Below are 144,179 nucleotides of genomic sequence, written 5' to 3'. Positions count from 1 at the left end.
CATTGTTCTGGCAAAAAGAAAACATCATATTTGATACATAGCACAGTATTTTAAAAAGAGCATTAAGATCATGAAAGCAAGGTTAAACTTTTCCAGTCGAGGGGCCATCAAATTTAATTTCAGCACGTAGAACGCACTCAAGCTTGATTTATTGATTAACACAGTTTATATATATATATATATATATTATATATCTAACAGTTCCTACTGTTTTATTCAGAAACACCGACGCAGTCCACGCTAGTGCTCTACTAGTTATCGCCACTCGTTTGTCTATATAAATTATTAGATTCTCTCAGACCTTTAGGTATAGCATTCCAGTCCCTGATAGCATCGCCTACAGTTCCGGGTCAGTTCCGGTGATTTTGCACATTTGCATATTATATCACGGAACGCCTGTCACATGTCATGCTATTAACCTCCAGGAATTGCGAAGAATAATTCATACTTTCCACTCTCGATCGCAATAACGGGGAAACGTCAAGGATAAAGTGCAGCACCGGAAAAGAAGAGTAATACAACGATAGTTCAATATGCTTTAATCTTACGTCTTAGCTCTTGGTCGATCCAGCGGTTTTCTTTTTGAGTGAATAATGTGTCAAAATGGCGTCCTTTTGTATGGAAAGTACGGCGATGCCTTTAAGAAACGCCATAGTGTGTCTTCGTAAATGCCTTTCTGAAAATTGTAGCACCGGAAATTTGATGTACATTCACTGCCTTAAATGAGTCCTGCATTTGTTTCTTTCGGCATTAAATGTGATATGCGATTTTTGAAGTATTTGTTCAGTCACTGTGGAGGTTGGTTTTGCGATGAGAAGTCCAGATTCGCTCGAGAATTGCGTCAAATTTACAATCGTTATCATTCTTCGTCCACCATATTGAGTAGCCAGGTTCCTCGTTGGCTTGGAAACAACGCTCTTAGTCACCAGTTACTATTGAAGACATACTTTTTTAAACCAAGCAAACCCCGTTTTGATGTTTGGAGTCAAGGAAGCGTACCGCGCGCGGCCTGGGACCAAAATTGTTCGCTGGAAATCTTGAAAGTTGTTGTTGGCGCGGATAGTCATGGCATATTTAATGGCGGACGAAAAATGATGAAAACGTTTATAGATGCGCAAGCTCAAGGGCTAAGGCGATTCTGGACTTGAAAAACTATAACGCAACTACTATAAGGCGGTTTTGACCTAGTTTTGATTGCAATTTTACGCGATGGGCTGTACAATGAAACTACGAATCCTCCGTGACGTTTTTATAAAATGGGCTGCATAGATTTAGAACACTATATCTGGTGTCCCTTTTATGAATGTCAGAGTTTGTTTTTCATTTTGTTCTTTTGTAGATTAGTGAACATCTGTTGATGCATGCATCAATGAGTCTTGGTAAAAAGGAAGCCATTCTAGTTTATTAAACAAGTCCACGGATCTTGAATAAGGATCTAGGATAGCATCCAGAATCACTCTTGCTGATCTCTTTTTGAGTTTAAAGATAGCTTCCAAGTTCACTTTGTTAGTAGATGTCCAAATACTGGAACCATATAGAAGAGTTGGATTATTACAACATTATAATTTTTGATTTTTTAAATAAACACTGATCTGGCCAAGTAGTCCAATTTTTTTTCGATACCCTCTTACATAGAGCAAAAGTTTGAATATCAAAGTCCAGGTTATGGTCTATTTCAATACCGAGGACTTTATGGCTCCTGACTTGATCAATAATAGCCTCATCTAAACCAATATATAATGTCTGTTGTTTGCTGTCCAACCGCTTCCTAAGTCGCTTACATACCAACAACATGGATTGTGTCTTATCTGATGACCAACGAATTTGTATTAGATCACTTTGCGATATCATCTTGATCTTCCTTGATATATATTCTTTCATTATTGACTATCCACATCTAGTGAACTATATATGAGCGTAGCATCATCAACGTACACGTCAATGTTAGAGTTCTAAACATGGAGAGATATGCCCATAAAGAGAAGAAATTGAAGGGCCAATAATTGATCTCTGTGGTACTCCTTGTTTAACTTGTATAAGAGAGGACTTGGTACCAATGACCTTGACGGGCTGACTTCTGTTTGATAAATACGATTCAAACCACTTGACAGTTTGATCAGTTCCATCATAAAATCCAATCTTATTGTATGTATCTTATCATATATAACAAAATTTTGTGGCTAAATCAAACGCTTTTTTAAAGTCAAGAAAACCAAGGTAACACACTATTTCACTGTCCATGTTAAAATGCAGTCTATCCGTGAACTTAATCAGAGCAGTCTCCGAGGATTGATTTGGACGAAAACCAGACTGTGCTTTGAAGTTAAGATTCATTTTATTGTAAATAAGCAAGGAGGAACTTTTCAACGTGCCTTTCAATGACTTTCGAAATAACAGTGAGGATTCAGACTGGTCTGTAAATGTTACAGTTATTGCGCGGGTCACCGTTATGTACTGATTACTTGATAATATTGATGATCTTCCCAATAAAAGCATACTTACAAATAATTTAATTTTGAATTGTTTTGAAATGCTCCTATTTCAATGTTACTGATGGAATTTGATATCAAATGTATGTAAGACAAAAGGAATTGAGATTAACGTCTGTATCAAGGGGGAAGGGAATTCCAAAATCACTCATATGTGAACAGTGTAGTAGTATGGATGCTATATTTTCATATCTGGTCTTCTGTTTTCAGATACATAAACATTTGAAATATCAATATGCAAATGAGATGACGTAAATTCCAGAATGTGTTACATTTTGCAATGTGATTTACGACAAGTGTTCTGAAGTGAAATAACCCAAAAGTTTACAAAGCCATATATTTTAGCTATAAGGTTGATTTAAAAAATGAAAAACAGCAGTACTTATCACAACAACATTTTTGTATAATGAATTAGCCTTGAATTTCCTTTATCTCATTTACATATTGATATTTCAATTTCACGTACAAAAATTCTGCAACCATACTACTGCACTGTTCACATATAAGTTATTTTGCAAAAAACAACATTTCCTTGATATATACTTTAATCTATTTACAGATCCCTTAGACATCTTCAAAAACCAAATGATACCTTGATATACTCCCTGGTATACGTAATATCCCATAGTCCAAGTTCGCCACACTCAAGAAAAGAATTACCCCCTTCCCCCTCCCCTCGACGTGCAGATAAGCTTGTGGGATACGAGATAAGTAAATCCTCACTGTATACTGTATTTACACATAATAGTTAAGTACGTATTTCCAAAGTGATTCAAATTACAATTGTCTTAAACTCCAAGAGTTTACTGAGGTGAACGCAAAAGCTTTGATCTCCTTTAGACGGTTTTCATTCAATTTTCTAAGAGAAAATGGATCTTGTCAAATATACAAAAATAATGACTGTGAGACGGAAGGATGGATGGATGGATGGATGGATGGATGGATGGATGGATGGATGGATGGATGGATGGATGGATGGATGGATGGATGGATGGATGGATGGATGGTGGGTGGGTTGGTGGGTGGGTGGGTGGGTGGATGGATGGATGGATGGATGGATGGATGGATATTTATAATTAAACCCGTAGCCCTGAATGGCCTACAACTCAATAAACAATGGTACCGGACGCCGAATGAGCTATTCGCTCGTAGACCATGAGGGTCAGCTGCCTAATTGATTTTCAATGCATGCAAACAAATTGGAAATTAGACTAAAATAATTTATTTTTCGCGCGGTTTTAGTTTTCATAACAAAAGAGGGCTGGATTCGTGATAGACCATTATCAGGTTTATGATAACAGGAAAACGGATATATGGATGGGCGAATGCGATCGATGGATTGTGGATGAATAAAAGAGATAAGGATTAATACAATCAATAATGCAATAGTTACAGAATAGTTGTTTGTTGATAATGAACTCCTGGCGGAAGATTTGTAATTTTGTTCCCCTCAAGTGACCTGAAAGATTCAAACACTTTTAATTACATAAAATTAACACGTACAACACAACACAACACTAGCCACTAGCAGGATATATACACTGTTTAACCTTGATATGCCCTCTCTTATGACAGTTTACAACTTACTAATATTGACATGCTTTATCAGAAAAGCTCAGTCTCTCCCTCGTGCCTAAAAAGGCCAATTACAAACAGCCAAGTCAAGCAAATATGTATTATAATATAGATAAGTAGATCTGCTCAATCTGACTGGTTGAAAGGCATGGACCATTTTCTCATTGGTATCACACTCACGTCAGCATATTTTGCTTCGGCGAAAAAAGAAAAAAAAAAATTGTATCTTTTTGTTGACAATTTATCTAAGAAAAATAACTGAAATTGACCCAACTAGCGAAAATACTCATCGATCTCCGACTTTTAGTATAGAGTTGCCATTTGATCAGACTAGTATTAAAACGTCAAGATTTGCATCAATTTCAAACAATGAGCTGGACAAAATTGTGTCAGAGCGTACATTCCAAAAAGGCAAAGGAAACTCCAAATCGTTCAATGTCTACATTCAAAGGTTTGTAGCAATGATTAAATAAATGCAAAAATATTGTTACCGTGTATTTATTCAACAAAAGGATTAGTATTTACCTATAAATATCCAATTCTTTATAGTAATGGATCAATTAATTTCATACTATTCTCTAAAGAAACTAGCAGTCGGATTAAGCCAGTAAAACAGACACCATTGAAGACCTACTGTAAGATTTTACCCGCTCCCCCTGATAAGATAGTTTCAGTTTTAAAAACTTTCCTTTTGAGAAATCTCAAAATTTTGGGTACGGTTTACATCGCACGAAATCAATGCAGTTTAAAAAGGAACATGGACTTGCAAAAGCCATTAAAGGTAATATGTTTTTAAATCAAATTATAAAGCAGTTTTATGCACATTTGTCGGCATTCTGCAAATTGCCAAATGATAAGATGTACATGCCCAATTAGAACAACGTTCGTGGACGAAAATGTTGGTTAAAAGGTTCGGTTCGACGTGCTGCTCAGCTGAGCTGCCGGAGTAATACACTAGTCAACTGAAGCCCCCTTCCCCGACCACGGGACAGGGCGGGGAATTAGAGGGACCTTAAGCTGTAGGACGGCAACGTAGAAGAAATTGAAGCGCTTCAACCTTCTATTGTATTATTATTTCGTGTTTACCTAGTATTTTACTCAATAAACATCCACGTTTTAGAGTGAAATGTCGTCTTTTGGGAGCGCTTTACTCATAACGAAAATCAGCAAAGATAAGCTTTTGGCGTAGCCGTTCTCTTTAGTACGTAAAAATAGGACATTTCACGTCTTACTTTCAGCATAAGACGGCAATGATGCACAGTATTTCGTACATTCCAATGAGTATCTATTGAATAGCGCAATTAGTGCTATTGTATGTTTGCCGTCGTCGTCGTCGTTGCCGTCCTGCAGCTTAAGGTCCCTATTAATGTGGTGAGACCGGGGGTTTAACGCGCATGCATTTAACAGCGTGAATGAACGGAGATACGGTGGATTAACACGTAGCTCAACCACAGTTCCTTGCGCGCCAAAATATTTCCAAATGGCGAAAGTTATAATGTTTTGTGAATGGTATTTCGGATGGTTTGTTTTCTTTGAATTTCACAGCGCATTACAATAGTCAGTGTAATAACACCACTAAAATGGAGGAGATGACTAGCTATAAACTAGGGTGAGCTGCATGCGAATGTGAAAGTGATCGGAATGAAGAGACTTTAATTCCTATGGCTGCATGGCGTTAGCTCGCAAGTCAGTAGCTAATGTTCTAGAATGTTCTCGATCTGCCTGTAAAGTACGTCTTATTTATCAAACATAGTAAAAGCTTTCATTAATAAAGTCAAATGTGTCTAGGTATACAAGTGTATGTGTATTTATAGGCCTTAAAGTTCCAGCATTATTCATATACATATGCTTACTTAGCTAAATTTTCTGAGCCAAATTTAAAGATGAGTTGCAAAAAATATAAGCTTAAATCAAATACACGTAAAGAGGAATCAGTGCTTTATATAGTTTGTATAATTTTTGAGTAGTGATGACGTGGTCTGCGATAAAAACTTTCTAAGAACCTCAGTAATCTCAGTCAAAAAGTATTGGTTGGAAAATCAAATATTCTTATTTACCAAACCCACCTATTTTAGCAAGATTGACTTCAAAATACATTAAGACTTATAGAATTTTAAAACATTATCCATTTTAAAATTATCTAAAATCAAATGACCCAACAGAGATAAATAAAACTTAGTATAGCAGCTTATATCAGTGAGGTATTCTGGCTGCTCATATGTAGCATATGTCTTAATATTATTTACATATTATATCTGTTTATTTTCATATTATGAGTATATATCAGTTTGTTATTGGGTGCATTTCCACTAGGACATTTTAAACTAGTTTAACGAAAAAATACCGGAAACGCCAGTGGAAACGACTCCGAACTAACTTAAGCTAGTTTAATTAGTCAACTGTTTACACGCAAAAAAAAGGCGAGTTTAGTTGCTTCAACTCCGGAAATGACACCTTTGATAAGCGACCTAAAAAGATGGCTTAAGTTGGAATACCGCCGGCCGTGACCAATCAGAGCTCACCATTTGACAATTTGCTGTCAAAATGTTTATCTAGACTAACTTGAAAAGCACCAGAGAGAAGAACGTGGACTCTGTCTCTTGGTCAATTCTGACTATTTCTGTGCTATTGTGGGTACGTTTCTCTTGTTTTTTTAATATGGACAACGGCAATAGAAGCAATGATTTTACTCCTCCTTCGACTCCAAGGTACGTAAAAAAATGTCCTAAATTGTTACATCTGACTGTTGATTTTAATACATATTTGACTCTGATTTATAGAACTCGCTTCGTCATACCACCTCCGCGTGAAACACAACCAGTATCTACACGTGGACCGGTTTTATTCCCCATGTACCAACAATGGACCCAAGCATTACCAAACCAGCTCGGCGCAAATGCCGCATTGAATTTCCCTGGTAGCCAACTATTGCCAAACCATACCAGCGCAACTGCAACATTGAATTTTCCTGGCCGACAACCATCATTGCCAAACCAGTCTGGAACAGCATTCACCTTGGAGTTTCCAAGCGAATATTCGGCTAGACCACCAGCTTCCACCGATATCTCAACAACGAGCAGTCAGCGCCTACGTAGCCCCAACTGGTCTGACGCCGAGACAAGATTTCTTCTTGAATTGTGGCGTGATAGTTTTCCTGTAAGCAAAAGGCGAAACAGCGTTGTTTGGGATGACATTTCGAGGAAATTAAACAAAATATTAAAAGATCAAGGTCTCAGCAGCTTCAGGACTGGACCCCAGTGCAAATCCCGAATAAAATCACTCGAAGACGAATGCAAAAAAGTAAAGGACCATAATAAACGAAGTGGCAACAACAGGGAGACGTTCGAATATTATGACGATATGGATGTTGTCCTGGGGTGCAAACCCAACATTACACCAAAGTTGGTGATCGAAACCGGCCTCGGTGAGTCCTCTGCCTCCTCTTCAGAAACCAATACGTCCTTTGATGATGGTGATTCTGAAATCATAACAGACATGGATGCAGCAGAAAAGGAAGAGAGTGCCAATGAAGATCAAGGTCAAGAAAAGACCACTGCCAAGAAAAAAAACACATCAAAGGGGAAAACTCCAGCTAAAAAATGGGAAAGGAAGAGAAAGGCAAGTTCTCCTGACTCTTCTTCAGAGTTGATTAGTTATTTACAGGAGAGTCAACAAAAAGATGACGACTTTTTTGAGCGCCTTTCAGAGGCTGAAGGCGAACGAGAACTTAGAAGCCAAAAACTTATGATGGACACCATCACCCAAATAGGCAAAATTTTCAAAGGTGACAGCAAGAAGTGATTGTGTTATTTCATTATTCTGTGCTTGGAACTTTAATAATTTTGTTACTGTTCATTAACAAAGATTTATGCTACTAGCAGTATAATTTGAAATGTTTTTGATTTATACTATGGAAGTTTATGCAAACAAAAATAATTTTCATAAATTTACATTCATGAGTTCTCTTGTTGTATATAAATTACTTACCCGTTTTGAAAACAGTCAGTATCAAAATAAAGCATTTTTTATATGATTTCTTAGACCTGCTCCATCTTTATTTATGACATGGCCTGGGAGTGGGTTAGCTTGATTGCCATTTCCATCATTCACAATGTTAACTTCCGTGTCATCATCTACATCTAAACATATGTTATGTAAAATGCAACAGGCGGTGATGGTGTAAGCAGCCTTCTCCTCAGATTCGTTAAGATTGTCTAGAAGGCATCTCCATCTCCCTTTTAAAAGACCAAAAGCTTGCTCAATCACAACCCTGGCACTACTAAGTGATCTATTAAAAGCTGTTTGTCTCGCCGTGATCCCTCTTGCCTCTGTGTATGGCTTCATGCACCACGTAGTCAGTTTGTAGGCTGGATCGGCAACTAATAGAGGCTTTACTTCTCTACCTGCAATTCTGTTCGAGGGGGTGTTTAAAATGGAATTATGTTCAACTGCAGTGTAGAGGGAGCTCATTCTTAAGACTCTTGTATCATGGATGCTTCCCGCATACCCAGTGCTGACATGTAAGACTTTCTTATTGCTAACGGCAACTCCTTACAGAATAATACTGTGAAATTGCTTTCTGTTGTAATACGCGTTTGGGTTTTCCCTTGGAGTGGCTATTGGGATATGCGATCCATCAAGAGCACCGACAACTTGTGGAAATGAGTTTGCCTAATGGTCGTGGGTCGTGGGTCGTGGGTACGAAGTCGTGGGTCGTGGGTATGAAGTCGTGGGTCGTGGGTACGAAGTCGTGGGTCGTGGGTACGAAGTCGTGGGTTCCAATTTTTTCCCCAAATTTATCATTTCTTCACTATACTTCCAAATCGAGATTGTGTGGATTTGTTCCTATAAATTCGGTGCAATTGTGGGTTGTGCAAGGTAGTCTGTGTCTATTTGGCCTTTAAATATGGGCAGAAACTAAAGCACGACTTTTAGGGTGCTTTTCAATGCCTTGGTATCACAAAGGACTATTTGACTTTAAATAGAGAATGCGCAGGATTGAAATCAACGTATATTTCAAGTATTTAGTTCACTAATATGTTGTTCAACGTCACGCAATTCGGACACAAGGTCTTTAATCAAAAAGGTGTTGACAACTCTCAATTTGTTCAAGTAAACACTTGACGCTGTTTTGGACTGCTGCTTATCAAGAGCTTTTGCCACTTTAACCAAAACAAAAGACCGACCGAAGACGTCCAAACAGATCTGTTTAGAAGTATACCCGTCTATGAATGGCCTATCGTCTATTAGAATATAGTCATACTCGACCAACTTTAGAGCTCTATATAACATAAAGAAACGAATTAGTATTCCCTGTTTGTCATTGGTAGTTAAAAGCAAATATTTTGAGTTTTGGTGTGACTAATAGAAAACGAGAGGAGCATCTTATCAGATATTTCCATAAACTATACACCAACAATCAGAAGCAAAAATAGACTATGTGAAAAGCGATCGAATTAGAAGTGTGTTGAGAATGATTCGAAATTCATAAAAAAATTTGTAGTGTCCACACACCGTGAGCCATGCAGAGTAAAATATTTCAATCTATTGCATAGCTAGGCTCTTTCCAGTCGCACCCAATACGAAAAGATACTAGATCTCTCGTATACATTAGGACATAAAATTAAAATTTGGTTCCAATAAAACTGAATATAAGGTTTGAGACTGGTGATGAAGATGAAGATGAAGATGGAGACACGTGTTGGAATCTCCTAAACCGGCGATTACTCATCATTCCATGTAGTTGGTGGACATGATTTTTTAAAGAGCTGACTCTATTGGAATTTCTACTTTCCTTATAATTTAGGTATGGAACCGCAAAATCAAGAATAAAACATCGCTTTGATTATACTTACATCAAATCGGTTCTTCTCTAAGTTACTGAATATAACTTCTTTGACCTTCTTGGTATTTAAGCCCAACTGATACGCTGCCGCTGCATAAAAGCAGTCCTCATCAACCTTGGAGTCGTAGGTAACGGTAAACCCCGCACTTTCAAGTCATTTACTCAGGATTTCCATATTAACACAAAGAGAACTACTAAGAAATAGTGAAACAAGCTTTCTCGCAACGAAACACATAGAACGAGGAGAAACGTAATGCCGAACTAAACGCGAACTTGCTGTCCATCGACTTCGCACGTTTGCAGCGGCTTGTCGCTCCAGTTTCTAGGTAACATCCGGATAAAGTCCATTGAAGACTCCTCGTTTAAGCGAACAAGGTAGACGACTAGTGGTTTTTGCTTGTTTGGGTTTTTTTTATTTTCTTCTTTTTTTTTTTTTTTTCTACGCTAAATTTATGTTTAAACAGCAAGGCCAATATACTTAAATGAAATGTAAGAAAGTGCTAAAAGGTTTTCCAGGCCACCAATTTTGGTGTATATTTATAACACTGTCACGCAAATCAGACACAGACTACCTTGCACAACCCACAATTACACCGAATTTATAGGAACAAAGTCACACGATCTTGTTTTGGAAGTATAGTGATAAATTTAAATTTATAAATGATAAATTTTGAAAAAAATTGGAACCCACGACTTCATACCCACGACCCACGACTTCATACCCACGACCCACGACTTCGTACCCACGACCCACGACCCACGACCATTAGGCAAACTCTGTGGAAATGTGCTGATGTTTTGGAACACCTGGATACATTTTCTTGTCTGTTAATTCTGAAGTGTTCCCGCCAAATATGATTTTGATTCTGGCCGTTTAGAAGTTGTTCAAACCAGAATTGAGGACGAGGGTAGACCCATGCTCTTGGTCGTCTGCGATTACGAACTCCTCTATTTTGGAGTTGATTTGTCAGAAGAATTGATAATTGACGTCTTCTTCTTCTTTGCAAAGCAGCTAACCTCAGATTGCGAAGAAATCGATTTCGCTTTCTCAAGAATAAAGCAAATGTTAAAAGCAGTGTTGTAAACACAAGCGCTTCTTCTCCCGGCACTTTTTGAATCTCGCGCTATGTATGGTAATGTGATCTATCTAGTTTAAAATCACCTCAAATTACATAATGGAAACAAGCTGCACATTTATTCTAGTTTAAGCTGGTATGTAAACAAACACCTAGAGGAATTTTAAACTACTAAAAATGTCCTAGTGGAAACGCACCCATTATATATATGATTATAGAGTACAAACGCTAAAAGTGTGCAACACTTGATGATGATTATGATGATGATCATTTAGCTTTATTACCATAATTTTTCAAAGTTTTTTATAATATAATATTGAAACAGGTATTGGTAATAGCTACTCAGTAGTAAATAGTGCTAATTAAACAATAGAAAACAATATGATTAGCATAATTTAGTATTTAGTGGTATTTATGTTACACACTTATAGTGTTTGTACTCTAAGTGACATGTCTTAATTATTTAGATAATATTATATGTCGAGTTTATGCAAGTTTTTTATTATTCATATGACTATAAGTGCTCTGCTATAATAGCTAGGACATTTGCATTGTGGTGTCATGAACCTCTGCTACCAGAATTCCTTTGTTTTGTTCATTTCATCAATTTTCTTATTTTTCTCACGAGGGAATTTGCAAAGCATTCTGGTAATGGTGGTTAAATAATGCATGAATGTATGAATGATAGAAGTAATGAAAACAAAAATGCAAAAAATAAGTCTGAAAAGATCAAACTTAAGGCGACTTTAGGCGACTTTAGGCGATTTAAGGCGATTTAAGGCGATTTAAGGCGACTTAAGGCGATTTAAGGCGATTTAAGGCGATTTAAGGCGATTTAAGGCGATTTAAGGCGATTTAAGGCGATTTAAGGCGACTTAAGGCGATTTAAGGCGATTTAAGGCGATTTAAGGCGATTTAAGGCGATTTAAGGCGATTTAAGGCGATTTAAGGCGATTTAAGGCGATTTAAGGCGATTTAAGGCGATTTAAGGCGATTTAAGGCGATTTAAGGCGATTTAAGGCGATTTAAGGCGATTTAAGGCGATTTAAGGCGATTTAAGGCGATTTAAGGCGATTTAAGGCGATTTAAGGCGATTTAAGGCGACTTAATGACCCGGAGTAGGCCTACTCCTTCTACGGAGGTTTGAGAATCAATATTCAAAAATGTGTATAACCTGGTATGATAATGTTGTTTATATTTTGGTCTTTTAACTTTGTTTCTGAAATAGCAATAAATTCTGGTAAAGATTTCAAAGTCATAAGTAGATCTTCCAATAAAGATAATTTTTTTGACAAACTACGCATGTGAAATGAATCATTGAGATTCCAAATTGTTCTTTTGCCTTATAGAAAAAAATTCGGATTGCTTAATGGAATAAAATTCCGATTTTATACGAAAATCGGTCATATACTCCTGTGATGCATTTTTGTTGTCAATAATATGTTCAAATAGATATTTTAATACTAGTATATTACTGTATGATAAATTGGCCCAATTACCAGTAGTTCTAAGAAACTCCCGGCGATCTAATTCACAGAATGGCAACACTGAGAGAGGATTAGTCTCTGAGCGTTTAGACTCTTTAACCTCTTTAGATAATTTAATAATTTGCTTTATGAATGTTATCAAGAACAGTACAGTAGAAATCAACTCAAGACCTTCAAATACATCATGGTGTGGTTGTAGGTCTGATCCTTAGAATTTGCAACAACTTTGCAACAACTTTACAACAACTTTACTCCAATGATTTGTTTATAGCCACCTTCGCCGTACAATTTCATTTCTTATAGTACACTCAACAAAATTCTCGACTCTGATTGGTCGAGAGGAGTGCAATTATAGCGTTAATTGTACTCCGTAGGAAAACCGAATTAAGTCGCTATGGCAACACGGCCAAAACAATGTCAAAACAATTATTTGCTATCATTTTGTACTTTAAAAACATATAATGAAATTTTAAAGCCGTAAGAACTAATTTTTTATGCATTTCAGTTGCGCGATAGACTGAAAATCGGCCGCCAAATAGACAAAGCTGAACGGCGTCGCTTCGCATTTTTTACTGAAATTTTGTTGAATGAACTATAAACAAAAAATCGCACGATCTTCTCGTACAATTTGGAATTAATAGACACTCTTAATGTTTTGAAAGTTCTTGTAATTGCACGAGCCTAAAGGGAGGGATTTGCTGGCAAGGAATGGTTTTTGAGAGAATGTTGTAAGAGGCGCTAGAATCAATTAACATTCTAACTTGTTTGTCCTCAGTTAGCATAGTGGCGAACATTTTCTTCTCAAAATTATCATTCACTTCCTTGCCATACATATTGTTTTCATGGCAAATCACCTAGCGTTAAGTAAATCCCCCTCAGATGAGCTCTCGTCGCACGTTTCAATCAATTTATTCGAGCTTGAGACATTATGCTTGCAGCAGCCTGTAAAATGTTTTTGCTTTTGACATTCTGTACGGGTTTTCCCTAGAGCTCTTGTATTTTTTGTAATTTTTGTTTTTGCGGTCACGGCGGCGCCTTCTGAAATTACCGACGTCTCTGCTCATGATCTATTTACTTTATTTTTTCATCATTATTCCGCGGGTTAACTCCCAGTTTATTTGTCTTTTTGAAGTCTCGGCGCTTCTGTCAAGACTTGTCTTTATTTCTAGAGTGATGTTTGGTTATTTTAAGTTAATTTTGTGCAAATACTAGCACTGTCGCTTCTGATTCTACATACTTTCATCTTTCAAAGTACCAATTTCATATGTTGAAGCATGCTAGGGATCTAAGCACTGTTACATATTTATCAAGACTCCCGTGTTCTATCTCTTCAAGAGTATCGACTTTGTACCACTCATATATAACGCCTTTAATCCCTACAAACACAATTGTTCTTTCCATGAATTTGTCACTACTATCGTCGTCGTATTTGTCTTCGAGTTGGAATTGAATTAAAGTCTGTTATGAATCTCCAAAGCTGATGCAAGTCGAAACGTCCAATGTAGAAAGGCTACCAATCTTGCTTTACGTTCGCACTTTCCGCTTCGGGTAGCATGTTGGTTCTGCGATTTTCTTTCCTGATTGATACCCAATAAAAGTTGCAAAGAGACAACCCAAGTCGATGATCCGCTTGTAGATGCTTTAGCTGTGATAGGTCCTTTATTATCCTCTGACATCTTGACACCATGTAATGCTCAGTTCGTACGTTTTCCACAGCGTTTTTTTTTTTTTTTTTTTTTTTTTTTTTTAGCTCAAACCCTTTTATTTAACTCGAAACTCTCTCTCTTTCTCTCTATGCCCTATCTTTTATTCACGCATTGCATATATTCTTGCGTTATCATGATGTCGCAGGGTGGGAAACGTCTGTACACACAGACCTCGTTATACTTCAAGATCTAACCATCTGCAGAAGCATCAGTTACAAAGCCAACACTTTTTTTCGTTATTTTAAAACTATGAGTGCCAGTGCGGAACTCAAACCCACGACGTCCCGCACAACAGATTGATCAAAACCGGGCGGGCGGCTAGATGTAATAGAGAAACCAGTCGCCGTATGCGCTTTTACAAATCATGGTGGGACTTTAAATAATTATTTCATCAAACATTCTAAAGGAAGAGGGGTGATTCTTATTAATGTGCTCAGTCTTACAATTGATATTGCCATATGTTCTAAAATTCTTTTTTATACAGGAATTGGCCACTTTATTTAGGGCATAATGCTTTCCCATTTCAGACCAAATGTTCTCTTGAGAATAAAATTATTTGAGTTGTATACACATTCAAGTGTCTTCGTGTGCAACCGTCAACAAGTAAATAATACTCTAAAAAGTACACAAAAGAACATAGCCTAAGCTAAAGAGGCCTATTCCACGGCTATACCGATTTTTATTATATCAAAGGAACAAACAGACGTTATTACAACAACCTAGAAAAATAACGTAAGTGTATTTATCATATGACCCGTACGGCCCTGCTCGCGCGCTCTAATAAAACCATTGGAAAAAGTCACGTGATGGGGGCCGGACGGGTTGACGTAAGCGGGCCGGAAAAACCCGTCCGGCCCTGCTCAAAATCCGTCCGGTTCTCTTCGGATGTAACCATTAAATTTCATTTAAAAAGAAGCTAAAATGACTGACAATTTAAGCGACCATGACGAAAGCGAATTCTACTATCCAGACGATATATCTGACACTGAACTGGCTCAGCAAGCGACATATTTTGAGTCAAATCTGCTCAATGACGGTGAAATACAGAAATACATCCGAGCACAACGGAAAACAAGTACAATCAACAAAACTAAGTATGACATGAACGTACTGAAGCGCTTTTTACAAGAATGTGGTGAAGAAAGAGAAATTGAGAATATCACTCCGCCTCAATTTGACAGTCTTCTTTCCAACTTTTACATAGAGGCAAAAAAGAAAGACAATACTTTGTACGAACCTGATACAATGTCGTCCTTCTCAAGAAGTATCCAGCGATACCTCGACGATAAAAATGCAAAAGTAAACATCTTAAGAGATGAAGAGTTTAAGCTTTCCACACAAGCCTTGATGTCCAGACGACGAGAATTAAGAAAAGAGGGCAAAGGAAACAAGCCAAATGCTACTGCTCCTCTGACAAGCACAGATATTGATGCTATTTTTAATGAAAACGAGTTTGGAGTCCATGATCCAGAGATCCTTTCCCGTACTATGTGGTTCTTGATTACTTTGCATTTTGGTCATAGAGCACGACACGAAGCGAGAAAGCTGAAGTTTGGAGACGTACTTTTGAAGAAAGATGAAATAAATGGCGAAGAGTATGTAGAGTGGTTCCAAGAAAGAGAAACTTAAACCAGAAACGGCGATGAAAATGAACACCGGAGAGCTTCCCGACCAAGAGCTTATGAGAACGGCGACAAGAAATGTCCTGTGGCCTGCTATAAGCAGTTTGTTTACAGGCGTCCCGAAAAAGCCAAAAGTCCAGAGAGTCCGTTTTTTCTTGCTATAAATCATAGAAGGCAGCCAAATGATCAAGTTTGGTTCCTAAACAGACCCATGGGAAAGAACAAGATTGTGAATTCCTGTCTCAAGCAACAAAAGATTTGAAGTTCACGAAGTCAAAAGCCGGTAAAATTACCAACCATTCCGTACGTAAAACTGGTATCACAACACTCCTGGATGCTGGTGAGCCTTAAAAGCCTCGACAGTTATGCGGTTGCCTCTGAGAGCCAACAACGAAACATGTCGAAGATACTGAGTGGTGTTGACAACGTCAAGCACGAAGCCAGCAGCAAGCAATCATGTCTCCCAGCGCAACCGACTACAAGTTCAACTGCCGCTGCAGGTTCTTTTTTTGGGGGAGCAAACATTGGAGTATTGAACATTCAGAATCTTGTTCTTTCAGGCCATGAAGAAAGCTCTAGTTCGTGTCTGGTCAATCCCAAGAAATGTCGTTTTATGATCGAGTCAGATGAAGAAGACTAAAAGTCTAAAAACGTTGAAATTTGTCCATGAAAACACTTAGAGTTGACATAGACATTCTTGAGTTCCCAAGCTGCTATTTTTTCCCGACTTTTGACCAAATAGCTATTTGCGAAGTGTATTAAAACAACTTAAAACTTTCAATGTATTAAAAACAATTTTACTTCTTGAAATGTGCCTCGTGTTTACAGTGACTGTTAAATGGCTTCTTTTCAATCAAATAAAAAGAAATTCTCCTATTGGTTCTCGTTTACGCGCGCTGTATTTATCAAGTTTAGCAAGATCTTTCAGCCTTTTTTTACGATAAAAATTGGGTCATATGATAAAATGCTTATTGACTGAGTTGGGTCGGGCCGGACGGGAAAATATTTGTTTCGAGGTCATGTCGTACGGACCGAGCGCAGCAAGCACCAGGAATGTCCTTAGAACACCTCCACATAGTAGCAAGGGCCCGAAACAGTGCCCTCGTAGCAAGGGGTCGTAAATCGCGAGACCCTTTTTATGCATGGAGAAACACCGACGTGGATAGAGAGGAACGATTCGTTCCCCTTCCACTATCTACGCCGCGGTAGCTGCGCCAAAGTTGCTACGTAGCCTGGTATGCGAACTCCCTGCAAAGTCTTTTGCGCCCTGTAGAGACCTTCCAAGATCTCCAAAAGTATTTGCGTTGTCCTTTGTTTTCCTAGCATGTAGCCGGCTATCCCTAGAGCTATGTAGAGATACATCTATATACCTATGGACCCACGGAATACCCCTATGGATCCATAGTGTTTGTCCATGGAAAAACCCGTATCCACAGATATATATGGCAACACCCAAGATACTATCCGAGGAGGAAATCGCAGGATTGTTGCAAGATCGACGAAATGGCGTAGGGCTGCAGAAGGTAGCCAAAAAGTACGGCATATTCATACCAAAGATACGCTGGATAGAGCGAGAGAATGGTTTGGAGGTAGCGATCCCCGAAAAGCCACCAACTACGGATTTGCAGAAACATTTCCTAGAAGTGCAGGATTCCTTTGCTATAGACCTCGACGATCTCCAAAAAGCTAGAGAAGAACTCCGAGACGCAAAGGAGGAATTGCTAGCCAAAATGGAGCAAAAAGAGGAAGAAGATTCGTTCGAGGAAATAGACGCAGAGGATTTGTCCGAAGAAGTAGAGGAAGTATCCACGAAAATAGACTGGCAAATAGCTAGCAATGTGCTATTTGCAGTCGTAGGCATCGCAGCCGTCGTTTGGGCGAGCATGCAACCACCCAAAGTTGTCTACTACAGACATCCAGCGGAGGATACGAAACCGCAGAGAAATTCTAGGATTCCGCAGATGGAGTAGAGACGTGCACCAGTCGGTCCTTCTTCTTTGCTTTGGTTGTCTTTTGTCTACCAATCTTGCAGTACAAGGGCGGCTGCTGGGTCCAGTCTATCTTTTGCTCCTCCAAGAAGTGTCCCCAGACCGGAGTATTAGCATGTTCTACCGTACAGCCCTCCAAAACGCACTCCGAGCATTTTTCGGAGAGAAACAGGTTTGTCTTTTCTTTTTTTCTGTACGTGGTTTTGGCGTATCTCCAGCATTGATACTCGCCCTCCTGCATGTGTAGAGCCTGCACGCATTCTTTGTTTGGTGGCGCTCGTACTTCTAGTAGTTTTTCTGGATTTTTGGTAAGGTCTATTTTCCTAGCCAACTCGTAGTACGTATCCAAACCGGATCCTTCCGGTACGAAGACAGTTGCTACGTTGTTTTTCCACTCCAGCAGTATTTCTTCTCCGGGAATAGCTATGCGCATGTTGCCGTCTGCTTCGAACTTCCCAGCCGCAAATGCGCCCAACATTGCTTCTACGGCCCACGCAATGCAGGTCTCTTTGCCCCTGCGCAATGCTACGCGGTGTCCTTTCGCAGGCCAAACGGCATCCAAGTCTCTGGGGATCTCATATCCTAGTATTTTGTACTCCCCTGCGGGTATTTCTTGCATTCGATGTACTTTGGTTCTGCGAGGTACGGAATCCTCCATGCAGAACTCGAGGGCGTCCAGGCCAAAGAACAACTTGCGCAGATTGTCTGTTCTTCTGGAAATCCTATCCAATGTTTTCCTGTATTTCTCCAATTCTTTTTCTATTCTTTTTCTGTCCTCTTCCTTCTGCAGCAGGACGGACTGCCTTTGTTCCGACAGTTCTGGTTGGTATCTTCTTGTGGCTTCTACACACTCGTCTCCTTCCAAATCGTCCCGTATGTCTTCCAATCTTTGTTGTCGTTTTCGTTTGGATAGAAAGGATATTCTGCGGTCCGTAGGCACTTCTAGTATTCCAAAGAGACTCTTTTCTATGCCTATCTTTTGTGCCTTCTTGGTACGCCAAACCCACTCCACGTGTTCCGTAGTTGGCAGAAAATCTGCGATTGTAGGAGATCTTTGTGCACTCTGGTGGGTTTGTTGGACTCCGCCAACACCGTGGGGGAATCTTTGGTGTAGCATCGAAGTCCACAGGGTCCAATCCTCGCACATCTATGCGGAATATAGGGCATTTGCGCAGACCAAACTCTGCTATGGTCCAAAGCACGCACTGTTCCCATCTTTCGTTGCCTCGTACGCGTATGCCAGCTATTCTTCCTGTTTCTGCGTGGCAGTACCAAGCTAGGAAGATTTATTTTGTCTCCTCGCAGCAAATGCACAAACATCTATCCAAGTGTTCCGCGAGCGCCAGCCACATGTTTTTGGGTCGTTGTACTACAAATATGTCTGCTAGAGGTTCTGTAGTCTCCGCAATGGCATTGGTGTGTTCTTTGGAGAAATCCCTGCCGTAGATGGATATTTCCACTCTGCTGCATTCTCTTTTCTGCACGTCTGGATGCAGGAATGTCCTACGCAGGTGGTCGTTTGGACAATCCACGTACTACGCCAACCTTGCACCTACTGGATTCTGCACTTCTCCGGCTTCAAAGTTCGATACTATCTTGTTGTATATTTTTGTGCGTTTGCCGTCTTCCATCCAAGTACAAACATGCCCGCCTACTTGGTGCGTATTGTCCAAAATAGTCCCTTTGCGTCCGCCCAGTTCTCCTTGCATTTCGTAGCCCAGCTTTAGAAGTCTGCGCACCAAAGCTTTTCTATCCAAAGTACCGGAGAAATCCTGTGTGTAGTCTACGGAATAGATACCATATCCGTGCGCATCCAGTAGAGTAGCAAACTTGGGTATCTTTTCATCTACGGTTTCTATGGACAATTCCGAGGTGTCTACTTTGGCTACGATAGCCGCTGCGGGTTCTCCATGCAAACTGGACCACTTGGCTGCCATGTGGGAGACACGATCTACTATTTTTCCTTGCCTGCAGGTGTGTACTATTTGGACATGTAGGAACGTACCAAAGGCTTCCTGCGCCGCAGTGGATATTTTGGAGACCAGCGTTTTTGCGTTCCTGCATATGCGCCCATACATGTCGTTCTCTGCGACAAACCCGTATACAAACGGTGGTAGCCTGGACAGCGGCTGCAGGCTGGTAGTACCTTCGTTCCCGCGCAAATAGTTGCACTTGGATATGTCGGGTAGTAGATTCCCATCGTATGCGTTGTCCAACAGCAAATGCGCCAACACCCTATTCTTCGCACGTATACCCATCTCCTGCAATGTTGCCGAAATACTCTTTTGCTCTTCCATGTATATATAGGGTGTCGAAGGTTTATGGCTACTACTACGCTCGTTCCTCTCTATCCACGTCGGTGTTTCGCAGCCCTTGCAAGGTAGCGGTGTTTCGCCTCCACCTTGCTACTACGGACATTCCTGGTGCTTGCTACCAAAACAGTGGACACAAAAAAATACTTTTCCTACGCAAAATGTGTCTACGAGGAATACCCGTGTGGGAGTAGAAAAGGTAGCCGAAAATGGTTGCCGAAACAATGGGCAAAATTATGCTCTTATAAGGTCTATTATCTTTTCGGCTCTTTCTTCGTTCATGATTTCTTCTACTTTTCCTTCTGTGAAAGCCTTGAAGGCGAAGTCGGTGTCCAAACGATCCAATACCTGGGTTCGCAGCTTGCGTACAGTTTTGGTTTGAATGCTTTTGATGGCGTCCATCTATATCTAGGAAATATTTTAACCTTCGTTTGCGACACTACACGTAGTTTGGTGTATCTTAAGCTGATATTCCGTCTTGTAAAGAAGATCACTGAAGCTGAACTTTTTCTTTTGTCTTTTAATGTATTCCTTTCTCACTAAAATACTAATGTTCTATTTTCGTATGTCAACGTTCTTGCAAGTACGTAGGTCTATATATATTTGTAATATTAAGATAAATAGGTATACAAGGAAAAAATTATGATTAAAAAGTTGACAAAATCCTCATTTTTACTCGTGATCATGCATGATTCCTTAGTATAAGATATAGAATATAGAGTGTTCTTGTTTTTCTTTAGTTTGTTTCTAAAACATGATACACTAGAAGTTCGCTTAATGTGATCCGGGAGAGGGTTCCATGCACTTACAGCTCTGCGCTTAAACGTTAGTCTTCCAACTTCAGTTTTAGGTTTTGATATTTTAAGATTAAGCGATTTTCTCAGATTATATTTATGTTCAGTCTTCTCAATTAGATTGTTAAGGTGCTCGTTGTTAAGTCCATAATACATTTTATAAGTTATAGCCAAAATATGATATGCTCACTCCAAGATAGTTTGTAATCAATAGTTAGACCAAGGCACTGTGATGGTGACTTGTACTTTATTATTACCTGTCCATACTTTAAGAGTGGCAAGGGACCAATGAACTTATGCTTCGATAGCATAAAATATGAAATAAAATATAAAATTTTGGGATTTCCGTATCTTTCTCACAAATGGAAACAGATGAAAACTGGTAAAATCGAATCACAAAATCTAGTAAGCTTAAATTTTCAAAAATATTTTAATAAATAATACTATAAGGATAACAAAACTATTCTTTAACTGCATGATGACACTTTTGGCTTTAAGGTTCAGGGCCTTCATTTGACAAGTTTAGTTAGTTAATAATTTCCAGCTAATTTCCTCTCTGATGCTACCAAAACATTTATTTTCTATTTTCGTTGCGGTAAAAATACGTCTCATATAAAAACATCAAAATTCCTATGGAAAACCAAACATCGTTATGTAAAATACGTAAGTATATAGAGCTTATTTTTTTCTCTACATTTTTTAAACCACTTTTCAAGTCTGTTTTATAGTCTTGGTTTGTCCAAAAAATAAATTTCGGGAATCTTGAAAATTTCGGTTCGCGGAGCGAAACGATTGTGTGGACTAGCATCTTAATTACTAAAATGCTATTCCTCAAACCTTTATCGGTTTAATCGATGGTATAACTGAAGTAGTATGTTTTAACTTGACGTGCAAACTTTCCGAAAACAGAGTTTTCCACGCCGTCTTGCACGCTGTTTAACGCTTGTAACGCATATAACCCTTATCTCTAATAATGTCTTTAAAAAATTCATATATCTTAAAAACGCCTGGATACCCCTATTTTTCCTTAGCTTAATTTATAAAGTAAATGCCAAATTAGACTTGTGAAATGAAATTTCTGAAAAAAATAATTGGTTTTGAAAAGAATATGGGTCACGCAATCTCTAGGAACCTAATGGTCGAAAAATAGGTAGCACGAAGCTAAAATGTATATATTTTATAGTCAGCTATTAGAGTCATGGTAGTATGGGTATATAACCCAGTCTAAACTGCCACCAGGGTCTGGTTTCAAAACATGTTGATACATTTCCATTTTAAATTGTCCTAAATAACTGACCCTTTGTTTCTTTACTAAGATATACCTTTATGGGGAATGGATCGGTAAGAGTATGCTTAAATTCCAGAGATCTAAATATGACAATAAAACGGGAACACTACCCTTTACCTACAGTTGAAGAAATTGCAGCAAGGTGTGCTGTAGCTAAGTATTTTAAAACTTTGGATGCAGAAAAAGCCTTATTTCAAATCAAACTGGATAAAGAGAGCCAAAAGCTACTAACATTCAATACACCCTGGTCGATTCCGCTACCTGATGATGCCGATGGGAATCAACTTTGCACCGGAAGTGTACTAGCAGCGAATGGAGCTAGTCTTCAGGAGTGGAAGTCATGATGGATGTTATACTGGTACATGGACGAAACGAGACAGAACATGATGCAATATTACAAGCAGCATTACAGCGTGCTCGATAAAACAACCTAAAGCTCAACCAGAAAAAGTCAAAAATCAACCAAATATAGGTAAAGTACCTTGGTTATATCTTCACAGAAGAAGGTTTCAAAACTGATCCAGAAAAAGTAAGTACTATACTAGAAATGCTTAGACCAACAGACGAGACAGGTGTCCAAAGATCAGATTACTTGGAGTATTATGTGAGCAAGTTCATTCCCAATATGTCAGAATTGACAGCACCTCTAAAGCAACTACTGCTAAAGGCAACAGCTTGGCACTGGGATGAGAAGCAAGAGAAAAGCTTCCAAGCAATCAAGAGAACTTTTTTAGCAGCCCCAATACTGGCATATTATAATCCGGATGAAAAGCTCACATTACAGGTGGATGCAAGTTCAACAGGATTGCGAGCAGTTTTAATCCAAAATGATCGCCCTGTAGAATATGCCTCAAAAGCACTTACTCTCAACTAGAGAAAGAATTTTTAGCCTCTGTTTTTGATTGCGCCAAATTTGATGAGTATATTGTTGGTGGTGACGTCAAGGTATAGACAGATCACAAACCGTTAGAGTCAATCAGAAAGAAGTCCTTACATGCTGCACCACTCCGACTGTAAAGAACGCTTGTACAGTTGAAACTAACCAAACAACACTCTCACCTACAAGCGTAGAGAAGAAATTCATTTTGCTGACACACATTCAAGAGCATATTTGAAAGAAACATTAGTAAACATATCATAAACATATCATCTCAGATACCCAGATAGATTTGCTGAATCAACAGCAAAGGACATAACTCTCTCGCTACTTCAAAGTGTAGTTGTGGCAGCATGGCCAGAAACTAAAGAACAGACACCAACCAAAATCCATGATTATTGGAACATTAGAGACGTGATTATAATCTCACAAGGATTACTTCTTAAATGAGAGAAGATTATAATATCTCAAGAGCTGACAAACGACATGTTAGACAAATTGCAAAGTGGTCACTTAGGAATCAACAAAACACTACAAAGAGCAAGAGATGTCCTAGATATTGGCCCAAAATAAACCGATATATCGAAGAAAGGACCCAGCAGTGTGCAGTATGCATAGAAAATTACCCTGGGCTTGATGTTCCATACTGATTTCAGACAACGGACAATGTCATGCTTACTTAGTAATTAAGGATTTTGCAAAAGAATTGAACATCCAACATGTCACATCAAGTCAAGGATATCCCAAGTCAAATGGACCAGCAGAGAGAACAGTCAGAACAGTTAAAGCCACGACCACTGTAATATCTTCATATTATTAATTAAAAGGATATGAAAATAAAGGTGAAAAAAACGATAAAACATATATTTAAAGAAAATTTCGAGGGCATTTTCTCCAAATTAGGAACCAGTCTCCACTCGGACAGTTTGTCGAACCAGTACCAAAATATATGCAGCAGCAGTAAGGGGGACTCGCGGAGGGGGTACCGGGAGCCCGGGGTAATGCCCGCGCCAAGTAGCATAGGGCTCCAGCGGGAAATACCCGTGTCCCATTATACGTTAAGCGATGATTCCCTTACTGCTGCTGTGTTAACATATTTGTTTTATATACGATGCATGATTGTAAAGAGTTTGTTTATGACTTCTGTGTAAAGTGCTTGAAACCCAAGTTTGTGCCCCAACCACCAAATAAGTATGTTTGTTGTGGTAAAAAAATGCAAATAGAAGACGACACGTCAGCACAGTGTTACGAGTGTGGTAAGAATATTCGTAATGCCGTACCAAATGCTACCAGAGAGCAGTATTACGTTAATGGAGGTCGTAAGAAAACACCTTATAAGAGAATAAAATACTTTAGGGACCGGATGGACCACATACGAGGACTTCGTCCAGTATATCTAGGAGATGAAACGATGGAAATAATTGCGCTTGACTTAAGAGAGCCAACCCCGCAAAGTCTACGGAAAAAGCTGAAAAGACTAAAGCTAGGGAAATATTACAAGGCTATTCCCTACCTTTTATCTCAAATTACCAATGAACCCATCCCGGAGGTGTCTAGGGATGCGATGAGTAGAGCTGAGTGGTTGTTTTGCCGTTTGGATAAGAATATTCCCCACTATCCAGATGCGATCTACGAGATCTTCAAGGAGATAGACCCCGAGCATCCGCTGTTAGTATGGATACCCAGACGTTGACGTGAATTCAAAGTGAATGTCTACTGAGCGAGTTTTCTTTGTAGGTCTTCCTTGGCCTGTTCGTAGATCTTCTTTCGGGTTTCGTCGGACAGATCTCTTATGATTGTTTTTTTGGTGCCTGACTTCAACTCCTCGTACTTCTTCTCCTCCGCAAGAATCAAGGAAAACTCCACGTCGTCTATCTTATGGTCGACAAGAGCTTTGGAGACGAGGTCGGCAATCGTGTTAGACTTTGCCCTTGCTAGGGCTATGGTCGTGTCATGTTTGGATATCTTATTCGATAATTGTTTCATGATGCCCGTGGAGACAGCGGAGACAATACCACAAGCCGTCCCAACGCCGGCCAAAGGGACACCCACAACGACGCCGGGTCCCGTCAAAGAAGTAGCAACACCACTGCCCGTCAAAGCAACAGACAAAGATCCCGTCGTCACCGCCACCTTATGCAGAGTGCTGCGGGCGCGGGCATACTTCTTCCTTACGTTCTCGTAGTGTTTAACTTGTGCGTCCAAGTAAGCCAGGATCAGATTAGCCTTGTTCAAACGAAAGTTCTCAGCGTTCTCGATGGGTGCCGTGGTGTGATAGTTTGGAACATCTGGGTACAACTTAGGTGCTGATGGTATAACATCCATTATATATACTAATGTACGACGCTTTTGGGAATGATATTGAGGAGCAGCCACATCATGACAACAGGGATTATGCCAACTGGAGAGCATTTAGGAAGATGTTTCCACATGCAGACCCTAGTAAGTTCGAAAGAAGGCCAGATGGGATTTACTTCAACGGCGAAAGAATGTACAGTAATGCGGACTTGGAGCCAAAGGCAACCGCCAAGCAACCAAAACCCGAGCATAAAGAAAGGCAACCTAATTTCCCGGAAAATCTATTACCGACAACAGAGGATTACCCATTTTACGACAACAAAGGTGGAGCGGATGACTTTGCTAAGATGGTTACCTCTTTGGAGATTCCCGTGGGTCCTACGACTTTCAAGACAAAAGTCAGAGACATCTTTAGAGAAACTGCCATGAAACATAACTCAGGGAAAGAATCCAGAGAATGGTTATCAGGTCCCAACATGCGGTATTGGCCGCAGCAGTTAAACTTTGCTGTCTGGGCTGCTACTAAAGGATGTGGTATAGCCGCGGACATGTTCCATATTCCTTTCCTAAGATTTCATGTTGCTTTTACTATTCGTAGGATATTGTTTGAGTTAGGAGCGCCGCTTCCTGGTGACACTGTCTTTAACCCAAAGGATAACAAATATGACAGTGTCGCATGGGAGCGATTAAAGAATGAGTTTAAGCTTACCAACCCTGATTTTCGCAACGAAGAGGGTGCCGCCCATGGTTTAGGAGAGACTTACACCTATGCTTCGTATGTTGGTGCCAGCATAGAAACGCCGGGCATGGGATATCCTAGCTCTTACGAATTCTCGGACTTAGGAGGCAGCGGAACAAAGGGTAATCTAATTTACTTCATTTAGAGTAAAGAGAAGTATCCTTGGGCGCCTTTCTTTGCCGCAAAGGGCATTGGACTAAAGAATCTCGCAAGGATTAACCGCAGCATTGAAGCCTTTGTTTACTGCATTCTAGGAGCACAGGTTAGCACTCGCAGCCCCATCGTAGATGCCAGTGGTGCGTCACAGGAAACGCAACAAGTATTCCTCGTTCTTTTCGAAAGCGCTGTTATCGAGAATGAGATCTCTAAGTCAGTTCAAAGGTATCAACTTGCGGTGCAGCAATCTAAAGTGCGGCTAGATTATGCCTTGAGTCCTGGTTGTTGGTTAATGCCAAGTAATTTGGTTATCAACGCCAATTCCGTCGTGGGTTATAACAACAAGCTGCAGCGAGCAACCGAAGACATGAAGTTTGGGGTGAATGACGTGAACTCTGATACTACCAAGGGCATTCCTCACTTCGTAGAGGAGCCAAAAAAGTCAAACGAAACGAAGCTACCCGTAGTTAAGAAACCATCAAAGAAGGTTTTGCCTACGATACCCGAGGAATATGACCATAGCTTATTAAAAGCCGGCCTAGCCATCGCAAGCATTGGTCTGAGCTATTATATATGGCGATGAACAACCCCTACGTAGCTGGAGTAGATTGCGTTTACACGACTTACACAGGCGAGAAAAAATACAACCAGGCATCTTGGGTGGACGTCACCGGGATGTCCGTGGACTTGAACTACTCAGGAAAGAAGTTAATCCTTTGTAGTATTTGCATTGGCACGAGCATCCATGCGAATGTGGGCTTTAGGTTTCTAGATGAGAATGGCATTCTGCAGCCTATGAGAAATAAGACAAACAACAGGGAGCCTGCGCATTTTTCCGTAGAGCCCAACCCCAGCAGCCTTGAAAATCATTCCGTTTGGACTTTCCACATGGTTGCCGATTGCCACGGAAAGGTAAAGCTGCAAATGCGCGTAGACGATACGGGAAAGGTCACGGTAAATAGCATAGAGGATCAAAGAGATTACGTTTATAATCACAAGAGCATCAGCACTCTTACGGTGCTTAGTCTCTAGAAGCAAACTATGTTTGCTGAAATATATGAATCCACATGCGAAGGAAGATTGGTTCCTTTATTACTTGGAGGAGAAGGACTACGTGAATGGTAAATGGTTTGATACCGGGCTGTGGGTAAAGGTTGGAGGCCTGGGATTAATCATGTGTACTATTAGTATTTCAATGGGGTGGTCATGTAATGTTGGGTTTAGGATCGTTGATGAGAGTAACCGACCATTACAGCCTTACAGAAAAAAAGACAACAATAGGAACCCAGTTCATTTCTCATTTGAAGCCAACGGAAGTACCCCAGAAGATTTAACGCACGTAACTTTTCACATGATAGCTAATTGTCAATATGCGAAGTTACAGATTCGCCCCAGTGATAAGATTACGTCGGGCGCCGATGCCGGTAAGCTGGGCCGCGTTCAAATAAATGCCGCCCCGTCAAAACATCTCCCGACTGATGCTATTTGGAATCATAAGCCCATTAGCAGCATGACTGCTATACCCCTAATACCAAATTATCAAGGCGGCGCGAATACTATCTTTACTTATCCCAAGTCGAGGACGCCTCGGATGCCCGACGACGACAAGCCCCCAGTAATACACAAGAACAAGATTAAGCCTTCATCTTCTTCAGGAGTACCACTCCAATAGCTACTACCAAGATCCAAATGTTATTCCCCACGAACTTCAGCAGTTCTCCGCCGGCCGTAAGTGCCAGGCCAAGAACACTACCAAGCAGCCCAGGCAAGCCGGCTGCAATTTTTTTCCCTAAGTCCGTCAGCCCACTGCCTAATTTCTTTACGCCCGCGCCTGTTGCCTTAAGCTTGGATAGGATAACTCCTACTACGGTGCTAATAGCGACCGCAAATGCAAGGGGAATACCATACTTCAAAAGGGCTCTTTTTACCTTTTCCTTGGTGGTAAGGCCCAACTCCTTTTCCAGGTTGTCCTTTTGCGCCTGTAATTCCGCAAGGCGTACCTGAAGGGTTTCTAATTCCTTTTGGGCTGCCTCCCTTTCCTCGTCGGGACGAGTTTGGTCATTAATTACCTCCTGTTGCCGCTCTATTTGCCCCTCCAGGTCTTCGATGGCCTGATCTCTTTGCCTGATTTGCTCTTCTTTAGTGTTAATTTCGGCAACCAACTGCCGCCGTTCCTCCAAAGAGCCGGCTATGGTGATATGCAAGTTTTTAGCTTCCTCCTTGCTCATATCCAGGTCTTGCAGGGCAAGATTGAAGGCCTTTTGGGCTTGGTCTCTATCGCGTAGGGCATTGTCTCTTTGTTCTCTCATTTTTATCATTCGCTGATTCTTGTCGTCAAGTTCTCTCTTTTGAGCATCAAGGAGCAGTTGGTTCTGTCTCATGTAATCTGCTTCCCTTTCTTCCAACGTTTCTTGCAGCTCCTCGACGCTTTTTTCTAACGCAACCCTCTCATTCAGGGTTGCCAACCTTTCTAACGCACTTCGGGTAGCTAGTTGAAAACCTTTTAATCTCGCCACGTCACCCCTAACTTCGCCATTTTCGTCGAAAAGGAGCTGTGGTTTCGTCCAGCGGTCTTTGTCAGGAAATCTCAGGTCTTGGACGCTTATGAGGACTTTGTTTCCGCGTTCTGTGAGCCTTACGTCGTCAGCCTCAAAGCGGGAATAGCGCTGCCTTAGCTCTTGCGTTGCTCACTCTACGGTTTCCCGCGCGGTTGCTTCGTTTATGTTTCGAAGTTCCAAGTACTCAGGGACGGGGCCGCGGTTTATTTGATTGCCACATGCGATTCAAGGCTGCCTTGAAGCTTCTCCACCTACTGCTTGCCAAGGCCATGTCGTAAATTAGGGGCTTGGTTTCCGTGCTTCTAGTCTATGCCTCAAATTCTTCATCGTTAATGTCGACTTGACCTTCTTCGGTGGTGGGGTCAAAATCCGTTCCTTCTACTTCCATTATATATGATAAGCTCAAAGTTAAACCCCAACGTATTACCTAAGCAGGTTGGCGGACTAAAGGCAGAACGAACCTTTCACCAGGTCACCTTTACCCCCAGCAGCGAAAAGCCAGGAGAAACCTTGTATGTAGGCGTACCCCGTTTAACGGATAACCTAGTATTGGTTCCTGGTACCTTGGCTTTAAGGTTTGACCTAGCAATACAACCAGGTACGAAAATAGAAACTTACGTCGTTAATAACGCAGGCCGCAACTTAGTCTCTAAGATGAGGATCAAGTTTGCTGGGGAATCCCTTTTGGACTTAAATAGGTACGACTTATACACCTCTATAAGGACCTATGGTTAACGGATTTTGACCGCGCACAAAGAATAGAGCAGGGAATTGGCAGCGTTATCTTACGTAAGGTTCGCAGCGATACTAAGACACAAACTACAGATTCTGGTGACGCAACGGCAATAGCAGACGCGACGAGGGTAAAGGCCGCCTATGGCATTAAGTATGTTATCCCGCTGGACTTCGAGGTGATTACAAACCATGGCGCGTATTATCCCAGACAGCTATCCGAGTTACAGTTTGAAGTAACCCTAGCGGATACCACAAACATCTTGCAGATGGACGCATCTGAAACAGCACTTACCGGAAGTATTCACCCCTATTCCGTTACCAACTTAGAACTGCAGTATGAGACCGTGTACAGCGAAGAGCTGGCCCGTAGCGCTGGCATGGAATACAGCTCCGGCAAGGCATTCCTTTACGACCACATAGTGATGTACAAGACGTTCAGCTTCCTGGATAAGACGGACGAGGTTATCAACCAAAGCATTAACCTGCCCCGAAGAAGTCTCACGGGGTTGATGCTGGTGTTTGCCAAGCCCTATGAGGCCGGCAAGCGCGACTCCGAGGCGTTCTTTAACCCTCAACATTACCAACGTAGGGATAAATGTCAACGGCGTTCCAAACAAGGTTTACTCCCAGGGAATAAAGCCCGCAGACATTTACAGGGAGGCAATGCGTAAGTTTGGCGACCAAATTAGCCCTGAGGAATTCTTTAATGATAAGTATGCGCTGTGGATTGACATGCGCACGACGAACGATGAAGACCTACATGGTCAGGGTCTGCGGTTGGTAAACACCCAGGACGGCATCACCTTGGAGATCAAGCGCACAAAGAATGCCTCCGCGGGCGACAGCAATAATATAAACTGCTACGTTTTCGTGGTGTCTGACGCGCAGCTAAGCATAGAAATGAGCCAATTAAAAAGCGTTGCATATTAATGACTTCGTTGCCTCAGCCATTCAAAAAGATAAAATATGTGTCTAATATACCATGTTACGCGTCTTCGAAAACGACGACACCAAACTGCAATGCATAGTGCAAGGCGAAACTTTGTACTTTAAAGCGAAGGAAGTGGCGGCTGCGTTGGATTATGAGAACACCAAGAAGGCTATTAGAGACCATGTTTCTGAGAAGTACCAGAAAAGATGGGTCGACATGCAAGGGGTCCCAAGTCGTTCCCCTTCTACTATTCACCCGCATTCCGTGTTTATCTCCGAACCTGGTTTGTATCAATTGATATTCAGCTCCAGGCTGCCAAAAGCCGTGGAGTTTCAGGATTGGGTCTTTGAGGAAGTCCTTCCCGCATTAAGGAAGGCCGGCAAGTACGAGATAGAGCGGCGCTTTGACGGCCCAAACAAAATGGTATTTAAGATTGAGAATGAGTTTGACTTACATAAGAAGGTGGTAAATTACATTCGCAGGTTCTACCCCCAAATGCTCGTGACCCCTGGTCTAGGCGAACTGCAGGACAGCGACGGCAAGCGCATAAAGTGCTGGCAAAAGGGCTACCAACTCGGCCAGCCTGATCTGCTCATCCTTAATGCCCATAAGCATTACCGTGGATTCTGCATCGAGCTGAAGACTCCGAAAGGCAACGGGGTATTGTCTGAGGATCAACGCCGCCTCTTAGACGGCTACGAGGAAAATGGATTTAAGGTGCTCATTAGCAACGACTACGACAGCATCTGCAGGAGCATCACGGAGTATGCGCGAGGAATTCGTCTACCTTGTAGGTGGTGCTGCAAGCGCTTTAGGAACGCAGACACTTTAAAGACGCACTTAAAGATATTTCATAGAATATATGGCGTTTAATGCTTCAAGGCAGATACACTGGCGAGACTTAAAGGAGGGCGCAACGTACGAAATACAAAACTACGTAGCCTTTGAAGACATGCTACGGCTGTTATTGGCGCACGAGGGTGTCACGTACAGCCTGTGGGCGCCAGATCGCGTTCGTTACGTCATCGAAGGACAGGAGCTTACGCATCTGAGGTCGTATGGGATGAAGGATGGCCGCTGGGCGTTTGACGTCGCAAAGTGCGTCCTTCCTTCGGTCCTATGCGGGTAAGTGCGTCTAAAGCGTCGTTTAAGTGGGGTTCGTCGACAATGAGGGTCGGCGACTCTTTTTTAACGCAGTCAGCAGGGAGTTCACATGTAATGCAGTCCATGTATACTTAAAGTTGGAACCACCCTAGAATGTTAAGATATGGTTAAATCATTGTTAAGGAAGCTTGGAAACTATATCAAAAGATGCCTCAGAATGTTAAGATATGGTTAAATTATTGTTAAGGCAGGTCGGAAACCCCCTCAGAATGTTAAGATATGGTTAAATTATTGTTAAGGAAGGTTGGAAACCACCCTAGAATGTTAAGATATGGTTATCTTAACATTCTGAGGGGGTTTCTAGGAGGGTTTCCAACCTTCCTTAACAATAATTTAACCATATCTTAACATTCTGAGGGGGTTTCTAGGAGGGTTTTCAACCTTCCTTAACAATAATTTAACCATATCTTAACATTCTGAGGGGGTTTCTAGGAGGGTTTTCAACCTTCCTTAACAATAATTTAACCATATCTTAACATTCTGAGGCGGATTCTAAGATGGTTTCCGACCTTCCTTAACAATAATTTAACCATATCGTAACATTCTACATGGGATATCTCATGAAATCCTTAATGGAATCTTTCGCCCAACCTGCCATCGTTATTAGCGCGCCAAACCGCTCTGCGCGCTTCAGACCGCACATTTCCTCATATAGCTCCTTTACGCGTTCATTCAGCCGGTCTATTTCCTCCCTTTGCATTTCGACCGTCCTCTGTAGGTCTGACTTTTGTTTGACGACGTTAACCATTGCTTTGACTGCTTCCACGGGCTCCATATATCCCAGCAAGTAAATTTGCCTTCGAGAAAAGGCAACTAGTGAAAATCCCTGTGATTTTCTAAAATATAATGGAACCAAATCACATGCCTTGTAACGCTCTGATAGTAGGACCCACCGGCTGCGGAAAGACCCAATTCGTCGTGGAGCAGCTGCTAGGACCCTTTAGATACCGATTTGACTGTATCGTGCTACTTTGCCCCACCTACGTGAATAACCGCACCTGGACGGGCGTAGGCGCGAAAGATGACGACTTCTTTGTGGATATCTTAGACCCTAACGAGCTAACCAGCCACCTTAAGTTCTGGCACAAACAATTCCCTAAGGATACTCAGACACTCCTTATACTGGATGACATCGCCTGCGGGGACGACGTAAAAAGACGCACCTCCGAATTAGTGAAGCTCGCCTTTAGCGGTAGACATGACAACATTAGCGTTTGGTTGCTCTCCCAGCAACTTACCAGCGTCTCTAAGCCCTTTAGGGAAAACATAGGTTCACTTGTCGTATTTTATACTCCGAGCAAGTCTGATCTGGAAACCATCTTAAGCGACTACGGCGGTGAAATATCCAAGGAACAGTTACACGAATACATGCGGCATTTAAAGACGCACCAACATTCCAAGATGATCTTCTCTTTGAGGTTTCCGTATTTAGTAAAGATCTGCGATCTTTAACTCCTAATGTATATGGAGATTGAGCAGTTGATAGAAGTCCCCACACAGGCTAGATGAAAGTAACCTCAAGGAACAACTTAACATCCTGGTGTCTTCTAGGAAGTGCAAATAAATGATAGGCAGGGAACTTACCCATGAGCAGGTTAATAAGTTGTCAGAAGAGGAAGTCAAGAAGTTCCATAAGAGGTACGAGGCCGCCCTTGCAAGTAAGACCACGGACGCCGTAGCAGACTCCGCTATCCGACTTGCGACTAAATTGCTTGGACTTGCACTGCCCATAGACGACGTGGAGCAACTACGGAAGGACATAAGCGAAGACTATGTCATCGCCCAAGAACTTAAGATAACCTGCGGGCGGTTGTCTTTGAAGTGCGGTAAGTTAATGGCAGTCGCCTCTGCGGCACTTCACGTAGCTCAGCACGTCGACTTGAAAGAACTTACGACGTCTTGGAAGGACTTCAAGAAGGACAGAGACGTTGAAAAGGTCTTCCAGACGGCACTTGCTGAGGTACCTGATCAAGTACTTACTTAAGTCATCCTTAGGAATTACCCAGCTCGCCTCAAGTACCTAGTCAAGTCATTTCTAAGTTACTTATCAAGTCGCCCTTAAGTACTTGCTCAGGTCCTATTAAGTTACTTGTCAAGTGCTTCAAGTCCTTAGTATAAATGAGCGAAGCTGAATCAATGGCGGAGGAGCAGCCCCAAGAGGAGCAAAAGATCACCAAGGCTAAATCTCCAGGCAGAGTTGCTGCCGGCAAGAAGCTCGCGGAGATGAACAGGAAGAACAAAGCCAAAAAAGAGGAAAAGGCGGAGGAAAAAGAAGAGGAATCCCTTATTAATCCTGGGTACGTCATTGGCGCGTTAGGAGTTGCTATAGCAGCAGGCAGCCTCTACTTACAATGGCGGGCTACGAAGCCAAAGGTAGAACCCGTACATGTGACGCAGGAGCCCCCTAAGAGAAGCAAAATACCCGTAATGGAGTAATAACCTTCTCGCTCTGTAATATAATGTCAACCGCGTTATTGAAAACTGTTGAGGAAGCAGCTATTATTACTTCCATAGTTGCGGGCATTGGTTGGGTAGGTAAGAAAGTGCTCAAAGAAGACTTTACTAAAGACCCAAGCAAGAGCTTCGCTAACTTTTCTAATATGACCGCTGCCGTGGGCGGGGCTATCATGGTAAAGGATTACCTACGGAAGGAAAAGTACATCCCTCAGTGAGCGTAGCTCACTTCTAGAAGGCAATTTATTGCCTGATATATAAATGGCTGCGATAGGAGGTGCATTAATTGCTGCTTTAACATTCACTGGCGCCAGTTACGCAGGTAAGTACATAGAAAAGGCGGTAACTGGCGGAAGTAGTCTCGAAGCTGAAAGAAAGAGACACGACTTAGCGCTGGAGAAATATCAAAGGGGCGTGGCGGCTTGGAATGTAAAAAGACAAGCTTACAGGGATTGGTTGGAAAAGAACTACCAAGACAAAATGCAGGCAGACAAGAACTTCGAAAATACAGACTACGCCTTTAAGCTTTATGCGCAGGCGCACCCAGCGGCATCGACGGGGTTAAAAAGGACTCAGTTTAAGAATTACTACCAGCCTTCTAAGAAACAAAAAGACAATGAGTTGGTCTTCGTAGGAGTTGCAGGGCTGGCATGAGGCGTGGCTTTGGCGTATTTCGTCTAAGCTGCCTCTAATGACGCGAAGTATGAGAGTCTAATATATGTGATCGTCTTTTTGGAAAGCGATAAAAATAACTTTACCACTTACTTGAATCCTCCCATCAAAGCCCATAAGGTTAGGCTCATAAGTTGCTCTTTGTACAATTCTTGGTATAATTTAGTCAATGCCTTGGTCACCGTACTTAAGGCGCCTGGCAAATATCTAGGTGAAATGCTACCCGATGGACATTACACGCCAATCACCCTTGCTAAGGAGCTCGCCAAGCGCGGTTATACTCTCACCGCGGGATTACCACACGAAATGACCCTCAAACATAATATGCCAAACTATTCAGTAACTTTTGGAAAGTTTGACCCATTGGGATCTTTATTATGTGCCTCGGGCAAGAGAATTACCGACACAGCCATACCTGTAAATTGGAAAGTCGCATCCTCTTATGAAGTCTATTGCGATTTAGTCCATAGTTACAGCAATGGAAAAAAGTCTTCTCTCATGTCCAAGTTTCTGCCCAAAGGTAATCCATTTGACCTGGTAGAATACACTCCCATTTCTTTGATCTATGACTTGTCTAATTTGGTAGAAAGCATAAACATCACCATTAAGGTGGACGGAAAGACGGTGAATTTTAACGGACGTACGATCAATCTTGTCTTATCCTTCGCTTGAATCAAGCGAAGCGCGATTCTATTCATATAATGGGCCGCGTAGAGGACAAACTTAAAAGGATTTACTATGGACCCGAAGGCTATTGGAGAGGAGCGTCGGAGCGTTGGTTTTAGCCCCACGTATTCCACGATGGGTTTTCCTTTCATCTCGTCCTACATTTTCCCGATTACTTTCTTGTTTTTAGGGGAGTAAAGGAAGTGGTCTTTCGGATAATCGCTGATGTCGTATTCATCGATGTCGGGAACGCAGTCTTCGTAAATGTCTTCCGTCTGCAACTCTAGTATCAAGGAATCGGTGTCGGTGTATAAGAGGCGGCACTTATCACCGTATTTCGGTTTTAGCTTGTCGTAGTAAAACTCATACATGAGCAGCTTTGATAGGTCTAACACTGTAAACCCCGTATATACGGGTTTATTCAGGAATAGGTTCGCCTTCTTCATGTGGATCACGTAGAAGTTTAACATTTATACGTATCTAACGAATCCAGGCTGTGACACGTATGCTTCTGCTTCCTCTCTGGTGCTGGCTATCTTTATGCTTACGCGCTTGCGGATGTTCTCCATTGTCTTAACAAATACGCTATTGTTCATTAGTTTGAACAGGTTCTTTTCGAAGTCATTCTTTGCCTGCGTACGCTTTTGTGTGTTAAAGTCAATGTAGGAGCGCATCCATGGTTCCTGCGTGAACTTCAAAACGCGGTGGATCTTCCTTAAGCGCATTCCGTGTTGCACGTAAAACTGCAGGTTGCGGTAATGCACCACGTACTTCTTCTTGTCCATTAGGTTCATCGTTAGCTTCCTGTACGGTTTGTAGCCAGGGCAGATTTCCCTCTGCAGCGGACTCAGCTGCTTAAATGGTATTTCTATTGCTTCTGGTGCTAATGGGAACTCATCGTGTGCGTCGTGCAGGTGCTCTGGGTATTCCAAATAAACCTTCAGCACGTAACCTTTGTCGTCTTCTTTGCCTACGTTTAGGTAAAACTCTATGGGCTTTATGTTGTCCCATTCGAAGTCGCGTACAGGTAAGTACTGTGACATTGCCCAACCGTAGAGGTTGTTTGCGTCTAAGTAAAAGATGTATGTGGTTGGCTTCTCCGGATCGTACTCCACAGTGGGATTGTTCGCTTTTGCGTATCGTCTGCTGGGTCCGCAAACACCGCCGCGAATACCGTCTTCCATAAAGCGGTACATGTCGTATTCCGTTAGGAGATCCAGTTGCACGTTCGTCTTCTTTAGCAGCGCACTCCAACTAAGCCCAGGAGCCGTGTAGAAGTTCGCTGGATCCAACCCGTAGTATTCCATTGCCATCTTTCGAAAGCTTTGGAAAACATCTGCGAGCAGCACTACGTCTGAACGTAGGTAGATGTCGTGGTATTCTCCCATATTCTCACAGGAGTACTTTTCCCACACATCTAACGCATGCTGGTACTCCTCGTCCTTTATGCCAGACTCGTTTAGGGTGCTGTAGAATCTCTCTTTGGGTGGTAGGGGTTCTTTGAATCGATCCCAGGAGTCCATGTACTCGTGTGGGTAGACTCCTTTCCTTTCCGCGCCGTATTGGCTGGAAATGGGAAAATCGGTGTTGTATTTAACCAAGTTTGCTACGGAGTCCGCCATAAACTGCTGCGAATCTAAGAACTTTAGCTTGCCTACGGTTACGGACATGTACCTTTCTTTGTTGTTGGGTATGCACTTTACTTCGGAGCCGTCTGTTCCTTGTAAGAGTAAGTGACTGTCGTAACCCCTTAAATTGTGAAAGAATACGGGTATTTCCATTTCTGGATCTACTTTGAAGTTTATATTACATTTCCAATGAGCCGCCCCTCTGTATTTACCCGTGATGTGGCAGTGATCTCTAACCTTATCCACATAGAAATCCTCAACGAATGCTTTATGACAATGAATGCAGTGGGTGGAAGGCTTGTTGGGCTTTTCCCCCTTCCTTGCATACCTACCACATTTAAAATGAGCTTCTCCTAGATACTTTCCATCTTCGTCCCACGCTTTCTTGGCTCGTCTTCCAAACTGGAGAAGCGTATGTTGGCAAATGTGGCATTTCATTGCCTTGGTAAAAGCCTCCTGGTTCTCTCTGGTAAATACCATCTTCTTTGGGCGTCTTAATTGTTCTCTTATCTCTTCCTCCTCTTCTCGCAATGCTTCTAGAAACTTATTAGCTGCGTTCTTACCTCGGTAAATCACATGAGGGTCGGCCTTACCATCTGATCTGACTACTATGTAACCAAAGGAGCAGATCTCGTGTAATCCCACCTTATTCGTGGCACCACTTTTCTGCTCTTCCTTAGTTATCAACGCTTCAAAGTCTGCATGTATCACGTAAGGCACCTGCATCTGCTTTTGATAGTCTGAGTACGATAGGTTCTTATCTGTGGGCATCTGGATCCGTTACGCCACTTCTTCGACTCCGCGACATATTTCGTCGTGTTTCTTTAGGGACTTTAAGGAGGTAAACGATAATAAGCAGCAATCGCAGAAGTATTTCTTACCTTTATGCTTGGTGTGTCTGTAAAATAGTCTGCTAATTTGTTTAACCCATGAGTAGTGCCCGCCGTAGTAGAAGAGGTGTATTCGTTCTCCTTTCGCCTTCGACAGTACTAGTGGTACTATTGTTTGGTCTCTGGCTCCGTAAACGTTAATGGCTAGGTCATTTTCCTCTTCGAATATCGGTATGTTTGTCAGCTGCATTGGGAACTCCACCCCATCCCACTCTAAATCGTCTGTTGGGTATTTGCTTGGTCTACAGGGATTATCATCTACTGGATACAGCGCGGATCGTATTGCCCACATAAAGCAGCGTTTGTCGTCATTCTTTACGTTAACGATTGCCTTCTTCCTTTCTACCCACGCCGGCAGGGGCACGTAACTTCCTCCTCGTATTGGCACGTTCCTTGCCATGCTAACCTCCATACCTTCTACCTCCTCCCCTGTCCAACCTGATCCTTCTTTCGTGTAGTGAGAGAGCGACTCCATTATTGCTTCTAAGGCTTCGTTAAGTGACCTATCCAGGTTCGTGGACTCTAATATCACTAACGACTTCGATCGCAACATTGCTGCCTTTATTACCTCGTCTTTTGACAGACTTACTTCTACCATTATACTCGCTTTCAGGGCTCCTAATTCTTCTATACCTTTTCGAAGAGTCCGTTTAACCTTCCTTTCTGACTGACGCCAAAACTGTCTAACGTCAATCTCACCGTTACCGGGTATTGACACCGTTTCGAAATTGGTTTGGGATTCCATATATAATAGGAAATATCTTATACCTAATTCCAGACCCTTTTCAGATCATCGTAGTCATACTCACAGTCCTGACAATGCCAATACAATTTAACCTTAGTCTCAAACTTCTTACCACATCCACAATCATAACTCCTCAGACATTTCTTTCTCATCTTTAAATGCTTCTTCAAGTCCGCTTCTTTCTCAAAAATCCTTTTACATTCTTCGCACTCCATATATAGACCTAACATATTTAACCAAATAGACGCGGGATGCGGGTAATAACGGTACGAATAGAGGAATTCACTTTAGACGGGTAATCCTCCAGTGGTCACTGTTTTGGAACCCCCATCCCCTATACTACTTATGCTGAGGTCGTGAGCAAATATGCCCGTCAAATATGTCTTTTTCAATGTAGATGGCTTCGTCGATTAATAGTTGTCATAATCTAAGCATGAATTGCATTATATATTTATACTGTAGTAGTTCAGTCGAGGAAATAAGGGTGCGTGACACTTCGTATCATCAGTCTAGAGTTATCTGTTACTCTGCAGTTCAACATGGTTTCACTTCATAACTGAATATAATATTTTCTACTCTATCCGTTTTCTATCCTGTCTCACAGTGTCTAGCCATGCCTATTTTTGAAGATAAAACGATGTCTATCGAAGGAAATTCAGGTAGAAAAATTACAGAGCATTCTACGGTAGCAAAGAATTAAAATATTGTGACTAGTAGTATTATTATGTTAATCGTAGACATCGCACGGTCATCTTGTCTCAACCATTCATTACAGCCCATTTAGCATTTGGCTAAATACTTCTTAAGAGTTTAATAATCACTGAAATGTTACCACACTCACCAAAACTGTTTGATATATAAAACCGGGAATAAATTATTCCCGATCCGGAGAGAAGACAACTCATTTCGAGCAATGGTAATTATAAGTAAAATGTGACCCGTTATCAACTGCGGTTTCCTATAACGACTCTAGGAATTTCCAGAAAGGAATTCTTATCTATGCTGCTGTACTTTTGGTCATTTACTAAGGTTTTGACAAGTTTTATCCACAGCCAATGAGATAATATTTGATCGGGTCGGAACCCCTTCAGTCACCTCACTTGCTTTACTAGGTCGTGTTCGCTTCAAAATACCAGTAACTTGGGCTACGAATCTCGATGAGAACTGGAAATGGAATATTTAGATAATGAACTTCTTCATAGAAGCCCAAGAAAGCAGTTAAAAGTCCAAAGACTTCTAAAAAAACCCAAGAAACGCAAGGACGTTTTCACTATCCCATACATTTCTTCGTAAATCAAGAACGTGTTGCTACTATGACGTCACTAGCCCAGTCTCCCCTGCCGGTCGGTCATATTTTGGAATCTTCCAATTTCGCACTTTTGACCGCTGGAAAAAAATAGAAAGAAGCGCCAGAATCAAAAAATTCTTTCGACACGTTTCTTAGAATACCTTATATTTCGATATAAAAAAGTAAAAAAAAATAAGGGTCATAGGCACTTTAAGCAATGGTTGGACAACCAATATCAGTTGTTGCTCTGAATGATTTTCTTCACGATGTGCAGCAGGACCCGAACGAAGTGCAGGAATGATAAATTTCCATGCATATAAACGCTACGAAACCTGAAATTGACCCACAAAAAATCGCATGTTGGAAAATTGAATCACCAAAATAAATGGTAGGATTATATTGTGTGGTTGTCATTCTTTAATATTCCTATGTTACTTTTCTTGCATTGACTCTCGATTTTCTTCACGAAGCCCTTAAACACTTGCCTTAAAAATATAAATGACTGTGAAAGGATAATTGACATTCGGAAACTGGAATCTAGTATTTTATTCTCTAATTTCCCGGATGTGTCACTCAATTCTGTGCGATGAGTCAACGAGACCCTTGATGCTCTTAAAAGAGGGAGAGATTGTCGGAAGACAGGAAGACAAACAGTGGAAAACCGCAAAAGTAGTTTAAAAAAATTACCTGAGCCACGCTCGCATCTTGTCCAAACAGAGAATGGGACATTTAGGAGAAATCGCAAACATCTCTTAAAGACAGAAGAACCAAAACTTCCTGTTGCAAAAGATTACTTCGAAAAGCAAAAACCAGCCATCACAGGAATAACAACGAAAAGTATGCAAGCAAAATAGGAACCGAAGAAACCTGCATAACCTGAGGTACCCCCGACTGGAGCTACAACAAGAAGTTTGAGAACTTCGTAAAGTACTGAACATTGATATTTGTATCGAACTGTGGACTCTGGACGTTGTTGTTTAAATTTTTGTTATTTTCACAAAACAGTGAATGATTTCTAGAGATGTTTAAAAAATAGGTAGAGTTAGCCTTTCATTTCAAAAAAGGGGTATGTAATGATGCTAATGATATTCACATGCATATGATGACGTAAAGGACCTTGCATAACAATAAAGTGTGCTTCGTTATGAACCCCGCCATGTTGTGTGTTTAAGCCAGAATGTATGTGAGTTATGATGAAGATATGACAATTTTTTATACTTCATAATTTGCTTAGAACCTTGCTTCAGTCGTTGCATGTTCTTTGTAAAGTTTTCTAGGATGATTATCAATATCATGACATTGACTCGGACATTTGACCCGGGCTCTGATTTCTCTTGAATTGCTGGCTTTCACTCAGCTGATTTAAGATTTTGAATCTCATTCTCTGCTCCACATGTTAGTGAACACTAACCACCATGTGTTGTCAGCCAGAAAGAATTATATTTTCAAACCTGCGATTCCGCTGATGAACATTCCGGCTGAGACAGGAAATAATGTCAAGTGATTCATTCGCGACAAATTGGAAAAGTTACGCAATAGTAACCAGCAGGCATTACGAACTCGGTCAATGGAAATTTTGATTGGGTCAGACTTCAACACCATGACCACGCCTTGTTTTTGCATGAATGATGCTGTCATGTTCTAGACTGACAAAATCACATGACTGATCGACCTGATCACGAGGTGTTTTAGTTACAAAAGTCTTGCAGTCGGCCATTTTATGATGTACTTTGTGGGCAGTTTTGGATTCTTCACTGCTAAGTAAACGATTGCCAATTTGGAAATTGCTTCACTGTGAAGCCTATGGCGGAAATCTTGCACCATTTATTCGTAAGATAGTGAAAGCGAAAAGCGAAGAGATCAGCCAGTAATTATATGTTTGCTGACTATTGCAAAAGAAACTATTATTCGAAAAATTAATCAGAACTGAACGAAGACCAGTTTCTAAAAAAATCCGAACTAATTTGCATACAAAAACTCCCTAATTCGACCGTGTAAATAATTTTATTTTAGAGGGAATAAATTCATTTCTTAGGACCTAAAGACCCATTGCCACTTACCGTGATGCACCGCGGTCACAGATGAATTTCGTGGTCCATGAAATTCAAAGATTCATATATTGAATAATAACTTCATATTAAATCCTTTTCCGACAAAGCACTAAGGCACAAAAATGATTCTTTTACATTCTTTTAAGAGTTTATTCAAAAGATTAGAATTGTTTTTTCAGTGGTGACACGATTCAAAATGTAAACAAATTGTGATGCATGACGGTAAGTGGCAATGGGTCTTTAAGCAGTCAGACTTGTTGCGAGCTGATCTTGTTACGAGTTCTTTAACGTCATCTCGGTAAACTACTGGGTAATTTGCTTCGAGAAACAGTCGGTGCTTTATACACCCGAATAAAGACAAGCTGAATGATATTTATCGTGGAATATGTAGAAAAGCTTAGTATATTATTTTGGCGAATAAATGAATATTTTCTGAGGAAATACATGTTTTTCTTTCTCGAATACAGTCACACAATAAAAAGGGATAGTGACTTAATAATACGCCTCTAACCCTTTCACCAAAACTGCAAACCTGTAATTGAAAATATCCTACAGAAATTTATCTGATAATCCATTGAAGCAAATCGCACACAGCACGTTCTTCCACGAATCTTTAAAAATTGTGTAAGTATGTGTAGCTGGTATTTCTTGGAAAAAAAAACTTTTAAATATAACGGGTAGAAAACTATACTTAGACTTGTATTGTAATTATTTATTTCGAAAAGTTCAAAAAATGCTAAAATGGATTTTTGGTTCTTTGCCCTTCAGGTTTCTAATCAACACCATGCTCAAACATCCTTTGCTTATTTCAACTGCGTCGCATCCCATTATCTCATTTGTCTTGTAAGAATATGTAAATCCTGTTTTAGTGAGGTTGGTGTATCAAAGCATTATAAGTTGCGCGTTTTATCAATGTTGAGATTAACGACTACTGCAAAAATGCGGCCGCTTCCTGGCCATTGCAATTGTTAGCGATAAATTTACTAGTACCCAAAATAAATACAAATATTGCGTGGAAGAGCTCCCTGTATTCCGTGTGTGGCTATGTAGTACAATTACCAAGTACATATATTATCCACATCCCTTAAATTTCCAAGTCACTTTTAATGAAAAATAATTTTGATACCTTCTCTTTATATAGACTATCGTCGGATTTGGAAAATTCTGCCATTATTTCTGATAACTCCTATTATAATAAAATTCTAGCCGCTTCTGGTTATATATGTAAGGATTTGGGATTTTTTGAGACCAAATGCTCCTTTTGTAAACTTGGAACATACATTTCCAGTTCTGGTGATCGATGTGAAAGCTGCCCTGCAGGTAATTACTTTTAATATAGTTTCCTTATTTAGTGGCGTAGCGAGATTGCATTCTTTACCGACTTTCACTACTGTAGTGTGACATCACATGTGGATTAAGTTTGTATGATGCGTTGTTCTATCCTAAGTTATGAGGGTTGTCTGCCTTGTGTTAATAGAACATTGAATGTAGTGGTAAATTGTAAGAAAACTGTCCCTTATTAGCGCGAAAGCGCTAGAACGACAATTAAATATTAAGCTTTGTCGACTTTTCTTTATTTTAGGTGGATTTTACCAAAATGAGATGTTGTACACTGGTATCAAGGCATACAGCTTGGGATGTAAGGAATGCCCTCATGGAAAATACGTTGCACCGGATAGAGCCCCAGGACGAGCAGTGACAGATTGTCAGTCATGCCCATTAGGTATTCAGTGGTTTCTTATTGATGAAGAGGTTGCATAAATGCATGAGTTTCATTGGAATTCTTCACGACGCATTATGGCCATGCCGATTTCATATCATTGCAGATAGGATTATAGGCGAGAGCACGGCATAAAGCATTTTATTTCGCGCAATAACTGGAAGTTTAAGAGGCTGTCTCTGTAAGAACCTCATAACCATTTTGGGTGAAAAAAACCAGATTTCTTTCAAACTTTGTGTGTGAGTGTGCCCTTCCAAAGTTATTTCCAAAGTACATTTTGTTTTGTGTCTCGGTGCTTTTTTGCAAAGTTTCAGGGGGGGTCTCCTTGGGGGCCACATTAGTGATTTTGACTACTTCTCATTCATGAAAGTTGGGCGATGTTTAAAAATTCGTAATTCCATAACAAATCATCACTACACCTAAATCCTTATATATTATAGTAGACATATTTCTTATGCAAAGATGACTAGCTTTAAAGCTAAATATGAACTTATTCATATCTAGATATTTTAATTTTACCGACCATCGATAATTGACTTTGGCCAGTTGGCTAACATATGGCTTAGGAAAAAAAATCAAAACTCAAAAGTTAGACTTCGTAGGACTATAATATTTGAGTAATGCAGAGATAAAAGGTAGTTCTTACAGAAATTAAAATAATATTTTTCGGCCAGCAGGTTTTGAGAAGTGAACAGGTCGACAAACTTTCAGTATTTTTGAGATTTATTGTATTACGTCAAAAAGGTGCAAATAGTTTTGAATGCGATTTATTATTAAATGTTTATCAATTCAGTGTTTAAACTGGTCTAATATATTTTAAAAACATTTTAACCGAACAAAGTGTAAAAAAACGGTTTTAGGAAACGGTATTGGAATCGAAACACTGATATCACAACATGCCTCAACTGTAAGGTAAAATGCTGTATACTGTCATAAAATACAACGATAAGTTCACTCGAAATAAATAATTGTAAATTATTTGCACAATGCACAAACATCAATCGATGAACAGATCACAAGATTATTTGTTCATATTAAATTTTGCCTACAACCAAAAAGAAATCCAAATAATCCAGATAAACATGCCTTTGACAACGAGTCATCATCTGCAGTTCGATACAACTGTCATATTGACACATTTAGGCCCAGAAGTATCCACTTTTAGTCTTTAATTTCGTCCTCAGAGAAGTCTTTGAATATAGTAACATACTAAAACATTATTCTTGTAACTTTATCGAGGATAATAGTTTTAAATAACTGCCTCGTTATTTTCCTGAGTTCATCTTGTAGTTACTCTTTTCTAGTAATCTATTAGTGAATGCCGCTGACCAGCAAAATAGATTCAGCTGTCACACGTGGACCACAGGAAGCCCATTCCTTGTTTATTTATTTTTATCTCGAAGCCAGAACTGCCCAATACCATGTCTATGTTTTGGACAGGTCCACTAACCAGTGACCTTATTGTCATTAACTTAAAATTTTCCTGACCTGGCCAAGATAAGTTAATACTCTTTCAAGTCTTCTCGTGAAAGATGGTACTTTAGAAGATGACCTTGAATATCATCTGTACATTCCCGTAGTTTTACAAAATTTACCTTCCCTCTAAACTCTCCACAATTTTCATCAGCATAAAAACAAACGCTCGCCATATTAAAACTTTTACTGTTCCGTGCTGGTTTGACAGCTGGATCTGTTTTGCTGTTTTATAGAGCACAGGTCACACGTGGACCAAAGGAAGCCCATTCTTTGTTTATTTACTTTTATCTCGAATCCAGAACTGCCCAATACTATATTTATGTTTTGGACAGATCTACTAACCAGAGATATAATTATTATTAACTTAAAATTTTCCTGATTTGGTCAAGATAAGTTGACACTACTACTCTTCCCAGTAGACCGAGGCTTCGTAGCGTCTGTTATGTTATCCAGAAGTAAATTTCAAATCGACCACGTGATGCCAATATTGTACCACGTGGACAAGTTTTTTTACACCACGTGATCAAAATTTAGTCAAGTTTCAATCACGTGGTGTAAAAACCTTGTCCTCGTGGTACAACATTGGCATCACGTGGTCGATTTGAAATGTACTTGCGGATAACATAACCGACGCTACGAAGGCGATTAAAAAATCACAACTACCTCGGCCTACTGGGAAGAGTATTATGTCAAGTCTTCTCGTGAAAGATGGTACTTTATGAAATAACTGTTATGAATGTCGCGTTCTTATTTTCTTAGAGCGCGTGCTTAATGAGAGCATATTGCACGCGCGCGCACTTTCCGTTGCGTCATTCCTGTCTGTTATTGTAATTTGTTTTTTATAAAAAAAATTAAAAACTTGCTTGTTGTGGTGTGTGCAGTCAATAAAGCACTTGGCGATTGGCAGAACACTCGAGAAGTGTCCAGAAGCACTCCACTACGCGTCAAGCTTCTCCTAACACTTCTCTCGTGTTCTGCCAACCCCCGCGTGCTTTACGACAGCGTAGCGGAGTCTTCTATTTCTTCATTAGAATATGACCTTGAATATCATCTGTCCATTCCAGTAGTTTTACAAGATTTACCTTCCCTCTAGACTCTCCAAAATTTTTATCCGCATGAAAACAAACACTCAACATATTCAAACTTTTACTCTTCCGCATTGGTTTGACAGCTGAATCTATTTTGCTGGTCAGCGGCTCTCACTGCTAGATTACTAGAAAAGAGTAACTACAAGATGAACTCAGGAAAATAACGAGGCAGTTTTTTTAAACTATTATCCTTGATAAAGTTACAAGAATATTTTTTTATTATGTTACTATATTCAAAGACTTCTCTGAGAACGAAATTGAAGACTAAAAGTGGATACTTCTGGGCCTAAATGTATCAACATGACAGTTGTATCGACCTGAAGATGATGACTCGTTTTCAAAGGCATGTTTATCTGGATTATTTGGATTTCTTTTTGGTTGTAGGCAAAATATGAACAAATATACTTGTGATTTGTTCATCGATTGATGTTTGTGCATCGTGCAAATAATTTACAATTATTTATTTCGAGTGACCTTATCGTTGTATTTTATGACAGTATACAGCGTTTTACCTTACAGTTGAGGCATGTTGTGATATCAGTGTTTCGATTCCAATACCGTTTTCTAAAACCGTTTTTTTACAATTTGTGTGGTTAAAATGTTTTAAAAATATATTAGACCAGTTTAAGCAGTGAATTTATATACATTTAAAGATAAATCGCATTCAATACTATTTGCACCTTTTTGACGTAACACATTAAATCTCAAAAATACTGAAAGTTTGTCGACCTGTTCACTTCTCAAAACCTGCTGGCCGAAAAATATTATTTTAATTTCTGTAAGAACTACCTTTTATCTCTGCATTACTCAAATATTATAGTCCTACGAAGTCTAACTTTTGAGTTTTGATTTTTTTTCCTAAGCCATATTTTAGCCAACTGGCCAAAGCCAATTATCGATGGTCGGTAAAATTAAAATATCTAGATATGAATAAGTTCATATTTAACTTTAAAGCTAGTCATCTTTGCATAAGAAATATGTCTACTATAATATATAAGGATTTAGTGTAGTGATGATTTGTTATGGAATTACGAATTTTTAAACATCGCCCAACTTTCATGAATGAGAAGTAGTCAAAATCACTAATTTGGCCCCCAAGGAGACCCCCCCTGAAACTTTGCAAAAAAGCGCCGAGACACAAAACAAAATGTGTTTTGGAAATAACCTTGGAAGGGCACACACAAAATTTAAAAGAAATCTGTTTTTTCACACAAAATGGTTATGATGTTCTTACAGAGACAGCCTCTTAAACTGTTTTGAGCAATTTCTATTCTAATTATGCCATTATATTGCATTTGATAGGAACGGAACTGAAAAAAATTGCTGGTTTTCGTGCCTGTAGCTGTTTTGACGACTATTACCGACTCAATCGCTTTGAAGGCTGTCTTATCTGCACGTAAGGTTACATATGTATAAATGAAACAATAGATTTAGAACCAGGATTCTACTGGAAGTGGAGATCAAAGGACATATTGGAGCAATATCAAAAGTTTTCTACAGAACTGCAAATTACGGATAAAGACTACGATTCCAATTTCATAATGTTCAAAGGCAGCATTCCTATAGCCTATGCTTGTCCTGTTGCCGAGTCCTGCATGGGTGGTTTATATTCCCAGTGCATAGCCGGTTATGAAGGTCCTCTCTGTGCCATCTGTGCAGCAGGTTACTTTCCTTTTCTATCAACATGCGAAAAGTGTCCAACCATTCCCTGGATTGCAGGACAAATAATCCTAATTGTTGTTGTCTTCACTCTTCTATTGTTTGTCATATTAGGACACAAGAAAGGCAAAAATTCACAGGGGAGGACATTAACTGACATTATTCTTGCACGTCTGAAAATTGTCATCGGATTCTATCAAGTGTCTTCATCTACCTTTGACTCCTTGTCCTACATCAGCTTGCCATGTCCACTTCTTTCGATCATGAAGTATGCCAAGATGATTCAGCTTAATCTCTTACAGATTCTTCCCCCAAGTTGTGTATCCAACTCGATGCATACAAATGCATATGCTCAGTTTCTCATCAGCATCGCCTTCTGTGCTGTAGTGGTTTTGTGTTGTCTCATCTTTCTAGTTTTGAAGATAATTCAAATAACTCGCAATAATACCTTAAGCGTGTCTGCCAAGAATGACAAGATGTTCAATGCCAAAGTACAAAGCTACAAATGTTTATTTCTTGTTCTATTCATCACCTTCGCGTCGACATGTTCCCAAATATTCAAGATCTTGCCCGAATCCTGTCACGAACTGTGTTCCCATTCCAATAGCCAGTGCAGGTCGTACCTCCGTGCAGACTATTCCATCAAGTGTGACGATAAAACTCACAGAATCTATGGAAACCTCAGCAGAGTGGCCTCGCTGTACGTCTTCACCTTTCCGTTGCTTTTGCTTGCTATCCTCAAGCGCGAGGGAGAAGCCAGGAAAAAAGGAAACCACGAAAGCACCTTCCCGGTTTTGGAAGGAACTAAATTCTTGTAAGAAAACTACTCGCCATCTTGTTGGTATTGGGAGATCCTTGAATTAATGAGAAAGATTTTGGTTTCTTTGTTTTTGATCCTGTTCCAAGTTGAAAGTCGCATGGGCTTAGGAGTGACAACCATCTTATCCGGAGTCTACGCCGTGGTCTTCGCTTTGTATAAACCAATTGAAAATAAGTTTGAGCATTGGCTAAAAATGGTTTCTTTGCTAGCGAGTTCTGTGAACTTCACCGTTGGTATGCTGCTGAAGATTCCATTGGAGGAGAAGTCATCCAGCATCAACAGCGAAACTGATGCTCTCATAGTTACAGTTGTGCCCATGGCTGCCAACATTGTAGTCATTGGACTTATCTTAGGTAAGAAATAAGACTAACGGAAGATATTCAATGTGATAATTTCTGTTTCACATGCCATGCAATGTTTTTCATTTGTTGGCTGAGTAGTAGCGATTTCGGAGTTCAAGGAGGTACTGAACTAAATCGTAAATGTAATGTAATTAATTAACATATTGCAATATGGAGCAGCAATGACATTACTCATTTTTTATTGTTGTCTTTTCTGAACAAACACGACTTTCTTTTACTTTTTTGTAGTTACATACATGGCTAAAATCATCTCAGCAATCAACGAACTAAGAAAGACCCCACGATGCAATCTTTTGTGCTTTCTGAGTGTCTTGCAGCTTGCAAGCGGTGCTCCAGACATTGGAGAGAATGTGGATCAAAATCTTGATCGAGCAGAAAAAAGTCGGCATGAGATGTTAACTTGTGTTGTAGAGCGTATCCAAGAGGTGAGCATCGATGAGGAAAATAGTACATGGGTTGATGAAAAACTTGGAAACAACGAGAGAGCGAATTTCAAAAACCCGAGAAGATAAAGATCAAGAAAAATATATCGATTCATGGATTTCCAAGAGTTAAAAGATTTTGTTACTACGTCCAAAACTATATTTAGGCTTTATGCAACCATATATTAATTCGGGCGATTAAATTCGACAGTTTTAATATTTGTGAAATATAACATATAAACTATACTTAGGATTAGGTTAGTTGTGATAGTGTGAGTTAGTCTTACGTACAAAAATATGTGCAGATTAAATAGAGATGTTCAGTACAAGTTTATATATATGTGCATAACAAACAGCGCCGCAAAAATTATTGTGTTACATGATCTTCCCTTTCTTCGTACGTCATTTATGGCTTTTTTTTCTTCTTTTCTTTTGCATGTATCTTATTAATGTTAAAGTGCTTAAAAGCCTTACACAATGCATTTTTGAATTCAAAAGCTATCCTAGAATAAATAAGAATGGCCTCTACTTTCTTTTTGCTATCTTATTTCGTTGCTGAGATTCAATATGATTCAATATAGAAATTACAAAATGATGACGTCACTGAAGTGACCAAGTGAAAACTCCAGTAATGATGAAAAGGTAAATTATACACCGTGAAAAGATGAAAAAACTTACTGACGTTTCGGACGCTAGTCCTTCGTCGGAGTAAAAGAAAACTCCAATCATCATATTGAAAACATCTCCATGAAAATCATTCCAAATTGGCGCTGACCACTGTGGCAGCAGTATTCGGTAACGCAACTGTACAAAACACAGCTCAGCATTAGTTCAGTAATTCATAAAAAGCTAACAACATCGTTAAAAAGGGAAAAATTGAATGAATCCATATTATTTAATGATAATTCGTAGATTTTAAAGCAGAGCTATTCGCTCTAATCGTATAAATGTGTATATATTATGAGTTGAAGCGGAGCTCTTCTTTTCTCGACGGTTGGCGAAAGAAAACGACTATGTTTTACCCTTGATGCACTGCAAACGAGAGTCCATCTTACTGTGTAGAACGACCGTAACTGACTTAGCAACATCAACTGTCTTTTTAGTGTTCTCATTTGGCGAAAGGTCTGTTAATGCAAACATGATTTCCCCTCTTGTTTAATATACTCTTCACATGCTATCAGTTCAACCCGTTTTCGTTAATCTTCCGTCAATTTTGTCTATATTATCTATATATTTTTATTTAACTTGCCAATCACATTTTACTGAAAGGCCTGCAATAAATACAGCAGCAATGGAATTTTGTAGCTACGTTATGTAGCATGTGTTGTATTCACCGCTAAATACTTATAAGCGCTTTTTTAAAATTTAAACACATTGATGAATTAAGTTGGTGGCAATTTTTATGTTTAATTGTTTTTGCAATCTTTAAATATTTTCGCGGCAACATTTGGTCTGTGTGATTTGATAATTGCAATAATGTATGGCAATGACAATATTGTATTACATATTATATTCCCATGTTAGAGCTGTTTATAAAAAGCTATTAAAACTTATCCTTATTGGAGTCGTTTGAGAAACAGTATAGATAATAGATCATTTTCGAGCTCCAAATCACCACTGTGTTTCTTCATTACAGACTCATTTACACATGGTTAGCGATCGATTTTGTGCACAACATTCACGTTTTCCAGACTACAAGATCCGTCGAGTTTCAAAGTGGTTGTATTATTGAAGGTGTGCATTCTTTACTTACCGTTGGTATTTGTGAATATTTGCACATCGATACCAGGTTAACCCTGTGTATATGAGTTTGCAATAAAGGAACGCATAAATTGAAGTATGTTTATAAAAAAGATTGTGATTGGACTGGGTCAAATTAATGCTAATTTTGCTCTCTCTTTCTGATGGGATTACATTTTGTAATATTATATTTTGTTCAAGTGGCCCACGGCTGGTACACTTTGTCTGCACTCTGTAAAGTACAACTCACCTGAAGACGGTCTCTTATATTATGTCTATTCTTTTCTCGAGGCATCGTAAATCAAGAGAATAGTGTCTACTGATTCCTTCTTTTATCTTGATATATTTTGCACAATTTCCAGAAAAGTCCACCCAGTCGATATCTGGGAAAGTACTTTAATAACGTCCAGCTAGCTTTCCACATTTAACGACACTGGAACTTTCTCTTTTCATGAAAGCCCTCGCCCTGTGGTTTGAACCTTTATTTACAAACTGATGTTTTTTGTGTGACGTCACCCTATTTAAGTAAAAGTGTGTTGTTTCCTATCAGCAAAAAAAAAATAGCTAGCGTATTCAGTAAAATCGTAAACTTCAGTGAACTGAACTGTCAATAATACAGTGAATATTTGATTTCTAATATGGTGGGCAAACTTTAACCTGCCAAGTTACGTACATGTCTAAAAATTATATCTTTAAAAGAGCGACTTTCTGTAAAAATCCACCAAACGGCGGTACGAGTCAAAAAATCGATTATAATAATTATAAATGAGCCGCTGGGGAGCTTTTGGTTCAGTTATTTAGCAATTTTTTTGGCTCGTGGTATATTGCGTGACGTTACAAGCTTTTTCAGGAATCTCTAAGAATAGTGAAATCGATGAAGATTAAGTATTTCTTTCATTTCTAGAACTTTAAGCTATTATTTGGAAAAATTTTGAATTGTTTGTTTACCTCCGAGATCATGAACCTTGAATCTTGCGTTACATTGTAGTCAACAGCAATGACCAGGGACCTCCCTGCGATTCCAGATAATAAATGGTTACAAAAGATTTTTTAAGTTCTGGGCGCACCGTAATACATTTGTGCTTGTAGTCTTTCTTAGTCAGTTTTAGCTAGCAAATTAAATATATATCAAAGATTTCGATGCAGGTTTGCTATTATTTGTTTTGGAACAAAATTTTATAAATGGGATTGTTGAGTAGCAGTTTGTACATTTTAGTAAGGTGTTATAACTACGCACAACGATCCCATGAGAATGTTGTTTTTATCACTATATTGCTAGTGAATCACTCAAAATAAATCAGTAGTAAAATGGAAGCGCACTTTTCATATTACACGCTTGCTGAAGGGCATTGTACCTAAGTTCGGAGAGACAGGAAGCACTCAACAGAGATAGTTCCTTTGTTAACGTGCACAAAAGATATTTCTTCTCACAAATCACTTTGGAGCTTTCAAGATGTTGACAATGAAGTTGATTTAATTCTTACCCGTGCATCAATATTTGAACGCTCGGAAAACATCGAGTCAATGAGCATTTGTCCCTTCCATCGCCTCACTATTGGAATTGGATGGAAAAGAAGTAAAACCAGGTTTAGCGATCCTCAAATGCTATCTTGTCATGCCGGTAAAGCAAAATTACCAAAGGGGTATCGAGGAATGTTAAAAGTACTCTCTCGCCAAGTGAAGAAAAAAACGGGTATTTTGATTCCAGTTGGTTCAGGTAATATCAAGTAAATCGATAACTTTTTATTCCTGAGAATAAAGACATTTAAGTATTAAGATGAAATTATTTATGGTCAAGGGTTTTGCCGATCGTGCAGAGAAAAACTTCAAACCATTACTGAAGTACAAGAAGATAAAGAAAAACAATCGACCAACAAGGAGAAAGCAGAGGAAATCGAAAGTCTGATTGACGGAATGTACAACTTGAGTTTCGTAAGCAGCAACTAGTTTTCTTTATCCCACACCATCCAAAATATGTAGACCGCAATGCTTGATGGGTGCAAACCGTAGAATATACCACCAACTATATAACGAGGATTTTTCTGGATTCTGATTGGCCCGCCTATTTTCAATGGTTTGGGATAAATAAATGTAAGGCCGCTGATTCAAAGAACTTATTAAATTATGGGATAGGTTTGATGTTATTTTCTTCAATTAGTATTTGTATCCCATATTTATTTCTTCAGGTCTGCTGACTCACAGTAAGTCTAAGTTAACTACCGCGCTGAAATTAGCAGCCAACTCAGCAGACAACTTAATATTTCAAAATATTGCGTCGAATGCTAGAAATTACAAATGGTATATCCAAAGAAAAGCTCGGATAGAAATTAAGATACAACTATCAAAATAATATTAATATCTTTAATATATTACTTATTAAGAGAGAATTCTTTTCGTATTCAAGCGGTGAGCGCCATTAACTATTTTTTTGCCACATTTTTATCTATAGTTTCCTTTTTATTATTATTTTTTTCCCCTAATTTTCTTTTCATTTTATTCCATTTCGATTTTACCCTTTTACATTCATAATATAGATTCCTGTTTAATTTGGCTGTGAAGTTTGGCGGCGTCGTGTTCATGGGGCGGCGTTTCGACGTTGCTGAAGTATATTATTTACGTTCAGCTGCGTCGCTGCGTCGTCCGCGTGAGCGTGGTGTCGCTGAGCTTCACAGTTAAGTTTATATATAGTTCATTTTAATCTTGATGTAATGTTTTATTATACTATAGTCAATTTTTCTAATAAGTTCGTGTTGATAGTTGTTATTACATATATTATATATTTTTTAATTTGTAAATATTAGTAGTTTTATATTGAGGTCCACAAGTTTATTAGTGTAGTACACTATTTAGTGCCACCCTCATTAAATGAAGTTATTATTATTATTATTATTCTTGAAGAAAGGCTGTTGTACAAGGCTAAAACTGTGGTGTATTTGTGTTTTATTATGCAATCGTCATATACAATTACAGGTGTCAATCAATGCAAATCTAACAAAAAATAACTCATTAATAATGTCTCTGAATGTTCATATCTCTTATGACTGTCCTAATGTTTCTCATACATATAACGTTTTGGTGGGCTTCTGTGCCTTGTTGGGTATCGATGTCCTTTTCCTTGTCCTTTTTGTGCCATGTTGCTCTTAGCGGGGGTAACTGTCTTGCTTGTCTGGGTTGTGCTGACTGATGGCTGTTCTACTGCTGCTGGGCAGACATCTTCTGCTGGTCTTGGTTGAGGGTCGCTTTGATTTTCATCATGCTTCCTTTCTTGGATTTGGTCTGTGTGCCTTCTCCAATAACTTTCAGCTTCTGTTTTACTTCCAAGTAGCGTAAGAAGCGCGGGAACTTTCTTCGCTGTTTTGATCTCGTTGACTGTAAAACATTGTTCCAAACGTTCGATGTAGGCACTCCATGTTTCTGTAGCTTCGTCGAATGGTTCTATTCTTCCAATAAAGGCCATTTTTGTTTGTGAAAACCAAGGAAATCTCACATTATTTCAAGAAGAAATCCTCCGAATTTTTACAATGCGGCCATCCTCGTCGCCAGTAATTGTGGTGTATTTGTGTTTTATTATGCAATCGTCATATACAATTACAGGTGTCAATCAATGCAAATCTAACAAAAAACCTTGTTATTTAGAAAGTTTAACTTGATTGGAAGTGGAGATGGCCGATGAAAGTGGAATCAAAGTGTCTAACCCAAAGCAAAAATTTGAATCGAAAATGAGGTTTAGGCCTTCATTTGCTTATTTCACATACATTTTCTATTAAAAAGCCTGACAAAGATACATTCTAACACAAATGCAACAAAACGTACTTTTACTAGTACTTTTAAAAGTGAATAAGCTTAAGGACCTCAAAGAAAAAAGTAAACATTGCATGAACGCCTGAAAAGTCAATGAATGAAACACATCTTGAAAAATTCATAACCCACCTATAAATATTTAGCAATTAACTATAGGCCATTTAATAAATTTAAATTAAAGATATAGAGACCGCACAATATAGAACGTTCGAGGAAACAAGTGATATTTCTTTTACTCTAAATGTGTCTTCAAATGTACTCCCCGCTCTTGCAAAAGATGATGCTTTTCTAAGGTAAACTTGGAAGAAGGAAACGTCAGAAGGAGAGATAATCAAACTTGAAGAAACCACTCAGTAAGTTTGTGTTATACTGTTGATCAAACCAGCGATGGATCATACTTTTTCGAAGTGGAAAGTAGCTTGGCATGACATCATTTGTACAAAAACTTAAATCATGACGTCAACAACCTACTTACCTCATGCGTACAGAATATTAGCATTAGTCCGTGAATCCCCGAATCCAAATAAAAGATATAGAGCAAAAAATCCAAAACATTGTGTTAGAGATTATAAACACACAGACTTCTAAAGAATCAGCGGACAAATGTCAGCAAAGGCATCTGATATACCTAGAATCATCACACAAAGAGTGGATTGAAACAAATTACACATTTCGAGGAATAACCTACTTTGAGGAAAACACTTTGGATGGCTTGCTGCAAGAATAAGCCAAACGTCTGCAAAATTCAAATATAGGATACAACTTTTTAACTCCACAATACATATCAAAAGTACCTCCTGCAGAAATCATCATTAAACTTATCACCGATAGTCGGAAAACTAGTACTGCACTTACGACGAAGTTTCAGCTATAGCTTACGACCAAATCCCTGAAGCTAAACGAAAACCGCCGGCAAACCTCTACCATCGATATTAACATAGTTAAATCTAATGAAACCATTTACCAAGCAACAACACAAAAGCATTCAAGAAGAAAAGGAAAACCAAAAAAAAAGTTATCCAGAAAGCAAAATAAACACGTACACAAAAAACGTAAGCGTTCCTCAATCTTCACAGCTTTCTTTACAGAAATGAGATAAGTGGATGCCGGCGTATCCACCAAAAAGGGAAATTGTCACATTAACGATGGCTATCAGTCCATCTACAAAGCTCGATAGTCACAGTAACAATATCTGCTAGTCAATCCATTAAGCTCGTTTGTCACGGTAACAATGTCTGCTAGTCATTTTACACAGCTCGTTTGTCACGGTAACAATGTCTGCTAGTCATTTTACAAAGCTCGATTGTCACAGTAACGATGGCTGCTAGTCTATCTACACGGGTCGATTGCCATAGTAACGATGGCTGCTAGTCCATCTACAAATCTGGATTGTTACAGGAACGATGGCTGCTAGTGTATCTGCACAGCTCGATTGTCACAGTAACGATGGCTGCTAGTCCATCTACACAGCTCAATTGTCACAGTAACGATGGCTGCTAGTCCATCTACATCTGCAGGGCCCCTATGGATATCAGCCTAGTTGCTGAAAGGGCTACCCTGTTGAAATAAAGTCTTTATTATTATATACACAGCTCGATTGTCATAGTAACGATAGCTGCTAGTCCATCTACAAATCTGGATTGTCACAGTAACAATGGCTGCTAGTGTATCTACACAGCTCGATTGTCATAGTAACGATGGCTGCTAGTCACCATCTACAAATCTGGATTGTCACAGAAACGATGGCTGCTAGTGCATCTACACATCTCGATTGTCACAATAACGATGGCTGCTAGTCCATCTACACAGCTCGGTTGTCACAGTAAAATTAGTACTAGTACATCTACAAGGCACGATTGTAATAGCAAAGAAGTCTCTACTATGTACGACTCGATCGTAAAAGAGAAAGTGGCTTAAATCTCTTATACAAAGCTTTTTGTAACATTTAATCTGTCTAGAATTCACTCTACAAAGCTCCATTGTATAGGGGATAAAGGCTATTACAATCTTTTCCATACGTCTGATTACTAGAAGTTCTATTTCTATTTGCAGCTGTATTACCCTTAAATGTAATAACACCCATAAATGTAATACCCACACAAAATACCCACACAAAATACCCACACAAACACACAAAATTACGAAACTCAAAGAACTAGTAAACATTGAATAAAAAGTCACTTAATCAAAAAATCTTGAAAAAGAATATACAGGGCATCCACTGTGGAATAATATTTAATTATAATTAATGGAATATTATTTATAGTTAATAATTATGAATTCACAAATAAACTGTATACGATAGAAGATCGAGCCTGGTTATATTGAAATATGTGTGTTACTTTCTTCTTTCACACTCAGAATTAATTCAAAACCGAAACACGCACAAGCAGAGTTAATTCATTTTAAAAAATCACACACATTTCAACTACATCTCTAACAAATTTAATAATTAACTTTCACTAGTACTTTTAGTAGTACTTTTAAAAGTGAATAAGTATAAGGATCTCAAAGAAAAAGTAAATATTGAACGCTGGAAAAGTCATTGAATGGAACACATCTTGAAAAATTCATAAGCCACCTATAAATATTTACCAATTAACTACAGGCCATTTGATTATTTTAAATTTAAGATATAGAGACCGCACAATATAGACATAAAGTTACATTAAAGCAAAACCTAAATAGAATCAAAATTCTAAAGCAACAGATGTTTTTAAAGCTTATTTTTAAAGACTTTATGTGAGGTACTGCATGGTTTTTATATTAAGTGGTATAAATCATTCCAGCTTGTGACTGCTGCATACTTAACACCAAACTTCCCATCATTCAGGTTTACTGGAGGGACATATAGATTCTTATTTGATTTAGACTGCGTATTGTAATTGTGAATCAAATCTGTACCTTGAAAAAGGTTACCAAAAATATCTGGTAGATTGGAGTTTGAATGTTTGAAGCTAGTTCACAGAGCTGAAATTTAGTTATTTCAAAAATATTTAGTATGTCAAGTTTTTTTAAAAAGTGGTCTGCTGGGTGTTCTGAAGTTTGAAAACGTAATTACAGAGAGCTCGGTTTTATAGAATGTGAATTGGTTTAATCCTTGATTTGTAGTTAATACCCCAAACCAAGGTGCAATATATAAGAAAGATACGGATATATGAAACTATAATAAAGATTTATTAGAGCTTCAAGAGAAAGATAGTGTCTGCATTCATAGAGAATTCCAATTTCTTTTGACACAAAGGAAATTTGAGGACTCCATGTAAGGTTCTCATACAAAAGTACACCTAATAATTTAGTATGTGACGTTTTATCAATATTTTGACCTTTTTTAAGGGACAACTGACCTTGAACACCATCAGCCACGATATTTCTAAGCCGTTGCTGCGTTCCAAATAAGACATATTTCGTTTTTGACAAATTGACTGTGACCTTATTGGCCCTAAACCAATCTTTTAATGACAATAGCTAAGACCGAAAAGGATTTTGGATGCTCCGAAATGTTTATTATATTTGCATATAGACATGTAAAATGCACAGTAGAGCAAAGCCAGTTGATCTAGATTTAGATTAACAACTTGCCAAAGCCATGATGCATAAAAAGTGCACAGGAAAGAAAAAACTGCAATACGCATGAAATTAGCTTAAATGTTTGTCTTCCAATGCTCCCCTTCGGTCTTAGCTTTGACGATATAACCTTTTTTTTAACCCGATAAAAATTTTTCAATTAGGTGTATACACTTGTTCACTTGTTACGTCTTTTCTTTTCTTCTTACATTCAGGATGGACAGTTAGAAAACAGGCGGATGGCCACAGCATTTTTAGCCTACAGCTATTTCAATAAAGGTTAAGAAATCTATGTATTAGATATTCTACCTCTGTAGAAGAAATATTGCTACAATATAGACAGTTATGAGCATTGCAAATGAAAAAATGTCAAAAACTGTTATAAAAATTAATTCCACTTAGTGTTAAAAGTTTTTAGATTAATCTTCATAACGTTCTTCTTATTTAGGTACGTCGCAAAAGCATGATAACGTATGCCAAAATCCGGGACGGAATTGGAATTGGAGTTTGGAGTTTAAGAGGCTGTCTCTGTAAGAACCTCATAACCATTTTGGATGAAAAAATAGATTTCTTTCAAACTTTGTGTGTGAGTGTGCCCTTCCAAGGTCATTTCCAAAAAACATTTTGTTTTGTGTCTCGGCGCTTTTTTGCAAAGTTTCAGGGGGGGTTCCCTTGGGGGCCACATTAGTGATTTTGACTACTTCTCATTCATGAAAGTTGGGCGATGTTTAAAAATTCGTAATTCCATAACAAATCATCACAACACTAAATCCTTCCATATTATAGTAGATATATATCTTATGCAAAGATGACTAGCTTTAAAGCTAAACATGAACTTATTCATATCTAGATATTTTAATTTTACCGACCATCGATAATCGACTTTGGCCAGTTGGCTAAAATATGGCTTAGGAAAAAAAATCAAAACTCAAAAGTTAGACTTCGTATCTCGAAGCCAGAACTGCCCAATACTATATTTATGTTTTGGATAGATCTACCAAACAGAGACATCATTGTCATTAGCTTAAAATTTTCCTGACCTGGCCAAGATAAGTTGATACTCTGTCAAGTTTTCTCGTGATACATGGTACTTTAGATGGTACTTTAGAATATGACCTTGAATATCATCTGTACATTCCAGTAGTTTTACAAGATTTACCTTCCCTCTAGACTCTCCAAAATTTTTATCCGCATGAAACAAACACTCAACATTTTCAACATAAAAATAAATAAACAAAGAATGGGCTTCCTGTGGTCCACGCGTGACAACTGAATTTATTTCGCCGGTCAGCGGCTTTCACTACTAGATTACTAGGAAAGAGCAGCTACTAGATGAACTCAGGAAAATAACGAGGCAGTTATTTAAAACTATTATCCTCGATAAAGTTACAAGAATAATGTTTTAGTATGTTACTATATTCAAAGACTTCATTGAGGCAGAAATGAGGACGAAATTGAAGACCAAAAGTGGATACTTCTGGGCCTAAATGTATCAATATGACAGTTGTATCGAACTTTTTTTTATTTATATATATATATATATATATATATATTATTTCGAGTGTACTTATCGTTGTATTTTATGACAGTATACAGCATTTTACTTAACAGTTAAGGCATGTTGTGATATCAGTCTTCAGTCTTTCCATTCCAATACTGTTTTCTAAAACCGTTTTTTACAATGTGTGTGGTTAAAATGTTTTTAAAATATATTAGACCAGTTTAAGCAGTGAATTTATATACATTTAAAAATAAATCGCATTCAATACTATTTGCACCTTTTTGACGTAACACATTAAATCTCAAAAATACTGAAAGTTTGTCGACCTGTTCACTTCTCAAAACCTGCTGGCCGCAAAATATTATTTTAATTTCTGTAAGAACTACCTTTTATCTCTGCAGTACTCAAATATTATAGTCCTACGAAGTCTAACTTTTGAGTTTTGATTTTTTTCCTAAGCCATATTTTAGCCAACTGGCCAAAGTCGATTATCGATGGTCGGTAAAATTAAAATATCTAGATATAAATAAGTTCATATTTAACTTTAAGGCCACTCATCTTTGCATACGATATATATCTACTATAATATGGAAGGATTTAGTGTTGTGATGATTTGTTATGGAATTACGCATTTTTAAACATCGCCCAACTTTCATGAATGAGAAGTAGTCAAAATCACTAATTTGGCCCCCAAGGGGACCCCCCCTGAAACTTTGCAAAAAAGCGCCGAGACACAAAACAAAATGTTTTTTGGAAATAACCTTAGGAGGGCACACTCACACACAAAGTTTGAAAGAAATCTATTTTTTCATCCAAAATGGTTATGAGGTTCTTACAGAGACAGCCTCTTAAGATTGACTTATTCGATGACTGATCACTATGGCATACATGCACTCTCTGCATTTTTTCAGCTTATTTCCATTTCTCCTTTAAACTCTTAGAGACTCAGATACTAGTAAACCGTGCCAACCAGGTACTGGTTTGAAGATTGGCTTTCATTAATGAATGTTCAAATCGAATATTGAATCAAGAACCCGAAAATAAAGCCATTTAATTTAAATAATGACCTCTACCTGTTCACCCGTAAGGTAGTTTGACTGTCAATATGGCAAATGCCTTTTGCATAATGATGTGTAGTCCTGCTGCATATTTAATTAGTTCGTTAGCAAAAATCTTCTCTGGAAGATTTCAAAGCGATAAAGGATATATTAAATGAAAACCGAGCTGATGTAAAAATAATTATAAGGCATGTGATTTTTCGCTTGCACATGCATGAGTTTTGAGAGAACCGTCCTTCTCATAGTCTCACGTTACCTGCTTAAGAACGTTTCTTAATAGTTTTAAGAAACGTTTAGAAGCATAACAAGATAAGAGGTACAAGATACGATTGTGAACCTTAAACTCAATAAGTCTACTCTTGAGGTTCCTCAAAAGTTTATTAGAATTGCATACAATCAAATTTCTGAACCATTATCTATTGTATTTAATTTATCTCTTCTTCAGAGGATTGCTCCAAATTCTCTGAAAATAGCAAAAATTACACCCATCGATAAAGGCGGGAACTCAACTGCATCTGAAAATTACCGTCTAATATCTATACTATAAACTTTTACACAATTTAAATGTTTGAAAAACGTGTACACAAACAACTAACTTGTTACATTGATAAGCATAAAATTCTGTTTGATTACCAATTTGGATTCAGAAAGGTCACTCCACCGCGCAAGCAGAATATATAGACAATCTAAAGAAGGCCATTGACAATAGTTTTTATACTATGGAGTCTTTGTAGACTTTTTAAAGGCATTTTAATTAAAATTGAAAACGTAAACCACCAAATATAAATGAAAAAAAGAAAAAAGAAAAATACGGTATCCGGGGTCTACCATTGTCATGGTTTAAAAACTATTTACATAATAGAAAACAATTTGGTGTCCTTGATGATATAGAATCAGAACAACAAACATGTGTGCTAGGCCCTCTTTTGTTTTTGATCTATGTAAACGACCTTCCAAAAAGTACAGATTAACTGCGGTTCAAAATCTTCGCTTATGATACAAATCTGTTTGCTTCTGCAAGAGACCTTAACTCATTAGCAAATATTGTGAACCAGGAGCCAGGAAAAATTAAGGAGTGGAGCGATGCAAGCTAATTATCGATAAACACAGCAAAAACAAGTTCTATGATAGTTAAATCTGTAAGGAAAAAAGATCATCAAAGCGATATAAAAATCCAAAAAAAAATTGGATTGGGAATAGACGGTAATGGACCAAACATTTTGTATTTTTATAAAAAATTTTCGTATTCAATTTTTTCATTTTCATATGTATGTAACCAAAATACCACAAAACATTTCAAAATGTTCAGTACAAACAGTTAAGAACGTAAAAAAAATAGGGTGTAGGTGCACTTTAATCAACTAAATCAGTTGAACAAAACCCATTTCCCGCACTTACTGCCGAAAAATGCAAGGACACATATACATACGACACAATTTCAACTGTTTTTGAGCAAACTATACGGACTTTTTATTCACGATTTTCAGAAGTATACATACAAATACGCCATAAACCATAGTAATTCTTAATTTGTCTGATATAAAGTGGTTGCTGTAGACTAGTGTTATTTCTAAGTTTATTTTATTTTTGTAAACATCGCTCATGAGTGTATTATCCGTATGCGACGTTACTACGTTTCTCTCCTTTTTTAACATAAATATCGCTTTTTCTGACTTACTCTTTCATTTAAAGTGGAGTTAAGCAGTAAAAACTTTATCAATCATTATTCGATTGTTTGAAATACCAGTAAACCGCACTAAAAATGTTTTCAAGTTAAACGCTATAAACTCTGTATTCTTTACTAGCGCTTGTCCTCTGAATTCAGTTGTCGAGGCGGTTGTCAACAAGGGCGAAATAGGTCTATACCTTTTAATTTAATCATGACAGATCCAGCTTCATTTTCCTTGATTAGCTCAGAACTCGTTATCGTTGTAGGTGATTTAAAGGGAGCTAATACTTATATAAAAAAGGGCTATTTTTTTTGATAAAACAACGTTCTATGTGGAGCACGGTTAATATTGTGAAACTTGTTAATGGCTGGTAAATGAATCCCCCTTTTATGTTTTGCAATCTGGCCGCTACGATATTTAAATTGGCAATTTAGAAAACTTAAATGAGGCTCTCTTCATTAACACCAAACCTTCTCGAAAAACAATTCTATAAATCTAATTTATATCCTAATTTTAAACATAAATGTGAACTGGTGCAAGCCACTATCCACCAATCGTGCGTTCCATTAAAAATCTATTAGATCATTCAACAACGCAAAATTAGCAAATACAAACAAATATCCTTGTAATGTCTGTCTAACCCTAGCCTCACGCGCGCTTACATCCAATTAGAAGGCGAGATTCAAGATGGATAATTAGTTTTTAATCTTTCTACATTGTACAAAACCTGGAACTTCAGCCCCCTTGCTTTTGGTTAGCACGACAATGCGCTCATCAAAGGAGACATAAGCAAAGCAGTTTCAAATCTATCCGGCCCTATCAAGTCTGAAGTCTGAAGTCTGATATTATAAATCAGTAAATGAAAGTGAAGCCATTTGGAGTTAGCCTACAGCTAAAGACTGATTTATACCGCCAACTAATCTATATATAGTCAACCTAGAGGCGTTGAAATCTCCTGATAATTGGAACCTATTGTTTTGTCCCCCAGATTGGCGCTGCATTTCAAAGTCATGCAAGGGGTCTATTTTATTCTAGAATTATCATTAGCCTCTGTTCGTGCAACTATACACTTCTGATGGCTCAGTTTTTGCTCAAAAAACACGTGCGCAAGCTGTTTTCCTAAATGCTGATTATCTCTGACGAGTGTTGATTGCTTTTTTTTCACATTAGAAATCATTAAAGTCCACTTTGAAAAAAACGTATTAAAAAAGAAGTTATATTTTTTCAAAAGTAGCCAGTCCCATTAAAATAATTGAGATTAAACTATAAATGTGGTGTATAAGGAAAGGGTTCCGTCTTTTGGATGGACTACGACAACCAAGAATGACGGTACTAGTCCTCTTGCTGACAGGCCTAATATTCGGCCTGGATGTACAACAGACTTCATGTAAGGAAATAATTCAGAGGAAAAAATGTTTTTGACTGATTGCAAGTAATACTGGATTTTGTAACTAAGGAATATATAAAGCGCGCGTGTCTTTGTGCTGTGGTATGAACACGCCGGGAGCTGTAGAGAAATGAAGAAGCAGGCTTAGGTGCAAAAGGCATAGCCGAGTGTTACTTTTTCTTTTCTATTGCTATATACCCTGAGCCCCTTGTTGTTCCCGTTTCTGTTTATTGTTCGCGACTCGACAAAAGCCGTTCTGCAACCAAGTGTAAATGCTCTACATCTCCCAGAGTATTTATATCGCAATACCTAGACATAAGGAGCCATTAAATAAAGCTTTTATAAAATAGTTTTTGGACAACTTTGAGCGAAGATGTCTCAGTCATATAAAATAAAGAAAGTACTCCACCAATCAGCACGCGTTATATAATATTTTAAAATTATATTTACAAATGGTTAGGCTTTCAAGTGGCTATGTTAAAATCAGTTGCGGTCCCATCTCCCCACACTTCATCATCACTAGTTAAATAATAGGAGGAACGTAAATCAAACACTGATGTCATGTTCGCGTGTACTTTTTCAAACTCATATACAATAATCGAATGATAGTCTTTTTTCTTAGGTTGCCCAGAAAACTGCACATGCAAGATTGATGACCTAGCAATTAGTAGCAAAAAAAGTTTCATAGCAGAATGTAAAGGGTTGCCATATGTGCCTCAAGTACCATCAAATGTAACTTTGTTGTAAGTCAATACAGTTAATTTTATCGTACATAATCATATTGCCCACTTAAGTTTTACGTTTTTAAAAATGACTATGGACTATGGAAGAACGGCAAATATACTGCTTTGAAATCCCGGAAGGGGGAGGGGGGGATGGGGGGAGATTTTGGTCCAATAAGACAAGGACAGGATGCTCCTCGTACCTTTTAGGGGACCGGATCTACAATTTGGTACCTAATAAAGGTTCACAAATTTAAAAAGACAACCAGATAGCAAGTAAGTATACCTCTTAGGGTGTTTCTGAGGTAATTGGATACCTGAGGTTGTATGATGACAGTCAGAATGGCAACTGTAATTCTACTATATCTTAGAACATAGATAATTACTTTTCTTAGGTTAAAACATACTCTACTTAAGGAATTCGTTGTCATTCTTGAAAAGTAATAATTGTAAATGCTACGAAATAGAACCGTTAACATTCAAATAATTCATCACCACAACACAAGAGATTGGGCTGCCTGTGGTTTTTGGGATGCTGTGTACTCAAAAAAAATATATCTTACTCTTTCTCTTCGATTTTAAGAGCTTGCCATTCAGTAGGTACTCATCCAAATATGCTCAGATTCAGTAATAGTACTAATATTAGAATGATCTTTTTTGTGACGGAGGTCATTTCTTAATTAGGTTAATGCTTTCACTTCTTCCTTAACTCCGGAAAAGCTAACTGTGGTCAGTATATTGTTCTTGAGGTCCCGAAACGAATGAAACTTATTTTACCAATTACCTACGGACCATCAAAGCATCGTGCATATAATTGCGTAGTTAAATATAATAAAATGAGTTTGAATTTAACGAAAGAAAGTTAACGAAAGAAAAAGGATTTTTGAGGAACAAGAAAACTCAAATAAAATTAGACAGCTAACCTCGACACGTGTTTCCAAATAAATTAGATGTGTGACCTAACAAGAATCGTTGCGCTACCTCAAAAACAATAAAGTAATAAGAGCTTTATGTACAAGAAAGAAATAACATCAGGCGGCAGCTCGACTTCAAAAGGCGGACTAGTCTTCCTTGGTTGTCCATGCGAATGAGACAGGACACATATTCCATCGACTGGAACAGTGTAAAAATCCTATCAAAAGAGTCTAAATGGAATCAACGGAAGTGGTGGGAGTCATGCAGTATAGCAAAGGATAAGAACACCTTATTCAATCGAGATAGTGTTAGAATTTTGCAAGAAAATTATATTTGCTTGTTAGATGATTGATTATTATTATTATTTTATTATTATTATTATTATCTCTCTCTCTCTCTCTCTCTCTCTCTATATATATATATATAATAGAGCCTTTTGCAAAAATTATGGCCGCTTCCAATATATATACATGTATATCAAAAGCATGTCAACTGATTATGGGATATCCTTCCTGATGTTTTCTTAGTTGTCTATCACTATGGCTTTGTGAAAAAAATATCAAGAAAGATATCCCGCCCTGTCTGATATACGTTCCATATACTTGTACTTGTATTTGAAACGGCCATGATTTTTGCAAATGGCTGTATATATATACATATATACACACGCACACACCGGATCGCTAAAACTGTGACATTCATTGATACGTATACATATATATGCATTCCACTTTTTCCTATTGTCTTTCCTAGAAAATCCAGGTAAGACTAGGAAAAAAGGGATACATATATATGTATATTCATTATATGGCAAGGTTATTTCACGCGCTATGATTGGTCAATTTGCGGTCCATGACTTACGGTACAGACCGAAAAATGAAATGGTTCACTGAGTGTACGTACTTATGATCTTTTAAAACATTCAAATCTTCATTGAAAAATATATTTCTAGGTGAAAATCGTCGGTAAACCTTCAATAGATCGGTTTCAGTCGCGTGATCATTTTTTGGGCAGCCGCCATATTGGTGTACATCACGTGTCATTACATTGTAAGAGAAAGTAGGTGAGAAGTCGCCGTGAGGATGGTTTTATGCTCGATTGTTGGCTGTGGGAACAGAAATGGTCGAGATAAAGGCATAAATTGTGCTAGACTCCCTCAAGTGGTCACTGACCAATGCGAAGACGCTCAAAAACTATCAGAATTGAGGAGAAAACTATGGATATCGGCGATAAGTAAAGCTGACCTCACAGTAACTTTCTTAAAACGAGATGGCCGAGTCTGTGGAAAAAAATTTCACCTCTAAACGTTCAGCAAAATCATGAGATCAATATAACCATGACTGGGTTCCCTCAATTCATCTGGGGCACAGCAAAAACTTGTCAGGGGAGAATCTAGAAACAACGCTAGAAGATACTTCCAAACGAGAAGAAAGAGTACGTAGTCTTGAGCGAGAGGCGAATTTGAGCGACTTACATTTTATTTATTTATTTATTTTTCTACATTTTTACATTTTTTAATTTTTAAATAAAGACCAGTGAGCAGCGCTACTGATGCGAGTTTTGAATGTAAACTACTTATTATAAATCGTTCATTCGTTGAGAGTGGCGAATTGCAGCCAACACTAGAAACTTGTTGCATATTTCATGCCCTTGCATGCTTGTGACAAATCCACTAACCAGCTATTTAAGAGCCTCTAGACTTCTAAAGATCTTGAACTGTTCCTCTGTATAGAAGCTTGTTTCAAGGAATAAATAACACAAAACACCCGCCGATTCGACTGGCGGGAGACAATCTGGTTCGAAGACTTTACCCTTCAGAAGAACGGGGTCAATTCCGCCCCTTTCAAATTTCTCCAAATATCGTGCTTTTACAGCAGAATCAAGATTTTTGCGTACTCAGACAATGGAAGAGAACTTAAACGATCCTTAGACCTCTTTTGGATCTTTCAAAGATGTGGAATTTGAGCTTGATTCCATGAAGAAACTTACAACAATTACCCTTTTGGCTTCCGTTTGCATAGATGTACATGTGATTATGAAACCTGATATGTACACCAATATGGCGGCTGCAATGCGTGTGACGTCTAGTGAAATCAATCTATAAACAATTAATATATATTTAGGCACTGCCTAAAAGCGGAGCTCCCGATACGTAATTAGGGAGCCAGGGAGCCCAATATGATTGAATCTGAAAGGTAAAAATATGATAGGGAAAAAAAATCTTCAATTATTTTTATTCGAGATGAAGATAGCGTATCCCATAATAAAAACCATGCATTGAAATCGAATCAAAATGCACTACATTGTTTTTTATGCGCGATTATACCATCCCACTTAGGAATTTTGAACACAACTCACCACCAGCCACCCCACGGGCTATTTTTGTTCTTTGAAGCAAGGGCACTAGGGACACCGAATGTGGTTGGATTTCTATATGTTTTTTCCCCTTTCGATTATTTGAATTAAATTAACGTTATATACTTGTTTACTTATCTTGTGTCCATGTTCCTTCGTTGTCTTCGTTCGCTGTTGTAGTGCAGACGTTTTCATTCCAAAGGTCAAACGGTTTGAATAGCCTACGAGCGTTACTTCTTTAAAGGCCGTTCCGTACTTGACTCTGTTTGTACTATACCAACAACAACGCGACCGCGCGATGCTCCTTACGTCAGTAATATTCAACCGTCCAGTTAATATGGTTAATCAAATTCACCTTAAGTTCTATATAGAGTCCCGGGGTAGGCTACTAGCCTGCTTGCCATTGTTCTCTCGTCTGCTCGCTTAATCCAATTATTTTGAAAGGTGGGGTGGCAGTGTGTTTACACAGCGATGACAAATACAGCACCAACGCTAGTGTACGAACCACTGCCGAGCCTAGACATTGGGTAACAAGAACTCCCTCGGCATTAGTAGTATTTTCGGCATCAGTAACATTTTCGCTTCAATTGCAAAGATAGTTACTAACTCTCCTTAGAATATTAGAGTCCAATTAGAGGGAAGCATATCTTGAACCCAGGGTACTGTTTACGAAATGAAATGTAACTTTTCTATACCTCAACGATCAGACAGTTAAAGTTCAAAAACATTAATATCGACCAGTAGGTCATTTTAGGTCACGCTCACGTTGACTGGACGTGTACAAGTAAGTAAACAAATAAAGATTAGATTGCTATTACGAAATATCGTAAGAAATTCCTTTATTGTAGTTGATGATACAAAAGGGGGAAGTTTCTTTGAGTAAAAAGTGTGTGGTAATAGCGTGCTGTCGTTGATCCATAGTACTTAAATATCCTGTAGTGTGTTAAGTTATAGAGGCCGTAATCTGGTAGTCACGTCTTAGGGTTCGAATTACTAGCGTTCGGGTCCGAGTGAGGGCCGAGGGAGATCGTGTTACCCCTGTCTAGGCTCGGCAGTGGTTCGTACACTAGCGTTGGTGCTGTATTTGTCATCGCTGTGTAAACACACTGCCACCCCACCTTTCAAAATAATTGGATTAAGCGAGCAGACGAGAGAACAATGGCAAGCAGGCTAGTAGCCTACCCCGGGACTCTATATAGAACTTAAGGTGAATTTGATTAACCATATTAACTGGACGGTTGAATATTACTGACGTAAGGAGCATCGCGCGGTCGCGTTGTTGTTGGTATAGTACAAACAGAGTCAAGTACGGAACGGCCGTTAAAGAAGTAACGCTCATAGGCTATTCAAACCGTTTGACCTTTGGAATGAAAACTTCTGCACTACAACAGCGAACGAAGACAACGAAGGAACACGGACACAAGATAAGTAAACAAGTATATAACGTTAATTTAATTCAAATGATGGAAAGGGGAAAAAACATATAGAAATCCAACCACATTCGGTGTCCTAGTGCCCTTGTTTGAAGATACTTCGACAGAGTTTTCCATGGCCGATTAAGCTTTGAATTCCTGTTTAATTTTACTTTTAAAAAAACGAAAGATAACTACAGACAATCCTACAAAATATCAGGTTTAGTGAAATTTACCCTGGATGTCTTTCATTGAAATCGAAGTTTTGGAGATTCCCGATTCTTTTAAGACAAATCAGGACTATAAAACAGACTTGATAACTGGTTAAGGTGAGAAAAAACTAAAGCTTACTTGCGTGTTTCACATAACGATGTTTGGAAAACCATAAGAATTTTGATGTTTTTATATTAAATGTATTTTTACCGCAATGAAAATTTTTAAAAAATTCTTTGGTAGCATCAGAGAGAAAATTGCCTCAAAATCATCAACTAACTAAACTTGAGAAATAAAGGCCCTGAACATTTAAAACCAAATGTGTCATCAGTTAAAAGGAAAAATATTTCTTAATTACTTCATTGAAATAATTTTATTCCTTTCATATGACAATTAACTACTTTTCGAGAAGCTTGAAAACTAAGCTTACTAAATTTTGAGATTCGATTTTACCAGTTTTCATGTCTGTTTTCATGTGTGAGAAAGATACGAAAATCACGAACGACAAAAGTTTTCGAAATGCAAAGTTTACATTCAGTATTAAACTTGACACGAACAACTGAGACAAAATAGAAAATAATGTAAAATACAAAATGACTAATTTCTTTGTCAGTAAATTGGCATCTGTAAATGTTTTTGAAAATTTTTTAGCTTGGTGAAAGACAAGGTCTTTATACAATATCATCTCTCAACAACACAAATTTAAGCTCATTTGTATAATCATTGTGGCTAGCTCGAACAACTTAATAAACAGTTCAATGTTGGTGTAATTTTACATTTCATTCAATGATTAAATAAATTATCTGTAGAAAGATATAAAATTATTGAATGAAAGTCTTCAGCTTTGTTTTGCCGATTGGACCCGCGATAGGAGGCAAACAAAGCTGAATTTTTCTTGAACGAAAAAAATATGACAGTTGGTTAAAAACAACCGAATTGTTAATGATTTACAAAGCTAAACAAAGGACGAATATTTGTTGTAATATGCCCTTCATGTTATGTTTCCTCCAGCATTAAAATAAATTAAGCTTATCTATAGAAATATCAAATGTTTTGAGGGAAAGTCTTTGATTTGTCGATTCGTCGAGAAAAAATGCTTGTCAAAAAATAGTAATATACGATTAGTTTGCTAAACAACACACACCTGAATTCTGTTGTTGTGTTGTTATCTTTCGGCATTTCTATACGTAATAACATGTGTAAAAACGTTTTTTACAAAGGTTTAATAGCCGGATTTACCTTTATGTGTACCCGGATGTTGAAACGCGTCGACATTCCCGCCAAAAAAAAGAAAATCTAACCAGCCAATAGGTATTCTTGTGTACACGGACGGACGGACGTACGGACGGAAGTGACGTCAGCCAAGCCATGAAAAACCAACTCGATGGTTTACCATTTTTTCTTAAGTATAGGGCTACGCTCGGGAGCTCGGCATTTAATGTAAAACTCCTAAATGCTAAAACTAAAACTCTTTCAAACTACGAACTAAAGGTTGGTGAATAGCGGCTAATTCAGTAAATGAAATAAAGATAGGTTTACAAGTAGAAATGACGTAAATTTGTTATTTCAGTAAGCTTACAACGTCTAGTTTGAACTTATCTGAATCGATCGGGTGAAGAAGCAAGTGGTTTTTTTCGTTAACATTTTAATCAGTTTTCTAGGCTCATCCGCTCTTGAAGTATTTCCATATTTTAATAATATTTCATCCACATTTGAATTAGACGGGAGAGTTGGCAGTACCTTTTTTAAATTGAGTCGAAAGTGTGCCGTCTTCATGACTTCATGACTACGTATGGCGGCCCGCTTGAAACAGTCAAAAAGTTGAAAATTGACATAACTATCCATGTTGAGCGAGCCGTAATTTTCCAAACCTTCTCATCCATTTGTGGAGAGAGTTTTTGAGTTTTTTTCAGATAAAAGGCAGGAAAACAAACGGAAGGCTGTAGTATGTTTGTGAAGATCTTGAAGTTTGAAGTACGACAGTTTTCTTTTCAATCTCATCAGTTGAGTTCTTGAGGTCTTTGCTTTGCATTTCCATGTTTTGCAAAAGAAAGCCTCACTTTTGTTAACTAGTATTTTAGAAAACCTTAAACTATAGCTTAATTCTTTCAAAAGAGTAAACTGCAACTTCTCTTTTTGAGCGACTCAAACACTACAATACTTTTGGCACGTACAGGAAGCCCTTCCAATACAGTTCCCGTTTGACATGCGCTGTCAACTTTATTTTGTTTGCTTCGCCTCTTTTAATCTCTATGCCTTACCATATAATAAATATCTTATTAACCTCGTTTGCTTGGTCCGTACCGTAAGTTATGGATCCTCGTTTTTTCCACTTTCTTATGGCCCGCGCGCTACGCGCTTGGGTCATAAGGCAGTGGAAAAAAACTCGGTCCATAACTTATGTCAAAGTTTTAGCGATCCGGAGTATATATATATTATATATATTCAAAGCTAAGTACCAAAGCGTTGGCTGGCCTACCATCGAGTGTTGTTTATGAACAGCGCTTAAGTGAAGATGCGGGAAATATGTGTTCACTTTTTAATACCTCTACAATATTAGAAGAAAATACCATATTGTAAACGGTTTTATTGATGTAAAGTGAAACATGGGAAGTTTCGCAATTGGCTGAGTTTAAAATCAGTTCTGAAATCGCTCTTCTTGGAAGTTTCAGTTGAGCTGAACTCAATTCTGAACTCGTTCTTCGCTTATTTATATGTGCCCTTCTAAAACAATCAATCACTCCGAGGACACCAAAACCAAAACAGTCGATAATATGACTTGTGACTCTAGACAGGATATTTTGCTTTATTCTTAGTCTACCGTGTTATTGTTATTGAGCCTCAACGCAGTCAAATCTCAGTTGATGAACAGGCTGAATATAGTCTCTAGATAAACAGAAGTTATTCTTACTTAAGAGAGGCATATTCTTCCACTTCTCCTCTGATAACTTAGTGATTCTTTGTGGTTACTTTTTATTTTATTTTTCTCTTTCTCTTTTGGCTCAAGCTATTAAAAGCTTTGCAGTTTTATGCAAAACAAGTTTACTCACGAGAGTGAAAGTTTGAATACTTTTGAATACATAGATTGCAAACACATTTTATGAGCAAAACCAAGATTATGACATGTGCTTGATGTAACTTGGTGTTTTGTTCAAATCTCTTAAACCTCCATCAAAAGGTTTTAGAAACGCTCTCATCAAATATTATATAATTCTCTTTGATAACTATATTGCAAACTCACAATAGCCTATGTTCGCCTGCACGCAGACCGAAAAGTTTTCCATTATAGAAGTATATAGTATGTAGCAATATGGTATGTAGCGCCAAGTAGACCCTTTTTCCAAAGTACAGCCTCCTCAGCTTTGGTAATTTCTTCTCGTTTATCTTTTGAGGACTTTTGGGTAACTCCACACTTTGAAGCATCTTTCATTTCGACATCAAGTGCCTTGCGAAATATCATCAATCTGGAATCAAACAATTTCTTTTACTGATATGTTTTGGGCTAAAGAATATGTAATTCAAACTGTTTCGAAAGCAAAATAATTAAAATTATTGTACCTTCGATCGCCTTTATCCAGAACATTAAAGTAGTTGTTCCTTTGTGTCTCTTTTAAATGTCGATTCAGTCCGCACACCAGGAGGTACAGAGTTTTTGGAGGATACCGACCACCGTTTTGGTTTCTCGCCTCGCCAATGGAATTTCGTCAGCCAGACGTTTAGCGTCTCTTCATACATTTCTACGATCCCGCATGACAAATGTCGAACACTTGTTAAATCAACTTCGCCATAACCAAGAACTTCATTTTTAGGATCTTTATTCTTTCTAACCGATTGGCATTCTTCAAAAACGCCCACCCACTTCGTGTTATAAACAGTGTTTTTTGGAATTGAATCTTCAAGGATTCTACATTCTTTTGCCAAACTTTTTTGAGAATCAAAGCAGAGCTAGCCATGACTTGAGAACCTTCAGACTGAACTTGTAGATGAAATGACTGTATTGCTGACCAATATCATTATCAGATCTTTTGGGAAGCAATAACAATTGACACTTTATTAACAATCGCTATCATTATTATTCTAAGTAAAAATACTTATCGGGCCGTTCTAGTCATCAATTCATTTAAAAAGTACTGATCTAATATTCTCTTGAGTGCAGTCTATTGTTAAAATACATGAATTATATTAATTCATTTCACAAGTGAGATACAATATTCGCGTCCGTACTGTATGGGATTTACAATCACTCGCCTTCGGCTCGTGATTGTAATTACCCATACAGTACGGCCGCTCATACTGTATATATTACATATATATATATATACATTCGATTGCAGAAACGTTTTAGTATATGTTTATACGTTTATACAAATATCAAATGAGATGCATAATACAAAATAACCATTTTCGACGCTTAAAACCAACTGATTTATAATCTGTACGATCTAATAGACAAGAAAAAAATATTTTGACCGTCATTGAATGAAACAAGCAATAAATAAAGGGATTTTGCTGTTTTGCATATCATTAAATATACTGAATAAATATGATATTTGTATAAATGTATACAAAAATCTTACACATATCTGATGAGCGTGCGTGACTGTCATGCATGGTGTCCCACATATTGCTTAATAAAATCGACAGTACATTGCTCATTTTGTTCACTTTGAAAAATGAAATATTGCTTGTTATTCTCAGCGGTCTCATGGTGCGAATGTATAAGAATCGATTAGCATATTAGTCACATGATTCGAATCAAATCTGCTAAGATCTTGTGGCATCCATGGACGCTTGAAATATTTAAGCTGCCTCGCTGTACTTACCCCGACCTGCGGTTGCTCTCGATCCTAATTTACTTTTAATTTCCCACTCTTTCCTCCCTTGTGCTATTTTGGCTCTTTGGAGAGCCTCGCCAGGTTTTATCCCATTCTCAAAGCATGGGTTCAGTGGGAGCGATGAGAATAAAATACTAACATCATCCTTGAATACAAAACAGATTAATGACGGTTAGTTTCGACTAAGATGGCGGCAATGAAAACCACTGAACAAAATATACGTCATGATCAGTGAGCTTAAGCGAAATCTCAACACGTATGTATTCGCTGAGTCTGTCATTGTAATAACAGTAATTATTTATTTTTTAACTTCACAGCATTCTCGTCAATTTTTCTAAAGAAGATTTTCCTAGAGGATCCTTTATAAATAAGACTACTTCTACATGGCTGTAAGTCCCCCCTCCCCCCCCCCCCCCCCCCCCCCCCCCCCCAAAAATAAAATAAAATAAAGAAAAACTTTGCAAATAAAGTCACCACTGTTTAGGTCATAACAAGCAATTTTGGCTTGGTTAGTTAAGGTGCATCGTTAGGGTTTTCTCAGCGCGCTACCAAGAATATTCAAACCGCAAATGCGCGGACGCAATGAATGTATTGGAAGCAATTTTTTCAGAGGTTTTTAAGGGAAAGATGAAATGTTTGGATGGGCTAGTTTTTACTGAAATCGCAAAATAATTTTAAATGGCGCATAAAGTTCTTGGAGAACCAGTACTTTGCTCAAGCTTCAGAAAATTTGAAGAAAATCTGTGAGGTCATTGTCGAAAAATTTGAAGTTTTGTTGAAAAATATAAACTTTGGAGAAGAAAAAAAAAAAATTTCATTTTACGTCGTGGGAAAATAGTTCTTTTGGCTATTTCGAGGTAGTTCCCAATTTTCTTTAAAGCTACTGGTAAATCATTTTGGAGTAAAGTTTTTGGTAATGCCTTCGTAACGCATATCGACACCATAGCACGGTATTACATGTAGCACGGTTGCACCAAGGGCACTTGCACACCGAATGTGGTTGGATTTCTATAGGTTTTTCTTCTTCTTTCGATTATTTGAATGAAATTAACGTTATACTTGTTAACTTATCTTGTGTCCGTATTCCTTCGTTCGCTGTTGTAATGCAGAAGTTTTCATTCCAAAGGTCAAACGCTTTGAATAGGCTATGAGCGTTACTTCTTTAACGGCCGTTCCGTACTTTTCTCTGTTTGTACTATATCAGCAAGAACGCGACCGCGCGATGCTTCTTACGTCAGTAATATTCAACCGTCCAGAGTTAATATGGTTAATCAAATCCACCTTAAGTTCTATATAGAGCCCCGGGGTAGGCTACTAGCCTGCTTGCCATTGTTCTCTCGTCTGCTCGCTTAATCCAATTATTTTGAATGGTGGGGTGGCAGTGTGTTTACACAGCGATAACAGATGTAGCACCAACGCTAGTGTACGATCCACTGCCGAGCCTAGACAGGGGTAACACGATCGCCCTCGTTCCTCACTCGGACCCGAACGCTAATAATTCGACCCCTAAGACGTGACTACAGGAAACTAGAGATTTATGTATCATCAATCAACGACAACACGCTACTAACACACACACTAAAATCCCCACTCTCATGCGACAATTTTTACTCAAAGAAATTTCTCCCTTTTGTATCGTCAACTACAATAAAGGAATTTTTTTTACGATATTTCGTAATAACAATCTAATCTTTATTTGTTTACTTACTTGTACACGTCCAGTCAACGTGAGCGTGACCTAACATGACCTACTGGTAGATATTGATATTTTTGAACTGCAACTGTCTGATCGTTGAGCGAGAAAAGTTACATTTCATTTCGTAAACAGTAACAGTAATGGCAAGCAGGCTAGTAGCCTACCCCGGGGCTCTATATGGGACTTAAGGTGGATTTAATTAAACATATCAACTCTGGACGGTTGAATATTACTGACGTAAGGAGCATCGCGCGGTCGCGTTCTTGTTGGAATAGTACAAACAGAGTCAAGTACGGAACGGCCGTTAAAGAAGTAACGCTCATAGCCTATTCAAACTGTTTGACCTTTGCAATGAAAACTTCTGCATTACAACAGCGAACGAAGGAACACGGACACAAGATAAGTAAACAAGTATATAACGTTAATTTCATTCAAATAATCGAAAGGAAAAAAAAAACCTATAGAAATCCAACCACATTCGGTGTCCTAGTGTCCCTTGGTTGCAAGATAGTACAGTAGCACAATAGCTCATGTAGCAAAGTAGCACAGTAGCACACTATGTAGCACAGAGGCACAGTGGTTTCAAGTTATCTTGTATTTGATCTTGGTCTGTACTAAATACCAATTGATTTAGAGTTTTTTTGAGTCGTGTTAAATCAATGAGGCAATGCCTTTATTATTTTTATTATTATTATTATTATTATTAACTATCAGCAATCAAATATCAACAATCAATGCAACTATCAAAGAATTCGCTTCAAAACTCAACAAGATAACAAAAAAAGTACTTAAGGTTGCTGCCTACTTTTGAAAGTTCGAAATTGAGCCCACGATGAGCGCGCGCTCAAACTCCGCTGAAAAATCTACAAGATTTAATTGAAGAACCATACGTGTTTTGAGCTTCAACAGGGCAAAACCCTCAAATTTTGCATGGGACTCTCTATTTTATAATAGCTCATTTGAAAAAAACTCCTAAAAATCTAGGTTATATCAACATTTTAGAAATAGTTTAAATCAGTAACACATGAAAAGATAGATTTTTGTATGGATTTTTGCTCGACTTTATGAGATTTTTTAAGAGCATCGAAACTACAAAATATGACAAATCAATGAATTTTTTTGTATTTTTGTTGAAAATATCCATGCATTATTGTAGAATGATTGACTCGGCCTTCATTTGTGCAATCATAGAGTCTGCAAATAACTATTATCTTATTAATCTTAATTTTTTTCTAATCACTTCCGGTGGCGCAATTTTTACTCCAAAAACTCGTGCGTAGGCTTCCATTAGCATGAATCAGCATTAAATTTCAATTCGGAAAATCGAAGTTTTAAAAAAGAGTTTAAATCAATTTCCAAAAGTAGGCAGTCCCTTAACAAAGTAGATACAGAAAGGAAAATATAAGGGCTATTAATAACTAACTAACTAACTAATTAATATATGCTCTAAATAACTAAAAATTAAGTGCTTTTCGTCTTGATAGATAAACGCTGTGTACACCGTAATTTCAAAAAACGCGTTTTAGTGCCTTAAGGTCACGTGACCAACAAATGCATAAGGGGGTTAGAAAGGGGAAAACAAACCGAAATTTGGGCATCGGATTAAAAAAAAATCTTTAGCTGTACACAAATAAAATGCATTTTCTAAATCGTAGAGAAATAAGATGGAGTTCATTGAAAGTGCTTAACAACCAAAGCTTTGAAGGGATTGACAAGCAACTAGGAAGACTGTATGTATAAACGGATTCAAACTGCAATGGACCCTTCTCAAAAGTATTGTGGATGCGAGACTAACATGGAAATACATTTATAAGAAATCAAACATTGTTTCGATGGAATTTGTGGCATTTCATTTGGATTTTTTTGTTAGTATCGCATTAAAGAATTTTAAGAATGGTTCATTTTGTTTGGGAGGTTCTTACTAAAAACAGGGCAAAACAAAATGTTTGCTAAGTGTAATTTAACAGTTCAACGTTAAGTAGTAGATCGATTTGCAAATCTTTTTATTCTATAAGACGGACTGAACAGAACGTACTAAGAAATACAAAACAAACAAAAAAAGTTCAAACGTTTACGTTTACACGACTACAGTTTCACGAAAAAAAAAAAAACAACACTTATAATTACTATGCATTTTAATATTTCTTCAATAAAGTAAGCAAAAGAGATTACTCCCTTCATGCGGTCTCGTGTCGCATTTTTCTCTCGCGCAATTATAATGGAAGAGATAATTAGCTAAAAACTAGTGTGAGCTGCCTATGTTTTCTAATGAAACAATAATGATAAAAAGGTAAATTATACACCGTGCTAATCCTTCGTCGCTCTTTTACTCCGACGAAGGACTAGCGTACGTAAAGTCAGTAATTTTTTTTCATCTTTTCACATTGTATAATTTACCTTTTTATTATTACAATTATAATGGAGTATTTTATGATTATGGAAGTCAATCAATCAATAAATCAATCAATCAATCAATCAATGAATAAAAAAATGAACGAATGAATAAATAAACAAACAAACGCACGCACGAACGAACGAACTAACGAACGAACGAACGAACGAACGAACGAACGAACGAACGAATGAACGAATGAACGAATGAACGAATGAACGAATGAACGAATGAACGAATGAACGATGAACGAATGAACGAATGAATCGAAGACGAATGAACGAATGAACGAGATGAACGAATGAACGAATGAACGAATACCGAATGAACGAATGAACGAATGAACGAATGAACGAATGAACATGAACAATGAACGAATGAACGAATGAACGAATGAACGAATGAACGAATGAACGAATGAACGAATGAACGAATGAACGAATGAACGAATGAACGAATGAACGAATGAACGAATGACGAATGAACGAATGAACGAATGAACGAATGAACGAATGAACGAATGAACGAATGAACGAATGAACGAATGAACGATGAACGAATGAACGAATGAACGAATGAACGAATGAACGAATGAACGAATGAACGAATGAACGAATGAACGAATGAACGAATGAACGAATGAACGAATGAACGAATGAACGAATGAACGAATGAACGAAGGAACGAATGAACGAATGAACGAATGAACGAATGAACGAATGAACGAATGAACGAATGAACGAATGAACGAATGAACGAATGAACGAATGAACGAATGAACGAATGAACGAATGAACGAATGAACGAATGAACGAATGAACGAATGAACGAATGAACGAATGAACGAATGAACGAATGAACGAATGAACGAATGAACGAATGAACGAATGAACGAATGAACGAATGAACGAATGAACGAATGAACGAATGAACGAATGAACGAATGAACGAATGAACGAATGAACGAATGAACGAATGAACGAATGAACGAATGAACGAATGAACGAATGAACGAATGAACGAATGAACGAATGAACGAATGAACGAATGAACGAATGAACGAATGAACGAATGAACGAATGAACGAATGAACGAATGAACGAATGAACGAATGAACGAATGAACGAATGAACGAATGAACGAATGAACGAATGAACGAATGAACGAATGAACGAATGAACGAATGAACGAATGAACGAATGAACGAATGAACGAATGAACGAATGAACATCTGTTATACCCTGTTGGTTTGGTTTCAATTATAATTCTCAAGCTCATTAATAATTCCTGAGTTAAAAAACCATTAATTTTATGCTTGCGATAAGATCACGTATATACGTACACGTATATATCCACCGATCCAACACTGATTTAATTAGATTCAAACCAATGGATATCCAAACCCATGGTCTTTGGGTCTCATTAGCATAAAAGTAATTTCCCATTCTTTCCACTACACTTCACTCTCTTTTTCAATTTATTCTCTACTGCCTCCGTTTTTACTTATCTTAATTGTTTATTTACCTACCTATTATTTGCATAACATTATCATTTTATCTTGAATGTCCGGTGACTCGAACCGGGTACCTCTGCCGTGATATCCTATAGCCTTACCAACTACACTAACAGTGAAATCGTTGATAGTCTTGATGGGTTGAGCACTAATTGATATAAAAGACACGAAAAAACAAAATTAAAACCGAATTAATATTTATCCAGCAGCATCCAGTTTAGCATAGCTAGTCAAATGGAGCCCCAAAAGCCCAAGATTCAATTGGAAATTTATTTTGTATAAATAAAACGAACCAAATATTTATTCCAAACGTTTATTACCACTAAATCTTTTACAAAGGGATTAATAGACCTTTTTCGATTTCCAATACTACCGCTGATACGCTTTACTGCAGATCCATTTGTACAGGGTTAGCCTCGATTGCGTGTTAAAATGTTTATATATGCCAACGGGAAAGCAAAAATTGTTCAGCTTGAACAATAGAAATACTCTGAATTTCCACGAACTATTCTGATGTATTACGTGCAAGTGAGGCTAACCCTGTAAAATGTGCGTCTGCTGTGCGTTCAGCGGTCATTCACAGGGAATTCGAAACTGTAGTATTCTAAGAAGTTTATAATCTTAATTTCTTTTAGAATTTATTTTACCTAAGTAAAGTTATTTTGCATCGTCATTAATTTGGACATTGAATGTGCAATTCAGAAACTTCATTTCCATTTGGAAACAGTAAGCGCTGTTCCGTACTTTCAGTTTACTCTTACCTACGGAGAAGGGATTTGTTCCCATAGATTCATCATTATTTATTCTTGTACTATTTTACTATTTTACTTTTTTAGCTGTTTTATTCGGTTCGTTATATGGTGGCTAATTTTATGTCGATATTGAATTTATTTACGCAAAAAGAAAGAAGACCATAGGATCCAGCACAACTTCGCGCTCGCAGTGCACGGAAAATCCGTTTCATTCGTTTTATTATATGGTTACCAATTTTATTTCGATGTTTATATTTATACTATACACTCAACAAAATCGAGCAATTTAATTAGACTTTAAGAAAACAACTGAATTTGGACAGTCAAACGCCACCGAAACAATATACATTGATATGTAGAACAATTAATCTGATGAAATACATTTTTCCTCATTTTTCAATTTGCACTATTGTTATGCCCCTTAAAAATATTTGTTTTTAACCCGCTGTCATAAATGATCGATCGTAAATTATATTTTCCAATAGAATTAATTTATCAACCACATCGCTAAGAATTAGCTTGAAAACATTTATGTTTTCCCTAGCTTGAAGTAATAGGCCCTTTGCAGTTAACGGTCACGTGTCTGGACTGGACTGCAAAATTTTTGTTTTTATATTAAATTGGTGATTCATTTTAGCTACTTATAAAGAACTGAATGAAAACATGTGTATCCAGTGATCCAGTGTGTTAAGAAATGCAGTTTTATTACGATCTCTCGAAACAGGCTGTAGAAAGTTTGCTTGCAGTACAGTAAATTTCACCCATAGGAATCAAAATGTTCATTTATTAGCTATCAGTGAATTAATCAGCACGTGATTGCTTAGCTGCAAAAGGCCTATTTAAAGCGCTGGAGTTTTGAGAGTATTTGGCGCCTAGACTTGGAATTTTACACGAAACCGCCGAAAGTCCAATCAAAACATTAGCAGCATTGGTCATGCGTGAAGCGAATTTGCTGTAACATTTATTATTATATATTTTTTCCAGTTCTATAACCGACAGTCAGCTGGAATCTATTGGGGATGAAACGTTTGTACGAATGAGGAATCTAAGAAGACTGTAAATAAACCTTGCTTTAGTTCCTAATCTATCTTTGTTTTTCATTGTATTTTTTATTACTACTCTCCCCTGCTCCTTTTATATCTTTATTTAGTATCCTTCTCTTTTTCTTTTATTTTCTATCAGTCTCTGATCTATATTATTATTATTTTATCTTATGTTTTATGATCTACAGTCTGTCGTTTTTCCCCCGGAAAACGTTTTATAATACAATATTTTACAATATTTATTTACAAAATTAAATTTAGTTACATAATTATAATACACTTCGAATTCCTCGCAAATAGCAGAGCTAATCAGGGCGGTTTTGTGTTCAACAAAAGAAAAGGAAACAAAAGACAAATATCTAGCTTATTTTACAAAACTATCTCTCTATGCTTAACAGAATTAATATGAGACTTATTTATAGTTTATAGTTTATAATATTTATAGTTGATTTACACGCAATTTATATAAAATAATAAAAAAAGTAATGTTTGCAACGTTTGTGCTGGGGGCTGCAGAGGGGTTAAGGCCATAGAAGTGTTTGAGAGAACAATTACTCAAATATATAACGAGTGGATACTGGAACAAGAAAATGCAGTATTAGGAAAAGAATAGAGTTAAGGCACTAGATCACTAACATGTGTAATAAAGTAGATAAACACTATTATATTCTCTTCTCGAGTCTACTTGACTATTACATATTTAGTATTAGGCGTTTCACATTTTTATGTTTTCACTCTGACATGTAAGTGTTGGTGGAGAGTAACACTGGAAAATAACTTGCTCTACTTAATTAAAGACAAAGCTAAAAAACAACTTTATTTAACATTATTGTTATAAAGGACATGCAAATATAGTAACATCATTATAAACATATTATTAAAGTGCATTCTGCATAGAGTACAAACATTAAAAGCGTGCAATACTATAGGAAAACTCATTGGCTGACGAGGGAATTCCAAGTTGAATTCACGAGAAGAGGCGATATCGCCTTTCCGAGTGAATTCGACTTGGAATTCCCGAGTCAAGCCAATGAATTTTTTTTTGAATCCCATGACAATATTCAATCTAAGCGAATATAAAGAAGAAAAAAGAAAAAAATCGTGCGAGTTCAAGAAAACCTTGGCCCACGAAGGAAACCATTCTGATGCTATCCTCCCAACCAATAGGAATTCCGCTCAAGGGTGATCGTTTGATCTTTTGGTTTGAACATCGTGGCAAGCAGAATAATATTTGCTGCTGTGGAAAAAACTAACTGTTTATTCTCAAAAATCGCCGTCGCTGCAATACTTCTTTTAATCTATTACAACAATAATGACCTTTTCTCGTCTTGATCGAAATTTAAGGCAGTTCAGCAGTTTAAATGTGCGAAAATGTCATGCAAAACAAAGAAGCTAACTGGTGAGTACACAAAACTTTTAAGCCTAGACTTTTCTCTGAATTACACATTCAATTACTAAATAGACTAACGACTAAATGAAATCAAAATAAGTAATTTCCTTTTTCATATTCTTCTTCTTTTTTTACTTTTGCGTAGTTCAGTTAGTGTTGGATGAAGAAAGAGCTAGCGATGGACACCGTCCTGTAGACTGATGGAAATATTCACCGGTGACTTGTTACATGTGACTCCGGTAAACAGTATACTTACGGCTCCGCTCAACCCAAGACCATTTTATGGGGCTTCGGCAGCTTTACTTGTTTGGTTCACCTGATGACATCTACATCGGCAGATATTTCATTCAAGGTATTTCTTGCTGGTGATCTTGAACTTTCAACTTTTAACGTACTGACCCTACTAATACTTTGACTGCAAGGAGAAAATCCAGCCAGCTTGTGGGACATTCTGCGTTGTTTTTCCAATGGGTTATGGCTGTAACTCGATATCGATTCTGGTTTTAGCATGGTCAGTCAATTCTGAAATTTTCAGCGGGTCGAAATCTTCTCACAAGGCTTGGATTGCTGTCTTACGGCCACACGAATTCGTACATTTGCCTTCTATGGAAGCTATGTCGGCAATCTTCTTCATCATCTTAGACAAAGTGTTTATTCCAACCGGTGACATTTTATAGCACACTTCAGATGTTGGCTTGTCAATTGGACTTAAGAACAGATTTTTTTGGGACTTGTTCACCTTTTGGTCGATGTTCCAAGTACTCAACAGAAGCACGGTATGGATCGCGTTCGCCGCCATTGGTCCTCCAGATTTTATTGTCGTACTTTCTTGTTCTTTTCCTGCTATTCTCGTCTCCTTGGCGGTTCTTGATTTGGCGCTCTTTGTACTCTATGAAGTACTCTGGATGGTAAAATCATAAATTGTACAGTCGTACTGCTCCTGGAAAGCCCTTATTCTCATAGATAGGTGACATTATTCCACCAAACAAAATGGAGGAGAGATCTTGAAGTGTGCAAGCCTAAAGCACCTGAAGACCACATTTTCTCGACTTCCTTGTCTTCTAACGACCTGGCAGCATTTCGTTTTGTCCCTAAGCCTTTCTTCTTGAGATCTTTTTTCTTCATTGACAGCATTGTTGCGACCTCTTCAAACTCTACATCTGCTTCTTTATCGATGTCGAAGTTGTCGGGGGAAGGAGGACATGGCCGCTCAAGGAAAAACTTTCGCAGGCCGTTGCGATACGTCTGAAGAGAACCTGGCTGATATTCTTTGCCCTTGTTATCTTTGGTTGTCTGGCGTATTTCTAGAAAGAAGTGCTTCGAAAGGTAAGGTGCTTTTTTCTTTGATATCTGGTTTAAGTCGACTTCTTTCTTATATTTTTCTCTGCACCATGACTGAAAATGGCGTACATATGTAGTTGTGATTTTTCCGCGACCAAATTCTTTTTAAACTCCAGGATTTCTTCATCTGTGTACTCGACAATAGTAGAATTCTTTTCATTTCACTTGGGGCAGACAGACTTTTCGGTACTTTTCTCGGTGTCCGTGACACTTTTTTCGCTTAATGTCTTTTCTTTCCAGGATGAAGTTGATGCTGCCTCCATGTTGGCAGCCTGTCTCTTTTTTCTTGTTGTTGCAAACGTTAATGGTTTTCTCAACTTTTGAATCTCAGCGTCTAGCTGAATACTAAAATTTGGGAACTCAAGTTTTGCAATTCTCAAACTAAACAAAGCAAAGATAGTGTGACAGACTAAAATCTTTGTATTTTGAGGTGAATGCGAGAACAACAACAACACCTCGCAGAATCCCTGTATATCGTGCTATTCAGTTTTTCAAACCATGGTATTTCACGCTAAATATACCCACTCTCGGTAGCCAATCAGCGCGCGAGATTGAATAGTGTCATGGGATTCTTTGCACTATTTAGAACTAAATAGCACTAATTACATAATAGAAAACGATAGAATTAGCACAATTTCACATTATTTAGTACTGTTTATGTTGCACAATATTAGTGTCTGTACTGTATCAATTAAAGTTAATTGAATATGTATTGTCGAATTGCAGTCATTCGAACAAGGTTACTAATAAGAATAGTGTATTTATTAGTGTTATAATAACAATATGTATTCCTTATTTTGAAGGTTTTCTGTGTCTATTTTTAGTTTTTCATAAAACTAAATGGTTGATGAGTAAAGGTTGGTTCATACTTTAACTTGAATATAAACATAAGCATAATAAACTGAAGTAAAGTCCAATAAAGTCCAATAAGGCGAGGGGGACTAAGACTCTCGACTTCGATTACGAACAAAAAAAACCTATATGCGCTGCATTTTAAGACTCGTGTCCCCGGCCTAATGGCCCGGGCACGGATAATTAGATAAAGCTTTATTGCTTGAACTGTTTACTGATATGTTTCTTTTTATTAATATATATACGTTACTTACACCTTAACGCTTTGGAAATTTGCCCACCAAGTGTTCATTATAAAGAAAGTTTGACGTTTTCGAGTTTTTGAAAGCGAAGTAAGCTTATAAAAAAATATATATATATACAAAATAGAGGGTATTATGGTTATTTGGAAAAAAAAAATTGCCTAAACTTTATCATTCTTATTTATAGAAGAACAACTGATTATACGATTTCTTTGTCATTCAAACAATTTGTAAGCATTAATAAATTAAATTTTTTTTGAAGCGTAAGATTGAAAGAAGACAAGCACTTTTTGTAAGATATTTTGCACTCACCTGTAGCAGAAAGTGCAAGATATATAGCTTGTGATTTTCCTGATCCTTGTAAAACATCGTCAGGAAAAAATTTTGGTCATGAAAAATGTAAAAAAGAAGAATAATTTTTTCAGAGAACCATTGCATTCAGAAAACAGAAGTTCATATTTAAAAAAAAAGTGTTTTAATGACTGCGTTTTTGATTGTTTTGTTCGTAGTGCACGTGTTTATCACGTACTGTTATGTTAGTATGGGGAATTAACATGTTCGTAGTATAATGGTAGTGCAAGTTAGTTTCGATTATCCAGGTATCGTATACAGTGCAACAGGCGGTTTATTTAGGTTTTTTCTTTCCCTGTGTGTCAACTGACAATTTACTGAAGAGTGATCCAAAAGACATCACGTTCTCGTTTGTTAATAGACTAGACGCCCGCAGTGGCGCTTACTCGGGGTTCTTCCGTGTTTAAATAATAAAGTTGTCGACCTTCAATTCCACGTGGTAGACTTTCCAAGTCATTTTTAGTCGTATATTCTCATTCCTGTTCACTGATTATGAAATAAAATAATGCTTTAACTCCGCCCTTTCATAATCACTTGACAACATAGTGACTTGTCGGGGAAGAATCAGGGGAAAAAACGAAAGTATTTTAAGGGCGGATTACCACAGGTAACCTGCTAAAAAAAGAAGAAAAAAAGGATTTTATGAGCGGTTTACCATAGGTAACCCCCTAATAACATAATATGCTTCTGTACACTATTTTGATCAATAGCGTTCTCTAGTATATTGAAACTAAACTCATCAAGAACATTAACTGATGACGTCTTCTACTGACGTGAAATTCGATACACAACAAATACTTTCGCATGTATAATGATATCATTGATTTTATAGGCAATTATTATATAGGCAAACATTTAGTGTAAGAGTGACATTATAGAACTACTTTTCCAGTTGCTTCTTACATTATATTTTGCTTCATCCAATATGGCGACTTGCATGTGTTATCGTTTGTGTAACCTTGGTTAGTACTTCCAAAAACGATCGACATCTTTTTGTGTAGGTCTACCGCAAACGGCATCTGCTTTACTATGTGACATGAGCGTATTAGACATACTTCGTTTTAAGGCTTTCTTTACAATCCCGGTTGGCTTTACACGCAATGTTGCCAGCATACTACAATGTCTTCCAAGGCCGACTACGCATTGCCTTCTTCTGAATAATAACCATGCGATTAGAGCCTTCGATGAATTAGTACATCTAATCAGAATAGCATGCGCACTAGCAATAATATGTTTTCACCACTCAGGCAACTGCTCGGCAAGACAATCGGCAAATATTCGTAGACCTGAGCTTTCGATGCATCATAGTGGCATAAGACGCATGCGTCATAGTGGTCAACTGCAGATTGGGCGACTAAGAAGGAAAACGGCTTACATTTTATAACTCGGGCCGTTCCACAGGAATCCCGATAAATAAGGTGTTTGATGCAAACCTACCTAACTTGGTGTATATATTTATTATCATGAAGCGGTTGGAAAGGAAAATATTTTCATTCGGACTAGCTGGCTAGAAGAATGAAAGTGGTATTTTTGCCGTCAATCAAAAGATAAGCCAAACACGCGTGGTAATGCTGAGACGACAATAACACGTTTTATTATACGACAACTAGCAAAATATGGCACAGCAATATGCTAGTTGCGTCCCGGTTTAACCGCTTTAACCGGTTTAACCGCGACAGAACTAGCATAATAGACACGCAACTTTTCACAACTTTTTGCATGATTTTTCAAGGTGAAGTTGACCCACTTTTTAACGTAAATCTTCACTTTGACACGAGATCTCACCTAGATTTCCTAGACATCAATTTTTGAAATAGATGACGATGACCTCTTAAAAGTTTTCGAAAACCAGGATACGACCGTCGATGTACAGAAGGACAACGAGACCACTTATTTCGCCGAAGATGAAGTAATATATATATTTAGGCACTGCCTAAAAGCGGAGCTCCCAATTAGGAAGTCACAGGGAGAGCAATTTGAATGAAACTCAAAGGTAAAAATATGATCGGGGAAAAAATTTTCAATTGTTGTTTATTCGAGATGAAGATAATTTTTCCCATAATAAAAACATGCAGTGAAATCGAATCGAAATGCACTACATTGTTTTGTTTTGTTTTGTTTTTACGCGAGTAAAAGGCCAAATTCAAAACTCGCACCGAAGAAATTCAAGAAAATCGGTCCATTAGACAGCGACGATGAACTATTAGAACTAGTGAACTAAGCATTTTAGTTTTTGCAGTAATTTGTCTTTATGATTCTAACTTTTCAAATCTTTTGATTGTTAGTAGACTTATTTTGAATCAATGCAAAGTGTGTTCCTTACGAACCTCATATCTGGTTTAACGAGTTCCAAGTTAGTTGTCACGTAATTTGCCTAATGACCAATAAAATTAAAAGCACTCAATATTGGTTTCCTTGTGTTTGCGTTGTTTTTCTGAGATGATAATGATAAAATCGCTAAAAAAGGGACAAATACATATATTCCTTTCATATCGTGTAATAAATAACTTATTTGATCATTTTTTCCCCCGTAATATGGGATGATATTTTACTCGTTACTCGCATTTTCCCTGGTTCCTACGGGACTCGGAAAAATACATTCGCAACAACTCGTAAATATTAGCCCGACGGGAAAAACCCAAATAAGATATAATTATTCATCCAATTATTCAAGTTAGAGTATTGTATAGAACGGTCTGAACCCAGGTGAATGAATGTTAATCAAAGTAATATGATCATCCAGTTGGATGTAGTCCTGAGAAGGACTGTTTGATGTGACTGACGTTTCGACAGCCTGAGCGGAAGTCATCTTCAGAGTCAAGTGAAGAATAAAAGTCAGATTGGTCATATTTATACCGCCACGATAACAATAGCCTAATTACATGAAGAAGCGTAATTGGCGACATCGGTCTAATGAGTGCGAGTCACTCTTTCGGTGTTGTGGGCGGTTTTATTGTTTCTAATAAGCCTATTATACGGAGCCGGTAAATTAATTGAGCGATTTTAGTGGATGATGCTCAAACTTGGTAAACCAACTCTCCAGTACAAGTCGTTGCTACTTATTGTTACAAAAAAGAAAGGCATTCACTGGATTCCCAGTCTATCGTATGACCAGTCTTGGTATGATGCCTGGCAATATTATTGTGTTCATCCTGTTTCACAACAGCACTTTGATATTCTTTACGTCTGATATTAAACGATCTACCCGTCTCACCAATATATGTTGCCTCACAGTCATTACATAAAATCTTATAAATAGCACCGACTCGATCGTTCGGGTTGTCACGATTGACTCAAAAAAATATCTACCCTTATTGCACTCTAAAATATCTAATAAGATTTAAATATTGACGGCTCTCTCTCTAACAAATTTATAGGATAATCACGATACTTTTCTTGGGGTTCCATAAGGGAAAGAAAAACGAACAAACGAAGTAAATATATGAGTATTCTCAAAACATTCTTATAAAGAAAGCCAAATAATGATTTAAGGCTAAGATCAAGCATCGAACTCCACATGAGCCGTACACGCTAAAAAATAACTTAATGGATTATAATCAGGTGTGATCTTTAATGTCATTACTGTGATTCCCATAAACATGCCAACCCTGTGTCTCCGAGTTGCAGGCTGAAATTTGTTGTGTTTTTTTTTTTTTTTTTTTTTTTTTTTGCTAGTTCGAATGTTCATGAAAATTGCAGTAACTGCTAAGCAACGTTAAATGCATTTTTTTTTTCTCTCTCATTTTATAGCGTACTTTCAGGGAACAAGCTGACAGTAATTCATTCCAATCGCTTCCTTTTTCTGATACGTCTCAAAAATCTGTAAGAAATATATATATATATTTATATTTTTTATATTACTTCTTATTTTATTATGCGAAAACTCGAACCATGAACACTTCAAGTTATTTTTTTTTTTACATTTCTGGAGCATCCCATCAGAAGCCAGATTTTACCGAGGCTCTAAAAATGTTTTCACGCTATCCCAGAAGCTCTTGTGTTAGTGTTGCCGTAAAAGTTATTTAAAGCTTATACTATAACGTGTATCAATTATGTTATAACAGATACTTCATCAATGAAGACAATTTTTGTTTTATTTTTTGAAATGTTTGAAACGGTTTGCACTTTTAGCTACAGTTTTTCATACTATCACGTTTTGATATGTGATTAGCAGCAGTTCATTAGTTCACATTAGATTACATGAAGTGAGCTAAAAATAAAACATCTAAAGACTTTCTGCCGTTTGCTGTGATTGGATGGCGCATTAAAAAAATGCTTGATTCCCTTGTTTCTATAGAGATTTGATTGAATAGTTATGAATGCAGTTTAAAAAAAGTGTTCATGTTTTAAGTGTCATTACTGAAACAGACCAAATACACCTACGTTATTTTCATAGTTTATTATAACGTTTGTTTGTTCCTTTGAGATAAAAATCGGTATAGCCGTGGAATAGACCTCTTTAGCTTAGGCTATGTTCTTTTGTGTACTTATTAGAATATTTTTTACTTGTTGACGGTTGCACACGAAGACACATAAATTTGGTCTGAAATGGGAAGGCATCATGCTCTTGATAAAGAGGTCAATTCCTGTGTAAAAAGAAGTTTAGAACATATGGCAAAATTATTTGAAAGACAGAGCGCGATAGAATAAGCAAAATTGAACCATAACCCGCTACCCATATCGAATGTTTGCCGAAATAATTATTTTAGTCCTAAAGATGGTTTGCAAAAGCGCATAAGGCAACTGGTTTCTCTGTTAGATCTCGCCGCCCGCCCGGTTTGATCGGCAGTTTTGAATTGTTGTGCGTGGGGTCGTGCGTTTGAGTTTCCACTTCACTAACTCAGGGTTTTAAAATAACGAATTGACAATTTAAAAGGTTCAAGCTTTGTAACTGATACTCCTGCAAATGGTTAGATCTTGAAGTATAAAGAACTCTGTGTGTACAGCCGTTTCCCAGGCCCTGCGACATCATAATGACGCAATAACAATGCAGTGCGTGAGTAAAGAATAGGGCAGAGAGAAAAAAAAGGAGAGGTTCGAGTTAGATAAAAGGGATTGTGAAAAAAAAAAAAAAAAAAAAAAAAACGTTGTGGAAAACGTACGAACTAAGCTTTACAATTGATGTCCAGATGTCAGAGGATGATAAAGGACCTACCACAGCTAAAGCATCTACAAGCGCATCATCGACTTGGAATGCGAGTGATAAAGAAGATGTTTATGTTCAATGTACCGCTAAAACTATAGTTAAACATCGAATGAAATCTTGCCACGGATTGAAAAAATTCGAAGCAAGATTGGTCATCCTACTTTAACAATGATGTTAAAGTGCATTACACGTTAATTATACAACTATTGGCACAAATGAATGTACATTTTCTGCTAATGAACAGCAAAAGGTGTAATGCTCACTCGGTGTATAAAATAATGGGATGTAATGAAAGTTTTGGTGCGAAATTAAACTTGTTTGGCGCAAAAGAACTCCCCTCATTTTGTAACTTTTCCAAAGCACAGTTCTTTGTTTACAACCGATAGTCATTACATCTAGTTTACATCTTCGTTTGTTTCCTTTAAGGCTTGTCGGAGGATCTAAAGAAACCCTCCTTTTCTGGGGATTCAAGCAGGTTATTAGATTAAAATAGGTTTTGCTTGAAGGTTGTTGTGAAGTTTGAAAAAAATCCGTGAATAAAATGCGAGAAACGATCGACTATGATTATGATTGGTTAAATATGTTTTGAATGGAGATATAATATTAATTTAGGCACTGCGAAAAAGCTAAGCTTCCAATAGCACAGGTAGCCCAATTTAGATAAAACTGAAAGATAAAATATAATCGGGCAAAACACCTTTGGTTGTTTCTCTCCATCGATATAAAGATAATGTCCCCCATAAGGAAAACCATGAAGCGAAAAAATGAAATGGACATGCACCACATCGTTTTCTTCGCAGGAGTCTTTGTTTTCGACCTTAGCACAATTTTGCCACATGTTCACAACCTACCACCGTCCGCCCCAGGGTCTAGTTTTGTTCTTAAAAAATTACTCGACAAAGTTTTGGATGGCCGACATTTTTTTACGCTTTGACATCAAGCAGGATTCATTTGTTGTGTAAACTGACAGACGCACGGACAAAATCATGGACTGAATCACAATACAGCAGCATAAAAAGAACATACTAAAATGATACGAAGTCTTTCGGCTCGTATGACCATCATACTTGAATTACTATATACCAGATATTAAGAGAGGCATCGTCATGTGCATTAAGTCAGACGTGCGGTTGCGTCTACAATTGGCACCTCCCAACCCTGGCTATAGCTTCCTTTATGCGAAAAAAAGTCATGTGTTTCATTACAGGGATGAATAATTTAATTATTCATATTTTCACAGGAAACTTTCAAAAAATCGTATTACAAAAATAGAACGTAAAGCATGGTTTCATCTTTTTTCCGTGTCACATATGTAAGTATTATTATTGCTTTGTTTGTAGGCTCAGTTTTTAGTCACGATATTTTGAAAAAAATAGCCACAATCTGTAACACGTACAACTAAAATATACAATACGTGCTTAAAACCACCTCCTCTCCTCCCCCTTTTACACCCCTAAAGGAGTGAGTTACTTACGATCTTAATCACTTAAAGATACGACGATTATCCCCACCCTTCGCTATTTAATAGATAATTACTGAGGCACGCAGCATTCATAGGTATAATGCAGGCAGCTGAGGGCGTAGCCCGAGGCTGCCTGCATTATATACCTACGAATGCTGCGTGCCGAAGTGATTATCTAGTATAATTATTGTTCTTATCAAAATCCAATTGTTTTCTTTCTAGCTTGTTTATCATAGAAACAAAGCCAATAATGAATGAACTAAATATGTCTGATTTTCCTCTATGCATTCGTTGGGATAATGCAGACTGAAAACAATGGATTTTGATAAGATCAGTAATTATATGCGAGTACCAACCCCAATAATAGTGGATTATTTGTGTGATATAAATAAATCGTGTACAGAAATATATATCCCTTCAAATAACATTCCAACATTAATGAACATTGTAAAATTGTAAAAAAAGTCTGTTAAAAGTACACTACATATTTGCTTAATTTTGCTTAAAAAAAGAAGAGTCTGGGGTGAGTTTTGAATTTTGATGACATTCTCATTTGAGAGAATTGAACAACTCAGGATAAGTAAGTCTAGAAAATTTGAAGGCCGGTAACTTAGACTTACTGTATATTGACATGCTTTATAAAATGACAATATGACAACAAGTTTGCTAATAAGATAAAAATGCAAAACTCGCCTCTGTCTCTTGCTCTTTTATGAAGTGGCTAATTCACTCTATCCATTGTAGAAATTCAGCTCAGAAGTTATCGGTTATTTGATTTTTTATGTCCCCAGTGACCTCTCTTACAACAATTTAGAAAAAGCAGAAACATACATGTTCCACTATTTGATCAGACTCCGATTAGCGTAAGTATCATTTTGACATCGCTTTAGTAGCCTAAATTATTATTATTGCTTTTTTTGTACACATGGATTCAAAAATGAACCATGATTTTTAACCTCAAGCTACCGGCGAATTGATGACCAAAATTGGTCGCTAAATAAAAAGACAATTTATTTTTGAAACCTCTTTTGGCCCTTGTTCGCAGTTTTCAATTAGAAGACACTGTAGAGAGATCGTAGAGTCCCCTGCCTGGGAAGGAAACTCCCATGTAAAAAAAGCAAGTGTTAAGTATATTGACAGGTCGTGTATGACGTCACGACTGTCGCGCCGAGAGCACGAGGTGTGTTGAGCAATAAACAGAATCGTTTAGAAGTTCACTCGAGTTGTTGTTGTTTTATTCGTTTCGGGGAACAGTTATTATTGTCTTCAATACACGACAGCAAGGATGATCGTACAAATACATATGAATTGAGGATTACTGGTATGCAGAGTAAAACGTATTCAAAAAACTTGCATCCTTTCAAATAGCATTCCAATATTAACGACTATTGTAAAATTGTAAAATTATAAGAATGTTAAAGGTATACTACATATTTGATTGACTTTGCTGTTTGGAATTAGCCATTTTAGACACGAGAATGAAACTGAGCTTTTGTGATAAAGCATGTCATATTAGTAAGTCGTAAACTGTCATAAGAAAAAGCATATCAAGATTAAAAAGTGTATATATCCTGCTAGTGGCTAGTGTTGTGTTGTGTTGTGTTGTGTTGTGTTGTGTTGTGTTGTGTTGTGTTGTGTTGTGTTGTGTTGTGTTGTGTTGTGTTGTGTTGTGTTGTGTTGTGTTGTGTTGTGTTGTGTTGTGTTGTGTTGTGTTGTGTTGTGTTGTGTTGTGTTGTGTTGTGTTGTGTTGTGTTGTTAATTTTATATAATTAAAAGTGTTTGCATCTTTCAGGTCACTTCAGGGAAACAACATCACAACACTTCCGCCAGGATTTCATTATCAAGGAACAACTGTTCTGTAACTATGGCATTATGGATTATATTTCTTTATTTTTCAAATTAATCCTCATCTTTTTCTATTCATCCACAATCCATCGAACGCATTCGCCCATCCATATATCCATTTTCCTGTTATCATAAACCTGATAATAATCTATCACGAATCCTGCCCTCTCTTGTTTTGAAAACTAAAACCGCACGAAAAATAAATTTATTTAACCTAATTTCAAATTTGTTTGTTTGCATTTTTGGTATACTTACTATGTTTGACTAAAGAAATTATACAGCTCACGTTCATGATCTACGAGCCAATAGCTCATTCGAAGTCCGGTCAAATAGTTGATTGAGTCGTAGGCTATGCAGGGTTGCGATTTTAATTATAAATATCCATCCATCTATCCATCCATCTCTAGTGGCGTGCGCCGGTCAGCGGCCACGTCAGTAAAGCATTGGGGCCTTGTTGTTGGAATAAAGGATTTGAAGTGGACGTACGAAATTGTTTGGTCTTCTTAGATGAGTATTACTACACCATCCATCCATCCATCCATCCATCCATCCATCCATCCATCCATCCATCCATCCATCCATCCATCCATCCATCCATCCATCCATCCATCCATCCATCATCCATCCACCCATCCGTTCAAACATCCATCCATCCATCCATCCAGCATGGTGGTACGTAATACTGGTACACTTGAAAGAATTTCTCATATACTGGCCATAGAGAATAGAATTTCAATATATAGATCTGTCATTGAACCCTATATCAATTACTGCTGTCTTGTTTGGGATAGCATTAATGATACCATTGCGAGGAAATTACAATCTATACAAAATTGAGTGGCTTGTATCATCACTGGCTTTCCATACGCTATAAGATCGCGAGACCTTTTAGTTCAATTAAAATGGAAGCCATTGATTGAAATGAGGCAAGAACAGGAGGCCATTATGGTTTACAAAATTGTTCATGGCCAAGCTCCTAACTACTTATCAGAAATTTTTGAGAAGCAAATAGGTTCGAGTGCATAAAACCTTAGGTCTTAAAGATATGACCTGCAATCACCAAAAAACAAAATCTGGAACGCTCTCCCAGATGCCTTAAAAAGCGAACCCTCTATCAATGTTTTTAAAAGGAAAATAAAAAAATCATCGATTTATCATTGACATCACTGAAAATTGGTATTTTTAAATCGATGTATATTTATATTTAACTTATTTAGTCTTAATGTCATTAATGCACAGCTTATAGGTAGAACTGATTTTTATATAATTTATGTCCATCCATCCATCCATCCATCCATCCATCCATCCATCTTTCCACGTACCCTTTCCCCCCTCTCCCTTCTCACGCCACCCTTCTACCATTAGTCCGATTGTTTGCTACTTTTGACATCTCACAATTATTATTTTTGTTAATTTGACAAGATCCGTTTTCTCTTAGGAATCTGAATGAAAACCGTCTAAAGGAGATCAAAGCTTTTGCGTTCACCTCAGCCAACTCGTGCAATTTAAGACAATTGTAATTTAAATCACTTTGGAAATACGTACTCAACTATTATGTACAAATACAATGTGCAGTGAGGTTTTATTTATTTCGTATCCTATAAGCTTATCTCTCGGGAAGGAGGGGTTTGACGGGGATGTTCTTTTTTTGAGTGTGGCGAATTTGGACTATGGGACAGTGGTGATATTGCCAGGGAATAGATTAAGGCATCATTTTTGAAGATGTCTAAGGGATCTGTAAATAGTTTAATCTCAATTCATTCTGTTTTACAGAATGTTGATATCAAATTCCATCAGTAATATTGAAATAGGAGCATTTCAAAACAATTCAAAATTAAATCATCTGTAAGTATGCTTTTATACAGTGACCCATAAGTGCCACGGCAAAACACTCTTTGGTCACGGCAAAACTTTCTTTTTTCACGGCAAAACTTTCTTTTTTAACGGGGAAAAATTTTTTTTTTCCGGAAAATGTTTTTCTGCTTTCTCGGCAATATTTTTTATTTTTATTTTTTTGACACAATAAAGCGGTAAAACTTACTTTGCGCAAAAAAAACTTCCATTTCAAAATGCCTTTTATGGATGCGCTGTTGGAGCTTAACTCTGTAAACTATCATGCGAGCTTAATTTTGGTTGATTTTTGATCTATTTCACATGGAAAAGGAAGAAACTGCGGGCTTAATGTGTTAACACAGACTAGATGGTGCCTGGCTGCCCAGCTTCAACTCCTTCAGGATCCAAATCACGAACTATTTCCTCTACCACTTTTCTAGACACTCTTATTCCTTTTCTCTATAGAGCATGCCAAACACTACGGTAACCAATACAACATCCAGGACCATCCAGGACTGACAGTATAGCATTGCTCAATTCCTGGTGGTTGAATTCGAACATGTTCCTCTGAAATTTATACTTAGTTTTCAGCTTTCCTTTAAGTGTTCTCAGACTCATGTTCATCTGGTGTTGGGTTTCTAACCGATATAAAGCATTTCCTTGTAGTTATATCCTCCATAAAACAAAGACTCAAGTGTTGATTTCTCATTTGTTTCATCCGCCATTTTGATTACTGTACTAGGAACACAGGAACTCTGAACTTTTAATAAATTTTATAGATTTGACGTGAGCAAAGTAAGATTTGCCGTGAACAAGTTTTGCCGTGAAAAAACAAAGTTTTGCTGTAAAAAAAGAAAGTTTTGTTGTGAAAAAAAGAAAGTTTTGCCGTGACCAAAGAATGTTTTGCCGTGAGCAAAGTAAGTTTTGCCGTGGCACTTTTGGGCCACCGTACTTTTATTTGTAAGATCATCAATTTATCATCAAGTAATCCCGCTAATACATAAAGGTGGACAGCGTAATAACTGTAACAACTACAGACCAGTCACAATCCTCCCTGTTATTTCAAAAATCATTGAAAGGCACGTTGCGAAGTCCCTCCTTGCTTATTTACAATAAAATGATCTCATCTTCAAAGCACAGTCTAGTGTTCTTCCAAATCACTCCATCTCTCATGCTTGTACATTGCAAAGCAATCTGTCATTAATGTAAAGCGTCTTTGATTATATTCAAATAGAAAAGGCGCCATCATTACATTTGCTAATGAAATAATCAGATTTTTTTATTCCTCAGGGATCTGACCGATAACAGACTGAAAAGTATTAAGTTCGTGCAATTTCTTAATGCAAATTTTATAAATTTGTAAGTAATATAAATGCTTAGTTACAACAATTTTCACAATGAGACAATGTATCTTTTTTTTACTGGATTTAGTTTATAAGCCTAATAGCACACAAAATCGCTTGAGTACCAAGAAAACCTCATTTCTATAAGTTAATAAAACACATACATATATTCAGGCGCTATTGTTTTGTCCTCGGTTTCAATAATCGTAAGCAGTAAAATATCATGCATGAAGCGTTTACTAAGTAAAGACGATGTAAATATTGAATCAAAACAATCAGTTCCCTTATTTGTGTTTTTTGTATTCTGATTGTGTGCAGGTATTTCTCGAACAATCTTATTGAAGATATTGGAGTTGGATTTTTCAAACATATGACAAAACTATTTTCTTTGTAAGCACATCGCTATATTTACTTGTTGCATTCAAACGCCTTCTGGAGTCTCTGAAGCGTTTTTTTTTTTTTTTTTTACCATTGGGCCAGTGGGTCTTTTTTAAAATCATTTTAGTGTATTTTAGTTGCTTGTATATACGATTTTGCAAACACGTTATGTTTTCAAACTTGTTGCAAAAGATAAATTTATTCTTTGCCTTTGAATATCTTGTCATCAGTCTTTGGGCCGCTTGATAAGGCTTTGTTTCAATGATCGTTTTCATTCAACATCGTGGTTCCAACATGTTTTTTATGATTTTAGGCTTTTTCCGAATAAATTTGTAAAAAAAAACTTTGTTTTGTAACTCGAGCACCAGCAATTGTTTTCCATGATCGCTTCCTCTATTATCTTAGTCAGTTAATAATGTTTGGTTTGTTAGAGCTAAATTGCCGTCCCACTTGCTTTGGGATGTGTCACTCATCTTTGTCTCATTTGGTGGGAATGTTTACAATTTTTAAACCATAGGCATCCCGAGCGTTATTATTACGGTTTCACAGGCAACCCCTGCTCACTACATTTATATAAGAGAATGTATTAGGATTTAGAATATGCCTTTTTTTATGTATTTTAACCAGCTCCAATTGAATCACACATAATTATTAGTAAACTATTCCTTCGTGATCATGTGAATTTGTCGTTTTTTTTAATTTTGAGAATCGATATGTTGAAAATGCCAGGCAAGACTTAACGTGTCAGCAAACTTTATACGACTACTCAGCGGCTGACTTCATTAATTTACGACGTGCGCAGGAAAATTGTACACATGCTTCCAGAGGGATGATATGGTAGCGGTAAAACGTCGCTCTGGAAATAGAGAATACAAAATTAATCATTTTCAAATAAACGGTCTGTTTGAAAAGGATGATACTACTGAATAACAAGACACCCTTTTTTTCCTAAGACCAATAAATGCGATATTGAAAAAAAGTTTGTTATCATATTAACATGTGTCTAGTCACACAAATCTTAGTTGTATTGATGCGGCAGCATATTCTTCATTTTTGAAGTTCTGTTTCATGTTTTATCATTCACGTATCACGTCTCAGCACCGTCTGAAGATATTTTATTTTATGATTAGGCATTTGGATGGAAACAAAATCAAGATATTGAAAAAAGGGGCATTTGAGGGACTTCGATCGGTGAAAGAATTGTAAGTTAACTCAGTTAGTTAGTATCGGTAATATATATATTTAGGCACTGCCTAAAAGCGGAGCTCCCAATACGGAAGTCACAGGGAGAACAATTTGAATGAAACTGAAAGGTAAAAATAAGATCGCGGAAAAAATCTTCAAATACTTTTTATTCGAGATGAAGATAATTTCTCCCATAATAAAAACCATGCAGTGAAATCGAATCAAAATGCACTACATTGTTGTTGTTGTTGTTGTGTTTTTTTTTTATTTTTTTCCTTTTTTGCGCAAGTATACTCTCCCACTTAGGAGTTTTGTACAAAACTCACCACCACAATCAGTGGCTAGTTTTGTTATTCTCTTCTACAAAATTTTCCAGGGCCGACAGTTTTAGGCTTTGATTCTCTTTTACTTTAAGAAAAACGAAAGATAACTAGAGATAGTCCAATTAAATATCAAGTTTAGTGAAATTTACCTCGGATGTCTTTCATTGAAATCGAAAATCTGGATATTTAGGACAAATCAAGACTAAAAAACAGACTTGAAAACTGGTTAAGGCGAGCAGAAAAAATTAGGCTTACTTATGTCTTTTACAGAACAAGACGAAGTTTACATTCAGTTAAACTTGACAAGAACAACTGAGACAAAATAGAAAATAATGCAAAAGGCAATGCAAAATACAACATGACGAATTTGTTGTCAGTAAATTGGCGTTTGTAAATGTTTTTGAATATTCTTTAGCTTTTTAAAGTTAAAGACAAGGTCTTTATACAATAACATCTCTCAACAACACAAATTTAAGCTCATTTTTATAGCCATACTTGCTCGAACAGCTTTAATAAACAGTTGAATATTTGGTGTAAAATTATATTTCATTCAATGATTAAAATAAATTATGTGTGGAAAGATATAACATTATTAAATGAAAGTCTTCTTTGTTTTGCCGATGGGACCCCGCGATAGGACGCAAACAAAGCTGGTGCACTTTTTCTTGAATGAAAAACATACGATAGTACGTTGGTTAAAAACAACCGAATTGTTAAAGATTTACAAAGCTAAATAAAGGAGTAAAACTTTGTTGTCGTATATGCTCTCCGTGTTGTATTTCCTCCAGCATTAAAATAAAATCAAGCTTATCTATAGAAATATAAAAAGTTTTGAGAGAAAGTCTTTGATTTGTCGATTCGTCGAGAAAAATGCTTGTCAAAAAAAAGAAAAAGAAAATAAAAATATACGATTGTTTGCTAAAAAAACACACACCTGAATTCTTGAAGAACACTTCTTCATCCATCTTTGACTACATAAAATAATTTCTTAAATTGTTTTTGGTCTATGTTTAGGTCGAGGTTTTAGTTTTTGCTTTAATTCGGCAATGAATCGCTAGAATTTTTTTTTTTTTTTTAGATCGGCTTAGCTCATTTCCCTCAATTCATGTCATACTTTGTTTTCTTCTCACTATTTCTTCCATATATTCAGCAATAACTATGTAATTTTACTTGTGCTTTCCTTTTTTAAACTGGTTTTTGTTTTTTTGTTTTTGATAGTAAAATCAGTAAAATATTTGCTTAATTTCACCTAAGATAAAATGACTGCCAATTTCCCCCTCGATTTGCTTCAAATTTTCCTCAAATCTGTCGTCATAAAAATCTGTCATCTTTTTGGCTTACTGGCTATTGTTTATTATTCCAATCAAAAGCGAGAATTCCGTTTGTAATATGCATTGTATTACACTTTTCTGCACTGAACTACACCTTTTTTGTATTACGTTTTAACTGCTCTAAGCCAATCAGAATTTAGTTTTTTTTTTTTCACGTATGTTATTGTTAACGAAATAGTTCGTCTTGGCAACAATTTCTAAATACGTAGCACCACAAGCATCGAGATCGTATTTCTGTAAGAATCGAACATAAGGCGGCAAGACTCAAAATTTGAAATTTGTTCTACTTTTGGTTTTAAGTAGCGCGTGATGCAGAAAAAATCGCACAATTCAAAACATATTAGCACAAATAAAAAGCAATGTTCGTGAGTACATCTCAAAAACTGCGAGTTTCATCATGTGCCATCTCTCTAAATCTTATAAAATTACAGTCAACGGCTGTTTTGAAAAATGTATTTTTTTATGCTGGGGAAACATTTTGCGCTTTTTGCGATATATTTTATTTTAGTCACTATACCTGTACATGCAAAAATGTTGTTTTTGGCGATTTAGTTTCGAAATAAATTCACTTGAAGCATTATTTCTCTTCAAATCTTTTCTCTAAACAGAAGGAAAACAGCAAATCATTATGTGCTCTTAAGATAGAAAAAAACCTTAATCTGCATATGACACTTTTCTTTTTACTTTTCTATATCAAAATATAAGTCATTCTAGGAGAGATGTCGAAATAATTTTTTTATTTTGGCACTTCTTTCTAATTTTTTTTTCGAGCGGTTAAATGTGCAATGCCCAAAACATGACCGAGTGACGAGGGAAACAGGGCTTGTGACGTCAAAGGAGCAACAGACTCTTCTTGATTTAAGTGTTTTTTGCGCTTTAAATTTTTTTCTGTGAATTCTTATTCAATATTGATATCTAAAGGTTCGAATATCAGTTATATTTTTCGGGATTTGTGGCAAAATAAGTACGGGTAAATTGAAGCGGGAACAGCCAGCTGAAGTAATTTAATTGTTGAAAGACGTAGAAACTCAACATAAACTTCTTTACTGGGGACTTGGAGTGGCAAATAAATAAATAAATGCATTCAGTAGAGCAAATGAGTAAATGTTCTGGCATATCGTTCCATGTATTAATATACCTATTCCAAAAGGAGAATTTGTAGATGTTAGTTCGAGCATATGGTGTCCAAATTTTGTGGTCATGAGTAAACCAAGTACGACCTTTAGAAAATACTAAGTAATCTTGTAATTTGTCTTTAGAAGAACCATTTATAAACTTAGATAATTGAACTAAGCTAAGAAAGTCACGACGAGAGTGAAGACTTGGCCATTCTAGGTATTTCAAACGTTCATTGTACTCAATGGAACTGCCTAAAATCCATCTTGAGACATTCCTTTGAATTCTTTTAAGTTTATCAGATAGGCATTGTTGGTGTGGATTCCATACAGGGCATGCATGCTCAATGATTGGACGAACCATAGATTTTTAACCAGTTATTATTGCCTCCGAACATTTCCCAAAAGTACGCTTCAATAGACCAAGAATTTTGCTCAATTTAGCAGCAACTGTTAGTACATGAGTTTTCCAAGATAAATCAGATGATAGTGTGACTCCAAGGTGTTTATGGGTATGAACTTGATTAAGTGATGTCGAGTTTATGTTGTAGGAGCAAGATGTTGGTGTTTTTGCTCTGGTGATTCGCATACATTCGCATTTCTCGGCATTAATTTTCAGAAGCCATTTGTTGCACCAAGCAGAGATACGCGATAAACTTTCTTGGATAGGTTGGGAGACATCAGATGATTTGCTAGAGTTGAATAATAGTGTGTCGTCGGCAAACATTTCACTGGCTCATGTTAGATTCTCTGGTATATCATTCACGTACAGCAAAAACAGCATCGGTCCGACAATACTTCCCTGAGGCACTCCAGACGCACTTCAGACGAAACCTTAGTCCAGTTGGAACTTTCACCCTCTAATACAACACGTTGATATCGTTCATGTAAGAAGTCACTCGGCCATTCAATAATTTAACCACGATTCCCAGACTGCTGTAGCTTTGAGATGAGATGAACATGCGGAACAGAGTCAAAAGCTTTCTCAAAATCCAAAAGGACAACATCTGATGTTTTGCCCTTATCCAGAGCTGACGCCCATGTGTGGAATAAGTGAATAAGTTGGGATGTACTTGAAAAGCCAACTCGGAACCCATATTGATGTTGACTAAGCAGAATGTGATCCTCGAGATACGACAGGATGTGGTTAACAACAAGCTTTTCTAGGGTCTTCACAACCAGAGAAGTGAGAGAAATTGGTCGATAATTAGTGACAAGTTCCTTCTCGCCTTTTTTAAACACTGGAGTAATATTAGCACGCTACCAGTCGCATGGTAACTTTCCTCTGTTGAGAGACATGTTTAACAGGCATGAAAGTGAGGTTGAAATTGAAGGAGCCGCCTTACGAAGCAATCGTGCTGTTACACCATCAGGGCCAGTAGCTTTATTAGTATTCAGTCCAAGTAATAATTTCTCAACGTTTGCACTAGAGCACGCAAGATCTGCAATGATGTCATCAGTGTAAAGCGGTTGGACATTTTGCTCATGATCGATAAATATTGTAGCACAAACAATTCTGAGTTTGATAACGATGAGCAACACGAATGACTTTAATCAAAGGAAGAATTCTTAGAAAAACAACTCTCTATCGCAATCCCTTGAACTATTAGCAAGTCATTTTAGATTTTCGAAAAAAAACATGCGTTGATGGCCAAAGGTGAGCGATCGTGCACGTAGATCATTTGCATAAACCGAAAATGATTGACGGCTCGGAAAAGACCATTAATTCAATCAGGGTTTCGAAACGGCTGGTCGCAATGCAACGATTTTCGCTGTAAATGACCAAGTTGCCTTTCAAAAGAGGAAAGCTTGATAATTAAGACACGGTATAGGTATAAATTGATAAAATCTGTAACCGAGAAAATGTTTTACTATCGATATCAGCAGACTCTGATAATTCTATGAATATAACTAAGCCAAAACATATCCAGGATCACGCAATGCCTACAAATATAAGTGTCACGCAATTTCAGCTCATTCACTGATTCTCGAACTGCGTACCCGAAGTTTATCAGTGTTTTGTAGATTGTTGTAAGGGAACAAGTGACGGAACTTAGAAAATATATTACTTAAACTTCACTATGGCTATTAATTGGATTAGATTCGATAAGATTTTGGTGATCTAGAAGTCGTGCTGCACGCAGGCTAGCCGACTTCATCAGACGTATATAAATCTAAAAACATTATTCAAAGCATCTAATAGTCAAAGGGATTTCACTATGTAAAATCACCAAGTGGTTTGAAGCGAATTTAGTTAACTTGAGCATCAATTAATTGGCACGTTTAGCAACCTAATTATGCAGGTATTTCTTTGTCGACGCTTTGGGTTGTAAACATTATTCTTGATTTTTTGCTTAAAAAATATTGAGCTTGAAAAATTCTCCTCATGCAATTTCTAAACTCTCTAGCATCCTCAAGCCGCAGATATGGCTTTTTGGCGGAAAAAAACAAAAACAAAACAAAAACAAAAACACAAAAAAAAAAACACAAAACAAATAACAACAACAACAACAGCAACGACAGAAAATGTGTAGTCAAAACAAGGGAAATTAATAGAGAATAAAGGAGCATCAGACGGCCGTAAGTTGAAAAATAGTCTATTTCCTTTGTTTAGCCGCTAGAACAAAAAAAGAAAGAAGTGTCAGAATTTAAAAAAATCTCAAAAAAAAGTAAAAAAATCAGTGTCGTACCCACTGTAAGAAATAAGGAATACACGGAACTTGCCATGTTTGACAGCTTGACCGCTTAAACGCAAAATATTTAATATAACAATACATATACACACCATACAGAAAATGCAGTCACAAGACAACTTAAGGTGACTGGACCCCCTCACACTTGACCGCTACCTTCCACGTTTGGAACGCTGGTGCATAAACGTGTTTTATCCGATTGCAAATCTTTTTTGCAGATAAGTCACATAAAGATTGAATTAATGTTTGATGCAGTTTTTAATGAGATCGGACGTCATAACACGTGATAGTGATGAAATATTTGTTTTCGTTTAGAGAACAATTTCAGCCTTGCAGAGCGTTCAACACTAAAATGCTTCGTACCACATAGTTATATACTAGATGATCGATTCATGCAGTTTTGTGAAAACGTATAATGCATAAGACGGGGTAAACAATTGATGCGCATTTTTCATCGCAGTGTTCAGCCACCTTAACTTAGTTTATCTCTAATTTTAAGGCATGTAGGAAACAACCTAATACACAACGCCGATTTTTATAGCTTGAATGGACTTCAATCTGTAAGCTTAATGTAAGTAAAATACAAGAAATGTTGTCATTAGATATGGTCAACCAACCAACCAACCAAACTAGCCATATTTCCATATACAGCTAACATTTGCAAGGGCTCTTCCGTGAGGTTCCCTCCACACGAAATACCTGCACTACATTTACTATTTACAACGCACAACATTAAACTCATATATATGTTCGTTTTTACAAAAGAAGGATAACTGGAGATCCCTATGGAAAACCCTGGTGGCAAGGAAGAGAACGATTAACCGTGGAAATAGTTTGAGTTTGAATTTTAGACTTGTGATCACTGAATACACTTCAGGGTTTATAAATGTTAAGAATGACTTACAAATAATTTCTTTAACATTCATCCTATTACCCAGCCTTTCCCATTTCAACCTCTTTAAATTGCGTTTGTTTGGTTGTTTGATTGAAATCTCCATGGATACGGCGTGCAGTGCGCGTGCGTCAGAGCGACTTTGTTTGGACTTGCTGTCCAAACGAACGCAACATTGTTGGGCTAAGCTTCGATGACCACGAAGCAAAAACCAAAATGTGTGACTTGTTGGCTCAAAAGTTTGACGAGCTTCAAACTTCACTCAACAACATCGAACAACGTCCAACCAGTCCCAACAACGCGCAACATAGTGTTCAAACGCTCCAACATGTTGGGCCAATTAAGCAATGGTCAGTGCTTAGAGTGCGCAAATCTATTTATGGTGCACGCGGCTAGTTAGGAGAGCACGATGGTACATGAAGTAATTAGATGATTGGTAAAATATTTCTTGATTTGAGTGATGGGTCTTTAACCTATGAAGGTTCTTACTACTAATATGTTAATGAGTGTGACTACTATTAAGGTATTTGAACGTTGTTGTAGTAACTAGTGATACTAAATGCTGGCCATTATGAGAAAACAAATCTAAAATAATTTTGATGTAAACGATGAGTAAAATAATAATGCTTTTTAAATACTGTTTATGTGAACCAGTTGAATTTTGTAAACTTAAATATTAAGCCTTAATAGACGTCAAACTCATTAGCATATATTGGAAGTGTAAACCTTGACATCATTTAAATCAAGAAATATCTTAGCTTACCACTCAAGTATATACTTCATGTAGAATAAGTACTTAAAGTATCGTCCAAGGATTTGTTTTAGCTATGGGAGGTCATGCACGATGATAGTTAGTGGGGATAAATGTTGTATTATTTAGTCAACCACCAGATTGTAAGAATATATACGGAATTTTTTATTTGAAAAAAAAAAAAAGAAAAAAAAGTAAGAAAGAAAGAAAGAAAGAAAGAAAGAAAGAAAGAAAGAAAGAAAGAAAGAAAGAAAGAAAGAAAGAAAAAAAAAGCATTTCAAGAAGTCTGCTCATAGCTGCATCAATGAATTAATTGAAATTATTTAATACCCGAATTTTATTTTTTTTAGCTTTTCAGTCTGTCAAATTTACAAGCATTGAATTTTGTTTTGAAGATGTTTTAATGTTGCTCTTTTGCCAATTTCTTTTCGCGAGAACAAGAATGAGTTTCTGATTTAAGATAATTACTTTCCTTACCATCAAATACTTTAAGGGCATATTAACTTTTAACTTTTTTGTCCAGAGTAGATTGGCCTCGTTAGAAAATTATTTGAAATAAATTAATCTACCATTATACTAATGGTAGATTCAGCCATTAATCTTCTCGAGGCAGAATGAACTACGAGTCATTAGCCCATGTACCCGAATAGACATTACTTATTGCACAAAGTCATGATCAAGTTATAAAAGTATTTTCCACAAAATGTAGTGGTTAAGCAATCGTATTTAAGCATGTTTTACGTTCTGCTTCTCATTTGATATCTTGCATCTCATTAGGTATCTGTATAAATGTATACTACAACCTTTCTGCAATCAAGTGTAAACGTTTAAAACCAACTAATTTATAATCTGTACGATCTAAAAGACAAGATAAAAATATTTTGACAGTCATTGAATGAAACAAACGATAAATAAAGCGATTTTTCTGTTTTGCATATAATTAAATATACTGAATAAATTAGATATATGTATAAATGTATACTACAACGTTTCTGCAATATATATATATGTATATATATATATATATATAGGTAAAGTGAAGAAATCACACCATCACGATTATTATTATTAATATTATTATTATTATTATTATTATTATTATTATTATTATTATTATTATGGCAAGTTTTATTTGTCTGTATATATCATGTTTACATTGACCAGCGGACTAAGTCTAGGCTGGTTAAGTTCATCATTTTTTTTCAATCCTTTCTTCAGCTTATGCATATTCATAGAACTTCTTGACTATGTTAACGTTCTGGCTTAAAATCCATTTCTGACATCGTTCTATAAGAAAGTTCACTTCCCTGTCTGTATTTGTAATTGTTCTTATTATTGTTATTATTATTATTATTATTATTATTATTATTATTGTTATTATTATTATTATTACTATTATTATTATTATTATTATTATTATTATTATTATTATTATTATTATTATTATTGCAAGTTTTATTTGTCTGTATGTATCATGATTATATTGACCAGCGGACTAAGTCTAGGCTGGTCATCATTTTTCATAATCCTTTCTTTAGTTTATGCATATTCATAGAACTTCTTAACTATATAGGTTGTTATCAATAACGTCACCTCCGGTAAGCTCTTTTTTGATGGCTTGCAGAATCCTGGGGGTTGTTTTGATCTCTTGTATTCTGGTTTGATGTCGTGAAAGTAGTCAAATACAATAGTTTAAGGGCTTATTTTGATATGTTTTGACTTAGCATCCGCTATGCTAGTTGTCCCCCAATCAACCGCTTGTTTGCCCCCCAGTAAACTCCAAAAAGTCAAGTGATTGATGGTAAGCAATGAAAACAATGAAGTCAGAAAGACAATGGTTAGTTAGATTGAAATGGCGGGAAACTGGTTCGGTGTGATCGTTATTGCGAATATCATAAAGATGATTGCAAATGCGATCACCAAGACGGTGGCCAGTCTCGCCCACATACAAAAGATTACAGCGCTGCGGGTACGTTTAAAACAATATACAACATTAGAAGTGGTACAAACAAAATGGTTAGTTATTTTAACAGTGGATTTTGGACCGACAACAGAAGTGCGAGAGGCTATTTGAGGACAAGTGTTAGTTAACTATGTTAGTTAATTAATCAACCTTGAGTGCATTCTATGTGCTGAAGTTCAATTTGAATGACCCAAATAAAGTTTGACTCGAAAAGTTTAACCTTGCTTTCATGACCTTGATGTTCTTTTTAAAATACTGTGCTATGTATCAAATATAATGTTTTCTTTTCGCCAGAACAATGCAAAATAATTCATTAACAACACTACCATACCTAGGAAATCTGACTCAAGTAACAACTGTGTAAGTGGCAATAATCAATGTCGTCATCCACTAATAAATATCTGATTTTATTTATCTTCTTGCATTTTGTATTTTCATGCATCAAGGAGGTTCTCATTTAATATGTTCGATCTGGAAAATCAGACTGCTGTGTTTACAAATCTTGGAGAATTGGTAATTTTGTAAGTAAAGCACTCGTTTTAACCCTATTCAGACCCAGCTTTTTTTATGTTTCCTGGGACAGGGGATGGGAGGGGGTAGGCTTTCGAGGCCCGCCCTCTGTAACTCTTAAACTACTTGGTGTATGACCCCCAATTTACAGAAAAAAAATTATATCTGACATAAAGTTACTGCAGACACTTTGGTGTCACTATGACGTTATACGACGTCATTGTGAATCAATTTAGTTGCAATTTAATATATGCTGTCTTAAATTGTCATTAGCAACGCAAAACATATTATCATGACGTCATAGTGACGTCATATATATTGCAAAATAGCTTAAACTTTTAATAAAGCATAATATGAAACCAATAATAATATAATAATATAATATAATATAAGACCAAGCTAGGTTTCAATGCTGTCACGTTATAAGAAAATGTATGGCGATGATTTAAAAGCTCAACACAATCATCAAAATGTGAAACAAAGTACCTTTAGAACTTAGCTTACCCTTAGAACGGTAGTATCTCTATAGGGATGTGAGAGAAAGAATCTAAAGGAATTATCGCAATCGAATAGGGATTCGAAGATTTACGAGGACTCAGAGCTTTACAGTGTTGGGATGCCGAGTCTCCTACCTTGCCTGCTTTCTTAACAGTGAAGGAAAAAACGATGAAACTGGTTAATTTCAAAATCTAAGTGCACAGGGCGAAAGAGATACTACTTTTAAAAGCTCGGCTAAGATTTCTTTATCTTATTTAACACTTTGATGATTGTGTTGAGCTTTTTAATGATCGCCATACATTTTCTTATAACATACCACCACAGAAACCTAGATTGGGCTACCTTTAATAAAATCTAGAACTTCATGTATCTATGGTTACGAATTATGACGTAATACACACGTCATAAATACTAGAAGTTTATAAAATTCAATTAATTGTGTTCCTTTTTGGTAGAAATAGCTTTTTTTTTTCAGGTTAAAGACCCATTGCCACTTACCGTGATGCACCGCGGTCACAGATGAATTTCGTGGTCCATGAAATTCAAAGATTGATATATTGAATAATAACTTCATATTAAATCCTTTTCCGACATAGCATTAAGGCACAAAAATGATTCTTTTACATTTTTTTAAGAGTTTATTCAAAAGATTAGAATTGTATTTTCAGTGGTGACACGATTGAAAATGTAAACAAATTGTGATGCATCACGGTAAGTGGCAATGGGTCTTTAAAAGACATTTTACGAAAAATGGAAATTATACGCGGATAAATTATCTTTAGAAATAAATTTGCTGCTTTTGTATTCGATATCTTGGATCCGCTATCTTGGACGCCATATTGAATTTCTTTCAAGTGCATATGACACCTAATTCAAAATGTTCAGCAATAATATTTCTAAATGAAGTGAAAAGTTGAATAGTAAAGTTTAAATGGTTTGAGTGATTTAAATCGGATATACTCAAGGTTTACACTCCCAAAATGTGAATGACGTGACCTCATGCAAAGGAGGCATTTCAGTTTGCCATATCTGCCATCACATGGAAATCGAAACGCTAATATTACTTGATATTTTTTTTCTACAACCTTTCTTTAAATTTTAAGTAAGATAATGATGTTATATACAGGATATTTTACTGCCTCTGAAAAGTTTTGTATATTTAATGATGTCTTCTTTGACGTCATATCAAAATATTTTACTATTCATCGTTTTACCTCTATTAGAATCAATGCTGAAAATTTTAAGTTAGGTGTCATAGGCACTTAAAATCTATTTATTTCAGAAAATAACCTAAAAACCACAAACCCAATAGACCGAAAAGGGTTCTTTCTCTATTATAGAAGGTTTTATGATCGAAACTACAGTGGGACCTCTATTAAGCGGCCACCTATTAAGCGGTCACCCTCTATTCAGCGGCCACCTTTCGAAGTCCCAAAAAATATGCCACTAAATTAGTGTTATTAGTACCTCTATTCAATGGGCACCTCTATTAAGCTGTCACGGTCACTATTTTCCTACCGCAACGGTAATATTTATTGTTTTTATTACCTCTGTTAAGCAGCCAGTAAGCCTTGTGTTGAAATGCTTTACGTGAGATGTTAGAATGAATAGGTAAAAAATTGATAATGACAAGAATAATTGTAATTTAATTCGTTGTAACATTAGGTTAATTAGCTATAACGACAATCAAACAAGACTTAAATATCCGCTCTCTACCACAGCATATAAAAATGTAAAGTATTAAAGCTCTACGTTCTGTTCTGCTACAAGATAACAATAGTGTACGCCTATAAAAATCCTTGCTCCTCAAGTTTTGTCTTAAGCCACTCGTCTCCTGTGACGCAGTACTCACTTAGAATTTCCAAACCGTAACCTGCCTCTCTGTTCACACGATTGCCTTTCACAACAACTTTGCCATGATTCGTCGCTCTCTTTAGAAATTTTGACACCCATAAAGCCATAAGTTTTGGAATATGCCCAAGAACAGTTTCACCATTCTGTATCTCATTTTTGTGGATTGGCTTGCGAGTAGACCTCCTATGCGCACTAATCGCTAATTGTGTTTTGTTATATCTAAAAGTAATTCTAATTAACAGTGCACAGTATTAAGAGTCGAACGATCCATTTTACTGTGTAAATTCAATACAATATAGTTAATTGCCGAAAACACAATTTTTTTTATTGAACCTCTATTAAGCGATCAACCTCTATTAAGCGGCCACTTTTTCTAGTCCCGAGGGTGACCGCTTAATAGGGAGTAATGAAATTTGAGATAAAAATTACTGCTACTACCAAGAGAATATTAAGTAAGAGAGCACATCTCCCATACATGGGTCTGTAACCATGAAAGTTTCTTGAAAACCTGCGCGCACAAACCTGAGCTATTTTTAACATGCGATCCCTTATTGCTGCTCAGAGTTGTAGTACCGGGGGGGGGGGTTGTAGTACTTCCATGCGAGCGAAAGCTGTTTAGTTCCCGACGAGAAGAATATCTTCAAAATCAGTAAAAAGTTGAAATTCTTAAAGTATCATGTGTTCTTAATTGTAAAAGAGCATCGAAAAAGATCAAATCAGGATGGTTTTCAGTCACATACGAACAAGCGCTAAAAACAGCGAAGACGCCATGGGAAAAGAAACCGCAATAAAAAATACGATGAAAATAGCGAAAAACCTACAGTGAATACAGCTAAAAAAGCATTTACCGTAGTGTTTTCTATAGTAAATAAAGTGGAAGTTAAAGTAATTAAGAAGACGATGAACAAGACCAGTATTTTGTTTCATACACGAATCAGAAAAACTATTTGCACCGAAATGTGCCGAAGAAAATTTTCTGTTTTCAGAGAGGAAAAAACTACAAGAGGCACTGAAGTGATTTTTCACAATTATTAAATATGTTTAGCTTGCCAAAATACGGTGTGTCAGTTTATGCAAAAGACATTGCCCATTGAGAAAAGGCGAATTAATGAAAAAGTTTGACTATTATAAAACTAGAACTTTCTTTCAAATTTTGCACCATGAAATTTCGCTCCGCGCCTCAATGTTTTTTTTTCATAACTTTTCAACTTCTAAAGTCCCAAACAGACAATAGAAATACAATCACAATATCGCCGAAGTACAAAAAGTGAATCAAACTTAGTATTTGAGGATTCAAACTAATAAAAAAGAGATTATTTTTACCTGATTGAAGGGCATTTTACTTGCGATATTTTCTGCCAGATGCTCTCAGTTCGGCGTATTTGTGCCTTTATGTTTAATTTTTCTATTCCGAGCAGCTTGACTGTTTTCAGCAATCTTAAAACCTCTTCTTTTTTCTGGTAAACAACTGATTCCAACAGTAAATGCTAAATTTTTTCTCAAGTTTAAAGTTTTTTAAACTCTTGACTCAGTGAATTCAACAAGTTTGTTGATCGAAAATCCGGCTCTTTTGTAAACGAGTCCAATCTATCTTCATTTAGATGTCCATTAGATAACTTGTCATTTTGAAAACACTGAAGTTCAGGTCAGAAGTACGTGTTCTTGGGATGCAGCAATATTAACTCTATTTCAGTTTAGGTGGAAAATTGTGGAATAACTTAAAGTCTCATCTATAACTGCAATCAACTCCAAAATGATTGAGTCTCAATCGAGCGACCATTGTTTTGATTTAAAAACCAGCTTGAATGATGTTGTCTCAGCTGAGTATTTTTTACATATGCTGTTATAATGGATTCCTTCAAATATCTTTCAGAATTTCTCAAGGAGTTCCTCTAAACACATTTTCTCGTCAAATTGAATAAAGTTTGTTTTGTCAACTGCGTGAAGCTTGCTTTGTCACTGCCGATCTCTTGTGTAGCCATGACATCACTAGAACTTTGACCAATCAAGATTCGCATGCTAAAATAGCTCAGTCTAGCGCGCGGAGCTAAAAATATATTTTCAAGAAACTTTCATGGGTCACAGGGATATATAGCTCTTATTAACCTCGTTTGCTCGGTCCGTACCGTAAGTTATGGACCGAGTTTTTTCCACTGCCTTATGGCCCAAGCGCGTAGCGCGCGGGCCATAAAAAAGTGGAAAAAACGAGGATCCATAACTTACGGTACGGACCGAGCAAACGAGGTTAATAAGATATTTATTATATGGAAAGGCATTGAGATCAAAAAGAGGCGAAGCAACAAAAAGTAAAGTTGACAGCGCATGTCAAACGAGAACTGCATTGGAAGGGCTTCCTGTACTTGCCAAAAGTCATGTAGTGTTTGAGTCGCTCAAAAGGCGAAGTTTTAGTTTACTTTGAAAGAATTTAGCTAAAATTTAAAGTTTTCTGAAATACTAGTTAACAAAAGTGAGGCTTTATTTTGCAAAACATATAAATGCAAAGCAAAAAAGGCATCAAAAGAAGACCTCAAGAAATCAACATGAGATTGAGAAGAAAACTGTCGTACTTCAAACTTCAAGATTTTCACAACCAAGATGAAAAATACTACAGCCTTCCGCTTCTTTTCCTGCCTTTTTTTGAGAAAACAAACTCTAAAACTGTCTCCAGAAATGAATGACAAGCTTTGGAAAATTACGGCTGGCTGAACATGGATAGTTTTCGTCAATTTTCAACGTTTTGACTGTTTGAAGCAGGCCGCCATATGTACAATGGCTGAAGTCATGAAGAAGGCACACTTTCGACTCAATTATAAAAGGTACTGCCAACTCTCCTGTCTAAAAAAAACATTCAAATTCAAGTGGGGGTGAAATATTACTGAAATATGGACATACTTCAAGAGCGGATGAGCCTAGAAAACTGCTTAAAACGTTTACGAAAGAAACTACTGGCCTCTTCACCCGATCGATTCAGATAAGTTCAAACTGGACGTTGTTAGCTCACTGAAATAACGAATTTACGTTAATTCTACTTGTAAACCTATCTTATTTTATTTACTGAATTAGCCGCTGTTCACCAACCTTTAGTTCGTAGTTTGACATAGTTTTAGATTTAGCATAGTTACTTTTTCTAGTTTTTTCTAGTCGTACAAAATCGCTCAACTAGTGCCGTATAAAGCCTTGATCGAAAGAGTTTCGCTTGTATGAAAGAGTTGTCGCTTGTTTGATAAGTTTTACATTAAATGCCAGTGACTTTCAGTTATCTTTAATTATTTATTGAAGGTTTTCCGACGATTTTCATCCCGAAATATATTTTTTTGATAAAGATTTAAATGTTTTAAAAGATCATAAGTACGTACACTCAGTGAACCATTTTATTTTTCGGTCCGTACCGTAAGTTATGGACCGCAAATTGACAAATCATAGCGCGTGAAATTACCTTGCCATATAATAAGCTCTCTTACTTCATATTCTCTTGCTACTACATATCAGGCTGTCATCTTGGATTCTGACCTTTTAACTTTAACTTATTCATCAAATTACCCTTAATTCACAAATATTGCATCTAATTTGATCATAGGGAGCCCAATTTTGATTAAATTGAATGGTGAAAACAAAATCGGAAAAATTAAATAATATATATATATATATATTTATTTAATTCGCGATCAAGATGTCCTCCGTAATGCAAATAAGTAAAAAACTCACAATAAAAAATACATTAGAACATTTTGTTTTTCGCGCGCGCCTTTGTTTTCCTATACAATTTTCCTATGGTATCTGATGTTGATCTTATGTATATATACTTATTTCAATAAAGTTAGTCATCTGAAAAGCTATAAAGCTAAGGCCGACAAGGATTATGGGTAGATACATTTTTCATGTTTCCACCGATTTATAACTGTATATGGACTTGCACATCTTTTACCAGTTACAGTTTCACCTCTTCTCAGCATCCTCAAGCTGCAGTTTGTATCAAAAGCTTTACTCGTTGAATTGTTTCCCATGATCCTCAGTGGTCAGCTTTATAGGTTTTTGGTGACTAACTTTATTGAAATAAATATATACTCTGACAAAAGAGGAAACTTTAGTCGCCATATTTGAACAATCAACTCACTTTAAACCACGATTTCATCGTCTTTTAAACCTCGAACTGCACAAAAAACTTGATCAAAATGATCCCTACGATGGGGGATTCATTTATTTAAAACTCTTTTGGCCCTTCCTCCAAGATTTCTATGATTGAAATTTTCGTGCAGAAAATTTATCGCTTGCAGAAAATTTTCAGCGATGTAATCTCAAAGGTTCTTACCTGCGTAGGACTCGGGCAAGAACGAATTTCGACCTTACTACTCTCCGGCACAGCCGGATTTTTGGAGCGTGTACACGACCCACCACAAGGCCCCCCCCCCCCCCCCCCCCCCCACAGGGCTAGTCTTGTACTTGAAAATTCATTCCACAAGTCCTCTAGCTCTATGGTCGAACTTTTATTGCTTTTTTGGTTGGTTTTACTTTGAAAAATGAGGTTTAGTGAAGATCAAAATGGATGTCTTTCATTTAACTTGAAAGTTTTGGACATTTCCGGACTTTTTCAAGAGAAAACTGCATCATCATGACAGCTGGTAAGCAAAAGTCGATGCTAAATTGTTAGTGCTTTTCGTTTTAGAAGTCCTGATTGTAAATGAAAATATTTCAATGAATGAATTATCAGTTTAGCTAACATCAGTTTGGTTTCGTTTTATATGGCCTGAAAAAAAATAAAAAATTAATATAGTTGAGTAATCAAGCTCACGAACGACGTATATCTTCTGTCCAGCTTATTTTCTCTTTGGCTGCTAGCAAAGTAAGCATATCTATTTTATTACTTTCATTGCGGTAAAAAATCCTCTATATAAAAACGTAAAACTCTTAATATAGATAACCAAAAGATCGTTAAGTACAATTTCAATGATCTAGTTTTTTTGTGGAGTTCGTGGTTGAAAGTGAGTTGTTTGTTCAAATATGGCGACTGAAGTTTCCTCCCTTGTCAGAGTATGTATACATAAGAACAACATCAAATACCATAGGGAAGTTATGGGAAAACAAAGGCGCGCGCGTAAAAAAGTTTTATTGTTTTTTTTTTTTTTTTTTATTTATTTTTTATTATTATTTATTTTTTACTGTTTCGCATTACGGAGGACATAATCTTGATGTCCAATTTAAATATATATATATATATATTTAACTTTTCCGATTTTATTTTCACCATTCACTTTAATCAAAATTGGGATCCCTGTAATATGATAAGATGTTATAAATTAATGGGTATTGGAAATTATATTGAATAAACCGAAATCAGTGAATTTTTCAAAAACTGCCTGACAGAAATCGGTTACCTTTGGAAACATCAAATTTCTTGAATAAGAATCGATATCATTATTTAAGAAAAAAAAAAGTTTTGTGGTTTTACGACGTGAAAGCTGGAGCGGGTTTCAATTTTTTTTTCATTATCTTTGGCAGGTCCATGCATGAAGCTAAGTTAAGAAGAATCCCAGATTTAAGCCAAAATCCCAATCTTTTATATCTGTAAGTATTGAGGGCCATTGTCATCTTACATAATATTGTATTCTTTATCATGTCATTTATGTTTAAAAGATTTCTAAATCAAGGATATATTTCAGCTTCGTATCTAAAAACAGAATAAAGTATATAAAAGACGGAGCATTCTTGTTCAACTCAAAACTAGAGCAATTGTAAGTATGTCTAAAAGGAATGGCTAATGAATAAGAGTGATTGATGTAAATAAATGATAAATAATCGAGTAACCAATGGCAATTTGGCTGATAGTCACAACCATCAGGTTGGAACTGATAAGTGGCCATGGCGAGGTGGGTTTAGCAAATAGAGGTCTATTTTCTAAGGCCCATGTGCTGCTTTCGAACATGTAGTGGCGTTAGCATTCGATCCAAACTCAAGTGGAACCATGAGTGCAGCGAGGTTTTGTTTTTTAACGTTTTTTATTGATTAAAATTGAAAGAGCACGCGCTCGTGGACGTCAGCTTATTGATCTGTCCCCCTATCGACCATAGAAAAATACAATAACCAATAAGCGAACGGATGATAAACAATTTCTGATAAAAGGATATTTGTAAGCCTGGGTAGAGAAATAGCCATAAATTAAATAATAGCTGTTATTACAGTTCAGCCCGTATGAGAAATTCTTTGGTTTTAAGTATGATGCAAGTAAGGCTAGCGGGCCGATACAATGCTTGTTGTCTCATCTGCAACTCATTTGCATGCGTCCATAATAACTGCTATTAAATGTCGTGACTTGTAAGCGATGATATAAATAGGTAATTGTAGGCTGGGTTTAACTTTATTTGGTTATATCATATTTGTTTGATTATGCTTTTTATAAGTCAAGTAATATTACCGAGCTGTCGACCGATTCAATTTTGTTTTAGAATGATGAATAGCAACAATATTGAAATCCTAACAAACGAAAGCTTTACCGGTGCAACAAGTCTAGAAACAATGTAAGTATAGTAAATCATGGGCTGTAGGAGAATATTTGGTTTGTGACTGGGAAAATGCTGGTCAGTAGACCGAATAAATCAGTGATTACTCACTTGGATCTGTCTATCCGTGTTTTATTACGAATTATTACGAATATTATGAATAAACACATCAGACAAAATCTGTTAACATTTGGTCAGCTACGATTTCTAGCTCACGCCCCCTCATGTAAGCCCATACAAATCATGTCTCAAAAACACGGTTTTTGAATCTTTTCTAAAAATAATGACTATCTAGGCAAAAAACAGAAGTGGATTCAGTTAATTCAACTATTCACGGACTGTATTATATGGTTTAGATTGAATTCTATTGGAAAAAAACACCGTATTTTTTGAGTTGAATGTACGCTATTATATGTATTTTACAAGAGAAAATCCATGACATAACCGGGGTCAAGCTAGAAAATCGTTTCTCCTTGAAATAAAACAGAACCTGTACATTTTGGTATATAACTCATAGGAATTTGTTAAAATTTAGAACCATATTTTTGCTGATTTCATAAGCTCATGCTATCAAACATAAAAAATACTTCATTAAAACAGGGAGTCCAGTTTCTGTTGTATTTTCTTTTTACTAAATATTAAGAGGGTAGGCCCAAAGTGCGTCGCCACCCTCTCAATCAATGAGATGTATGGATTGTTTACCACGTGATCACTTTGAATTGCTTTGAGCTCGATGCCAGTTGTTTCGTCATCATATGGCCTCGTTTCAGCCGGTTTTAAGGGTCCAAAATTCGTTTTGCAAACTCCTTTGAAAACAACAATCTACTGAATTAGTTTAATTTAATGCGCGCGCACATATGCCATGATTTGATCGCTTTTTTCTTTGTCAATATGTAACGTTTTTCATTTCCCTGAGGATGGTCGAGTAGGCCGAAAGCTCGGAACATATGTATTAAATCTATGGTTGATAAGACAAATTATTATGAATGTAACAACAACCAACAAGAAACTATTTCATTTAACAATCTACTGTTCTTGTCGTTGTCGTCAATTAAAACGTTCTCGATCCCAATACAAGTATTGCTTTTTATGTAGTGTTTAAAAAACGAGTAGGTGCATTTTATCAGGTATAAAAGCACGAGGCGTAGCCGAAATAATTCTATGTTACAAATAATTAGAAAACACAGACCGACAGACAGACAGACAGTCAGACAGATCGATCGATTCTATCGATCATACAAAAACATCTTTAATAATCAAAATAATTAAATCCATCATAATTTCTTTTTTCGTCCAATTGTATAATATTATCTATTTATAAATTTATCTATTTTTTTGCTTGTATATGTTATAAGTATATAATATATGTTTATACTTTTATTTTATATACAGCCGGATGCGTTGCAGCTGGCTGGATATGCATGTATATGCATATGTATATTGTGTATGCATATATTTGCTATGTTAGAGTGTTGATCATTAAAGAATGCATCGCACCGGCATCGCGGAGGTAATGGGTTTGATTCCCGTTGAAGCCTGAAATCATTTTTTCAGGTCTTTCTTTACAGCGTTCGCCTAGATCGCTTATTCACTGTGATGATCAACACTCTAACATTATTGCACTACAGTTCTATCCATTCAATTCACTTGTGTACGTCATTTACTGTATGTGTATATTTGTTTTGTAGATTGTGTTTTATAAGCTCTATAGGTAAACTAAAACTTTTATTGACCATCTCAAATGGTTTTGATTAGCTTTTAAGTTACCTCAGTTTGGTGGCACCTAAGTTAAGGTTATAACGTTTTGTATTATATATGTATATTATATGCAATTAAGGGTGCAAAATAAAATTGTCATTTTCATTTTCGATCAATCGATCTTACTAATGCATTACAAAAATCAAGTACATCAGAAATCTATGACCTCTTAACTATAATCTATTAACTATGGTAGGGTCATTGAGTGAGAACTACATTAATTATAGAGAGACGAGATAGATTCAAATAATTCAGTGGTTGGTCATTTATGCTGAGAAAGTGCCGCAAACCTTTAACGTACTTGTTACTTTAGTTCCACCATCGTTTAAACCTATAAAGGTTTGAGGAATAGCAATTAAGTTGATGCAAATAGTGCTTGAAACTTTATGAAAGGCTTAAAGTTAATTTCACAAGCAACAGGCACAGAAAGTTGTGAGATTCTTTATAATAAAGTATGTACGGGATATTTAGTATCTATATGGGTTCTATACTTTCTACAAAGAAATATACAAAATCAAGTTAATCAGCAGCGTCATTGAGTGAATTCTACAAACGATTATAGAGAGACGAGATAGATACAAATAATTATATTAGTGGTTGGTCAGATCATATCGAGAAAGAGCCGTAAGCTTACTTACTTACTTACTTCAGTTCTTCCATCGATTAAACCGACAAAAGGTTTGAGGAATAGCTATTAAGTTGATGCAAATACTGCTCAAGTTTTCTTGAGTCGGTGCTCCGCAACTCTTTCTGGGCTCCAGACTTGAACTTCATAGTGTTCCATTTGATCTACTAGATTGCAACTCACATATTTTAAAGACAATTCCAATTGCAGTTGAAGATATTTCAACTTTTTTTTAGCTATCAAAATGTTTGAGAATATATATGAAATATATACTTGTTATGCGGTTGTAATGTATCAAATTGAGCTGATCTTGATATGAAGCAACTTATGCAACTGCAAATTGAAAGACTCAAGAAATTCTGAGTATTGATCGGGATTTGAATTCGCGCCCTGGCGATTCCGGTGCCATTCTCTTACCACTGAGCTACCAAGTCTCTTATGAGACTTCAATCACACATTGGGTGGGTTTGTTGGCCCGATAGAAGATATCTATATATATATATGTGTGTGTGTGTGTGTGTGTGTGTGTGTGTGTGTGTGTGTGCGTGTGTATCTGAAATGTATATTTTTACCCACCCAATGTGACCTTATTCGAGAAAATAAACCTTTCTGAACGAAATTGCAAACAAAATGTCCATAATTCGACCGTGTATATAAAATAGTTTTTAGGTGTTATATACTTATTTCTTAGGACTTCAGCAGTTCATCGCTATGAGACAAAAGAACGTCATCTCTTTAAATTAATGGGTAATTTGCTTCAAGAAACAATCAATGATTTATACACCCGAATAAATACGAGTTGAATGATATTTCTAATGGAATTAGTATCATTTCTAATGGAGTGAAATACATTTATTCTTTAGTCGAGTACTGCAGTTTCATGACAGCGGGCAAGTTTGGGCAACTTGTCAAATATTCTGACATGCACAACGCAACACCATTTAGTAGTAGGAAATAATCGCAGAGCCTGCAACTCTTTTAGAGTTACGTATACAGGGATAACACCTTAGGGGGCCAGGGACTTGGAGGAAATTATTTTTTCTGTGAGCGTCGTTGAACAAAACCGTCAGTAGATCAACACACAGCAATCACATCAAATATTACGAAGTCGTTGGCATGCAGTGCCTACTTTATCAACTGATATTTTTGGAAGCTCACATGAGCTAAGTACCACATGCATGTTGAGACCAGCCTCTCCAATTCTCCTTCTAGGTATCCCAGTCTACCCTGGCCACAGGGCCTTCTTTGTTATTGTGAATGCGCAAACTGCGTGCGAACTACGCTATTTGCTTACGTTACACTTACCAACACAATAAAAAGGGGTAGTGCGTTGATACTACGCCACCGTTCCTTGCACCAAAGTTGCAAATCTGTAACTGAAAATATTTATATATTTTTTTCTAATTATCACATCCCACAGAAATTTATCTGATAATCCATTGAAGCAAATCGCACACAGCACGTTCTTCCACGAATCTTTAAAAACAGTGTAAGTATATGTACCGGGTATTTCTTGCAAAAAAAAAAAAAAAAAAAAAAAAAATCAATGAACTAGTAGAAAACTATACTTTGGCTTATGTTGTAATTGTTTATTTCATAATATTTACAACTAAAAAAATGCTAAAATATTTTTTTGGTTCTTTTCCCAGGTTTCTAATCGACACCATGCTCAAACACCCTTTGCTTATTTCAACTGTGTCGCATCCCATTATCTCATTTGTCTTGTAAGAATATGCAAATCTAGTTTTAGTAAGGTTGGTGTATCAAAGCAATATCAGTTGCGCGATTTATTAATGTTAAGATTAATGAGGCGTTGACCGGCCATTGCAATGGTTAGCGATAAAATTACTAGTGCCCAAAGTATATACAAATACTTACGTGGAAGAGCTCCCTGCATGCCGTGTGTGGCTATGCAGTACATATCACCAAGTACTTCATTCAACATAGAGCGTACAACATCCACAAAACGTGCAAGTGTGTATACATAATCATGTTTTAAAAACAGCTTTGATCCGACGTACACCATCCAAAAATGCTCTTTAAATTCAAAGTCATGGGAAGCACTGGTGGCGTGCGCTGCTAATGCGCCGCCTCTCACAAATGCGGCCCGAGTTCGAGTCCTGCCGATCTCGATGTGAGTAGAGTTGTTTGTTGGTTATCTCCTGTACTTCGTGGATTTTTCTCCGTGTCCTCCGGTTTTCCTCCCTCCTCAAAAATCAACTTCTAAAATCTAATTCGATCTCTGGGCTTTCACTTAATTTGGAGCCTAGCTCTGTTGTGATTGTCACACGCTGTGATACGACAGCGAAAAGCTTTTTAGATTTTTTTATATATATATTTTAAGAAAGATAATTTTGATACCTTCTCTTTATATAGGCTATCATCTGATTTGGAAAGTTCTTCCATTATTTCTGATGACGAGGATTATGATAAAATTCTAGCCGCTTCTGGTTATATATGTAAGGTGTTAGATATTTTTGAGACCAAATGCTCCTTTTGTAAACTTGGAACATACATTTCCAGTTCTGGTAATCGATGTGAAAGCTGCCCTGCAGGTAATTACTTATGATATAGCTTCCTATAGAAGTGAGATTGGATTTATTTTTCGAGATGAAAGACTTTCACCACTGTAGTGTGACATCATATGTGAATTGATTTTGTATGATACGTTGTTCTCTCCTATGTTACAAGTGTTGTCTACCTTGTGTTTATAGAACATTTCATGTTGTGGTAGCTTGGGAGAGTGAAAACTGTCCTAAATTAGTGCGAAAGCGCTAGTACGACTATTTAATATAGAGCTCTGTCGATTTATTTTTATTTTAGGTGGATTTTACCAAAATGAGATGTTGTACACTGGTATCAAGTCACACGGCGTGGGGTGTAAAGAATGCCCTCATGGAAAATACGTTGCACCGGATAGAGCCCCAGGACGAGCTGAGACAGATTGTCAGTCATGCCCATTAGGTATTCAATGGTTTCTTATTAATAAAATGTTTGTATAAATGAATGAGTTTTAATGGCATTCTTCACGACGCATTATCGGCATGCCGATTTCATACCATAGAAGATAACTTAATAGATGAGAGCACGTCATATAGCATTTTATTTCGCATAATAACTGACAGTTCATACTGGTTCGAGCATTTTTTTATTCTAATTATGCCATTATATTGCATTTAACAGGAACGGAGCTGAATAAGTTTGCTGGTTTTCGTGCCTGTAGCTGTTTTGACGACTATTACCGACTCAATCGCTTTGAAGGCTGTCTTATCTGCACCAAAGGTTACGTATGTGTAAATGAAACAATACATTTAGAACCAGGATTCTACTGGAAGTGGAGCTCAAAGGAAATATTGGAGCAATATCAAAAGTTTTCTGCAGAACTGCAAATTACGGATAAAGACTACGATTCCAATTTCATAATGTTCAAAGGCAGCATTCCTATAGCCTATGCTTGTCCTGTTGCCGAGTCCTGCATGGGTGGTTTATATTCCCAGTGCATAGCCGGTTATGAAGGCCCTCTCTGTGCCATCTGTGCAGCAGGTTACTTTCCTTTTCTATCAACATGCGAAAAGTGTCCAACCATTCCCTGGATTGCAGGACAAATAATCCTAATTGTTGTTGTCTTCACTCTTCTATTGTTTGTCATATTAGGAGATAAGAAAGGCAAATATTCACAGGGGAGGACATTAACTGACATTATTCTTGCACGTCTGAAAATTGTCATCGGATTCTATCAAGTGTCTTCATCTACCTTTGACTCCTTGTCCTACATCAGCTTGCCAGGTCCACTTCTTTCGATCATGAAGTATGCCAAGATGATTCAGCTTAATCTCTTGCAGATTCTCCCCCCAAGCTGTGTATCTAACTCGATGCATACAAATGCATATGCTCAGTTTCTCATCAGCATCGCCTTCTGTGCTATAGTTGTGTCCTGTTGTCTTATCGTTCTTGTTTTGAAGAGAATTCAGATAAATCGTAATAATACATTAAGCGTGTCTGCCAAGATTGACAAGATGTTCAATGCCAAAGTACAAAGCTACAAATGTTTATTCCTTGTTCTGTTCATCACCTTTCCATCTACTTGTTCCCAAATTTTCAAGATATTGCCCGAATCCTGTCACGAACTGTGTTCCCATTCGAATAGCCAATGCAGGTCGTACCTCCGAGCAGACTATTCCATCGAGTGTGATGATAAAACTCACAAAATCTATGGAAACCTCAGCAGAGTAGCCTTGCTGTACACCTTCATCTTTCCGTTGTTCTTGCTTGTTATCCTCAAGCGCGAGAGAGAAGCACGGAAGAAAGGAAATCACGAAAGCACCTTTCCTGTTTTGCAAGGAACTAAATTCTTGTATGAAAACTACTCGCCATCTTGTTGGTATTGGGAGATCCTTGAATTAATGAGAAAGATTTTGGTTTCTTTGTTTTTGATTCTGTTCCAAGTTGAAAGTCGCATGGGCTTAGGAGTGACAACCATCTTATCCGGAGTCTACGCCGTGATCTTCGCTTTGTATAAACCAATTGAAAATAAGTTTGAGCATTGGCTACAAATGCTTTCTTTGCTAGCGAGTTCTGTGAACTTCACCGTTGGTATGCTGCTGAAGATCCCATTGGAGGAGACGTCATCCAGCATTAACAGCAAAACTGATGCTCTCATAGTTACAGTTGTGCTCATGGCTGCCAACATTGTAGTCATTGGACTAATTTTAGGTAAGAAATAAGACTAACGGAAGTTGATTCAATGTGACAATTTCTGTCTCACATGCCATGCAACGTTTTTCATTTGTTGGCTGGGTAATAGAGATTTTAGAGTTGAGGGGGGTAATGGGGTAAATCGTAAATGTAATTGCATCAATTAACAAAGTCCAATATCGAGCAGTAATGACATTATTTATTTTCATAGTCTTTCTTAACAAACACGACTTTCTTTTATTGTTTTATAGTCACATACATGGCTAAAATCGTCTCAGCAATCAACGAACTAAGAAAGACCCCACGATGCAATCTTTCATGCTTTCTGAGTGTCTTGCAGCTTGCAAGCGATGCTCCTGGCATTGGAGAGAATGTTGACCAAGTTCTTGATCGAGCAGAAAAAAGTCAAGATAAGATGCTAACTTGTAATGTAGAGCGTATCCAGGAGGCTAGCTTCGATGAGGAAAATAGTACATGGGTTGATGACAAACTTGGGAACCGCCAGAGCGAATTCGGAAAACCCGAGAAAATAAAGGTCAAGAAAAAGATATAGATTCATGGATTTCTAAGAGTTAAAAGATTTTGTTACTGCGTTCAAAACTATATTCATGTTTTTTGCAACCTTATATTCGCTAGCTTAATTTGGACAGTTTTAACGTTTTTTTGCGAATAAACTATAGACATATAAACTACAATTAGGATTGTGTTAGTTATGATAGGAAGAGATAACTAGCTAAAACTAGTGCGAGATGCCTCGGTGTATTCTAATGAAACAGTCAATGATAAAATGGTAAATTATACACCATTATACACCTAGTCCTTCGTCGAAGTAAAAGAGCTCTTTTCACGGTGTATAATTAATCAATTTAGTTATTGTAGTTTGAGTTAGTCTTACAAAAATGTGTGTAGATTGATTAGAGAATGTTCAACACAAGTTTATGCATAAGTGCATGTAACAAAACAGCGCCGCAAAAATAGCGTTACATGATCTTCCCTTTATTCGTTAATATTATAACATACGTCATTTATGGTTGCTTTTTTTCTCTAGTAAAAGATTCAGAAAATAAATGTATTAATTATATGGCAAGGTTATTTCACACGCTATGATTGGTCAATTTGCGGTCCATAACTTACGGTACGGACCGAAAAATGAAATGATTCACGGAGTGTACGTATTTATGATATCTTAAAACATTCAAATCTTCATTAAAAAATTTCTGTATGAAAATCGTCGTGAAACCTTCAATAACTAATTAAAGATAACTGAAAGTCACTGGCATTTAATGTAAAACCTATACTAATTTCAAACAAACGACAACTCTTTCATACAAGCGACAACTCTTTCAATCAAGGCTCTACATGGCGCTAGTTGAGCGATTTTGTACGACTAGAGAAAACTAGAAAAACTAACTATGCTAAAACTAAAACTACTATGTCAAACTACAAATTAAATGGCGGAGAATATCGGCTAATTCAGTAAATGAAATAAAGATAGGTTTACAAGTAGATTTAACGTAAATTTGTTATTTCAATAAGCTTACAACGTCAAGTTTGAACTTATCTGAATCGATCGGGTGAAAACCCCAGTAGTTTCTTTCGTTAACACACTTGAATTTGAATGCATTTTTGGACAGGATATTTGGCAGTACCTTTTTTAATTGAGTCGAAAGTGTGCCGTCTTCATGACTTCTGCCATTGTGCAAATGGCGGCCTGCTTCAAACAGTCAAAACGTTGAAAATTGACGAATACTATCCATGTTCAGCGAGCCGTAGTTTTCCAAAGCTTCTCGTTCATTTCTGGAGAGAGTTTTTGAGTTTTTTCCCAATAAAAGGCAGGAAAACAAACGGAAGGTTGTAGTATTTTTCATCTTGGTGGTGAAGATCTTGAGTTTGAAGTTTGAAGGTCTTTTTTGATGCCTTTTTTGCTTTGCATTGACATGTTTTGTTAAAGAAAGCCTAACTTTTGTTAACTAGTACTTCAGAAAATTTGCTTCGCCTCTTTTTAATCTTAATACCTTGCCATATAATAAATATCTTATTAACCTCGTTTGCTCGTTTCGTAACGTAAGTTATGGATCCTCGTTTTTTTCCCCCCTTTTTTATGGCCCGCGCGCTACGCGCTTGGGCGATAAGTCAGTGGAAAAAAACTCGGTCCATAATTGACGGTATGGACCTCGCACTCGGTTAATAAGAGCTATGGATCTAACTGATGTTAAAGTGCTTATAAGCCTTACTGAATGCTTTCTTGGATTTGAAAGCCATCCTAGAACAAATAAGAATGGCCTCTACTTTCTTTTTGCTTTGTTTTATCGTTGCTGTGATTCAATATGATCCAATATAGAAATTACTAAATGATGACGTCACTTAAGTGATCAAGTGAAAAGCCCAATCATCATAATGAAAATATCTTTACGAGAATTATCCCAAAATGGCGCTGCCGTACCCGTGTGGCAGCAGCATTCGGTAATGCAACTCTACAAAACACAGCTCAGCTACAATTCAGTAATTCATAAAATGCTTACAAAATCGTCAACGGGGAAAAATTCAATTCAATGATAATTCTTAGATTTTAAAGCAAAACTATTCTCTTTTATCGTAAAAAAAAAAAACGCATATATTATAAGCATATTATTAATATTATATATTATTAAGCGGAGCTCTACTCCTCTCAACGGTTGAACCTCGACTGAATAAATTTAGGTTTTGACCCTTGATGCAAAACAAACGAGTGTCTTAACAATAGCAACTGTTTTTTTAGTGGTCTCATTTGGCGAAATGTCTGATGATGCACACATGGTATCCTGTCAATATGAATAAAACTCTTCACATGTTATCAATTCAACGCTTTCTCGTTAACCTTTCGATCAAATGAAACAACAGATGCACCACAGGAAGCCCGTCAGCAATATACAAAGCAATCAAATGAATCAAATACACCACAGGAAGCCCGCCAACACCACACAAAACAACTCGATGAAATAAAATCACCACAGGAAGCCCAAGAGACTCAGCTATAGGAACTGTCAGGGCTATTACATAAATTAGTAACTAGTGAAAGCATGGAGAGGCCTATCCATCTGAACATCCAACAAGAGGAAGACAGGAGACAAGAGAAAATGAATGCATGCTTGTTCTTCAAAGCTAAAGGTCACATTCGACGTGATTGCTCTTCATTGAAACAACACCAGGAAAAAGCGGAAAAGGCGCTCCCGAATGCCCTGGGGAACGTCTGAGTCATGACGAAGGGCAACAAGATAACAGTGACAATACATCAAACAAGTTACGAGTTTCATCAAGACATATGTATGGTTTGTACGTTAAAGGTTTTATCCACAGCATATGTGTAAACTGGTAGTAGACACTGGTGCAGTGAAATAAATTCTGTCACGTGACATTGCTGAACAGGTATCAAGGGACTCAAATGTAAGGTATGACAATGAAAACACCGATGTTTTTCTAGCTGATGGAAAGAAAATCGACATTTGTGGTTAATGTTTAGTAACTGTTTCAATGGGGAAGCAAGTTATGAATGTCAATGTTCTTATTGCTGATATAACAGACCAAGCTGTGATGGGTATTGATGTCCTATCTGAAGCAATCAAACTTGCGTGTCATAGAGCCAAGCAATAACTCTAAGCAACTAAATAAGGGACTTTGTGTTGCTCGTACACTGGTAGACGCTAGTAAGTCAGATACTGTTCCTTTGAGAATTTTTAACTTGACAGATGAGCCACAGATAATCCAATCACTGTAGTTGCCATAGTGACGCAAGTTCAAAGAGTTGGCGATTTTGAAAATGATGATGGTAAACATGAGAAGGAAATGGGCGGTGAAGGTGAATTGCCGAGGCCATTGAATGGTTTACTTTCTCGAAGTAGCACATTTCTCAATGGTAGTGGCCGCACAGTCTGATGTCGTCTGGAGAATTTAAGACAGCCAAGCATAAGCCCAAGGTAGTCTATGTGGATCGTCTCATGCCATACCTTGGTCCACCATTGAAAAGTCATGAGTTGGATAACAGAGGAAAGATTGGGAGGAAAGAAGGATGAAAGAAAATATAAATGTAAGAGAAGAAAGGAGGATAAAAGAAAAGAGGGAGGGAAGAAAAGAAAGGTAACTAAAAACCCGAAGGCCAAAGAAGAGAAAGATCTCAGAGAGCAGCAAACACATCAAAAAGAGAGGAAGACAAGGAACAGAATGAAAGAAAAAGGCCGGAAAGAACAATAAGATCTCCTAACAGATTTAGTGATTGGATTAGACATAACTCGGAGATTTCAAGAGACAGTAAACATTAACATGACAACCTTATTAAAGTTACAGAGCTGATTCATCAGGAAAATTAACAAGTCAATGAAAGTTACGGAACTGACAAGTTATCAGGAAAGTTGAACAATTTCGATTTGCGGAGAGTGAATCAAATCTACATGAGAATGTGCACAACTTGTGTAGCATTATGACCAGTGCCCAAACAGAATAAAGTCGAGTAAAAAAATGTTCAAGAAGACAAAACAATGTTAAATGTTAGACTCTGAACTGTGATTGATTAGTTATAAACTTTTATACAATTGACATCGCCAGAAATTTCGGACATCACCCGCGCGGAACGCCTGGCACATCTCAATATTTCTGTGCTACCGACCGTAAAATTTTACAAAAGAATGTATGTGAATCGAAATGTTTTTGCTAATTTTATTGATAAAAAGGGACATTTTTAAAAATGTTTAGGCGGGAATCGATGAAGTGAAGCTTCAGCAACTTGAGAATGTCGAACATTTCAATCAGAGGTAAAATTTCATGTATACTTTTTTGAAAACAAAATCGGCTCTGAGTCGCTCTGAATTACAAGAGACTGTGGGCGTCCGTTCATCACAGCCGCTAAGTGTAGTCATAAATTATAGTTTTGAGCAGAAACAAAGCAAAAAGTTACAAATTTATACCCTGGAACTCTTTCCTGAAATGATCATAACACTCACTATTCCTTCTTATTCCGTGTCGTAAGTACTTTGATGTATACTTTTTGCTTTTGAAAAACGCCAATAAATCCATCCACTGAAATCCTTCATAACTACAGGCTAAATCTTCTGAATTCGGCTGAGTTCAAAGTTCGGCTGAGTTTTTCTCGAAAAACCCATCGTTTGAAATCTTGTTCCTCAAATATTACATTCAGCTAAATGTTTCAGCGGTAAATGTCTTAAAACAGTAATTTGTTCCATAGTAAAAAGGACCCTAGAAGACCCCTTCTCTGTGAGACCACGACTCACTGTTTAGCAGTTTCAGATTTCGCGCGAGTTTCAAAAAATTCAGCGGAAAAATCATTAAACTAGAGATAAAATCCTTTAGATTTTCCTATACGACTACACTTACCGGTTCCAGACGCCATTTTGTTGGCAAAAAAAATTAGGTTTTAGGGCCCTGGGAGTAGATTGGAAGCCGTCCGAAAGACTTGTCAAAGCAGGTAATTTAAACCTCCATTTCTAAGTAAATACTTAATGCATTTAAGTAATAATGTTGCCATGGAAACGGCATGTGTTTTATGAGACCTCAATTTCCAATTTTAAGAATAAATTAAACCCATTCGAAGGTAAAATTCAATGCTGTGTTTCTCATAAACGTCAAACTTAATTTCCTTAAAACTTTCGTCAATTATAAAGTATCTTTTCTGATTTAGAAAAATAATAATTATTGTTAGTCTATTTTTTTGAAAATGAAATATTCGTGCCTTCATGTAACAGATACATCAACTGTTTTAGCAACAAGCTAAAATGGCCAACATATTTTTTGGTCGTTCTCTAAAAGTATTGCAGTCCTAATATAGAGGCTTGGTGAGACGTTTTCTGAGACATTGAATTTACCAAATCCTGCAAAATCTCTGCGGTCACAATCATCGTTTGTCCGTGGTTTGTCAAATTATAAGACCTAAAATTGTAAATTAAGGTCTCATAAAACACTTGCCGTTTCCATGGCAACAGTACATTTGGTGACCAGATTGTGGTTGTTTTTGTGCATCCCATAAAATGGCCTACTCGCACACCAAATTTCAAGGGTGGTCAAAACAATTCATTTCCCACTTTGCTTGAGTCTTACAGAGACCTACTCTTAATTCTTTTCTGGCTTTATAATAGAATATTTTAGGGATTTTTGATTATTTTCAATTTTACAAGACGAAAACAAAACCAAATTCAAAAAATAAAATCGGAACCTGGTACATGGTTTTGTGATATAAAAATACCACTCGGTGAAAGAGCAAAGTTTCTTCTTCAAGAAAATGCAATAAAATTTTGGGACCACTTATTCTCGCAACGCTAAACGCAAGGGTAGTTGTTAGCAAAAAGTTCAGGATTCCCGCATTGTCTGGAACCACCTAACAGCTTAGGAAAAAGAAAAGAAAAAAATTCCCTCGTTTCTCTCGAATATTATGGCATTTTTGTCATTTTTGAGTACTTTCCTATTCAAGAATTTTGGTTATTTAAAGATAAATTTCAATATTGGTTGAAATTTGGCTGATTTACGTCCCTCCGATTAATTAACTATAGTGATGATGAAGTGTAGGAAGATGGGCCTGCCACTGATTTTAACAAAGCCACTTGAAAGCCTGGCCATTTGTAAATATAATTTCAAAATATTTGAAAAATAAAGGGCACTGATTGTTAGACTACCAGTGTTCGGCCTGAACATGTTGTACATTATTCACCATTTTGCTGGGGGCTGCCTTTATAAAACTAAAAAGAAAAAAAAGAAAAAAAATTACATAACATTTATGGTTTTGAATGACGTCTTTAGCGAAAACAACACTCAAAAGTGGTTCATGGACAAATGAGGGAATGGATCAGACGCCGAAAAGAGAGAGTCAGGAGAACGGATAATTCAAAAACATCGTCAAATAGTTAGAGACACTTCAGTATTTTTGACTTTTAATTTTGATCACTTAAGACACTTCAACATATAGAAATGTTTAGAATAACTTACAAATATTTATTTAAAAAATTTTTACTTTATCAAGCCTTTTTTCAGCAAAATATGTGTGCTTTGAGTTCGTCTGTTTGTTTTAAATCTTCATGGATACAGCGTGTAGTGCGCGAGAGACATGGAACGAGTTAAGAACTCGAGAGAACTTGGGGCATTATAGAGATTTTGCACCATCACGTGCCGGCGCCATAATTTAAAACAAATAAGCTTGAATTGCCTTTGATTAGAAGGCGGAACAAAAAAAAAAAAAAAAAAAAAAAAAAAAGAGAAAACCCTGAGCTCAATGGAATTGAATTATTTTTCATGTGAAACGATTTTATTGCTCCTGCCATCTAAAATGGCTCCCGTCAACTGTCGATGGTGCAAAACCTCTATTTTCCATTTCACTGCCTTGAAAAAATGGATGATATTTTATGATTCAACTTTGTCCTAGAATAGACATAATTTGACGCCTTCTGCATGAGAGTACTGCGAATTTTTCAAACTCTGAGCGTTTCATTGCCATAAAATAACTTTTCTCGTCGTACAAATTCCAGAACCAACCCACTTGTTTCCAAAACTGTAGCTTCTAAAATACTTGGGCCAGTTATTTTTCCAGTCATGTTTTGGCCCTAGTTTTTCATCTCCATTCGGTCAAACTTGACTTTGCCAAGTTGAAGCTTCAATGAATTTCTAGCAAATTCTTCAACCAAAACAGTTTTAATGCACTATAGCTGTAGTTTTATAAACAAAATTAAGGTATCGTTCTGGAATGTGTACGACACGAAACGCTGATTTCTGTTGGCCAGCATTGTTGCTTGAGTTTGCACCAGCTCGTATCTATACGTTATTATAAGGTAATGTTTGGGAGTATATGCAGTAAATAAAATCAATAAGATAATAAAGATACAATAAAAGCATTCATAACATCGTATATATCATGTTTAAACATTCCTTTTCTATCTGTGAATATAAGAAGTGACTTGGTCAAGAATTGAGCGTTTTCCGTGACCTCATAGAAAAATTTCCCAATTATAATTTTGGCTCGCTTCAAATGAGTATTTAGAAGTAAGAAAAGTTTTAATATTTTACTTCATCCTGCATCTGTCCTTGATTCTTTTCATATAGTTTAAAGCTATGTCCGTGTGCGCATGCTCAGTACTAGATATCATCCCATATCAAACACTAGCTATTCAAATTATTTCCAATTTTATTCAATTTTTTCCATTTATTGGGCACTTAATGTTCGAGGAGCTAAAATTACCTTCGTGTAACGTTCATACGCAGATAGCTTGATATTATCGGAAGGACGGTTCTCTCCAAGCTCATGCGCAAGCGAAATTCATATGCTTTATTTTTAAACGAGTGGTGATAACTATCAGAGTACTAGCGCTGACTGCTTCGGTGTTTCTGAATAAAACAGCAGGAACTTGTGGATATCGATAACTTGAATCACCATTGTAGACGACAACTATTTGATTTCCTAATTAGCGTAGGTTATTAATATTCATAAGTTGAAATTATGGGATGTAAGCCGGGACAGGCAGCAAGACGATCGTAATACGTACACCATATGGTATGTCAAGATTATATTTGATTTTCCGTAAGATATAGGCTTTTAATTTGTAACTTTTTATTTCTAGTGAACCTCGTAATTATAAATCTGTCTATTGTGAATGAAATAACTGAAGAACATCAAGATTATCGAGAATTAAATCGCTGATATAATCGACGAGCGTTTTGCGTTGTGTACCCATTACTGAATTAGATGTCCCCACTGAACGAAAGAAGATGTCCGCTACATTATTGTTCACATATGTCATTCACCGACTGATGGACATTTATTAAGCTTGATTCTGCAGTTATCCAGCGTTTATTTCATCTCCGAAGAGTGTTTACAAGAATCGTACGGCTTGTGAATTCCTCGAATTTCCATGTGCAGCGATGGATGATGACACAGGAAGCCCGCCGGCAAGACGCAAGAAGCCCGCTGATCGTGAAAGTTGTGACGGAGTGAGAGAAGAGAGAGCTGAAGCTCTAAGACGCTCAAGATCGGGATATATTGGCCAATTGACAAAGAATTATCGAAATATAAAAGAAGTGATGAAATCAGAGAATTTCAATGATATTGATACCGTTCTGAGGATAAGGCAGAAAATATTGAACACATTTGATAACTTCGAACGGTATTGTCAACAGCACTTAGAATGCTTGAAGGAACAGTTGGATATTGAAGAAGCTGAAGGCATTTACAGTAGAGAGCTAGAAGCTAAAAAGGACATTGAGGGAGAAACTGATGCGTGGACCCACCGAAACAAAAGACCGTTCATTGACTTTGATCTGCCTCTTGTCGAACCCTGCGATTCTAGTAGCCAAGCAGGCTCTAACGAAAGTTCCCAATCACGTACAGCAACGAAGTTAAAGTTGAAAGCGAGGGCAGATCAAGCTGTTGCCGAGCTTAAGATTAGACAGTTGAAGGAAGAGCAAGAATTGCAAGAAAGAATTGAAGAGATGACGATGAAATTGCGGTTAGAGGAGGCAATTCAAGTCAATAAAATAAAACGTCGACACACATTACTAAAAGCTCAACACGAAATGGAACAAAGAAACACTGAACTAAAAATCTATGAAAGGGCCGAACGAGTTGAGCTATACAATTTTTACGACGACGACGACGACGTGTTACCTGGTTCAAACCCCTTTGGCTCCACACCAAGAAGTGCCCCAAAGGAATCGACTAGAGTTGCAGACTTTAGACAGCGCCTCCCTGTGAACCCGTTTGCAACTCCGATAACACCGATCTCCACTAACCCATTCGCAGCCCCGATGGCCCAGACGCCTGGCAGTTCGTTAGCAACACCGACAAGGGGAAGCTCAAGTAACCCGTTTACGACGACAGAATGGCCTGATGTAGTACACAGGAAGCCCAAACCGAAGTTTGTTCATGCTGCACATGCACCGACACCACAGGCATGGCTGGACCTGAACACACCCGAGTTCTACGTCGCTGATTATGATAACCGTCTAAGCGACACTGCCAATAACGATGAACCACCTAAGCCAGCAGTCCATGAGAAGGTCCTCAGTCAACTGATAAAGCAGCAAGAAAGGATCACCAGCGCCATGACCAACGCTTTAATGCTTCCTAAACCAGAGCTATTAACCTTTGATGGAAACCCATTACACTACTGGAGGTTTATTCGCAACTACGAACAGAACATTGAAGCAAAGACTGAGGATAACGGAGAACGATTGAATTATTTACTGCAATATTGTACGGGCAAGGCGAAAGAAGTGATCAAGAACTGTGTAGTATTGGACTCTACCGACGGCTACCTCACAGCACGAACGTTATTGCTTGAAAGATTCGGCGAACCTTATGTCATAGCCACGGCCTACATTGATCTTGTAACTGAGGGACCCCCGCTGAGGGCGTCTGATAGACAAGGCCTGCAAGTTTTCGCCGATAAGTTAAAGGACTGTGAATTAACTCTACGTGCCGTTGGATATTATGACGACTTGAACAATGCTGACAACTTGAAGAAAATAGCAGAACGTTTCCCTGTCCACCTAAAGGCTAGGTGGCTCGAGAAGGCTAGAGTGATACGAAGCGGAGGAGGAAAACCCAGCATAGACCATATGTCCGAATTTTTGTCTGAGAGAGCAAAGGCCGCAAATGATCCTGTTTTCGGACAGATTATGGACTCAAAGGACACGTCCAGGGACAGAATGCGACCCCGAAGTAAACCGTTTCAGAACACGCCAAGGCCGCCAAGAGCTACCACCCTAGCGACACACCAAACAGAAACGCCGAAAGTGACGGCAACAACAAAGGATTCACAATTAGCTTCGAGGGCCGCATATACTTTAAACGACCAGGTAAAGTGTGGTATTTGTGCCCAAGCACATCTTCTCACAAGCTGCGATGAATTTAAGAAGAAGACGCAAGGTGAAAGAATGAAGTTTGTTCGAGACAAAGGGTTATGTGACAACTGCCTTAAGCGAGGACATAGAGCAAAGAATTGCTATCAGAAAAAACAGTGTGAAGTGGATTCCTGTGAGGGAAAACACCACACGTTGCTGCATCCACCGAACAGCTCTAACCTTAATCAACAGCCGAGCCAGGATTCAAGTAACAATACGAACAGTGCTAAAAATTATAATGTCGTCAAGGCTGATAGCGTAAACAGCGTCGATGTTCTTGCCAAGGAGAAAAGAGTATGTCTTCCAATCGTGCCCGTAAAGGTTCGTGGAAAGAAAGGTCAGAGATCTGTTGTCACCTACGCTCTTTTGGACCAAGGATCCGACACGACATTGTGCGAGAAACGCCTAATAGAACAGCTGGGAATCGAAGGCGCCGAACGAACATTCTCGTTGACAACTATCGAAAAGGCAAACGTTCAGCGAAAGGGATTAACCGCGAGTTTGGAAGTTACAGCTCTTGACTCAGACAATGTCGTCGAGATACCGACCGTATGGACAGTCAAAAAATTGCACATCACTACAGAAGGTGCACCCAGAGATGAAGACATTCGTAGGTGGCCACATCTAGCAGAAATACAAATACCTGAAATAGACACTGATGAAGTTACTTTACTCATCGGCAATGATACGCCTGAAGCCTTTTGGGCGTTAGAAGAGAAACGAGGACAACGGAAGGAACCGTATGCGGTCAAGACACTCCTTGGATGGACCATCGTAGGACCGATGACTGAGTCTAGGCATCAACAAAGCTTGAACGCACACTACATATCTTCCCATGGTGATGAGCTTAAGGCTCAAGTTGAAAGATTCTGGAGGACCGATTTCGGAGATGCAGTACTAAGTTCCGAAGAATGCATGTCAGCAGAAGATAAAAGAGCGTTGTCTATCATGCAGGAAAGCACGGTTTTATCTGAGGGTCACTACCAAATGGCCCTGCCGTGGAGAAACAGCAGTTATTGTACATTGAACAATCGACCGATGGCTGAGTTTAGACTTGCAACATTAAAACAAAGATTCCTGAACGATCCTGGACTTTATGAGAAATACAAAGAAGTTATAGATGACCATCTGACTAAGGGCTATGCCCGTCGCCTTCCCAACGAGAATTTTGACCAGAAGAGAGTGTGGTACCTACCCCACCATGCTGTGATTACCCCCAAGAAGCTACGCGTGGTATTCGACTGCGCCGCCAAATGGAAAGGCATGTCATTAAATGACCAACTATTGCAAGGACCTGATCAAACGAACAATCTCGTAGGCGTCCTTACTAGATTTCGCGAAGAGCCCATAGCACTAGCAGCAGATATCGAAGCTATGTTTTTGCAAGTCAAGGTTGAGCCCAAGGACTGTGACATGCTTAGATTCCTTTGGTGGCCTGATGGAGATCTTAGTCAACAGCCAGCAAATTTTCAAATGCTAGTCCACATTTTCGGTGCAACGTCTTCGCCAAGTTGTGCGAATTTTGCACTCAGAAAAACAGCTGACGACAATCAAACCGAATTTAATGATGAGATTGTGAACATCGTGCATAGGAACTTCTATGTGGATGATATGCTGAAGTCGACAAGTACTGTTGAGGGCGCTATACGAACTGCATCTGAAGTGACTGAACTGCTACGACGAGGAGGATTTCGTCTCACAAAGTGGATGAGCAATAGTAAAGAAGTCCTCAAGTCGATACCTGAATCTGAAAGAGCTAAGGCTGTAAAGGAACTAGACTTTGAACGATTTCCGACGGAAAGAGCCTTAGGAGTTGAATGGAATGTCGAGAAAGATTGCATCGGATTTAAGACACAGGTAAAGGAAAGGTCTCTTACAAGACGTGGGATGTTATCCATAACGAGTTCTGGCTATGATCCATTGGGTATCGCTGCTCCATTCGTCCTGTTAGCCAAGCTAATCTTGCAAGAACTTTGTAGACAGCAACTAAAATGGGATGACCCAATCCCTGAACATAACCTCGTTGAGTGGAAGAGATGGCTAGAAGACCTACCAAGACTGTCAAATATGAAGCTACCGAGATGCTTGAAGTCACCTGACCTTGGAGACATCGTCACCTATGAATTGCACCATTTCGCAGATGCTTCCCAGTCAGCTTATGGCACCGTATCGTACCTGCGGATGGTTGACATTAATGGGGAAGTACATTGTTCGTTCCTGAACGGGAAGTCAAGGCTCGCTCCTGTAAAACCAGTGACCATTCCTCGCTTAGAACTATCGGCGGCCGTTGTAGCAGTCAAAATTGATAAGATGTTAACAGCCGAGCTAGATCTGCCGCTGACTGAGTCGACGTTCTGGACTGACTCTACAACAGTGCTTCAATACATCAACAACTTCTCAAGACGATTCAACATCTTCGTGGCACATCGGATTGCTATCATTCACGAATTTTCTACCCCCAAGCAGTGGAGATATGTGAATACCAAAGACAATCCTGCGGATGATGCGTCCAGAGGTTTGACCGCGGAGAAAATTACAGGAGACGAAGGAAGGCGATGGTTGTGCGGCCCTGAGTTTTTATGGAAAGGCCAAGATTCGTGGCCAGCACCAGTTCTCAAGATATCTGAGGTACCAAGTGACGACCCAGAAGTGAAGAGAGAGAGACAGGTCTATATGGCACAGCAAAGGGACTCAAAGAACTTCCTGCAACGAATGTACGAGCATTACTCTGATTGGTATCGCTTAAAGGTGGCCATTGCCTGGATGCTGAGATTCAGAAACTACTTCGTAAACAAGTTAAGAAGTTCAAAGCATGATATTGAAGTTAAGCCTGCTACAAGAGGAAGAATAACTGTGAAAGAGATTCGAGAAGCAGAAGTTGCAATTATCAAGGATGTACAAGGCCAAGGCTTCACAAGGGAAGTGAATATCTTGAGCAAACAGATTGAGAAGTCGAAAGTCAAGGTTTCCACAAGAGAGAAACCCCTACCAAAGGCAAGTTGCATTTTCAAGCTAGCCCCCGTGCTTAAAGGAGGAGTTTTATTAGTTGGAGGCCGCTTAGAGAACGCCCCAATTTCTGATGCAGCCAAACATCCACCAATTCTACCGAAGAACCACCCTGTCTGCGAGCTTGTTATTAGACATTATCACCAACTGTACGGCCACGCTGGAAGAGAACACCTACTGGCCCTTGTAAGACAGCGATATTGGATAGTAAGCGCAAGATCCCTAATTAGACGTGTGCTGACGACATGCTTTGACTGCCGAAGACGTAAGGCCCCGCCTATATCCCAACAGATGGCAAACTTGCCAGTTGACAGGCTCACCCCTGACGAACCACCATTTTCATTTGTTGGAACAGACTTCTTTGGTCCATTCTTAGTGAAAAGAGGTCGGAGCACAGAGAAACGGTACGGATGCATTTTCACTTGTTTAACATCACGAGCCGTACATCTAGAGGTTGCTCATAGCTTGGAAGCAGATTCCTTCATCAATGCGTTGCAGCGGTTCATGAATCGCAGAGGAAGACCCATCGAAATCAGAAGCGACAATGGTACTAGCTATAAGGGTGGTGAGAGAGAGCTACGCAAATCTTTACAAGAATGGAATGTTCAGAAGATCGAGAGTTTCCTAAAACAGAGAGAAATCGTCTGGAAGTTTAATCCCCCAGGAGCCAGCAGCATGGGTGGAATATGGGAGAGAATCATAAGATCTGTAAGGTCCATTTTAAGGGCCCTGTTGAGGGAGCAAGTTACTACAGACGAAGTCCTGTTGACTTTAATGACGCAAGTGGAGGCCATTCTTAACAGTAGGCCGTTGACAACTTGCAGTGATGATCCCAAGGACGACTCCCCTTTAACGCCTAACCATATCCTGTTACTGCGTCCAGGAGCGAGTATGCCTCTAGGTGTATTCACGGCTTCTGATAACTATGGCAGACGTCGATGGAGACAGTGTCAATATCTAGCCAATCTGTTCTGGCGCCGTTGGCTCAAAGAGTACCTACCAACTTTACAATTGAGGCAGAAATGGATCTCCCCACAAAGGAACCTAGCGAAAGGTGATGTTGTTTTGGTGGTGGACGAGACCGTTAAACGGGGCCAGTGGCCTCTGGCATGTGTACTAGAAGTTTACAAGGCAAGGGAGGGACTTGTACGCTCCGCAAGAGTCAAGACGTCTAAGACAGAGTTGGTCCGTCCCATTCACAAATTGTGCTTGCTGGAAGGAGTTGATTAAAGCCTCAAGAATCAAGGAAGCACTGTTAGCGAATTACACAAGAACATTGTTGAGTTAATTGATAATTGTGCTATGAAACCAAATTAATTTGTTATTGTCGTCAGGACAATGATTTAAGAAATGATCCATAAGAAATGCCTCATTTGGGGCCAGTAATGTAGACGACAACTATTTGATTTCCTAATTAGCGTAGGTTATTAATATTCATAAGTTGAAATTATGGGATGTAAGCCGGGACAGGCAGCAAGACGATCGTAATACGTACACCATATGGTATGTCAAGATTATATTTGATTTTCCGTAAGATATAGGCTTTTAATTTGTAACTTTTTATTTCTAGTGAACCTCGTAATTATAAATCTGTCTATTGTGAATGAAATAACTGAAGAACATCAAGATTATCGAGAATTAAATCGCTGATATAATCGACGAGCGTTTTGCGTTGTGTACCCATTACTGAATTAGATGTCCCCACTGAACGAAAGAAGATGTCCGCTACAACCATACTTTAATTTTACATCAGCTCGGTTTTCATTGTTCTTGTCGGTCGAATATATATCGCATATCGCTTTAAAATCTTCCAGAGAATATTTGGGGCTAATGAACTAATTAGATTTGGTGATTAGACATTAGTATGCAAGGGGAATTTGTCATAATAGAGAGTTTTAGATTGCCTTTTTTTCTCCCCGCAAACGGCAAACGTGACCACGTTTTCATAGTTTTCCTGTATTTTACTTTACCTTTTACAAACCTTCTCACCAAAGACAAATACTCTTTTGTTTTTCTACTACTTAGAATTTTTTGCGATTCTTTTTAAGCTATTTAAAATAATTTTTAAATGGTCAACTGACGTTTCACGTTTGTCGTTCACGTAAATCTAAAACTCTCTATATACAGTCAAACGACCTTACGCATGAAAACGTATAGGTCATTATTTAAATTAAATGGATTTTTTTTTGGATTCTTGATTTCAGTATTCGATCCGAACATTCATTAATGAAAACGAATCTTCAATATTCCAAAAAAAAAAAGAAAAAAAAAAAAAACAATCTTTTTTGCGGATATGGAAATGTTCGCGTCCACACGCAGCGTATTCGAATCGTTTTTGAATCGTTTTCACTGTCCACACGTATCCGGAAATTTCTTGATCCGCCCTGATGCACACTAGTGCCTAGTCCCTTTGAAGGATAGTTTTCTTATTGAGCATGCGCAAAGTCGTGTTTAGGTCAGCGTATTCGAAAATTTGCGGATACGACCGTCCACACGAATCCGTATTCGGAGCGTATTCGAAAATTTCCACTCTGGATAACGTTTTCGAAAATTTGCGGATACGGATACAAAACTTTCCGGACACGTGTGGACGCAACCCGTATCCGCAAAAAAAAAAGATATTACGAAGGTTCCATGCGAAAATTTATCCATTCACTTTGTCATTAGAACGTTTGAACAAACACCGTACGATTGGAATTATTTACTCCTATCAAAGATCAGTTTGAGTTCTAAAAAAATTACTTTAAGAGCGATCACGAGATAATTGGTCGATTTAATTCACAAGATTGCAGCTTTGGTACTTTGGTACTTTGTCATGCCAAAGTGACTGAATCCCGGGAGATGGTGATGTTGGTACTAAGGGTGGATTATTGATAGGAGTGTGCAGATGCGATCCAAAACCCTTATTATATCTAAGATAAGAATTCAAAATTCAACAATGTAAACGGAATAACCCTTAAAATTGTTCGGCGTCGAAAAACATCGGTTTAAAAAAAGTCAAAATTCAACATCTTATTCAAGACTTGAAAACGCTAGTTAGGTCTAGCATCTCGATCATTGAGAAATAGCACTTCTTTCGCTCTGCTTGGTTATTTTTTGAATTTAGCCCGTTTTAAGATTTTTTTCCCCACCAGTAAGAAATAAGAGAAGGTTGGAAACTCGAGTCCCAAAAGCGAACCATCACGGGTCTTTGAAACCTCGTACGTCTTCGAATTTTCTTTCCAGCGCCAAATTTTAGCCATGACCCTTCTCTCACATGCCTATAGAACCGAGAAAGGCGCATTAGAGATTAGTCTTCGCGTCTTTAAGCCATGAAATTTGCCTGTATGCGCATACTACCTCGCTTGTTCTGACCCGTACTTGGATCTTGCATCAAGTGAAGTGATTGAATTTAGATTGTGATACTGCATTTCATGCTCTTCTCTCAGAATCTAGCGGAATTCCTCTACCATGGACAAGGATTGGATGTGGTTTCTCGCGGCAGCTGGAATCCATCTTTGGAGGGTGTGTTAAGAAACTTTATCTACCATTATAGATAAGATTTGGCCTTTAGTGTCCCATCTGATAGCATTTTCAGCACACTGGCTCAAAATCGACGTCTCGTTGTTCTTCGACTGGGTCCTGTGGCTCAAGTGGCTTTGAAACAATGGCTCTCCATAGATGCTGATGCTGATTCGGAGCTACCTCTTCCAAAACAGCAGTAATTGCCTGTTTTGTTTTACGCATGTAACGACGTTTTTTTCGCTCATGCAATTTGCATCTTCCCACTGGCTTGTAATAACATGCCTCACTGGACTTATATATAGCTCTGCATTCTAAAAAACGCATTGAACGTTCCAAGAGGTTTTAAGAGTGACTGTCGGTAACGATCAAGCAAAATTCAAAATCCGTGGCAAACTTCGAAAAATCGATTTCGCTCATACTTTGAAGTTAGTTAGGGTAATGTATCCTAAGAATCGCTGTATAGTTGGTTTGATCAAATAACGCTTTATTATGGAGAAAAATGGAATTTTTCAAACACTCCCGAAAACGCCGTTCGCGACAGTAAATTTTGACTCAACTTTCGCGGCTGCTGGACACAAAATAAGCAACACTGGGAATTAAAACAACCCATATTCTTGAAGAACAATCTATTGAGTACGATATGCGTGACTTTGGGATCAATTGTACAATTTTAAGATAACAAAATAATTTTATTCGCTAGACGTGTGTTTAGAGTATCAAAAAGTAGGTCTTACAAAAATATTCATTCTGAATGTGCTTAACCTCTCAGTCGCGTGAAACGTCGCTGGTTGATTATTCAGATGTTGGTCTTTCTAGTGATGTAAAGAAATCTTTGGGCAAATGATTGTGTGTCACGCAGTATGTCTTCAAACTTTGGTCAAATTATTCATTTCTGACCTCTGGCCGCTTTCTATAACAGACAAGATACTAGTGTTTATAAGTAAAATATAAACTCAAAAACAAGCCTAAAACACTTTTATAGCCTTAAGTAATGTAGCTGTTTAAGAATTCTTACCTGGCAAACTCTGAAACCTGGATTTTTATGAATGTTTTTAGACACAACATCGATCTGGTTTCTTTCATTACCGACTCGAACTTGTCAACGGCCGAGTGCCACAGGGAGCCCAACCTTTCTTGTTGTGGTGCAAAACACAGGAAACCCAGATTGATTAAAAAATCGTTTTAATTTGTTTTAATGATGATGCAAACACACACAATAAAAAATTTCACAACTATTCCAGTAACACTTACTGAATTACATGATAATCTATAATATGAATGACTAATAAAGAGGGGGAAAACCTGCAGTAGAACCTTACTAATGGTAACAGTTCTAAATTGATTTTAAAGAAGTTGAACCGTATACACTACATGCAATTTTTCTGCTCGGCATGTCATCATAAATGATCACCGGCCTCTAAGGTTCATAATTAGTACCGAACAAATGTATGTGACAGAGGCACCCACGATTTTATTGGAGTAGATGCAGAACATGAAAATCTTTGGAAAGTTTTTACGCATCCTTCTTCGGAACAGGTGAACAGCGTGTCATCATCGGTATCGCTGTTTTCCTTGCGGGAATCTGTAGTGGTCTTTGGTTTGTATTTCCTACTTTGTCTAGGTATGACAACGCAGAAATCTGGAACCTGGTCATCAGAATACTCCATCTTCCTAAGGGTGGGTAAGGCTAGAGCTGACGATTTCTTCGTTGTTTCAAAATTTTTGCTTTGGATGCAAATTATATTCATCTTGAGTCCTACATATTTTCAAGTACTTT

At 37.5% G+C, this 144,179-nt stretch overlaps 5 protein-coding genes and 1 long non-coding RNA gene across 6 annotated transcripts; all 6 read left to right on the top strand.

Annotated features, from left to right (window-relative positions):
* The first annotated feature begins 6,722 nt into the window (after nucleotides 1–6,722).
* Nucleotides 6,723–7,865, top strand: LOC148911996 (uncharacterized). The gene is made up of 2 exons (XM_089027916.1): nucleotides 6,723–6,772; nucleotides 6,845–7,865. The coding sequence occupies exons 1-2, from the start codon at nucleotides 6,723–6,725 to the stop codon at nucleotides 7,863–7,865; spliced, it is 1,071 nt and encodes a 356-aa protein (XP_088884042.1).
* A 7,234-nt stretch (nucleotides 7,866–15,099) lies between these two features.
* Nucleotides 15,100–15,807, top strand: LOC148911995 (uncharacterized). The gene has a single exon (XM_089027915.1). It carries the CDS (start codon nucleotides 15,100–15,102, stop codon nucleotides 15,805–15,807), a length of 708 nt encoding a protein of 235 aa, XP_088884041.1.
* A 48,421-nt stretch (nucleotides 15,808–64,228) lies between these two features.
* On the top strand, nucleotides 64,229–98,352 carry LOC116286598 (uncharacterized). The gene is made up of 12 exons (XM_089027913.1): nucleotides 64,229–64,305; nucleotides 64,928–65,048; nucleotides 75,075–75,146; nucleotides 78,109–78,183; nucleotides 82,095–82,166; nucleotides 90,080–90,151; nucleotides 92,716–92,787; nucleotides 93,729–93,800; nucleotides 94,730–94,795; nucleotides 96,221–96,298; nucleotides 96,556–96,627; nucleotides 98,277–98,352. The coding sequence occupies exons 1-12, from the start codon at nucleotides 64,242–64,244 to the stop codon at nucleotides 98,350–98,352; spliced, it is 912 nt and encodes a 303-aa protein (XP_088884039.1). The 5' UTR covers nucleotides 64,229–64,241.
* Nucleotides 98,353–99,482: 1,130 nt separating this feature from the next.
* On the top strand, nucleotides 99,483–127,316 carry LOC116286591 (uncharacterized). Its single transcript, XM_089028290.1, has 13 exons — nucleotides 99,483–99,538; nucleotides 105,483–105,554; nucleotides 108,884–108,949; nucleotides 109,036–109,110; nucleotides 116,948–117,013; nucleotides 117,109–117,180; nucleotides 117,892–117,963; nucleotides 121,749–121,817; nucleotides 121,978–122,052; nucleotides 122,705–122,883; nucleotides 123,152–123,292; nucleotides 123,512–125,041; nucleotides 125,275–127,316. Exons 3-13 carry the CDS (start codon nucleotides 108,888–108,890, stop codon nucleotides 125,574–125,576), a joined length of 2,643 nt encoding a protein of 880 aa, XP_088884416.1. The 5' UTR covers nucleotides 99,483–99,538; nucleotides 105,483–105,554; nucleotides 108,884–108,887; the 3' UTR covers nucleotides 125,577–127,316.
* A 6,117-nt stretch (nucleotides 127,317–133,433) lies between these two features.
* LOC148911994 (uncharacterized) lies at nucleotides 133,434–133,701 on the top strand. The gene is made up of 2 exons (XR_016119454.1): nucleotides 133,434–133,544; nucleotides 133,612–133,701. It is a non-coding gene; the product is annotated as an uncharacterized LOC148911994 (long non-coding RNA).
* A 211-nt stretch (nucleotides 133,702–133,912) lies between these two features.
* Nucleotides 133,913–140,558, top strand: LOC148911993 (uncharacterized). The gene is made up of 2 exons (XM_089027912.1): nucleotides 133,913–140,401; nucleotides 140,469–140,558. Exon 1 carries the CDS (start codon nucleotides 133,913–133,915, stop codon nucleotides 140,126–140,128), a length of 6,216 nt encoding a protein of 2,071 aa, XP_088884038.1. The 3' UTR covers nucleotides 140,129–140,401; nucleotides 140,469–140,558.
* Nucleotides 140,559–144,179: the final 3,621 nt, after the last annotated feature.

Source organism: Actinia tenebrosa, unplaced genomic scaffold (assembly GCF_029948245.1).
Source record: "Actinia tenebrosa isolate PJP-AT-01 unplaced genomic scaffold, QUT_ActTen_1.0 PGA_scaffold12__29_contigs__length_12842862, whole genome shotgun sequence".
NCBI classification, from domain to species: domain Eukaryota; kingdom Metazoa; phylum Cnidaria; class Anthozoa; order Actiniaria; family Actiniidae; genus Actinia; species Actinia tenebrosa.
The sequence above is the reverse complement of the archived record's forward strand: the minus strand, read 5'-3'. Positions and strand labels throughout refer to the sequence as shown.

Bases quoted from the DNA above. Each gene is read 5' to 3' on its own strand.
- LOC116286598 (XM_089027913.1), top strand. From the start codon at position 64,242: ATGACGGTACTAGTCCTCTTGCTGACAGGCCTAATATTCGGCCTGGAT. The intron at 94,796-96,220 runs GTAACTATGGCA...GTTTTCTCTTAG, and splicing joins TATCAAGGAACAACTGTTCT to GAATCTGAATGAAAACCGTC. The intron at 96,299-96,555 runs GTAATTTAAATC...TCTGTTTTACAG, and splicing joins TCGTGCAATTTAAGACAATT to AATGTTGATATCAAATTCCA.
- LOC148911995 (XM_089027915.1), top strand. From the start codon at position 15,100: ATGACTGACAATTTAAGCGACCATGACGAAAGCGAATTCTACTATCCA.
- LOC148911996 (XM_089027916.1), top strand. From the start codon at position 6,723: ATGGACAACGGCAATAGAAGCAATGATTTTACTCCTCCTTCGACTCCA. The intron at 6,773-6,844 runs GTACGTAAAAAA...TCTGATTTATAG, and splicing joins ACTCCTCCTTCGACTCCAAG to AACTCGCTTCGTCATACCAC.
- LOC148911993 (XM_089027912.1), top strand. From the start codon at position 133,913: ATGGATGATGACACAGGAAGCCCGCCGGCAAGACGCAAGAAGCCCGCT.
- LOC116286591 (XM_089028290.1), top strand. From the start codon at position 108,888: ATGCAAAATAATTCATTAACAACACTACCATACCTAGGAAATCTGACT. The intron at 117,181-117,891 runs GTAAGTATGTCT...ATTTTGTTTTAG, and splicing joins AACTCAAAACTAGAGCAATT to AATGATGAATAGCAACAATA. The intron at 122,053-122,704 runs GTAAGAATATGC...CTCTTTATATAG, and splicing joins CCCATTATCTCATTTGTCTT to GCTATCATCTGATTTGGAAA.